This window comes from Lepisosteus oculatus, unplaced genomic scaffold, assembly GCF_040954835.1.
Source record: "Lepisosteus oculatus isolate fLepOcu1 unplaced genomic scaffold, fLepOcu1.hap2 HAP2_SCAFFOLD_40, whole genome shotgun sequence".
Taxonomy (NCBI): Eukaryota; Metazoa; Chordata; class Actinopteri; order Semionotiformes; family Lepisosteidae; genus Lepisosteus; species Lepisosteus oculatus.
The window spans coordinates 448568-589803 of NW_027167934.1; the positions used below are offsets into that span (position 1 = coordinate 448568).

The 141236-nt window shown below is 44.1% G+C and overlaps 37 non-coding genes and 4 pseudogenes across 37 annotated transcripts; 24 read left to right on the forward strand and 17 right to left on the reverse strand.

Annotated features, from left to right (window-relative positions):
* The first annotated feature begins 3226 nt into the window (after positions 1 to 3226).
* Positions 3227 to 3400, forward strand: LOC138228144 (U1 spliceosomal RNA; annotated as a pseudogene).
* A 637-nt stretch (positions 3401 to 4037) lies between these two features.
* Positions 4038 to 4156, reverse strand: LOC138228335 (5S ribosomal RNA). Its single transcript, XR_011185415.1, has one exon. It is a non-coding gene; the product is annotated as a 5S ribosomal RNA (ribosomal RNA).
* Positions 4157 to 5447: 1291 nt separating this feature from the next.
* LOC138228209 (U4 spliceosomal RNA) lies at positions 5448 to 5589 on the forward strand. The gene has a single exon (XR_011185295.1). It is a non-coding gene; the product is annotated as a U4 spliceosomal RNA (small nuclear RNA).
* A 7210-nt stretch (positions 5590 to 12799) lies between these two features.
* trnas-uga (transfer RNA serine (anticodon UGA)) lies at positions 12800 to 12881 on the reverse strand. The gene has a single exon. It is a non-coding gene; the product is annotated as a tRNA-Ser (tRNA).
* Positions 12882 to 14224: 1343 nt separating this feature from the next.
* Positions 14225 to 14306, reverse strand: trnas-gcu (transfer RNA serine (anticodon GCU)). Its single transcript has one exon. It is a non-coding gene; the product is annotated as a tRNA-Ser (tRNA).
* Positions 14307 to 22272: 7966 nt separating this feature from the next.
* Positions 22273 to 22345, forward strand: trnar-ccu (transfer RNA arginine (anticodon CCU)). Its single transcript has one exon. It is a non-coding gene; the product is annotated as a tRNA-Arg (tRNA).
* Positions 22346 to 24441: 2096 nt separating this feature from the next.
* Positions 24442 to 24523, forward strand: trnas-aga (transfer RNA serine (anticodon AGA)). The gene has a single exon. It is a non-coding gene; the product is annotated as a tRNA-Ser (tRNA).
* A 5110-nt stretch (positions 24524 to 29633) lies between these two features.
* Positions 29634 to 29750, forward strand: LOC138228375 (U5 spliceosomal RNA). The gene has a single exon (XR_011185455.1). It is a non-coding gene; the product is annotated as a U5 spliceosomal RNA (small nuclear RNA).
* A 390-nt stretch (positions 29751 to 30140) lies between these two features.
* On the forward strand, positions 30141 to 30257 carry LOC138228396 (U5 spliceosomal RNA). Its single transcript, XR_011185476.1, has one exon. It is a non-coding gene; the product is annotated as a U5 spliceosomal RNA (small nuclear RNA).
* Positions 30258 to 30375: 118 nt separating this feature from the next.
* On the reverse strand, positions 30376 to 30489 carry LOC138228329 (U5 spliceosomal RNA). The gene has a single exon (XR_011185409.1). It is a non-coding gene; the product is annotated as a U5 spliceosomal RNA (small nuclear RNA).
* A 2506-nt stretch (positions 30490 to 32995) lies between these two features.
* On the reverse strand, positions 32996 to 33137 carry LOC138228230 (U4 spliceosomal RNA). The gene has a single exon (XR_011185316.1). It is a non-coding gene; the product is annotated as a U4 spliceosomal RNA (small nuclear RNA).
* A 6971-nt stretch (positions 33138 to 40108) lies between these two features.
* LOC138228091 (U1 spliceosomal RNA) lies at positions 40109 to 40272 on the forward strand. The gene has a single exon (XR_011185187.1). It is a non-coding gene; the product is annotated as a U1 spliceosomal RNA (small nuclear RNA).
* Positions 40273 to 40908: 636 nt separating this feature from the next.
* Positions 40909 to 41027, reverse strand: LOC138228313 (5S ribosomal RNA). The gene has a single exon (XR_011185393.1). It is a non-coding gene; the product is annotated as a 5S ribosomal RNA (ribosomal RNA).
* Positions 41028 to 42815: 1788 nt separating this feature from the next.
* Positions 42816 to 42979, forward strand: LOC138228119 (U1 spliceosomal RNA). Its single transcript, XR_011185215.1, has one exon. It is a non-coding gene; the product is annotated as a U1 spliceosomal RNA (small nuclear RNA).
* Positions 42980 to 43615: 636 nt separating this feature from the next.
* LOC138228408 (5S ribosomal RNA) lies at positions 43616 to 43734 on the reverse strand. Its single transcript, XR_011185488.1, has one exon. It is a non-coding gene; the product is annotated as a 5S ribosomal RNA (ribosomal RNA).
* A 6907-nt stretch (positions 43735 to 50641) lies between these two features.
* LOC138228146 (U1 spliceosomal RNA) lies at positions 50642 to 50815 on the forward strand (annotated as a pseudogene).
* A 636-nt stretch (positions 50816 to 51451) lies between these two features.
* LOC138228087 (5S ribosomal RNA) lies at positions 51452 to 51570 on the reverse strand (annotated as a pseudogene).
* A 607-nt stretch (positions 51571 to 52177) lies between these two features.
* Positions 52178 to 52341, forward strand: LOC138228114 (U1 spliceosomal RNA). The gene has a single exon (XR_011185210.1). It is a non-coding gene; the product is annotated as a U1 spliceosomal RNA (small nuclear RNA).
* Positions 52342 to 52978: 637 nt separating this feature from the next.
* Positions 52979 to 53097, reverse strand: LOC138228347 (5S ribosomal RNA). The gene has a single exon (XR_011185427.1). It is a non-coding gene; the product is annotated as a 5S ribosomal RNA (ribosomal RNA).
* A 1291-nt stretch (positions 53098 to 54388) lies between these two features.
* Positions 54389 to 54530, forward strand: LOC138228210 (U4 spliceosomal RNA). Its single transcript, XR_011185296.1, has one exon. It is a non-coding gene; the product is annotated as a U4 spliceosomal RNA (small nuclear RNA).
* Positions 54531 to 61740: 7210 nt separating this feature from the next.
* On the reverse strand, positions 61741 to 61822 carry trnas-uga (transfer RNA serine (anticodon UGA)). Its single transcript has one exon. It is a non-coding gene; the product is annotated as a tRNA-Ser (tRNA).
* Positions 61823 to 63165: 1343 nt separating this feature from the next.
* Positions 63166 to 63247, reverse strand: trnas-gcu (transfer RNA serine (anticodon GCU)). The gene has a single exon. It is a non-coding gene; the product is annotated as a tRNA-Ser (tRNA).
* Positions 63248 to 64871: 1624 nt separating this feature from the next.
* On the forward strand, positions 64872 to 64944 carry trnar-acg (transfer RNA arginine (anticodon ACG)). Its single transcript has one exon. It is a non-coding gene; the product is annotated as a tRNA-Arg (tRNA).
* Positions 64945 to 71199: 6255 nt separating this feature from the next.
* On the forward strand, positions 71200 to 71272 carry trnar-ccu (transfer RNA arginine (anticodon CCU)). The gene has a single exon. It is a non-coding gene; the product is annotated as a tRNA-Arg (tRNA).
* A 3368-nt stretch (positions 71273 to 74640) lies between these two features.
* trnar-ccu (transfer RNA arginine (anticodon CCU)) lies at positions 74641 to 74713 on the forward strand. Its single transcript has one exon. It is a non-coding gene; the product is annotated as a tRNA-Arg (tRNA).
* Positions 74714 to 79467: 4754 nt separating this feature from the next.
* trnar-ucg (transfer RNA arginine (anticodon UCG)) lies at positions 79468 to 79540 on the forward strand. The gene has a single exon. It is a non-coding gene; the product is annotated as a tRNA-Arg (tRNA).
* Positions 79541 to 81092: 1552 nt separating this feature from the next.
* trnas-uga (transfer RNA serine (anticodon UGA)) lies at positions 81093 to 81174 on the reverse strand. Its single transcript has one exon. It is a non-coding gene; the product is annotated as a tRNA-Ser (tRNA).
* Positions 81175 to 82710: 1536 nt separating this feature from the next.
* Positions 82711 to 82784, reverse strand: trnan-guu (transfer RNA asparagine (anticodon GUU)). The gene has a single exon. It is a non-coding gene; the product is annotated as a tRNA-Asn (tRNA).
* A 1193-nt stretch (positions 82785 to 83977) lies between these two features.
* On the forward strand, positions 83978 to 84050 carry trnar-ucg (transfer RNA arginine (anticodon UCG)). The gene has a single exon. It is a non-coding gene; the product is annotated as a tRNA-Arg (tRNA).
* Positions 84051 to 87561: 3511 nt separating this feature from the next.
* LOC138228334 (U5 spliceosomal RNA) lies at positions 87562 to 87678 on the forward strand. The gene has a single exon (XR_011185414.1). It is a non-coding gene; the product is annotated as a U5 spliceosomal RNA (small nuclear RNA).
* Positions 87679 to 87908: 230 nt separating this feature from the next.
* On the forward strand, positions 87909 to 88053 carry LOC138228263 (U4 spliceosomal RNA). The gene has a single exon (XR_011185349.1). It is a non-coding gene; the product is annotated as a U4 spliceosomal RNA (small nuclear RNA).
* Positions 88054 to 89361: 1308 nt separating this feature from the next.
* On the forward strand, positions 89362 to 89503 carry LOC138228217 (U4 spliceosomal RNA). Its single transcript, XR_011185303.1, has one exon. It is a non-coding gene; the product is annotated as a U4 spliceosomal RNA (small nuclear RNA).
* Positions 89504 to 91750: 2247 nt separating this feature from the next.
* trnat-agu (transfer RNA threonine (anticodon AGU)) lies at positions 91751 to 91824 on the reverse strand. Its single transcript has one exon. It is a non-coding gene; the product is annotated as a tRNA-Thr (tRNA).
* Positions 91825 to 93615: 1791 nt separating this feature from the next.
* Positions 93616 to 93697, forward strand: trnas-cga (transfer RNA serine (anticodon CGA)). The gene has a single exon. It is a non-coding gene; the product is annotated as a tRNA-Ser (tRNA).
* Positions 93698 to 95870: 2173 nt separating this feature from the next.
* On the reverse strand, positions 95871 to 95944 carry trnat-agu (transfer RNA threonine (anticodon AGU)). The gene has a single exon. It is a non-coding gene; the product is annotated as a tRNA-Thr (tRNA).
* A 1816-nt stretch (positions 95945 to 97760) lies between these two features.
* trnas-cga (transfer RNA serine (anticodon CGA)) lies at positions 97761 to 97842 on the forward strand. The gene has a single exon. It is a non-coding gene; the product is annotated as a tRNA-Ser (tRNA).
* A 7037-nt stretch (positions 97843 to 104879) lies between these two features.
* On the reverse strand, positions 104880 to 104952 carry trnaq-uug (transfer RNA glutamine (anticodon UUG)). Its single transcript has one exon. It is a non-coding gene; the product is annotated as a tRNA-Gln (tRNA).
* Positions 104953 to 126225: 21273 nt separating this feature from the next.
* On the reverse strand, positions 126226 to 126297 carry trnag-ucc (transfer RNA glycine (anticodon UCC)). The gene has a single exon. It is a non-coding gene; the product is annotated as a tRNA-Gly (tRNA).
* A 6747-nt stretch (positions 126298 to 133044) lies between these two features.
* On the forward strand, positions 133045 to 133145 carry LOC138228289 (U4 spliceosomal RNA; annotated as a pseudogene).
* Positions 133146 to 136245: 3100 nt separating this feature from the next.
* On the forward strand, positions 136246 to 136327 carry trnas-aga (transfer RNA serine (anticodon AGA)). The gene has a single exon. It is a non-coding gene; the product is annotated as a tRNA-Ser (tRNA).
* Positions 136328 to 137167: 840 nt separating this feature from the next.
* trnai-aau (transfer RNA isoleucine (anticodon AAU)) lies at positions 137168 to 137241 on the forward strand. The gene has a single exon. It is a non-coding gene; the product is annotated as a tRNA-Ile (tRNA).
* The last annotated feature ends 3995 nt before the right edge of the window (positions 137242 to 141236 follow it).

Genomic DNA, 141236 nt, shown 5'->3' on the forward strand with positions numbered 1-141236 from the left:
AGGAAGGGTGGAGCTACTCAAGGCACTCTCCCCCCTATTGTTATGCAGCACAGACGTGATAGTGGGAGGGGATTTTAATTGTATCTTAGAGCACACAGACAGGCAGTCTAGCTCGCCGATAAAATTGGATTCCAGCTCACTGGCCCTGCAAAACTTAGTTCAAGACTTTAAACTCTCAGACACATATAGATGTGTATATCCCACAACAGCAGGATATACATGGTCAGGGAGGAATAGCAGCTCCAGAATTGACTATTGCTTTGTCTCAGAGAGAGTGAAAGTTGTTGGGGTCACTCTTCAGCCTGTCTTCTTCTCAGATCATCAGGCTTTAGGGTGTAGAGTGGAACTCCAGGGCGGGACTGTCTTTGGCCCAGGCCTCTGGAAACTCAACACAAAGCTGCTAGAGAACGAGGGGGTAGTATCCCGCTACAAGGAGAAACTATCACAGTGGCTGTCCTTGCAGTGTCTGTACGGGTCAGTAGGAGAGTGGTGGGAGGAGGTGAAGGTGAGGACAAAGGCCTTTTTCATGGCTGAGGGAAGGAAGGCTGCTGCCAGACGGAGAGGAGTGCTAGCCAGGAAACAGAGGCAGCTGCAGCGTCTCTACACGATGCTGCACAGTGGCTTCGATGTGCTCGAGGATATCGCCCTTTTAAAAAAGGACATCCGGAGCATAGCCGAAGAAAGTAGTCGAGGAGTGCTGTTAAGAAGCAGAGTGCAGTTCTTGGAAGAAAATGAGAAGTGTACTCGCTTCTTTTTCAGGAAAGTGGTAGGCTCCAAGACTGTCATGGAAAGTGTAGTTGATGAGGAGGGACGAGAGAGAACAGAGCCGAGTGCTATCCTCTCCTGCACCGAGGCCTTCTACTCAAGACTGTACAGCTCTACAGAGGTAAAGGATGAAGATATTCATTTTTTTACCTCAAAGCTAGAAAACATTTTGAGTGAAGAAGATAGGGAAGTACTTGAGAGGGATTTGACAGTAGAAGAGCTGAGACAGGCTATGGAGAGCTTACAGAAGGGGAAAACTCCGGGTGCTGACGGGCTCCCTAAAGAATTTTATTGCACCTTTTGGGATCTGCTTCAGGATCCGCTACTGCTCCTATTCGAGGAAAGCTACAAGACAGAATTGCTGCCTGACTCCTTAAGAGAAGGCACTATCTCTCTCTTGTTTAAGAAAGGAGCAAAAAATGACATAAAGAACTGGAGACCCCTCAGCCTGTTAGGCGTGGACACTAAGATCCTGTCCAAAGCCCTTTTCCTGCGCCTACAAAATGTAGTGGCCTCACTGGTAGGGAAAGAACAGACTTGTGGGATAGCAGGACGCCTGATGAGCGACAACCTGGCCTTGTTGAGGGATGTCTGTCTGTACTCTGAGGATCGCTCCCTCCCTCTGTGCATTTTAGGTGTAGACCTAGAAAAGGCCTTTGACCGCCTAAACCGGCAGTACTTAACATCGGTACTTGAGCACATGAAGTTTGGCCCCATCATGAGAAAGTGGATTAACCTGCTGTACACAGGTAGCAACAGCAGAGTCATGGTTAATGGCAATAGATCACGCACCTTTGAAGTCTGTTCAGGGGTGAGGCAGGGCTGCCCATTATCCCCCTTGTTATTCGTTTTGGCTATGGAGCCCTTAGCCTGTGCCTTGCGCCAGGATCAGGCCATTAATGGGATACCAGTGCCTGGAAGTGGGGGAGGAGAGGTAAAGACATCTCTATACATGGATGACGTCACCCTGCTCCTCTCTGACAATGCCTCAATTAGCAGAGCTCTGCAGTGCTGTGATCGGTTCTCTTTGGCTTCCTCCGCAAAAATTAACACATCTAAGAGTGAGATTTTTTATCAGAACTGGAGGGAGCCAAAAGAAGGACATGATCTCAGGCTGCAAGAGAAGAGAATTAAGGTCCTGGGGGTGTATTTTGGAGAAGAGATGGGAACAGTAAATTGGCAGAACAAATTGCCAATCTTAAACAAAAAACTGATGCAATGGAAGGACCGAGACCTCACCATGACAGGGAAGGTGCTGGTCATCAAAGCCGAGCTCTTGCCTGTCTTGAATTTTCTGGCTTCTACCTTCCCAATCCCACACCGTGTTGCGGCGGTGCTGAGGAGATTGATGTTTCAATTTCTATGGGGTGGGAAGCAGGAAAGACTCAGAAGGGAAATAATGTACAGGCCGCTACCCTCAGGGGGGAAGTCTGTCCCAGATATTGCTACGAAGCTGCTGTGCATTTTCCTGGCCTCTGTGCTGAGAGGCTTTGCAACAGCACCTGCAGCGCGTACCTGGACTTATTTTTCCAGGCTCTGGGTAGGTAGGGAGGTGTTCAGAGTGTGGGGTGTCAGACCCAAGCTGGACGTCCCACTCTCTGACACATGCCCTGCAATTTATGGGACAGTTAAAAGTTTTCTAAGATCTCACCCAATTGGCCATATTCCCCTCCGAGATGTCAGCGTCCAAAAACTGGAAGATTTCGTAGCACCCCAGAACAATAGGCAGACCCCTGTGGGCATTTTAACATCAGCCCAAACAAGGAAGGTGTGGAAACACACATCCTCTAAATTTCTGTGCAACATTCACAGAGATTTAGCCTGGAGTGTCGTCCACCAGTGCTTACCGGTACGAACTTTCTTGTACCGTAGGGGCCTCACCCCCAGCCCTCGCTGCGTTAGGGTGGGCTGCGGCGAGGAGGAGACTGTGACCCATCTCCTGTGGTCCTGCTTTTTTGCTAAGGCCTTCTGGGCCCAGTTTGAAGATTGGTTGCAGGCTCTCTCGCCCCAATTTACCCTGACCGCTGCTTTCGTTAGATACGGCATCTCTCCTGTCAAGCTTCCTCCTGACGTGTTTGACAGGATCTGGGCCGTGGTGAACAGTGGGAAAGACGCCCTGTGGAGAGTGAGGAACATGGGGCTGTTCAAAGGCATCGAGGTCCCAGTCAAGGCAGCAGGTAGCCTGGCCCTGTTCATCACCCGAGAGAACTATTACCTCAGAGATCTGTGGAGAGAAGGGAGGGAGGAAGCAGAAAATCTGTGGGAAATAGAGAGCATAGGTCAACATCTCAAGAAACTGTGAAAAACATTATCATGTTTAAATAAAGAATGTGATTTGCACCAGAAAAAAAGAAAATTGTTGCTATGTAACTGTTACCGTGTCAAAATGTAATGAGATGTGATCATATATACTGTTTTAAGTATGTATATTAATGTAAAGCTTTCTGATTTGTGATTTCCTGTATTTTTTTGTGAAAAGAAAATAAAGTTCTTAAAAATCGAAAAAAATCGGTTCACCCAGGGCGAGGCTCGGCCATTGCACTCCGGCTGTGCTGACCCCTGCGAATTCCCCAAATGTGGGAATCTCGACTGCATAATTTCTGGTAGTGGGGGACTGCATTCGCGCTCTCCCCTGATGTGCTTGGTCCAAAATCAGATACGGGAGGGTTAGGACACCACGAGCTGCGTGGCTGCGGAAGGATCCCGGTTCAACAGGAGTGGACGCCGCTGCTGGTTCTCGCTGGCTTTTAGTTAGGGGTCCGGAGAAGCATCTCAAGCTAGTTCCACTACTCCTTCCGGACGTTCATTCCCTTTTCAAAGTCAGTCGTTTTGCTGTAGTCTGCGTTCTTTAGGCTGATTATCGAGGTTAGCCTTTATTTGGTCATGGGGGGCCTCGGTACTGTATGCTGAGTCTAAAGACAGTTTCACCCGTTTTCTGATTGCTCGGTTCTGTACCAGTGCAGACATGTCAAACAGTGAATGGCTGTACCTCTATTGTATCCGTGCTCAATGAATGAAATCGGTAACAAATGAATATATGTCTAGTTATACGAAAAACGAGTGGTTTATCGACTCATCTTCATTTGCAGATTTAGAGGCAGCTTCGATATTCGTTTTACAGACGGGTTTTTTTTTTTTGAATATGGGTCACACACATGCCACAGCAACAAAACATCTCTAGAGATGAGGCTATAGATCACCTTTCCATCCTGCAGGTTTTCCTCCCAAAGCCTACGGCACCAACGGCGACCCCTGCTGGCCGGGAGAGCAAGAGCTTATAGCACCTGGTATTCCCAGGCGGTCTCCCATCCAAGTACTAACCAGGCCCGACCCTGCTTAGCTTCCAAGGTCAGACGAGATCAGGCGTGTTCAGGGTGGTGTGGCCGTAAGCGAAAGCCCTGGCGCCTGACTCGCTACTTGAAGCTGTGTGTGGCGGGGGCTCCGTGCCCCCCGAGCGGGACTGAAGGATCGTTCGTGTGCAACTCTTTGGAAAGGAGCTGCTTTCCAAATCGCATTGCGTGCCTGGATGTTGGCGAATGCGCTCCCTTGTGTTGGCTCGTCCCGCACTGGAGGAGGACAAAGAATCTGCACGGAGGAGCACCAGGCAAGTCTTCAGTGCACAGCACTCTGGAAACATTTCGGGGCTGTCGCGTGTTTATTTCAGCACGTAAAGCGCACCGGTCCAACACTTCGGCCGGGCGCGCGGCGCCTCCGCCCTCTTGCTGCCCCTGCAGCTGCTTCACTTTTCCCTTTAGTTGCCATCGATTTTTTTGTAGTGCTATACATATACGATTGAGGTATCTTAGAGTTCTCCTTCGAAGACCCAGCACTCTCTTTTCTTTTCCCAGTGTTACTCATATCGGACTTTTTAAACCTAAAAAAAAATCGTTTTTTTTCTTTCAATTATAACTGAAGTTTAAACAACTAGTGTTAAGTCCTTATTTTTCTGTAGTCAAAAAAAGCAAAAATTAACATTCAGGTCATGAAAAACTCAAAAAAACTCCCCAACCACTAAACTTTACCTCCCACCTGAGCGCCATCTTGAACGCCCCTACCACCAGAGAATGCTCACGATTTCGGAAGCTGTCTCCGGGACGTGCTGATTCCACACATCCTGAATAAATCATGATATTGTTAGTTGCTGTAGCTAGACGTTCAAATGAGTTTCATGGCCAGATGGACTGTTTCCTCCAGCGGTATAATATTGCAGTGAGACAGCACTATGCCTGCAAGACTATGTCACGCTAAACGCCACAGATTGTGTTTGTCCGTTCGTGTCAGTCGTCCCGCAGCCACGGGAAGTGGGACACAAACATGCTGCAATGCTTTCAAGACGTTAGGATTTGTTTGTGCAACATCCAAGAAGAGTACTTGTGGCTTGAATGTGAACTGTACGTGCCCGCCCCCTTTCCTCTGTAGTGCATGAGTTCCTCCCGGCATGCCCTTCGTCATTGTTCTGTCATCTTGTATTTAAAGGGTTGTATTTCTGCTGCTGAAAATAAGCAACGGTTTTCTCACAACGCCCTTTGTTCCCAGCGGAGCCCTTGTCTGTCATGAAATTCTTCAAAACCTCAAGCTAGAAGAAGAAGAAGACGACAAATATGAAGCGTTATAGCAACGACATGCCATGACACGATCGATAACGATTTCCATAGGATCCCCGCGGTTGCCTGGCAACCGTCAGCTTTGCGCAGTGGCAGTATCGTAGCCTGTGAGGTTTAGCCGAGGCGCGATTATTGTTAGTTGAAAACTTTTCCCAATACCCCGCTTCCGCCGGTTTGCAATACAATCGGCGAAAGCAATTTTTGACAGTCTCGTCAGAGACTGAGCAAGGTGTTTAAAGACAGATTTGGTCACGGTGATATCATGGTAGAAAGAAACGAACTTGTTACGTGTCAACAGAAACGCTCTTTAGCTCTTTCAGCTTTATGCAGAGAACAGCGTCTGTCGAGATTACTTTTGTGTCAGCGCGAAACGCCGTGTGCTTGTCAGTATGATTTCATATTGCTCGTAGCGGCGCCTGGCTTTTGTCTGTCAAACGTTAGGTTGCGCTTCTTCATGCTGCATCGTCGGCATGAGTGGAGCATTTTAAACGTCTGTACTTACTGCGCCCCATAAGAAATCGTTTGTCCCCATTCAAAAGAGATTGTGCGATGTCCTGCAGCGTTCGCAAAGCAAACCTTTGACAGTTTGAAAAGAGGAATTTATTCTGCTTCCTGTGCGTGCAGTAGTTACAAAGTTGAACGTCTTTACACGATCTGCTGCAGTTTTCAGTGGGTGGGCTTTGTCAAATGGCTTGGAAAAACGCACTGTGTTTCTGCTCGGGAAACATCATGAGCAGTGTCCTGCATGTTTTCTGTGTATAGCTGTCTTTTAACGCATACAGAATTCATTCGAAATCATTGATTTCTCCAATTAACAAGGGTCTCTTTTTGAACCTGCCAGAAGCATTCTTTCAATGTAACAGATTTACTCCGGGGAAGGGCAGCATGACATTGAGAGTAGCTCAAGCTTTCAGCACCTTTATCTGACTGCATGTATGCAGACACTGCTCAGAATCCCCTGTAAGATTCTCCTTCAATTCCGTTTTGCAGTGCTTTAGCTCTTTCAAAAGGCTGCGCTTTGCTAGTCACAATCCAAGGCTCATGACAGCATTTGAAAACATTCGTAACTGCGTTGGCCGGGAATCGAACCTGGGTTAACTGCTTTGAAGGCAGCTATGCGCAACACTGGCTCGCTCCAGAATAAATCTCACGTCGCGGGCATATTTTTTTCCATTTTACCGTGAGTCGGGCTCAGCTGCACAGAGGAGAGAGCAGAGCAATGAGGTCACGGGGACAGGGGAGTCACACGCTGGCGGTTTGAATACGCGGAAGATCACTGAGGGATCCACAGTATATGGACTCTCCGTGCGCCATCAGTCCGCACTCCGGACTCTGAATCCTGCCATCCGAGTTAAGATCTCGGCGGAACCTGAGGCGCAGTTCCTTCTTAAAACGTAATCTGGTGAGCATTTCTAGAATCGTACTTGTATAGATGCAGCCTTTAATGTGTTGCTAGGTTAAAATTGATGACTTCTTGTATTTCAGTAGGCAACTGCCCTCTTGATTTCGGATTTAATTTCTTTATTACAGGGGCGCTTTTATGAAGACAGAGTCATGTTCAGGTACTTTGCTTGATGGAGGAAGCTCATTTCGGACTCTGTGATCTGCTCACCTGGAAAGGTCTGCTATACTACTACAAGAGAGAAGTAGAGTCTGGAAGAAGGGACAATTTTATGATGCTTTGGAAGATAATGTTTTTTTTTTCTTATACTGAAAATGAAAGGTAGTTGTTTCTATATGGACTCAGTCTTTGGAATTTGTATATATATATTTCAGTGATCCCTCAGCCATTCCTTCTGTATTGTAATTCAATTTCTCTTTTAAAATTCCTTCCCCACTTCTAGGACCTGCAGTTGCTGAACTCCACAATGGCTTCTATTGGAAAGTCTGTGACTGAGACCAAGTGTTCACTTTTTTATGAAACCATTATTTATTTAGGAGCAATGAGCAATTCTTATATAAATGCAATAAAATCATTATGCTCAAACTATGAGAGAGAAAATTAAGGATAATTTAAGAAATCAGTCTTAGCTTGTTTCTATACACAGATGGTATTATTTATTTTCAAAGGAAACCCGCGAGGATTCCCCTGGTGTGCAAGATGTGCCTGAATACTCTTGATCAGCTTCCTGCTCACTTGAAGAGGGCGTGTATGAAGCACGCCACGGCAGAAAACATCAGGATGGCCTCTCAACAGGCGAGGGAGGACATGATGAATCACCTGAAGAACGGGGTCATCGTGGATTACCACAGAATAGAGATCGTGTCTGGTGAGGCAAACAGGATAGTGGTTGTAAGACTGCTAGAGTCCTTGGGCCTTTTTGTACATGGGAAGCCTGAAGACACATTGGCAAGGTGAGATATTTTTAATCTGTAAGGCTTCTGTAGTTTCTTTTTGAAATCATTGTTACAACATATTATGTAAAAGCATGTTGAAAAGAATCTACCTGCATTCCAGCGGCCCTGAGCAAGAGGCCGCAGTCCAGGAGGAAGAGATGCCAGAGGCTGCTCTAGAAACTGAAACAGAAGCGGATAAGGAAGGGGAAGATGTGAGCTCTGAAGAACTCTATCAGCAGTAAGACTTTTTATTTTTCAGATGTATCTATTTTTTACTAAAATTCTAATTTGTCTTATAGGTATAAAATGTTTAAACCGGTGTTTTATATCCTTACAGGCCCTGAGTAGTTAAAAAGTATCAGCAGGCCGGAAGAGAGTGGCCCAAGCTGGACTCTATAGAAAGCACTCCCTGGATGCTCCTCTCCTGATTGGATTCAAACAGTACCTTACCAAGGATCTGGGAGTGGCAAATTATTCTCAGGAGGTATTTATTTTTTAAAGGCATTTAAAATTAAGCAATGGTATCTTCATTGTAAATGTTTTTATTTCTTAGCTTAAAATTCACCCATGTGAAATGATGTCAGCCATAAACATCATGACTCTATATTTCCTACCTGAATCTATTCTACTTAAATTATTACATTATACACAATTTGAGTTCATTTTAAAAAGTAAAAGGTAATGAAAGGAATGCATTTTCATAAGAAAGATAATACCGATATGCATGTGATAATCTTCCTTATATCATGTAGTGCATCATTTGGACACTTTGTGGGCTTCAAATACAAAGAAAATCATGTTCTATGGTACAAGATAAATACAAAACTTAAGCTTTTATTTTAATTAGATTTCTTTATAAAGCATAAGCAATCATTTATTACATCGCTTCTTGAATTAAATCTTTTGACAAGAGGTAAGACTTCTGTTACATTTAAACCCATGTTTAGCTGTGTTTTTTAGATTTAACTGAACCAATTTCTGTGTGTGATAATGTCCTTGAATTCTGACAACATCACACTAAATTACATGATATAAAACAGCTAATGTTTCTAGAGATAAAGTTTCTGAGATGCTTCTAATTACTTTTTATTACCAGGGACAGTTTAATTCACCTTGTACAGTACTGTAAGACCAAGATGCTTTTTTTAAAAGTTATTTAACATTTTATAGAACTTTGTCTACTATGGCAACATGATGTGCTTGGTGAAACTTGGAAAAATACTGCTTGGCCACTTATCTTAAGATAAAGATAGGGTAAAGGTTTATCTTTTGCACCTACCTGACCCCCAGGGAAGGCCAATGCTTTCTAAGTTGATGGTTCCCTACAGTAGACTGTACTTTAATTTCAAAGGTAATGTATATTGACCCAAATCAGTTTTGGAATCCAATCTACTGACGAGATGGAGCACATCCTTTTTTCAGGATTTTAGCATCATACGTTTGGTATATTTAGTCCCTAATGCTGAAAGAAATGATCATAGAACATTTGGACACTTTGTGGGCTTGAAATACAAAGCAAATCATGTTCTATGGTACAAGATAAATACAAAACTTAAGCTTTTATTTTAATTAGATTTGTTTATAAAGCATAAGCAATCATTTATTACATTAATATATGTAAAAATAACATTTTAGCATCATACGTTTAGTATATTTAGTCCCTAATGCTGAAAGAAATGATCATAGAACATGACATCTAACCTTACCTGCGGTGTTTTTAATCCCTATTGCTCAATGCACGGTGAAAGCATTCCATACATGTGTCTGACAATGAGGAATGGGCCCCTGAGACAGTCATTTGCCTGTTTCACAAATGATCGTATTTTACTAGAGATTCTGCTTGGGATTCAGATGTTTATTCGGACAGCAATCCCTTTCAAGAAATGATATGTTCTGGATGAGGTCAAAGGTGCTGGAACACTGTATCTAGGATGTGTTTGCAGAGACTGTGTGTCTCCTGCTTCAACGCAGTGATAAACAGATGTGCTCCTTTAATTTATTGGTACATGCCCAGGGCAGTAAGCAGTCTGAGGATTTATTTCCAGATGGCATAGAGCAGTGAAGCAGTGAAGTAGTGCAAAACACTGGATCATTATATTATTAGAATCTATTCTACTTAAATTATTACATTATACTCAATTTGAGTTCATTTTAAAAAGTAAAAGGTAATGAAAGGAATGCATTTTCATAAGAAAGATAATACCGATATGCATGTGATAATCTTCCTTATATCATGTAGTGCGTCATTTGGACACTTTGTGGGCTTGAAATACAAAGAAAATCATGTTCTATGGTACAAGATAAATACAAAACTTAAGCTTTTATTTTAATTAGATTTGTTTCTAAAGCATAAGCAATCATTTATTACATTAATATATGTGAAAATAACATTTTAGCATCATATGTTTAGTATATTTAGTCCCTAATGCCGAAAGAAATGATCATTTGTTTAACATGCACGGGTCTGTCTCAAAGGATGCAGTACTCCTGAAGGGTCTCAAACCCTACATTTCGGATGCCTAGCTGTATCCCTCACCTGTGGCACCTCAGAATGACTTCTAACCTTACCTGTGGTGTATTCAGTCCCTATTGCTCAATGCACGGTGTACATACTGCATACATGTGTCTTGAGAATGAGGAATGGGCCCCTGAGACAGTCATTTGCCTGTTTCACAAACAGGGACCTGGACCTAGACCTGGCCCGTACAGGGCTCAAACCCGCGACCTTGGCGTTATTAGCACCACGCTCTAACCAACTGAGCTAACCAGCCTCACGACAGTGCTCCTCTCTGTGCTGCAAAAAATCAAACTCAGGGAATTTCTTTTGTCCTCCTTTGAATAGAAAGCCGTGTAATCAGTGTACGGGCTTTCTCGTGCAGTTTCATGGTTCTTGTAACCCAAATCCTACACTGGCCTGAAGTGCCCCCCCATTTCACAGCATTTTTCAGCTGATTTAAAATGTACCTAAAGGAGAAGCATTATTGAAGACCATCAATTACCAAGAGCTTTTGTCAAAGGTTTTGGTGGTCATTTTGAATGACCACAGAGCGCTGTGACCTCGGTTTTACATCTCATCCAAAAGACAGCGCCCTTTTACAACACAGCATCTCCGTCACTATACTGGGGCATTGGGACCCGCACAGACCTCAGGGTGAGCGCCCCCCCGCCGGCACCATTAACACCGCTTCCAGCTGGAAGCTTTGTTTTTCCCTGTAGCTCATCCTCATCCAGGTACTGACCTGGCTCACACCTGCTTAGCTTCAGTGGGTTTTCAGTTGCGAGTTGCAAGGGGATGCAAGTGATGGAGCCGCTCGCTGCAAAAGCCACTGCATTGGCTGGGAATCGAACCCGAGCCTCCCGCGTGGCAGGCGAGAATTCTACCACTGAACCACCAATGCTCAGTGCCTGGGCCTTCAAAAAAGACGCTTTTTTGGTGCTCTGTGCAAAACGCGTCGACATCTGCTTCCAGCTGCAAAATGCCATTTGCGGACGCTGAAGAACTTATTTCTAAGGCAGCGGGTACAAGCGATTGGGCGTTTTAAAACCACCAGGAACAGCAAAGAGGCGCGCTTCTTTGCTTGCGCCGAAACACACCGACTGAAAGCGGACAACGTAGTCGGCAGGATTGGAACCTGTGCGGGGAGACCCCAATGGATTTCTAGTCCATTGCCTTAACCACTCAGCCACGACTACAGAAAGCCCCACTGCCGCTGCGTTCTTGCTACAATCTTACCTGGATCGCGAGGCGCCGGCGGAAGCCTATTTCAAAGTCGTTCTCCGTTTCAAAAAAACATTTCCAAAATACAAGCCTTGCAGACAGACACGCCTCAGAGGACTTAAGGGTGGCTTCATGTCGGAATGATAAAGTCTCCCCGTCCGGACATGAAAATGCCACTTTGTTACACACAAAAAAAGAATCAACAACAGAGAAATGCCCACAAGCATTTGAAAAGCCGCACCACGTCGCACTTGAAATAGCTCTTACATTAGTGGTAGACACAGGAATCGCCTTTTTATTTACGCTCTTACCAACGCGATGGAAAGCAAAACAAAGCAAAGCAGAGCAAAACAAAACGAACAAACGAAAACCCTCACGTCCTGCACTTGCATATAACCCCGTTACGTGCCCAAGCGGTATTGTACGTCATCCTAGCACTGGACCCCGGGTCGTACGGTATATGGGAACGAGCACACGCCACGAATCGTCTCGAATCACTCCCTACAGCTGTAAGGCGCCTTGAAGCGTGCACCCCCAACATTCTTCTTTGCGCATCTGTGAAAGGTAAACTCTTGAGCAAACTCTGAACCAGCTCTAAGGAAACTAATCCGATTAGACGTTACTTTGACTCATCTTCTTACGCTCAGTGCCGGATTGCTCAAACTCCAGCTAGGGTTAGGGTTAGCATTCCCACGCTACTTAGACACTTTGTTTACGCTCAGTGCTGGATTTTGGGAACTTCAGGACGAGTGGGAATTTTCTCCTATCTGTCCATTCTGTTTTGTTTTGGAGACTCTTGGCTGCCTATGTTGTTCAGTGCACCGTGAAGGAAACATTTTCCAAAACTGTGTCAGCTCAAAAGTTGTAAGAAAACCTCTCCAGGTGCTTTAACTCTCTTCATTTTTGTCATTTAATGTGACACTCGATGTATAACTGGAGCCTCACATATGCAAATGGTGAGGCTCCAGTTCGACACCCAGTTCCACACCACTTTACAGTATATGACAAAAGCATGGCAGACTGTGCCGGACCAGCTGGTAACTTCCGCTTATTTTGACCATATTAAACATTGGAAATCTTCCCACTTGCATTTGTGACACTTGATTTTGGCTCCACCTAAGACACTCTTAAATCTTCAAACACTTTTCTCTTCTCCCGCAACACACTTGTCTGTCGGCACTATGTGGCAGCGTTGCATGACAACCCATCTCACCACGGAAAGGAACCTAACAGCTTTGGTAAGAGAGTAGAATTACCTGAAGAACTGCTTTCCATGGAAGCAGGACCAAGCGATGTAGCATTTTTATAGTACCAGGAAAGGAGAAGCGGCACTTCGCCTTTGCCGCACAGGCACAAGGTGACGTGCGGCAGACGCCGTAGTCGTCAGGATTCAAACCTGAGCGGGGAGTCCCCAATGGATTTCAAATCCATCGCCTTAACTACTCGGCCACGACTACAGCGAGCTCGCCGCCGCCGCATTCCTCCTATAATCTAACACGGAGTGCGAGGTGGCTGCGGAAACCTTTTTAAAGTCGCTCTCTGTTAAAAAAAAAACCTTTCACAAGATACATGCCGGCAGACAGACACGCCTCAGAGGGTTTAAGGCTGGCTTCACGTTCAAATGATAAAGTCTCCCCGTCCGGATGTCAAAATGCAACTTTGGCAGACAGAAAAAACATCAACAAACCACAAATGTGGACAAGGATTTTACAAGCTGCACCACACTGCACTTTCAAAAGCATTTACATTCGTGTTAGACGCAGGAATTGTCTTTGTTTTGCGCGCTTACGAACGCCATAGAAAACGAAACAAAACAAAAGCCCTCAGCTCCTGTACTTGATTATAACGCCGTTACGTGTCGAAGCAGGAATTTACGTCATCTTACCACTGCAACATGGGGAATAGAGGGAAATGAACACACGCTACGAATCGTCTCAATCACTCCCTAGAGTCGTAAGGCACATTGAAGGGTGCACCCCCATCATTAATCGTTGGGCCTCTGTAAAAGGAAAGCTGTTGAGCAGTCTTTGAAACAGCTCGGATGAAACACTTGATTGTTTCCATGTGCATCTGGAGCCCACTTCTTATTTTCACTTCACGCCGCCCAAAGCATTTCTAAAACAGGAGATTCGCGTTTGGGAATGCGCCCTGCCCTACAAATAAAACAGGTCTACGGGTCTGAAACCTGCTCCACGGAAAACAGTTCTGTTGCGCTTTTGATCAAAGGGAGATTCTCTGTTCTTACTTTTTGATTACATAACACCCAAAGGGGCTTCTTTGGAGCTGGATTCCAACCAGCATCCTAAAGTTTCTTGGCGGTATCCTTTACAGTCCTCTGTTCGGTCGACAAGGAACAGAAGGGGGCAGCTTTCCTCAGACATACAGTGCAATGTACTGTAGTGTTCCCCTTCATTGAATTCGCAGTTCTGCATCAGACCTCTAACTCGTTTCCTTAGCTTGGATTTAAGCCACGAAGCAGGCTTCTACTGTATAAACGTCTAGAGGAATCACAAACTATTTGAGAGGCCATCATCCCAGGGGGAACTGACAAAGTCTATCCCTAAACACCTAGCGCAGTCTCTCGAGAGACTGTCAAAAATCGCTTTCTCCGTTTGTGCTGCAAGTAAGTGAAAACGCGGTCTCAACCCAGAGCCACTTGGCAGCAGCGGCACGTAAATACTGTTACTACCACTGCTCGATACCAACGTTAGCCTACTATACCATGTTCAGCCACCGCTAGAAAATGTAAGGCTCTAGTACTGGAGCAAACAAAAGGAGAGCCAACGTCAAACGTAGAGAGCGACGAGGATGGGATTCGAACCCATGCGTGCAGAGCACAATGGATTAGCAGTCCATCGCCTTAACCACTCGGCCACCTCGTCGATGAAACTGGGCTGTCCAGACATGGGTTGGCGCGCTCCAGATGATCTTTTTCTTTTTTTTCCCTCGTACTCGAGGGTCCTTTTCCTGTTCCACATGCGATTTCAACATTTTCCTTGGGAGATGTCAAGCCAGCAAGCCACTGCTGTGGTTCAGTGGCCATTGTGGAGTTCACTGGCCCTGTTGTACACAGAAAGCACATTGAGCTCCTTGGACATGAAAAGTTCCAGATAAAAGCCATTTGTCATCCTTTCTCTTGGTGTCGATGTTGCTATTGTATGTAAAGGTGGCAACTTGCTCAGCGAGCAGGCGGAGCACACACCGAATGCAGATGTGTCTGAGTGGTGTGTCCAAGTGGCTGCAAAAGGACAACACTACCAGGGCGCCGTTGCTTAGTTGGTTAAAGCGCTTGTCTCTTAAACAGGAGATCCTGAGTCCGAATCCCAGTGGTGCCTTCTTTGTTCTGTCTTCTTGAACAGAACTGGTCCTTACAGACAACCGCCTACGGCTAGACTTAATTAAATGCAAGTATTCATTTCCTGTCTTTAACGCGACTTGTTTTTCTTAAAATGGATGGAACTTGCAAAACATGAAATACAAACATTGCTAATCAGCGCTAGCGGCTGGCAAAAAAAAAGAAGTCAGCAATGTTTTTTTTCTTTAACCTTAACCCTGCTAATGGAGAAGAGTTAAACGACCGAGTCTATGCAGCTTAAACGGTGCTCATGTCGGGTTCTTAGCTGAAAGGGTGGTAAATCACACTCACCCCAGTCCTTAATCTTTTAAAAGGATACAAAATTGAACCTAGTCGCCACATCACATACATCCTGTTCAACGATAAAAAGGTAACGTCTATCCTCGCTCCAGAGTCAATCTCACGTTGCATATATCAGGGCATATTTTTTTCCACTTTACCATGAGTCGGGCTCAGCTGCACAGAGGCGAGAGCAGAGCAATGAGGTCACGGGGACAGGGGAGTCACACGCTGGCGGTTTAAACACGCGGAAGAAAACTGAGGGATCCACAGTATGTGGACCCTCCGTGCGCCATCAGTCCGCACTCCGGACTCTGAATCCTGCCATCCAAGTTAAGATCTCGGCGGAACCTGAGGCGCAGTTCCTTCTTAAAACGTAATCTGGTGAGCATTTCTAGAATCGTACTTGTATAGATGCAGCCTTTAATGTGTTGCTAGGTTAAAATTGATGACTTCTTGAACTTCAGTAGGCAACTGCCCTCTTGATTTCGGATTTAATTTCTTTATTACAGGGGCGCTTTTATGAAGACAGAGTCATGTTCAGGTACTTTGCTTGATGGAGGAAGCATATTTCGGACTCTGTGATCTGCTCACCTGGAAAGGTCTGCTGTACTACTACAAGAGAGAAGTAGAGTCTGGAAGAATGGACAATTTTATGATGCTTTGGAAGATAATGTTTTTTTTTTCTTTGAAATCGAAATGAATCAGAATATCAGTGCAAAAGACAAACTCTTGGTTTGGTTTAAAGAGATATGGTTTTAAAACAGACAAAATGTAGAAAACAGGTGTTTCTCACTTTTGGAAAAGAATGGACCGGGGGTAATATTTTACTAGGTGCAGTGCTGATCTCACTGGGTTACAATCCTGCAATGTCATACCAGGGCCAGTGGCGCAATGGATAACGCGTCTGATTATGGATCAGGAGATTGCAGGTTCGACTCTTGCCTGGGTGGGGTCGTTTTTAAACATATCGGGCTACTCCCTAAGTAGTCTGTGCTACTTACTGCATTGTAATCGTACCCAGTAAGAGATTTCCTTCATGTAAATGAACTGCACCTGACAGCTTTAGAAAAACACCTGGGCTCAGTACGGTGCTGAGAGCTCAGCGTTGCTGTTCTAATTAGCACGCACTGCATCGGCTATGAGCCCGAACCTTTCAATTATTCCGATCAGTAAGTCAACACGTAGTCCACATGAACGGTAGAAATATTCTCTTGTCTGTCTCTTGTTTGTATAGAACTGAATGTCCCTGACAATGTACTGTTAGTTTTAATTGAAGAACGGCATTTGTGTTCAAATATACCAGACAAGTTTATGTAACTGCTCATGCGACACTCAGTTGTAATTAGTCAAGAAATAAAGTCGAACAACAGCTGCGGGTTTGATTCTGAACGTATGAGATTGCAGCGCCTTTTACTTCCATTGACAAATGATAGAGATTCGAAGAGAGATCCTTCAGACCAGCAAGCAAACCCACGGCTATTTCGGTTTTCTATCTAGGCAACGTTGGTGTCTGCAATAGCATACATGAAAGCGTGATGCAATTTCTGTGGCTACATTTGTTGCACGTCATGCACAGTAAGAGTGTTTCTAACACCAAATAAAAAGTCAACAATTAGCGATCACGCCTTCTCCTCAGTTAGCCCACTGAAACCCTTGCTGTTAACAGTTCTTTACTGCGTGCTTTACCAGCACCTACATATCGTGTCGGTTCTTTCAGTTTTATTCATTAGGTTTTCAAAGGCATAAGTAGAGCACCAGAGGTGCGAACGCAAAATGTGTAGTTATCTGAAGAATTGATTTCCATGGCAGCGGGTCCAAGCGATTTCGCGTTGTAATAGTACCAGGAAAGGAAAAGCGGCACTTCGCCTCTGCCGCGCAGACACAAGGCGACGTGCGGCAGACGCCGGAGTCGGCAGATTTCGAACCTGCGCGGGGAAGCCCCAACGCATTTCGAGCCCATCGCCTTAACCACTCGAGCACGACAAATGCGAGCTCGCTGCCGCCGCATTCCTCCTATAATCAAACACGGACTGCGATTTGGCTGCGGAAACCTTTTTAAAGTTGCTCTCCGTTAAAAAAAATACCTTTCACAAGATTTGTGCCGGCAGACAGACACGCCTCAGAGGGTTTAAGGCTGGCTTCACGTTCAAATGATAAAGTCCCCCAGTCCGGATGTCAAAATGCAACTTTGGCAGACAGAAAAAACATCAACAAACCAAAAATGTGGACAAGGATTTTACAAGCTGCACCACACTGCACTTTCAAAAGCATTTACATTCGTGTTAGACGCAGGAATTGCCTTTGATTTGCGCGCTTACGAACGCCACGGAAAACGAAACAAAACTAAAGCCCTCAGCTCCTGCACTTGATTATAATGCCGTTACGTTTCGAAGCAGGAATTTACGTCATCCTACCACTGCAACACGGGGAATAGAGGGAAATGAGCACAAGCTACGAATTGTCTCTAATCAGTCCCTACAGTTGTAAGATGCCTGGAAGCGTGCACCCCCATCATTAATCTTTGCGCATCTGTGCAAGGTAAACTCTGGAGCAGTCTCTGAAACGGCTCAAAGGAAACACGTGATTGATTCCATGTGCATCTGGGGTTCATTTCTTATTTACATTTAATTCAAGGGAAAGGCTTGGGTCAGTTTCAGACGGCCTCCAACAGCGAGATTCAAGCGCCCCACCTTCAGCCCAATCTGCGCCGCCAGAACGCCAACGGCTCCTCTGGTCTGACCCCGTAACCTAAAGTGTTGGTGGCAGACAAATGGAGACTAACAGGTGATGTCCTAGGACATGACTACATTGTGACACTCGGTGGGGATGGTGACCATTGCTTGGAAAAGAGTGCGAGGCCCCTTTAGAAAAACATTTTGTTAACAGGCATTCTGCCTCAGCCTAAACACCTATAGCTTGCAAAGCGCATGCTATTTGACAGGCACCTCTGCAAGACCTTAAGAGTCTCTTAAACTAGTGATAGTAAGGTGTTCCCAATGGGCGATGTTTGGCTTTCAAATCATCTCTCTGTGGAAGCGCCGAGATGCAGCTGTTTAAGGCTTAGAAGCAGCTGACTGTTTCACTACCTAGCTGATTACTGTCAGTCAGGGAGCTCAGAGGTGAAAAGCCTGTCTGAGAGACAATTCGCCGTCAATCAGTTCAATATGTTCCGTACCAGCTCGGCGCACCTGAGATCATCTTGGTAGCCGTGTAGCTCAGATGAGTGAGAGCGTGTGTGTGTGTACCACCGTGATTGGATGCCGGTCCTTCTCAGGTCACAGTAAACCTTCTGCTGCCTAACTTTCCTAATTTTGGGGATCCCTTTGAAAAAGCAAAGGAAAAAAAAAACTGGCTCTTCATCAGCATGATCGACCTCACCCAGTGTACCCCAGTGGCCTAATGGCTAAGACACTGGCCTCCTAAGCCAGGGATTGTGGGTTTGAGTCCCATCTGGGGTGCTCCTGTCCCATTTTGAGCGTACAAATGTCCTTTTGATTTGCAAACCTACAACCCCACCTTACTCAGTGAGCGTCTCTTCTTTTCTCTCACATACAGTTGGGAGAAAAACTTTTGTAAACAGCCCTTCGGAATGATGTGGATTTCTGCATGAATGGCTCCTAACATGTGATCTTATCTTTATCTAAGTCATAATAATTAATAAAGAGAGTCTGATTTAACAAACAACACACGCCCAACATTTGACATTGCTGTTTCTTTATTGACCAAATGGTTTAAACAATCAAGGTCATTGATGGAAAAAGTACGTGAACCCTTATATTAAGGAGCTAGTGGAACCTCCTTTATGACAAAAACCTCAATCCCCACTTTCTGTAGCGGCTGGTCAGACCTGAGCAGCGGTTAGGAGGTATTTTGGCCTATTCCTCTATGAAAAACTGTTTCAGTTCATGTATATTTTTGGGATGTCTTACGCTGAACGGCCTGCTTCAGATCACGCCACAGCACTTCAATGGGATTGGGGTCAGGACTCTTACTTGGCCATCCCAAAATACGGAATTTCTTCTGTTTCAGCCACTCTGTTGTTGATGTACTCCTTTGTTTTTGTCATGTTGCATGACCCAGCGTCTTTTGAGTTTTAGATCACAGGCAGACACCCTGACATTCTGCTGTAGAATTTCCAAATACATTTTGGAATTCATCGGTCCCTCGATGATTGCAAGCCGTACAGCCTCCGCCATGCTTCCCAGGTGGGATGAGGTTTTGGAGTTGGTATGCAGTGTTTTGTTATCTCCAAACATAACGCTGTGCACATTTACCAACAAGTTCAACTTTTGTCACGTCTGTCCACAGAACATTGTTCCAGGAGTTGCTGTGGAACATCCATGTGGTCTTTAGCAAACTTGAGAGGGGCAGTGGTGGGTTTTTTTGGGGGGAGAGCAGTGGTTTCCTCCGTGGTGACCTCGCATGATCACCACTCCTGTTCAGATTTCTTCTTATGGTGGACTCATGGACACAGACGTAAGACAAAGTCAACCACCTGTTCGCTAGATCCCATCCCCACTCAGCTAGTCAAAGATTCCCTCGAAGGACTGGCAGGACCTATAATTAGTATGATGAATGCATCGCTTGCGTCAGGCGTTGTACCTGATCAATTTAAGGTAGCGGTTGTTAGACCGCTCCTTAAGAAGTCAAATTTGGATCCACAAGTTCTTAACAACTACAGGCCTGTCTCAAAGGTCCCATTTCAATCTAAAAGTTTTGAGAGAATAGTTGTTGCCCAATGTCAATCGTATCTGGATTCAAATAATATACTTGAGAAATTTCAGTCTGCTTTCTGAAACTGCATTAACGAGAGTCGTAAATGATATTCTCTTAGCTACTGATGTGGGGAATGCAACAGTGCTTGTGCTTCTAGATCTTAGAGCTGCCTTTGACACGGTTGACCTCTCTGTTTTGTTACACAGGCTTGAGTTTGAGGTTGGCTTATCTGGAACCGTCCTTCAGTGGTTTACTTCACATTTTACTCATCGTTTTCATTATGTTCAAATATCTAATAATTGTACTGCTTCATCAACGTCACCAGTTCAATTTGGGGTACCAGACGGATCAGTGCCGGGACCAATATTGCTCTCTCTCTCTACATGCTGCTGCTAGGTAGGATAATACGAAAAAATAATATGAACTTTCATTCATATGCTGATGACACTCAAATAAACATTTTGTTTACACCAAACGACAACTCTTCTATTATCACTTTAGTTAAATGCATTAATGAAGGAAAGACTTGGATGTGTGAAAACTTTTTGTTACTCAACTCTGAGAAAACTGAGGATCTGTTGATCGGAGGCAACAATACTGATAGGACTACTATAACTTCAGCACTTAACTCAGAGGATTTAAACATTTGCCTCAAAGAGACAGCACGTAACCTAAGTGGCATATTAGACACAAGGCTCTTAACAACTTGCATTGTTAAGTGCCTTGAGACAACCTTGTTGTGAAAGGTGCTATATAGAAATACATTGATTTGAACTGAATTGACAATGTAAAATGTTGTGTGTGTTGTTTGTTAAACAAGACTGTCTTTATTTATTATTATGCGTCAGATGAAGATCAGATCACATTTTAAGAGCCAATCATGTAGAAATCCAGATCATTCGCGTTTTAAAAGTTGCGGGAAAAGCGAAACAGGTGCTTTTCCTTTGTTGCGCAGACACACGACGACACCGTAGGCGGCAGGACTCGAAGCTTCGCGGGGAGACCCCGACGGCTTTCTAGTCCATCGCCCTAACCACTCGGCCACGGCTGCAGCGCGCGCCGCCGCCGCCGCCACTGCCTTCTTGATGCAGTCTAACATAGAGTGCCGGGCAGCGGCGGAAACCTTTTTCAAAGTCGCTTTCCGTTTAACAACAACAAAAAAAACTTTCACAAAATGCATGCTAGCAGACAAATGCGCCTCAGAGGACTTAAGGCTGGCTTCAAGTTGGAATGATAAAGTCTCCCCGTCCGGTCAGGAAAAGGGAACTTTGTTAGACAGAAAGAAGGAAGTAACAATAACGGAGAATTGTGTGCAAGGATTTTAGAAGCTGCGCAGCCCTGCAGTTTCAATAGCCCTTTTATTCGTGTTAGATGCTGGAATTGCCTTTTTTTGACGCTCTTACGAATGCGATGTCAACGAAAACAGAACAAAGCACAAAAAACCCTCAAGTCCTGCAGTTGGATAGAATGCCGTTACGCGTCCAAGCCGTATTTGACTTCATCCTACCATTGCAACACGGGGCGTATATGGAAACGAACACACGCTACGAATTGTCTCTAATCAATCCCTACAGTTGTAAGGCGCCTGGAAGCGTGCACCCCCATCATTAATCTTTGCGCATCTGTGCAAGGTAAACTCTGGAGCAGTCTTTGAAACGGCTCAAAGGAAACACGTGATTGATTCCATGTGCATCTGGGGTTCATTTATTTATTTACATTTAATTCAAGGGAAAGGCTTGGGTCAGTTTCAGACGGCCTCCAACAGCGAGATTCAAGCGCCCCACCTTCAGCCCAATCTGCGCCGCCAGAACGACAACGGCTCCTCTGCTCTCCGGGGTGCGGTTGTGACCCCGTAACCTAAAGTGTTGGTGGCAGACAAATGGAGACTAACAGGTGACATCCTAGGACATGACTACGTTGTGACACTCGGTGGGGATGGTGACCATTGCTTGGAAAAGAGTGCGAGGCCCCTTTAGAAAAACATTTTGTTAACAGGCATTCTGCCTCAGCCTAAACACCTATAGCTTGCAAAGCGCATGCTATTAGACAGGCACCTCTGCAAGACCTTAAGAGTCTCTTAAACTAGTGATAGTAAGGTGTTCCCAATGGGCGATGTTCGGCTTTCAAATCATCTCTCCGTGGAAGCGCCGAGATGCAGCTGTTTAAGGTTTAGAAGCAGCTGACTGTTTCACTACCTAGCTGATCACTGTTAGTCAGGGAGCTCAGAGGTGAAAAGCCTGTCTGAGAGACAATTCGCCGTCGATCAGTTCAATATGTTCCGTACCAGCTCGGCGCACCTGAGATCATCTTGGTAGCCGAGTAGCTCAGATGAGTGAGAGCGTGTGTGTGTGTACCACCGTGATTGGATGCCGGTCCTTCTCAGGTCACAGTAAACCTTCAGCTGCCTAACTTCCCTAATTTTGGGGATCCCTTTGAAAAAGCAAAGGAAAAAAAAAAACTGGCTCTTCATCAGCGTGATCGACCCCACTCAGTGTGCCCCAGTGGCCTAATGGATAAGGCACTGGCTTCCTAAGCCAGGGATTGTGGGTTCGAGTCCCATCTGGGGTGGTCCTGTCCCATTTTGAGCGTACAAATGTCCTTGTGATTTGCAAAGCTGCAACCCCACCTTACTCAGTGAGCGTCTCTGCTTTTCTCTCACATACAGTTGGGAGAAAAACTTTTGTAAACAGCCCTTCGGAATGATGTGGATTTCTGCATGAATGGCTCCTAACATGTGATCTTATCTTTATCTAAGTCATAATAATTAATAAAGAGAGTCTGATTTCACAAACAACACACGCCCAACATTTGACATTGCTGTTTCTTTATTGACCAAATGGTTTAAACAATCAAGGTCATTGATGGAAAAAGTACGTGAACCCTTATATTAAGGAGCTAGTGGAACCTCCTTTATTGACAAAAACCTCAACCCCCACTTTCTGTAGCGGCTGGTCATACCTGAGCAGCGGTTAGGAGGTATTTTGGCCTATTCCTCTATGCAAAACTGTTTCAGTTCATGTATATTTTTGGGATGTCTTGCGCTGAACGGCCTGCTTCAGATCATGCCACAGCACTTCAATGGGATTGGGGTCAGGACTCTTACTTGGCCATCCCAAAATACGGAATTTCTTCTGTTTCAGCCACTCTGTTGTTGATGTACTCCTTTATTTTTGTCATGTTGCATGACCCAGCGTCTTTCGAGTTTTAGATCACAGGCAGACACCCTGACATTCTGCTGTAGAATTTCCAAATACATCTTGGAATTCATCGGTCCCTCAATGATTGCAAGCCGTACAGCATCCGCCATGCTTCCCAGGTGGGATGAGGTTTTGGAGTTGGTATGCAGTGTTTTGTTATCTCCAAACATAACGCTGTGCACATTTACCAACAAGTTCAACTTTTGTCACGTCTGTCCACAGAACATTGTTCCAGGAGTTGCTTTGGAACATCCATGTGGTCTTTAGCAAACTTGAGAGGGGCAGTGGTGGTTTTTTTTGGGGGAGAGCAGTGGTTTCCTCCGTGGTGACCTCGCATGATCACCACTCCTGTTCAGATTTCTTCTTATGGTGGACTCATGAACACAGACGTAAGACAAAGTCAACCACCTGTTCGCTAGATCCCATACCCACTCAGCTAGTCAAAGATTCCCCTGAAGGTCTGGCAGGACCTATAATTAGTATGATGAATACATCGCTTGCGTCAGGCGTCGTACCTGATCAATTTAAGGTAGCGGTTGTTAGACCGCTCCTTAAGAAGTCAAATTTGGATCCACAAGTTCTTAAAAACTACAGGCCTGTCTCAAAGGTCCCATTTCAATCTTAAAGTCTTGAGAGAATAGTTGTTGCCCAACGTTAATCGTATCTGGATTCAAATAATATACTTGAGAAATTTCAGTCTGGTTTCTGAAACAGCATTAACAAGAGCCTTAAATGATATTCTCTTAGCTACTGATGCGCGGAATGTAACAGTGCTAGGTTGCAACAGTGCTAGGAATGCAAACGTTAGGTTGCGCTTCTTCATGCTGCATCGTCGGCATGAGTGGAGCTTTTTAAACGTCTGTACTTAGTGCGCCTCATAAGAAATCGTTTGTCCCCGTTCAAAAGAGATTGTGCGATGTCCTGCAGCGTTCGCAAAGCAAACCTTTGACAGTTTGAAAAGAGGAATTTATTCTGCTTCCTGTGCGTGCAGTAGTTACAAAGTTGAACGTCTTTACACTATCTGCTGCAGTTTTCTTTGGGCGGGCTTTGTCAGATGGCTTGGAAAAACGCACTGTGTTTCGGCTCGGGAAACATCATGAGCAGTGTCCTGCATGTTTTCTGTTTCTGTTGGTAAGAGCGTAAATAAAAAGGCGATTCCTGCGTCTACCACTAATGTAAGAGCTATTTCAAATGCGGCGTGGTGCGGCTTTTCAAATGCTTGTGGGCATTTCTCTGTTGTTGATTCTTTTTTTGTGTGTAACAAAGTGGCATTTTCATGTCCGGACGGGGAGACTTTATCATTCCGACATGAAGCCACCCTTAAGTCCTCTGAGGCGTGTCTGTCTGCAAGGCTTGTATTTTGGAAATGTTTTTTTGAAACGGAGAACGACTTTGAAAGAGGCTTCCGCCGGCGCCTCGCGATCCAGGTAAGATTGTAGCAAGAACGCAGCGGCAGTGGGGCTCGCTGTAGTCGTGGCTGAGTGGTTAAGGCGATGGACTAGAAATCCATTGGGGTCTCCCCGCGCAGGTTCGAATCCTGCTGACTACGTTGTCCGCCTCCAGTCGGTGTGTTCCGGCGCAAGCAAAGAAGCGCGCCTCTTTGCTGTTCCTGGTGGTTTTAAAACGCCCAATCGCTTGTACCCGCTGCCTTGGAAATAAGTTCTTCAGCGTCCGCGAATGACATTTTGCAGCTGGAAGCAGATGTCGACGCGTTTTGCACAGAGCACCAAAAAACCGTCTTTTTTGAAGACCCAGGCACTGAGCATTGGTGGTTCAGTGGTAGACTTCTTGCCTGCCACGTGGGAGGCTCGGGTTCGATTCCCGGCCAATGCAGTGGCTTTTGCAGCGAGCAGCTCCATCACTTGCATCCCCTTGCAACTCGCAACTGCAAACCCACTGAAGCTAAGTAGGTGCGAGCCAGGTCAGTACCCGAATGAGGGTGAGCTACAGGGAAAAACAATGCTTCCATCTGGAAGCGGTGTTAATGGTGCCGGCGGGGGGGCGCTCACCCTGAGGTCTGTGCGGGTCCCAATGCCCCAGTGCAGTGACGGAGATGCTGTGTTGTAAAAGGGCGCTGTCTTTTGGATGAGATGTAAAACCGAGGTCACAGCGCTCTGTGGTCATTAAAAATGACAACCAAAACCTTTGACAAAAGCTCTTGGTAATTGATGGTCTTCAATAATGCTTCTCCTTTAGGTACATTTTGAATCAGCTGAAAAATGCTGTGAAATGGGGGGCACTTCAGGCCAGTGTAGGATTTGGGTTACAAGAACCATGAAACTGCACGAGAAAGCCCGTACACTGAATTACACGGCTTTCTATTCAAAGGAGGGCAAAAGAAATTCCCTGAGATCGATTTTTTGCAGCACAGAGAGGATTGATGTCATGAGGCCAGTTAGCTCAGCTGGTTAGAGCGTGGTGCTAATAACGCCAAGGTCACGGGTTTGAGCCCCGTACAGGCCAGGTCCTTTTCTCCTCTCTTACCAAAGCTGTTAGGTTCCTTTCCGTGGTGAGATGGGTTGTCATGCAACGCAGCCACATAGTGCCGACAGACAAGAGTGTTGCGGGAGAAGAGAAAAGTGTTTGAAGATTTAAGAGTGTCTTAGGTGGAGCCAAAATCAAGTGTCACAAATGCAAGTGGTTGGATTTCCAATGTTTAATATGGTAAAAATAAGCAGAAGTTATCTGCCGGTCCGGCACAGTCTGCCATGCTTTTGTCATATACTGTAAAGTGGTGTCGAACTGGGTGTCGAACTGGAGCCTCACCATTTGCATATGTGAGGCTCCAGTTATACATCGAGTGTCACATTAAATGACAAAAATGAAGAGAGTTAAAGCAGCTGGAGAGGTTTTCTTACAACTTTTGAGCTGACACAGTTTTGGAAAATGTTTCCTTCACGCTGCACTGAACAACATGGGCAGCCAAGAGTCTCCAAAACAAAACAGAATTGACAGATAGGAGAAAATTCCCACTCGTCCTGAAGTTCCCAAAATTCAGCACTGAGCGTAAACAAAGTGTCTAAGTAGCGTGGGAATGCTAACCCTAACCCTAGCTGGAGTTTGAGCAATCCAGCACTGAGCGTAAAAAGATGAGTCAAAGTAACGTCTAATCGGATTAGTTTCCTTAGAGCTGGTTCAGAGTTTGCTCAAGAGTTTACCCAGTGGGCATTGATTCGTCGAATACAGTATATTCACATCGAAAATACGGCTATACGTATATATACGTCGCCTCGACGTATAATCAACGTCGAATTGCAACCGTAAAATCGACGACATTAATAAACGCATATATAACGTCGAAAACACATCTAACACAGTGCCTGAGGCTTTTTACTGTATGTATCGTGTGTACGTATAGCCATATTTTCGCTGTGAATATACGTATATTCGACGAATCAATGCCCACAGCTTGGCATACAAGGGTTTTGCGGAGGGGGTCTTGCCACCTGCCTGAAAAAAAACAGTAAAATGTTTGAGTGCCTATAGAGTTTCTATTTTTATTTTCTTGAGAAAAGCTGATACCATTTCCTGGACACCCCGTCTCCCATCAGTGCGTGGTGCCCGGGGAAAAATCTGTAGGGGGGCTTCTGAAATTCTGAGGGGGGGTGATATTTCAGTTGAAACGGAGCTGTATGGTGCAGCTACCCAGATGAAATCTCGCAGCTATGCCATTGATTAGTGCTTCATGATAGAAGATAACGACTAGCAATCTGGTATTTGCGATGAAGTTCAGTTTCACATTTTTCGTCACTCTCACGGTTTGTATTGCCTGGAGCGAAAAGTACCATAAGCGTTCATTTTTGCAGCTACATGGACGTTCTGAATCGTTAAGAAAAAAATGTTGTAAAACCAACAGAAAGCACAGACTGCTATAACTAGTCCTAGTTATATAATGATTTTAAGTATAATGATAAACTACTGCAAGGAATCGGTCCACCTGAGCAAACAGGATCGTAATGTTGACACTCAATAACGACACTGATATGTGCAGTTCCTGGACGGATAGCCCTCCTGCCCATCAAACAGACTGAGTGACTGTTCGTGTCATTTAGTGTTGTCTGACCATTGACAAAGTACAACTATTTTTTTAGGGCGCAAATTAAGGTAGGTAAATCTTTTTGCCCAAAACTGAAGGGGCGACATTCCTCCCTCCCCCCGTGATGCCAGGCCTGTCCCCATCCTATTCCATAATGTCATTATACTGTATATAATACCATACAACAGTGACCGATCCTTACTAACTGCATGTGTTAAAATTGCACATCAGCTCATAGCAGGGGGCACATAGCCGCGATGTATTATCAACGTTAAATTTCAACCATAATATCGACAACATTAATAAACGCATACGTTGAGAAAATATCGAACCCAGCATATTTTCCGGTTATATACCACAATGCATTGCTAGTATTCGTTGGTCACCATTTTGGACACGTTTTTCAAACGTAGAAGTATATCCGCAAATATCTCAGCAATCCTCTTTTGACGAGCAAGTATGAACAATAATAATACTATCTGAATACATACAGATCTTTCTTAATATTATTTTGATTAAAATAGTACGTGAATAAGCAAAAAATGGCACATAAAAATAGTGTGAATGGGGAAGATGACACAAAATCGTTTTGCTGTTTCTCTATTCTTATTCTATGTTGTACTTTCAAACTTTGGGTACTCTTTAATTAGGACAGACTTTATTGCTCAACTGCTATGATGCAAGCCAAATTTTATACATTTATTTCAGCTTTGAGCTTAGTAAACCGTTCATTTTTTAGATTATACTAAAGAAGATATTAATCATCATTTATTTGGGAAGTAATATTATATAATTTTCTCCTAGCTGCGGTGCTGAAGTCCCGCCCTAAATCAGCAGAAAAAGAAATAAAGGAGCATGCAATGTGTTACTTAAAGAATGCAAGGCAGGGGGCCAGGAGATCTGGACACTGAAAATAATAGGTTTTTGGTTCTAACTGTTAGGAAAATTAGACAGGGTTTGCAAATAGTGGACAAAAATCGTCTTAACTTCCATTGTAATATTTTTTTTTCTTGGAAATATAGAAGTTGTACATTTTAAAATGTATATTTGAATCAAAATGTGGTTTTGAGTTAGTGTGTTAATGTAATTAGTTTGTGTTTGTCGTTACTATACTGTATATTGCCATGTTACCAGAATTTGTAGCTGAAGTTTAAGACTAGTTGTGTTTTTTATGATTATTGCTCATATGTTGATTGTTGATTGATTGTATACAATGTATAATTTGAAATACATATGTTTCAGGTGTGAATGTGTATTTTCAGAATAAATTTCTAAACCTAATCATTGGCTTGATTTACTAGTTTCTACACCTGTAAAACCTAACTTTGATGTATAATAGACCTCTACCCATATACGTATAATAGACCTCTAAAGTTATCCGTATAATAGACCTCTACCCATATACGTATAATAGACCTCTAAAGTTATCCGTATAATAGACCTCTACCCATATAATTATAATAGACCTCTAAAGTTATCCGTATAATAGACCTCTAACCATATACGTAGAATAGTCCTCTAAAGTTATCCGGAACTCCTACCATATATGTATAATAGTCCTCTAAATTTATCCGTATAATAGAACTCCAACCATTTACGTATAATGAACATCTAATCATAGACGTATAATTGACGTATAACAATAGACGTATATTAGAATTTCATTCTAGACGAATTGCAGACCACATTTAGACGTCTAAGGTATGCGTTTAATAGACGTATATTATACGTCTTTTGCCCACTGGGTTACGTCTCAACAGAAACGCTCTTTAGCTCTTTCAGCGTTATGCAGAGAACAGCGTCTGTCGAGATCACTTTTGAGTCAGCGCGAAACGCCGTGTGCTGTCAGTTTGATTTCATATTGCTCGTAGCGGCGCCCGGCTTTTGTCTGTCAAACGTTAGGTTGCACTTCTTCATGCTGCATCGTCGGCATGAGTGGAGCTTTTTAAACGTCTGTACTTACTGTGTCCCATAAGAAATCGTTTGTCCCCGTTCAAAAGAGATTGTGCAATGTCCTGCAGCGTTCACAAAGCAAACCTTTGACAGTTTGAAAAGAGGAATTTATTCTGCTTCCTGTGCGTGCAGTAGTTACAAAGTTGAACGTCTTTACACGATCTGCTGCAGTTTTCAGTGGGTGGACTTTGTCAGATGGCTTGGAAAAACGCACTGTGTTTCGGCTCGGGAAACATCATGAGCAGTGTCCTGCATGTTTTCTGTGTATAGCTGTCTTTTAATGCATACAGTATTCATTCGAAATAATTGATTTCTCCAATTATCAAGGGTCCCTTAAAGGATGAGTCAAAGTAACGTCTAATCGGATTAGTTTACTTAGAGCTGGTTCAGAGTTTGCTCAAGAGTTTACCTTTCACAGATGTGCAAAGAAGAATGTTGGGGGTGCACGCTTCAAGGCGCCTTACAGTGCGTCGTTTCCGGCACAGTATGGCCGAGTGCTTTCCGAGTTATCGCACGGATTGGGCATGCCCGCAAGCCGTGAGCCGCAGGCGATGAGCCCGGAGCTGAATGGGCCCCACTGGCTCGTTTGTAAGGCCAGGTGCATTGCCAACCACGACCGGCAGCGCAGAGGCTTTGAAGGCGGCCTGGGCTCCTGAAGCTGTGCAGCCACGCACTCTGGTTTTTCTTCATCTCGTACAAATCTTTTGCCTTTTACTAAAGACTTCCGTGGAGAGAAACATGAATGAGTTCTATGCAATTTTTGTGCTTCCCTGCCTTTGGGTGGGGTGCAGCTGGGCAGGTGAAAGAGAGAAAACAAAAACGCTCGCAATCGCTCTTGTTATGGCGATTGTGGCCGTCTGCTCCGCGAGTCCTCGGTCTCTGGCTGTCTGATTGGCGCTCTTTTCTTTGGGGGTGGGAAGTGTCCGGCCACAGGGGATCTTGGGACCTCGCTTTGCATAGCGGCTTCCCAGAGTGCGTCGTTTCCGGCACAGTGTGGCCGGGTGTTTTCCGAGTTATCGCACAGATTGGGCACGCCCGCAAGCCGAGAGCCGCAGGCGATGAGCCCGGAGCTGAACCGGCCCCACTGACTCGTTTGTAAGGCCAGGTGCATTGCCAACCACGACCGGCAGCGCAGAGGCTTTGAAGGCGGCCTGGGCTCCTGCAGCTGTGCAGCCACGCACTCTGGTTTTTCTTCATCTCGTACAAATCTTTCGCCTTTTACTAAAGATTTCCGTGGAGGGGAGCATGAATGAGTTCCATGCAATTTTCGTGCTTCCCTGCCTTCGGGTGGGGCGCAGCTGGGCTGGTCAAAGAGAGAAAACAAAAACGTTCGCAATCGTTATTGTTATGGCAATTGTGGCCATTTTCTTGTGAGCGGTTTTGTTTTCTCTCTTTGACCAGCCCAGCTGCAACCACCCGAAGGCAGGGAAGCACAAAAATTGCATGGAACTCATTCATGCTTCTCTCCACGGAAATCTTTAGTAAAAGGCGAAAGATTTGTACGAGATGAAGAGAAACCAGAGTGCGTGGCTGCACAGCTGCAGGAGCCCAGGCCACCTTTAAAGCCTCTGCCCTGCCGGTCGTGGTTGGCAATGCACCTGGCCTTACAAATGAGCCAGTGGGGCCCGTTCAGCTCCGGTTTACGGTTGCAATTCGACATTGATTATACGTCGAGGCGACGTATATATACGTATAGCCGTATTTTCGCCGTGAATATACGTATATTCGACGAATCAATGCCCACAGCTTGGCATACAAGGGTTTTGCTGAGGGGTCTTGCCACCTGCCTGAAAAAAACAGTAAAATGTTTGAGTGCCTATAGAGTTTCTATTTTTATTTTCTTGAGAAAAGCTGATACCATTTCCTGGACACCCCGTCCCCCATCAGTGCGCGGTGCCCGGGGAAAAATCTGTAGGGGGGCTTCTGAAATTCTGAGGGGGGGGTGATATTTCGGTTGAAACGGAGCTGTATGGTGCAGCTACCCAAATGAAATCTTGCAGCTATGCCACTGATTAGTGCTTCATGATAGAAGATAACGACTAGCAATCTGGTATTTGCGATGAAGTTCAGTTTCACATTTTTCGTCACTCTCACGGTTTGTATAGCCTGGAGCGAAAAGTACCATAAGCGTTCATTTTTGCAGCTACATGGACGTTCTGAATCGTTAAGAAAAAATTGTTGTAAAACCAACAGAAAGCAAAGACTGCTATAACTAGTCCTAGTTATATAATGATTTTAAGTATAATGATAAACTACTGCAAGGAATCGGTCCACCTGAGCAAACAGGATCGTAATGTTGACACTCAATAACGACACTGATATGTGCAGTTCCTGGACGGATAGCCCTCCTGCCCATCAAACAGACTGAGTGACTGTTCGTGTCATTTAGTGTTGTCTGACCATTGACAAAGTACAACTATTTTTTTAGGGCGCAAATTAAGTTAGGTAAATCTTGTTGCCCAAAACTGAAGGGGCGACATTCCTCCCTCCCCCCGTGATGCCAGGCCTGTCCCCATCCTATTCCATAATGTCATTATACTGTATATAATACCATACAACAGTGACCGATCCTTACTAACTGCATGTGTTAAAATTGCACATCAGCTCATAGCAGGGGGCACATAGCCGCGATGTATTATCAATGTTAAATTTCAACCATAATATCGACAACATTAATAAACGCATACGTTGAGAAAATATCGAACCCAGCATATTTTCCGGTTATATACCACAATGCATTGCTAGTATTCGTTGGTCACCATTTTGGACACGTTTTTCAAACGTAGAAGTATATCCGCAAATATCTCAGCAATCCTCTTTTGACAAGCAAGTATGAACAATAATAATACTATCTGAATACATACAGATCTTTCTTAATATTATTTTGATTAAAATAGTACGTGAATAAGCAAAAAATGGCACATAAAAATAGTGTGAATGGGGAAGATGACACAAAATCGTTTTGCCGTTTCTCTATTCTTATTCTATGTTGTACTTTCAAACTTTGGGTACTCTTTAATTAGGACAGACTTTATTGCTCAACTGCTATGATGCAAGCCAAATTTTATACATTTATTTCAGCTTTGAGCTTAGTAAACCGTTCATTTTTTAGATTATACTAAAGAAGATATTAATCATCATTTATTTGGGAAGTAATATTATATAATTTTCTCCTAGCTGCGGTGCTGAAGTCCCGCCCTAAATCAGCAGAAAAAGAAATAATGGAGCATGCAATGTGTTACTTAAAGAATGCAAGGCAGGGGGCCAGGAGATCTGGACACTGAAAATAATAGGTTTTTGGTTCTAACTGTTAGGAAAATTAGACAGGGTTTGCAAATAGTGGACAAAAATCGTCTTAACTTCCATTGTAATATTTTTTTTTCTTGGAAATATAGAAGTTGTACATTTTAAAATGTATATTTGAATCAAAATGTGGTTTTGACTTAGTGTGTTAATGTAATTAGTTTGTGTTTGTCGTTACTATACTGTATATTGCCATGTTACCAGAATTTGAAGCTGAAGTTTAAGACTAGTTGTGTTTTTTATGATTATTGCCCATATGATGATTGTTGATTGATTGTATACAATGTATAATTTGAAATACATATGTTTCAGGTGTGAATGTTTATTTTCAGAATAAATTTCTAAACCTAATCATTGACTTGATTTACTAGTTTCTACACCTGTAAAACCTATCTTTGATGTATAATAGACCTCTACCCATATACGTATAATAGTCCTCTAAAGTTATCCGTAACACCTACCATATATGTATGATAGTCCTCTGAATTTATCCGTATAATAGAACTCCAACCATTTATGTATAATGAACATCTAATCATAGACGTATAATTGACGTATAACAGTAGACGTATATTAGAATTTCATTCTAGACGAATTGCAGACCATATTTAGATGTCTAAGGTATGCGTTTAATAGACGTATATTATACGGCTTTTGCCCACTGGGAAGCTCGTTTCTTTCTACCATTATGTAACTATGACAAAATCTGTCTTTAAACACCTTGCTCAGTCTCTGACGAGACTGTCAAAAATTGATTTCGCCGATTGTATTGCAAACCGGCGGAAGCGGGGTATTGGGAAAAGTTTTCAACTAGCAATAATCGCGCCTCGGCTAAACCTCACAGGCTACGATACTGCCACTGCGCAAAGCTGACGGTTGCCAGGCAACCGCGGGGATCCTATGGAAATCGTTATCGATCGTCTCATGGCATGTCGTTGCCGTAACGCTTCATATTTGTCGTCTTCTTCTTCTAGCTTGAGGTTTTTAAGAATTTCATGACAGACAAGGGCTCCGTCAGGAACAAAGGGCGTTGTGAGAAAACCGTTGCTTATTTTCAGCAGCACAAATACAACCCTTTAAATACAAGATGACAGAACAATGACGAAGGGCATGCCGGGAGGAACTCATGCACTACAGAGGAAAGGGGGCGGGCACGTACAGTTCACATTCAAGCCACAAGTACTCTTCTCGGATGTTGCATAAACAAATCCTAACGTCCTGAAAGCATTGCAGCATGTTTGTGTCCCACTTCCCGTGGCTGCAGGACTGACACGAACGGACAAACACAATCTGTGGCGTTTAGCGTGACATAGTCTTGCAGGCATCGTGCTGTCTTACTGCAATACTATACCGCTGGAGGAAACAGCACGGGTTCGATGAGCCTTGGAATGTGACTAGGAAAGTGAAGCCTTTTGAAAGAGGTAAAGCACTGCACAACAGAATTGAGGGATAATCTTACAGGGGATTCTGAGCGGTGTCTAAATAAATAAATTCTTCAGCTTCCGCGGATGGCATTTTGCAGCTGGAAGCAGATGTCGACGCTTTTTGAACAGAGCACCAAAAAGCGTCTTTTTTGAAGGTACAGGCATTGGGCATTGGTAGTTCAGTGGTAGAATTCTCGCCCGCTATGCGGGGGGCTTGGGTTTGATTCCCGGCTAATGCAGTGGCTTTTGCAGCGAGCGGTTCCATCACTTGCATCCCCTTGCAACTCGCAACTGAAAACCCACTGAAGCTAAGCAGGTGTGAGCCAGGTCAGTACCTGGATGAGGGTGAGCTACAGGGAAAAACAATGCTTCCAGCTGGAAGCGGTGTTAATGGTGCCAGCGGGGGGGCGCTCACCCTGAGGTCTGTGCGGGTCCCAATGTCCCAATATAGTGACGGAGAAGCTGTGTTGTAAAAGGGCGCTGTCTTTTGGATGAGATGTAAAACCGAGGTCACAGCGCTCTGTGGTCATTAAAAATGACCACCAAAACCTTTGACAAAAGCTCTTGGTAATTGATGGTCTTCAATAATGCTTCTCCTTTAGGTACATTTTAAATCAGCTGAAAAATGCTGTGAAATGGGGGGGCACTTCAGGCCAGTGTAGGATTTGGGTTACAAGAACCATGAAACTGCACGAGAAAGCCCGTACACTGAATTACACGGCTTTCTATTCAAAGGAGGACAAAAGAAATTCCCTGATTTCGATTTTTTGCAGCACAGAGAGGACCACTGTTGTGAGGCCGGTTAGCTCAGTTGGTTAGATCGTGGTGCTAATAATGCCACGGTCGTGGGTTTGAGCCTCATATGGGCCAGGTCCTTTCCTCCTCTTTTACCAAAGCTGTTAGGTTCCTTCCCGTGGTGAGATGAGTTGTCATGCAACGCTGCCACATAGTGCCGACAGACAAGAGTTATCTGCCGGTCCGGCACAGTCTGCCATGCTTTTGTCATTTACTGTAAAGTGGTGTTGAACTGGGTATCGAACTGGAGCCTCACCATTTGCATATGTGAGGCTCCAGTTATACATCGAGTGTCACATTAAATGACAAAAATGAAGAGAGTTAAAGCAGCTGGAGAGGTTTTCTTACAACTTTTGAGCCGACACAGTTTTGGAAAATGTTTCCTTCACGCTGCACTGTACAACATAGGCAGCCAAGAGTCTCCAAAACAAAACAGAATGGACAGATAGGAGAAAATTCCCACTCGTCCTGAAGTTCCCAAAATCCAGCACTGAGCGTAAACAAAGTGTCTAAGTAGCGTGGGAATGCTAACCCTAACCCTAGCTGGAGTTTGAGTAATCCAGCACTGAGCGTAAAAAGATGAGTCAAAGTAACGTCTAATCGGATTAGTTTCCTTAGAGCTGGTTCAGAGTTTGCTCAAGAGTTTACCTTTCACAGATGCGCAAAGAAGAATGTTGGGGGTGCACGTAACGGCGTTATATGCAAGTGCGGGACGTGAGGGTTTTCGTTTGTTCGTTTTGTTTTGCTCTGCTTTGCTTTGTTTCGCTTTCCATCGCGTTGGTAAGAGCGTAAATAAAAAGGCGATTCCTGCGTCTACCACTAATGTAAGAGCTATTTCAAGTGCGGCGTGGTGCGGCTTCTCAAATGCTCAACAGGATGACTTCGCATGCACGCGTGCTTTCTTGCAGTCGTGTGTGCAACCATGTCTGCTTACGTGCAAAAGGGCGTGGTTTCATGTATGCAAAAAACTTTCCTGGGCTCTTCTGAAGCACATAAAATTTTTTGGAGATATACATTTGTCTTGTTTTCCTCTTAGGCTCTAGAATTGATAACTTTTTTTTCATTTTTGGCATTTTTTATCATTTTCCAGAAAGTGGTTGCAAGCCCTATATCATGCGAAGAAACTTCAGAATTCAGGGATCAGTCAATGGATTTTCTTCAAAGTTGGATTTTTGCACTCTGTGGACCAAGAGATGTTGTTCTATAATGTTTTTTTTTCAAATTTAAAAATATCATTTTTTCATGGAGCTTTGAAGGGGATGGATTCACCCTCCTTTAGCCAGGACAGAGCTCCAGGAGCCTGGGTAGGATTCTAGCTTTCTCCCCTTGCAGGCACCTGGCACAGAAGACATCATTTTTTTCCTTAAAATCTTTTTTTTTGTGTTCCTTGTTGTTCCAATCTTAATTTTAATCACTTTTAATTAGAGATTTTATTAAAAATAGTGCAAAAAATGACAAATTTCACACAAAATAATGTAATATAAAACGGATGTTTTTAACTTTATTGTAGTGTTTTAGAAACTAATATGTCTTCAAAAATGGTTGTTTTTCACTCCTAGGAATGAAAGCTGTTGTTAAATAATGTTTATTTTCAAATTTTGAAAAAATCAAAGGATTCTAGCTTTCTCCCCTTGCAGGCATCGGACACAGAGAACCTCATGGTTTTCCTAAAAATCATTTGTTATGTTCCCTGGTGTTCCAAACTTAGTTTTAATCAATTTTAATGTGTTATTATGTTAAAAAACAGGGTAATAAGTTTCTAATTGGACTATAAATAATGTCATATTGTCTGCTATAAAACTGATGTTTTCAACTCCATTGTAGAGATTCTAGAATCAACTAATAGAGAATTGAAATAAAAAAGGGCATAAGAAGACATTACCAACAACGACCACAAGATGGAGATATTGTCTAGACATTACCAACAACGACCACAAGATGGAGATATTGTCCAAAGAGGCAAGAAGGGCAAAGTCGCGATAAGGTAAAATCATTTTTTGAAAGAGATTGCTGTCAGAATGCACACCCGTATCCCAAACATAATCTCTAGTAAAATATGATCATTTGTGAAACAGGCAAATGAGTGTCTGCGACAATATGATTGCTACATATCTGCATTTGTTGGTTTTTAAGGAGTAAGAGTGCAGGGGGTTTAAACCTGCGATCCAGTGTATTGAAGTATTTCACAACACTACCCCTAGCACATCTGGAAATAAATCCTCATAATGATTATTGCCCTGGGCATGTACCAAAAAATCAGTGAGCATATATATATATATATCACTGTGTTGAAGCTAGAGACACAGAATAAGTGCAAACACATCCTAAATACAGTGTTCCTGCACCTTTGACCTCATCCAGAATGTATCGTTTTTTTAAAGGGATTGCTGTCAGAATGCACAACTGAATCCCAAACAGAATCTCTAGTCAAATATGATCATTTGTGAAACAGGCAAATGAGTCTCTCAGGTGCCCATTGCTCATTTTCAGACACATTTATGCAATACTTTCACCATGCGTTGAGCAATAGGGATTAAAGAAACCAGAAGTAAGGTTTAAAAGTGATTCTGAGGTGCAACACATCAGCGATACAGCTATGCATCTGAAATGCGGAGTTTGAGAGCCCTTCAGGAAACACCTTACCCTAAAGGTACCAGAAGTCCACTAGTATAAGCATTATGTCACTGTCACCCCTGTTACAATGTGATTGCTACATATCTTCATTTCTTTGGTTTTTAACGAGTAAGAGTGCAGGGGGTCTAAATCTGCGATCCAGTGTGTTGAAGTATTTCACAACACTACCTGTAGCCCATCTGGAAATAAATCCTCATTCTGATTATTGACCTGGGCACGTACCAATAAATCACTGAGCATATATGTATATATCACTGTGTTGAAGCTAGAGACCTGTATGTAATAATATGTTGCTAAAATGTTATTTTCACATATATTAATGTAATAAATGATTGCTTATGTTTTATAAACAAATCTAATTAAAATAAAAGCTTAAGTTTTGTATTTATCTTGTACCATAGAACATGATTTTCTTTGTATTTCAAGCCCACAAAGTGTCCAAATGACGCACTACATGATATAAGGAAGATTATCACATGCATATCGGTATTATCTTTCTTATGAAAATGCATTCCTTTCATTACATTTTACTTTTTAAAATGAACTCAAATTGTGTATAATGTAATAATTTAAGTAGAATAGATTCTAATAATATAATGATCCAGTGTGTTGCACTACTTCACTGCTTCACTGCTCTATGCCGTCTGGAAATAAATCCTCAGACTGCTTACTGCCCTGGGCTTGTACCAATAAATTACAGGAGCACATCTATATATCACTGCGTTGAAGCAGGAGACACACAATCACTGCAAACACATCCTAAATACAGTGTTCCAGCACCTTTGACCTCATCCAGAGCGTATCATTTCTTGAAAGGGATTGCTGTCCGAATGCACATCTGAATCCCAAACAGAATCTTTAGTAAAATACGATCATTTGTGTAACAGGCAAATGACTGTCTCAGGGGCCCATTCCTCATTGTCAGAAACATGTATGCAATGCTTTCACCGTGCATTATGCAATAGGGATTAAAAACACCGCAGGTAAGGTTAGATGTCATGTTCTATGATCATTTCTTTCAGCATTAGGGACTAAATATACTAAACGTATGATGCTAAAATGTTATTTTCACATATATTAATGTAATAAATGATTGCTTATGCTTCATAAACAAATCTAATTAAAATAAAAGCTTAAGTTTTGTATTTATCTTGTACCATAGAACATGATTTGCTTTGTATTTCAAGCCCACAAAGTGTCCAAATGTTCTATGATCATTTCTTTCAGCATTAGGGACTAAATATACCAAACGTATGATGCTAAAATCCTGAAAAAAGGATGTGCTCCATCTCGTCAGTAGATTGGATTCCAAAACTGATTTGGGTCAATATACATTACCTTTGAAATTAAAGTACAGTCTACTGTAGGGAACCATCAACTTAGAAAGCATTGGCCTTCCCTGGGGGTCAGGTAGGTGCAAAAGATAAACCTTTATCCTATCTTTATATTAAGATAAGTGGCCAAGCAGTATTTTTCCAAGTTTCACCAAGCTCATCATGTTGCCATAGTAGACAAAGTTCTATAAAATGTTAAATAACTTTTAAAAAAAGCATCTTGGTCTAACAGTACTGTACAAGGTGAATTAAACTGTCCCTGGTAATAAAAAGTAATTAGAAGCATCTCAGAAACTTTATCTCTAGAAACATTAGCTGTTTTATATTCACGCTCTGCCCCCGGTCTCTTGCGCGAGTACTAAATCTCACGGACAGGGGGGCCTCGTCATTGATTGTTACAGGTGAGACGGGGATTAGGAGGAGACCCCGACTGATGGGTAAAGGGGAGCACTAACACCAGAGGGACACCCCCGGCGTCTCTTTTTGAGAGACGCCCTGGGGTTTCCTAATGGCCAAGGAGGGTCGGGACCTCGGTTTGACCTCTGTTTGTGCAGCAGAGTGTCGCCATCAGGAGGCTGGGGCGTAAGAGAGCTACACAGCCCGCAGGGTGAGCGCTCCCTACTGGTCCCAGTCACACCTCTTGCAGGAGCAGCAGCAACCGGAGCTTTTCCGGGGTGGAATCTCCTATCCGGGTGCCGGCCAGGCTCACACCTGCTGGGCTGCCCCGGGGGTGAGCCCAGTCGAGAGTCGCAGGGCCAGATCTAGTCACCGGGGAGAAACGATACAAGTGAAGGATTGCTCGGCTCTCGGCACTTGAAAAGACCGACAAATGTCTCGTTCCCGCCGGAGCTGAATGTACCCGCATGTGTGGTGTCGTCTTCTTCCCCCGCCCCGCTGTGTTTGCTGTATTGTCTCTGAAGCCGGCCCCCCCGAGACGAGACGGGCTGTTCCTGTGCCCCAATTAACACTTTACAGGTGCCGTTCCCCGGCATTGTGGCCATTGTCGGTGCTCACACGCGATAAGATAAGGTGGAGGAGAGCGGGGCATGCCCAGCGGCAGACATTCAAGGAGGGGGCAGTGCGAGGTGAGGTGAGGTGCGACACGCCGGAGCCCCGACGCAGCTAATGCGGAGCACTTGTTGGACTGGCATCGAAAGGACGTGTGCGCACGGAGCGAGCCTTCCCTGCGGCGGAGCGCGGGAACTTTCTCCCCCCCTCCCGCTGCAGGAGTTGTGTGCACTGCAGCGGTGCCGAGAGAAAAGCACAGAAGGCAGCAGGCTCTGGAGAGCAGGTAAGAGACGGAGCCTTGTGGGCAGGCGAGCAGGCCCGTTTTTTGGAAATTGCTGAAAAGGTTTGTTCGGTGTGTGGCAGGCGCACGTCGCGAGCTTGCGTGGCGATCTGCCGGTCTGGAGTTATGCAAATGAGGCCGAATTGCATCCCGGGACATGCTGCGAATGCGCAACGGCGACTGCAGATGTGTAGGAAACGGCGCGCTCGTTTTCTCGTTTTGCCCACACTTTTGAGTGTTAGTGTGGCGTGTGAGTGTGTGACAGAGTGGGCCCAGCAGGAGGCGGTGGCGTGCGGGGCGAGGAGGTGGCCTAGGCTGCGCGATTTGTGCTGTGGGTGCGGGCCGCTTGCAGGGGCCTGTTTAACTCATACTTACCTGGCAGGGGAGATACCTTGATCAAGAAGGAGGTTCACCCAGGGCGAGGCTCGGCCATTGCACTCCGGCTGTGCTGACCCCTGCGAATTCCCCAAATGTGGGAATCTCGACTGCATAATTTCTGGTAGTGGGGGACTGCGTTCGCGCTCTCCCCTGATGTGCTTGGTCCAAAATCAGATACGGGAGGGTTAGGACACCACGAGCTGCGTGGCTGCAGAAGGATCCCGGTTCGACAGGAGTGGACGCCGCTGCTGGTTCTCGCTGGCTTTTAGTTAGGGGTCCGGAGAAGCATCTCAAGCTAGTTCCACTACTCCTTCCGGACGTTCATTCCCTTTTCAAAGTCAGTCGTTTTGCTGTAGTCTGCGTTCTTTAGGTTGATTATCGAGGTTAGCCTTTATTTGGTCATGGGGGGCCTCGGTACTGTATGCTGAGTCTAAAGACAGTTTCACCCGTTTTCTGATTGCTCGGTTCTGTACCAGTGCAGACATGTCAAACAGTGAATGGCTGTACCTCTACTGTATCCGTGCTCAATGAATGAAATCGGTAAGAAATGAATATATGTCTAGTTATACGAAAAACGAGTGGTTTATCGACTCATCTTCATTTGCAGATTTAGAGGCAGCTTCGATATTCGTTTTACAGACGGGTTTTTTTTTTTGAATATGGGTCACACACATGCCACAGCAACAAAACATCTCTAGAGATGAGGCTATAGATCACCTTTCCATCCTGCAGGTTTTCCTCCCAAAGCCTACGGCACCAACGGCGACCCCTGCTGGTCGGGAGAGCAAAAGCTTACAGCACCTGGTATTCCCAGGCAGTCTCCCATCCAAGTACTAACCAGGCCCGACGCTGCTTAGCTTCCGAGATCAGACGAGATCGGGCGTGTTCAGGGTGGTGTGGCCGTAAGAGAAAGCCCCGGCGCCTGACTCGCTACTTGAAGCTGTGTGTGGCGGGGGTTCCGTGCCCCCCGAGCGGGACTGAAGGATCGTTCGTGTGCAACTCTTTGGAAAGGAGCTGCTTTCCAAATCGCATTGCGTGCCTGGATGTTGGCGAATGCGCTCCCTTGTGTTGACTCGTCCCGCACTGGAGGAGGACAAACAATCTGCACGGAGGAGCACCAGGCAAGTCTTCACCAGACAAAAACCTCCAGTGCACAGCACTCTGGAAACATTTCGGGGCTTTCGCGTGTTTATTTCAGCACGTAAAGCGCACCGGTCCAACACGTCGGCCGGGCGCGCGGCGCCTCCACCCTCTTGTGGCCTTGCGGCATCAGAGCAAGAGGCTCCTTCTCGCTGCCCTTCCGCTGTGTTGCAGGGCCCCGAGAGGGAACCCGGAGCGCGCACTTTGTGGGGGGCGGGGGACCGCGTTCGCGCTCTGCCCCCGGTCTCTTGCGCGAGTACTAAATCTCACGGACAGGGGGGCCTCGTCATTGATTGTTACAGGTGAGACGGGGATTAGGAGGAGACCCCGACTGATGGGTAAAGGGGAGCACTAACACCAGAGGGACACCCCCGGCGTCTCTTTTTGAGAGACGCCCTGGGGTTTCCTAATGGCCAAGGAGGGTCGGGACCTCGGTTTGACCTCTGTTTGTGCAGCAGAGTGTCGCCATCAGGAGGCTGGGGCGTAAGAGAGCCACACAGCCCGCAGGGTGAGCGCTCCCTACTGGTCCCAGTCACACCTCTTGCAGGAGCAGCAGCAACCGGAGCTTTTCCGGGGTGGAATCTCCTATCCGGGTGCCGGCCAGGCTCACACCTGCTGGGCTGCCCCGGGGGTGAGCCCAGTCGAGAGTCGCAGGGCCAGATCTAGTCACCGGGGAGAAACGATACAAGTGAAGGATTGCTTGGCTCTCGGCACTTGAAAAGACCGACAAATGTCTCGTTCCCGCCGGAGCTGAATGTACCCGCATGTGTGGTGTCGTCTTCTTCCCCCGCCCCGCTGTGTTTGCTGTATTGTCTCTGAAGCCGGCCCCCCCGAGACGAGACGGGCTGTTCCTGTGCCCCAATTAACACTTTACAGGTGCCATTCCCCGGCATTGTGGCCATTGTCGGTGCTGACACGCGATAAGATAAGGCGGAGGAGAGCGGGGCATGCCCAGCGGCAGACATTCAAGGAGGGGGTAGGGCGAGGTGAGGTGAGGTGCGACACGCCGGAGCCCCGACGCAGCTAATGCGGAGCACTTGTTGGACTGGCATCGAAAGGACGTGTGCGCACGGAGCGAGCCTTCCCTGCGGCGGAGCGCGGGAACTTTCTCCCCCCCTCCCGCTGCAGGAGTTGTGTGCACTGCAGCGGTGCCGAGAGAAAAGCACAGAAGGCAGCAGGCTCTGGAGAGCAGGTAAGAGACGGAGCCTTGTGGGCAGGCGAGCAGGCCCGTTTTTTGGAAATTGCTGAAAAGGTTTGTTCGGTGTGTGGCAGGCGCACGTCGCGAGCTTGCGTGGCGATCTGCCGGTCTGGAGTTATGCAAATGAGGCCGAATTGCATCCCGGGACATGCTGCGAATGCGCAACGGCGACTGCAGATGTGTAGGAAACGGCGCGCTCGTTTTCTCGTTTTGCCCACACTTTTGAGTGTTAGTGTGGCGTGTGAGTGTGTGAAAGAGTGGGCCCAGCAGGAGGCGGTGGCGTGCGGGGCGAGGAGGTGGCCTAGGCTGCGCGATTTGTGCTGTGGGTGCGGGCCGCTTGCAGGGGCCTGTTTAACTCATACTTACCTGGCAGGGGAGATACCTTGATCAAGAAGGAGGTTCACCTAGAGCGAGGCTTGGCCATTGCACTCCGGCTGTGTTGACCCCTGCGAATTCCCCAAATGTGGGAATCTCGACTGCATAATTTCTGGTAGTGGGGGACTGCGTTCGCGCTCTCCCCTGATGTGCTTGGTCCAAAATCAGATACGGGAGGGTTAGGACACCACGAGCTGCGTGGCTGCGGAAGGATCCCGGTTCGACAGGAGTGGACGCCGCTGCTGGTTCTCGCTGGCTTTTAGTTAGGGATCCGGAGAAGCATCTCAAGCTAGTTCCACTACTCCTTCCGGACGTTCATTCCCTTTTCAAAGTCAGTCGTTTTGCTGTAGTCTGCGTTCTTTAGGCTGATTATCGAGGTTAGCCTTTATTTGGTCATGGGGGGCCTCGGTACTGTATGCTGAGTCTAAAGACAGTTTCACCCGTTTTCTGATTGCTCGGTTCTGTACCAGTGCAGACATGTCAAACAGTGAATGGCTGTACCTCTATTGTATCCGTGCTCAATGAATGAAATCGGTAACAAATGAATATATGTCTAGTTATACGAAAAACGAGTGGTTTATCGACTCATCTTCATTTGCAGATTTAGAGGCAGCTTCGATATTCGTTTTACAGACGGGTTTTTTTTTTTGAATATGGGTCACACACATGCCACAGCAACAAAACATCTCTAGAGATGAGGCTATAGATCACCTTTCCATCCTGCAGGTTTTCCTCCCAAAGCCTACGGCACCAACGGCGACCCCTGCTGGCCGGGAGAGCAAAAGCTTACAGCACCTGGTATTCCCAGGCAGTCTCCCATCCAAGTACTAACCAGGCCCAACGCTGCTTAGCTTCCGAGATCAGACGAGATCGGGCGTGTTCAGGGTGGTGTGGCCGTAAGCGAAAGCCCCGGCGCCTGACTCGCTACTTGAAGCTGTGTGTGGCGGGGGTTCCGTGCCCCCCGAGCGGGACTGAAGGATCGTTCGTGTGCAACTCTTTGGAAAGGAGCTGCTTTCCAAATCGCATTGCGTGCCTGGATGTTGGCGAATGCGCTCCCTTGTGTTGACTCGTCCCGCACTGGAGGAGGACAAACAATCTGCACGGAGGAGCACCAGGCAAGTCTTCACCAGACAAAAACCTCCAGTGCACAGCACTCTGGAAACATTTCGGGGCTTTCGTGTGTTTATTTCAGCACGTAAAGCGCACCGGTCCAACACGTCGGCCGGGCGCGCGGCGCCTCCGCCCTCTTGTGGCCTTGCGGCGTCAGAGCAAGAGGCTCCTTCTCGCTGCCCTTCCGTTGTGTTGCAGGACCCGGAGCGCGCACTTTGTGGGGGGCGGGGGACCGCGTTCGCGCTCTGCCCCCGGTCTCTTGCGCGAGTACTAAATCTCACGGACAGGGGGGCCTCGTCATTGATTGTTACAGGTGAGACGGGGATTAGGAGGAGACCCCGACTGATGGGTAAAGGGGAGCACTAACACCAGAGGGACACCCCCGGCGTCTCTTTTTGAGAGACGCCCTGGGGTTTCCTAATGGCCAAGGAGGGTCGGGACCTCGGTTTGACCTCTGTTTGTGCAGCAGAGTGTCGCCATCAGGAGGCTGGGGCGTAAGAGAGCCACACAGCCCGCAGGGTGAGCGCTCCCTACTGGTCCCAGTCACACCTCTTGCAGGAGCAGCAGCAACCGGAGCTTTTCCGGGGTGGAATCTCCTATCCGGGTGCCGGCCAGGCTCACACCTGCTGGGCTGCCCCGGGGGTGAGCCCAGTCGAGAGTCGCAGGGCCAGATCTAGTCACCGGGGAGAAACGATACAAGTGAAGGATTGCTTGGCTCTCGGCACTTGAAAAGACCGACAAATGTCTCGTTCCCGCCGGAGCTGAATGTACCCGCATGTGTGGTGTCGTCTTCTTCCCCCGCCCCGCTGTGTTTGCTGTATTGTCTCTGAAGCCGGCCCCCCCGAGACGAGACGGGCTGTTCCTGTGCCCCAATTAACACTTTACAGGTGCCATTCCCCGGCATTGTGGCCATTGTCGGTGCTCACACGCGATAAGATAAGGCGGAGGAGAGCGGGGCATGCCCAGCGCAGACATTCAAGGAGGGGGTAGGGCGAGGTGAGGTGAGGTGCGACACGCCGGAGCCCCGACGCAGCTAATGCGGAGCACTTGTTGGACTGGCATCGAAAGGACGTGTGCGCACGGAGCGAGCCTTCCCTGCGGCGGAGCGTGGGAACTTTCTCCCCCCCTCCCGCTGCAGGAGTTGTGTGCACTGCAGCGGTGCCGAGAGAAAAGCACAGAAGGCAGCAGGCTCTGGAGAGCAGGTAAGAGACGGAGCCTTGTGGGCAGGCGAGCAGGCCCGTTTTTTGGAAATTGCTGAAAAGGTTTGTTCGGTGTGTGGCAGGCGCACGTCGCGAGCTTGCGTGGCGATCTGCCGGTCTGGAGTTATGCAAATGAGGCCGAATTGCATCCCGGGACATGCTGCGAATGCGCAACGGCGACTGCAGATGTGTAGGAAACGGCGCGCTCGTTTTCTCGTTTTGCCCACACTTTTGAGTGTTAGTGTGGCGTGTGAGTGTGTGAAAGAGTGGGCCAAGCAGGAGGCGGTGGCGTGCGGGGCGAGGAGGTGGCCTAGGCTGCGCGATTTGTGCTGTGTGTGCGGGCCGCTTGCAGGGGCCTGTTTAACTCATACTTACCTGGCAGGGGAGATACCTTGATCAGCCTGTAGGTGGAGTAGTTGGATTGTTTTTCTTTTGTTGGAAGCAGTGTTCGATTTGCGGTTTTTGAAATGGCAACCTTTGGATCCCGTAAGAATGCTGTACGTTTTGAGCTCTTGGATGACCTCTTCATGGATCGTATGCAGTTCAGCAGAAAAGTGTTACAGAAGGAACTTGGCTTTGAACCTCGGCACTTGGATTTCATCTTCGCTCTCCCAGGTCAGAAAGCATTTGAGGTTGTATTTGCTACCTATCCTCTGTTTGAACAATGCGTGGATGTGTTTGAGGCAAAAAGAGGCAAAGTTCCTGCACTTGAGAAGATCAACTTGCAGCCTCTGACACAGAGAGAGAGGAAAACGGTGCATGTTGTTATGTTCTCGGAACTGGCAAAGACGGAGGACATTCACACCTGGCTTAACCAGTACTGCACCGTCCACCATGGAACTGAGGTTAGAGATGTTGATGGTATAAAAACAGGAGCAAGGAAATTCGAGGTTCGCTTGCTACCGGACAGCGTAAATGGAGGCTTAAGGCACCTGCCCTCTACAATCCGGCTGGGCGCCTGCAATGGCTATGTGTTTTATGTGGGACAACCAAAGGTGTGTCGGCGCTGTGGTGCTGTGGGACACCTGGCATCGTCCTGCACTGTGAAATGCTGCAAGACCTGTGGCAAACAGGGACATTTAGCCTCTGACTGTTCAATGCTGCCAAAGTGCAATTTATGTGGCTCGGAAGGACACGTTTTTAAGAACTGCCCTCACGCCTACGCCAATAAACTCAAAATGAGAAAGGATGAGGCAGTGCTTGTTTCAGCCAAACCGGCCCGAAAATCCAAAGCAAACAACAAGTCAAACAAAGAACCCTTGTTGGACAAAGACTCTCAGCCTCCAGCCAGGATCAGTCCTGCTGTGGCTCCGGGGCTGGTGGAAGAGAAATCCACTACGCCCCCACAACCGCAGACTGCACCAGACAAGCACGAGGGTTTGAAAACCCCCGAGAACAGCGAGGACCCCTCCCCCACTCCTGCTCCTCAGAACGAGGGCCAGTGTGGGGCCCCCCGGTGGAGCGGGTCCAGCGAGGATACCCAGGATTCAGCGGAGCTGCTTTTCTCAGACTCTGCAAGTGCTACAGATGCCCTCCTCTCCTCCATCCAGTCCATCACGGAGGATCTGCAGCAGCTGGTGGGTGAGGGGGAAGAGGAGACTGGTGCATCGGCTGCACCCCTTTCCCCTCAGTGCTCCCAGGAGCTGGACTTGAGGAAAAGAAAAAATGACTCTGTTTTCTCCCCGAGCGAGGAGGAAGGAGAGCATGGCGATGGGGACAGCTGGAACCTCTCCACCCCTCCCTCTACCCCCTTCCTTGAAATGGACTCTGTGAACGCTTTTACTGCTGCCACCCTGATGAAGGCTCATTCAGAGGATGGCTGGCAGGAAATTGGTAAGAAGAAAAAGAAAAAGAAAAAGGTAACAGGTGAGACCGAAGAGAAATGTGTTTTGTAAAGACTGGTTCCACTTTCTTATGTAATATGGCTCTTAACATAATTTCTCTTAACACAAGAGGTATCAATGACAGAGTTAAATGCCAGTCTGTCTTTGATTACCTCCAGCAGAGAGAGGGAGATGTGTTGATGTTGCAGGAGTGTGCTTTAGCCTATCAAGAGAGGTATAAAAGTTTTGAAGATAGGTGGGATAAAGGGCCTTCTGTTTGGTCAGGGGACAATAACAACAGAGCCTCTGGCGTGGCCATTCTTTTCAAAGGATGGGCATTCAAATTGAAAAGTATTCAGAGGGTCATAGATGGCAGGTTGCTGTGTGTGGATGTGGAATGGGGGACCGTTAACCTGCGGCTAATCAATGTGTATTGCCCTACTGACGTAGGAGGAAGGGTGGAGCTACTCAAGGCACTCTCCCCCCTATTGTTATGCAGCACAGACGTGATAGTGGGAGGGGATTTTAATTGTATCTTAGAGCACACAGACAGGCAGTCTAGCTCGCCGATAAAATTGGATTCCAGCTCACTGGCCCTGCAAAACTTAGTTCAAGACTTTAAACTCTCAGACACATATAGATGTGTATATCCCACAACAGCAGGATATACATGGTCAGGGAGGAATAGCAGCTCCAGAATTGACTATTGCTTTGTCTCAGAGAGAGTGAAAGTTGTTGGGGTCACTCTTCAGCCTGTCTTCTTCTCAGATCATCAGGCTTTAGGGTGTAGAGTGGAACTCCAGGGCGGGACTGTCTTTGGCCCAGGCCTCTGGAAACTCAACACAAAGCTGCTAGAGAACGAGGGGGTAGTATCCCGCTACAAGGAGAAACTATCACAGTGGCTGTCCTTGCAGTGTCTGTACGGGTCAGTAGGAGAGTGGTGGGAGGAGGTGAAGGTGAGGACAAAGGCCTTTTTCATGGCTGAGGGAAGGAAGGCTGCTGCCAGACGGAGAGGAGTGCTAGCCAGGAAACAGAGGCAGCTGCAGCGTCTCTACACGATGCTGCACAGTGGCTTCGATGTGCTCGAGGATATCGCCCTTTTAAAAAAGGACATCCGGAGCATAGCCGAAGAAAGTAGTCGAGGAGTGCTGTTAAGAAGCAGAGTGCAGTTCTTGGAAGAAAATGAGAAGTGTACTCGCTTCTTTTTCAGGAAAGTGGTAGGCTCCAAGACTGTCATGGAAAGTGTAGTTGATGAGGAGGGACGAGAGAGAACAGAGCCGAGTGCTATCCTCTCCTGCACCGAGGCCTTCTACTCAAGACTGTACAGCTCTACAGAGGTAAAGGATGAAGATATTCATTTTTTTACCTCAAAGCTAGAAAACATTTTGAGTGAAGAAGATAGGGAAGTACTTGAGAGGGATTTGACAGTAGAAGAGCTGAGACAGGCTATGGAGAGCTTACAGAAGGGGAAAACTCCGGGTGCTGACGGGCTCCCTAAAGAATTTTATTGCACCTTTTGGGATCTGCTTCAGGATCCGCTACTGCTCCTATTCGAGGAAAGCTACAAGACAGAATTGCTGCCTGACTCCTTAAGAGAAGGCACTATCTCTCTCTTGTTTAAGAAAGGAGCAAAAAATGACATAAAGAACTGGAGACCCCTCAGCCTGTTAGGCGTGGACACTAAGATCCTGTCCAAAGCCCTTTTCCTGCGCCTACAAAATGTAGTGGCCTCACTGGTAGGGAAAGAACAGACTTGTGGGATAGCAGGACGCCTGATGAGCGACAACCTGGCCTTGTTGAGGGATGTCTGTCTGTACTCTGAGGATCGCTCCCTCCCTCTGTGCATTTTAGGTGTAGACCTAGAAAAGGCCTTTGACCGCCTAAACCGGCAATACTTAACATCGGTACTTGAGCACATGAAGTTTGGCCCCATCATGAGAAAGTGGATTAACCTGCTGTACACAGGTAGCAACAGCAGAGTCATGGTTAATGGCAATAGATCACGCACCTTTGAAGTCTGTTCAGGGGTGAGGCAGGGCTGCCCATTATCCCCCTTGTTATTCGTTTTGGCTATGGAGCCCTTAGCCTGTGCCTTGCGCCAGGATCAGGCCATTAATGGGATACCAGTGCCTGGAAGTGGGGGAGGAGAGGTAAAGACATCTCTATACATGGATGACGTCACCCTGCTCCTCTCTGACAATGCCTCAATTAGCAGAGCTCTGCAGTGCTGTGATCGGTTCTCTTTGGCTTCCTCCGCAAAAATTAACACATCTAAGAGTGAGATTTTTTATCAGAACTGGAGGGAGCCAAAAGAAGGACATGATCTCAGGCTGCAAGAGAAGAGAATTAAGGTCCTGGGGGTGTATTTTGGAGAAGAGATGGGAACAGTAAATTGGCAGAACAAATTGCCAATCTTAAACAAAAAACTGATGCAATGGAAGGACCGAGACCTCACCATGACAGGGAAGGTGCTGGTCATCAAAGCCGAGCTCTTGCCTGTCTTGAATTTTCTGGCTTCTACCTTCCCAATCCCACACCGTGTTGCGGCGGTGCTGAGGAGATTGATGTTTCAATTTCTATGGGGTGGGAAGCAGGAAAGACTCAGAAGGGAAATAATGTACAGGCCGCTACCCTCAGGGGGGAAGTCTGTCCCAGATATTGCTACGAAGCTGCTGTGCATTTTCCTGGCCTCTGTGCTGAGAGGCTTTGCAACAGCACCTGCAGCGCGTACCTGGACTTATTTTTCCAGGCTCTGGGTAGGTAGGGAGGTGTTCAGAGTGTGGGGTGTCAGACCCAAGCTGGACGTCCCACTCTCTGACACATGCCCTGCAATTTATGGGACAGTTAAAAGTTTTCTAAGATCTCACCCAATTGGCCATATTCCCCTCCGAGATGTCAGCGTCCAAAAACTGGAAGATTTCGTAGCACCCCAGAACAATAGGCAGACCCCTGTGGGCATTTTAACATCAGCCCAAACAAGGAAGGTGTGGAAACACACATCCTCTAAATTTCTGTGCAACATTCACAGAGATTTAGCCTGGAGTGTCGTCCACCAGTGCTTACCGGTACGAACTTTCTTGTACCGTAGGGGCCTCACCCCCAGCCCTCGCTGCGTTAGGGTGGGCTGCGGCGAGGAGGAGACTGTGACCCATCTCCTGTGGTCCTGCTTTTTTGCTAAGGCCTTCTGGGCCCAGTTTGAAGATTGGTTGCAGGCTCTCTCGCCCCAATTTACCCTGACCGCTGCTTTCGTTAGATACGGCATCTCTCCTGTCAAGCTTCCTCCTGACGTGTTTGACAGGATCTGGGCCGTGGTGAACAGTGGGAAAGACGCCCTGTGGAGAGTGAGGAACATGGGGCTGTTCAAAGGCATCGAGGTCCCAGTCAAGGCAGCAGGTAGCCTGGCCCTGTTCATCACCCGAGAGAACTATTACCTCAGAGATCTGTGGAGAGAAGGGAGGGAGGAAGCAGAAAATCTGTGGGAAATAGAGAGCATAGGTCAACATCTCAAGAAACTGTGAAAAACATTATCATGTTTAAATAAAGAATGTGATTTGCACCAGAAAAAAAGAAAATTGTTGCTATGTAACTGTTACCGTGTCAAAATGTAATGAGATGTGATCATATATACTGTTTTAAGTATGTATATTAATGTAAAGCTTTCTGATTTGTGATTTCCTGTATTTTTTTGTGAAAAGAAAATAAAGTTCTTAAAAATCGAAAAAAATCGGTTCACCCAGGGCGAGGCTCGGCCATTGCACTCCGGCTGTGCTGACCCCTGCGAATTCCCCAAATGTGGGAATCTCGACTGCATAATTTCTGGTAGTGGGGGACTGCATTCGCGCTCTCCCCTGATGTGCTTGGACCAAAATCAGATACGGGAGGGTTAGGACACCACGAGCTGCGTGGCTGCGGAAGGATCCCGGTTCGACAGGAGTGGACGCCGCTGCTGGTTCTCGCTGGCTTTTAGTTAGGGGTCCGGAGAAGCATCTCAAGCTAGTTCCACTACTCCTTCCGGACGTTCATTCCTTTTTCAAAGTCAGTCATTTTGCTGTAGTCTGCGTTCTTTAGGCTGATTATCGAGGTTAGCCTTTATTTGGTCATGGGGGGCCTCGGTACTGTATGCTGAGTATAAAGACAGTTTCACCCGTTTTCTGATTGCTCGGTTCTGTACCAGTGTAGACATGTCAAACAGTGAATGGCTGTACCTCTATTGTATCCGTGCTCAATGAATGAAATCGGTAACAAATGAATATATGTCTAGTTATACGAAAAACGAGTGGTTTATCGACTCATCTTCATTTGCAGATTTAGAGGCAGCTTCGATATTCGTTTTACAGATGGGTTTTTTTTTTTGAATATGGGTCACACACATGCCACAGCAACAAAACATCTCTAGAGATGAGGCTATAGATCACCTTTCCATCCTGCAGGTTTTCCTCCCAAAGCCTACGGCACCAACGGCGACCCCTGCTGGCCGGGAGAGCAAAAGCTTACAGCACCTGGTATTCCCAGGCAGTCTCCCATCTAAGTACTAACCAGGCCCGACGCTGCTTAGCTTCCGAGATCAGACGAGATCGGGCGTGTTCAGGGTGGTGTGGCGGGACATGCCCAGCGGCAGACATTCAAGGAGGGGGCAGTGCGAGGTGAGGTGAGGTGCGACACGCCGGAGCCCCGACGCAGCTAATGCGGAGCACTTGTTGGACTGGCATCGAAAGGACGTGTGCGCACGGAGCGAGCCTTCCCTGCGGCGGAGCGCGGGAACTTTCTCCCCCCCTCCCGCTGCAGGAGTTGTGTGCGCTGCAGCGGTGCCGAGAGAAAAGCACAGAAGGCAGCAGGCTCTGGAGAGCAGGTAAGAGACGGAGCCTTGTGGGCAGGCGAGCAGGCCCGTTTTTTGGAAATTGCTGAAAAGGTTTGTTCGGTGTGTGGCAGGCGCACGTCGCGAGCTTGCGTGGCGATCTGCCGGTCTGGAGTTATGCAAATGAGGCCGAATTGCATCCCGGGACATGCTGCGAATGCACAACGGCGACTGCAGATGTGTAAGAAACGGCGCGCTTGTTTTCTCGTTTTGCCCACACTTTTGAGTGTTAGTGTGGCGTGTGAGTGTGCGAAAGAGTGGGCCCAGCAGGAGGCGGTGGCGTGCGGGGCGAGGAGGTGGCCTAGGCTGCGCGATTTGTGCTGTGGGTGCGGGCCGCTTGCAGGGGCCTGTACAACTCATACTTACCTGGCAGGGGAGATATCTTGATCAAGAAGGAGATTCAACCAGGGCGGGGCTCGGCCATTGCACTTCGGCTGTGCTGACCCCTGCGAATTCCCCAAATGTGGGAATCTCGACTGCATAATTTCTGGTAGTGGGGGACTGCGTTCGCGCTCTCCCCTGATGTGCTTGGTCCAAAATCAGATACGGGAGGGTTAGGACACCACGAGCTGCGTGGCTGCGGAAGGATCCCGGTTCAACAGGAGTGGACGCCGCTGCTGGTTCTCGCTGGCTTTTAGTTAGGGGTCCGGAGAAGCATCTCAAGCTAGTTCCACTACTCCTTCCGGACGTTCATTCCCTTTTCAAAGTCAGTCGTTTTGCTGTAGTCTGCGTTCTTTAGGCTGATTATCGAGGTTAGCCTTTATTTGGTCATGGGGGGCCTCGGTACTGTATGCTGAGTCTAAAGACAGTTTCACCCGTTTTCTGATTGCTCGGTTCTGTACCAGTGCAGACATGTCAAACAGTGAATGGCTGTACCTCTATTGTATCCGTGCTCAATGAATGAAATCGGTAACAAATGAATATATGTCTAGTTATACGAAAAACGAGTGGTTTATCGACTCATCTTCATTTGCAGATTTAGAGGCAGCTTCGATATTCGTTTTACAGACGGGTTTTTTTTTTTTGAATATGGGTCACACACATGCCACAGCAACAAAACATCTCTAGAGATGAGGCTATAGATCACCTTTCCATCCTGCAGGTTTTCCTCCCAAAGCCTACGGCACCAACGGCGACCCCTGCTGGCCGGGAGAGCAAGAGCTTATAGCACCTGGTATTCCCAGGCGGTCTCCCATCCAAGTACTAACCAGGCCCGACCCTGCTTAGCTTCCAAGGTCAGACGAGATCAGGCGTGTTCAGGGTGGTGTGGCCGTAAGCGAAAGCCCTGGCGCCTGACTCGCTACTTGAAGCTGTGTGTGGCGGGGGCTCCGTGCCCCCCGAGCGGGACTGAAGGATCGTTCGTGTGCAACTCTTTGGAAAGGAGCTGCTTTCCAAATCGCATTGCGTGCCTGGATGTTGGCGAATGCGCTCCCTTGTGTTGGCTCGTCCCGCACTGGAGGAGGACAAAGAATCTGCACGGAGGAGCACCAGGCAAGTCTTCAGTGCACAGCACTCTGGAAACATTTCGGGGCTGTCGCGTGTTTATTTCAGCACGTAAAGCGCACCGGTCCAACACTTCGGCCGGGCGCGCGGCGCCTCCGCCCTCTTGCTGCCCCTGCAGCTGCTTCACTTTTCCCTTTAGTTGCCATCGATTTTTTTGTAGTGCTATACATATACGATTGAGGTATCTTAGAGTTCTCCTTCGAAGACCCAGCACTCTCTTTTCTTTTCCCAGTGTTACTCATATCGGACTTTTTAAACCTAAAAAAAAATCGTTTTTTTTCTTTCAATTATAACTGAAGTTTAAACAACTAGTGTTAAGTCCTTATTTTTCTGTAGTCAAAAAAAGCAAAAATTAACATTCAGGTCATGAAAAACTCAAAAAAACTCCCCAACCACTAAACTTTACCTCCCACCTGAGCGCCATCTTGAACGCCCCTACCACCAGAGAATGCTCACGATTTCGGAAGCTGTCTCCGGGACGTGCTGATTCCACACATCCTGAATAAATCATGATATTGTTAGTTGCTGTAGCTAGACGTTCAAATGAGTTTCATGGCCAGATGGACTGTTTCCTCCAGCGGTATAATATTGCAGTGAGACAGCACTATGCCTGCAAGACTATGTCACGCTAAACGCCACAGATTGTGTTTGTCCGTTCGTGTCAGTCGTCCCGCAGCCACGGGAAGTGGGACACAAACATGCTGCAATGCTTTCAAGACGTTAGGATTTGTTTGTGCAACATCCAAGAAGAGTACTTGTGGCTTGAATGTGAACTGTACGTGCCCGCCCCCTTTCCTCTGTAGTGCATGAGTTCCTCCCGGCATGCCCTTCGTCATTGTTCTGTCATCTTGTATTTAAAGGGTTGTATTTCTGCTGCTGAAAATAAGCAACGGTTTTCTCACAACGCCCTTTGTTCCCAGCGGAGCCCTTGTCTGTCATGAAATTCTTCAAAACCTCAAGCTAGAAGAAGAAGAAGACGACAAATATGAAGCGTTATAGCAACGACATGCCATGACACGATCGATAACGATTTCCATAGGATCCCCGCGGTTGCCTGGCAACCGTCAGCTTTGCGCAGTGGCAGTATCGTAGCCTGTGAGGTTTAGCCGAGGCGCGATTATTGTTAGTTGAAAACTTTTCCCAATACCCCGCTTCCGCCGGTTTGCAATACAATCGGCGAAAGCAATTTTTGACAGTCTCGTCAGAGACTGAGCAAGGTGTTTAAAGACAGATTTGGTCACGGTGATATCATGGTAGAAAGAAACGAACTTGTTACGTGTCAACAGAAACGCTCTTTAGCTCTTTCAGCTTTATGCAGAGAACAGCGTCTGTCGAGATTACTTTTGTGTCAGCGCGAAACGCCGTGTGCTTGTCAGTATGATTTCATATTGCTCGTAGCGGCGCCTGGCTTTTGTCTGTCAAACGTTAGGTTGCGCTTCTTCATGCTGCATCGTCGGCATGAGTGGAGCATTTTAAACGTCTGTACTTACTGCGCCCCATAAGAAATCGTTTGTCCCCATTCAAAAGAGATTGTGCGATGTCCTGCAGCGTTCGCAAAGCAAACCTTTGACAGTTTGAAAAGAGGAATTTATTCTGCTTCCTGTGCGTGCAGTAGTTACAAAGTTGAACGTCTTTACACGATCTGCTGCAGTTTTCAGTGGGTGGGCTTTGTCAAATGGCTTGGAAAAACGCACTGTGTTTCTGCTCGGGAAACATCATGAGCAGTGTCCTGCATGTTTTCTGTGTATAGCTGTCTTTTAACGCATACAGAATTCATTCGAAATCATTGATTTCTCCAATTAACAAGGGTCTCTTTTTGAACCTGCCAGAAGCATTCTTTCAATGTAACAGATTTACTCCGGGGAAGGGCAGCATGACATTGAGAGTAGCTCAAGCTTTCAGCACCTTTATCTGACTGCATGTATGCAGACACTGCTCAGAATCCCCTGTAAGATTCTCCTTCAATTCCGTTTTGCAGTGCTTTAGCTCTTTCAAAAGGCTGCGCTTTGCTAGTCACAATCCAAGGCTCATGACAGCATTTGAAAACATTCGTAACTGCGTTGGCCGGGAATCGAACCTGGGTTAACTGCTTTGAAGGCAGCTATGCGCAACACTGGCTCGCTCCAGAATAAATCTCACGTCGCGGGCATATTTTTTTCCATTTTACCGTGAGTCGGGCTCAGCTGCACAGAGGAGAGAGCAGAGCAATGAGGTCACGGGGACAGGGGAGTCACACGCTGGCGGTTTGAATACGCGGAAGATCACTGAGGGATCCACAGTATATGGACTCTCCGTGCGCCATCAGTCCGCACTCCGGACTCTGAATCCTGCCATCCGAGTTAAGATCTCGGCGGAACCTGAGGCGCAGTTCCTTCTTAAAACGTAATCTGGTGAGCATTTCTAGAATCGTACTTGTATAGATGCAGCCTTTAATGTGTTGCTAGGTTAAAATTGATGACTTCTTGTATTTCAGTAGGCAACTGCCCTCTTGATTTCGGATTTAATTTCTTTATTACAGGGGCGCTTTTATGAAGACAGAGTCATGTTCAGGTACTTTGCTTGATGGAGGAAGCTCATTTCGGACTCTGTGATCTGCTCACCTGGAAAGGTCTGCTATACTACTACAAGAGAGAAGTAGAGTCTGGAAGAAGGGACAATTTTATGATGCTTTGGAAGATAATGTTTTTTTTTTCTTATACTGAAAATGAAAGGTAGTTGTTTCTATATGGACTCAGTCTTTGGAATTTGTATATATATATTTCAGTGATCCCTCAGCCATTCCTTCTGTATTGTAATTCAATTTCTCTTTTAAAATTCCTTCCCCACTTCTAGGACCTGCAGTTGCTGAACTCCACAATGGCTTCTATTGGAAAGTCTGTGACTGAGACCAAGTGTTCACTTTTTTATGAAACCATTATTTATTTAGGAGCAATGAGCAATTCTTATATAAATGCAATAAAATCATTATGCTCAAACTATGAGAGAGAAAATTAAGGATAATTTAAGAAATCAGTCTTAGCTTGTTTCTATACACAGATGGTATTATTTATTTTCAAAGGAAACCCGCGAGGATTCCCCTGGTGTGCAAGATGTGCCTGAATACTCTTGATCAGCTTCCTGCTCACTTGAAGAGGGCGTGTATGAAGCACGCCACGGCAGAAAACATCAGGATGGCCTCTCAACAGGCGAGGGAGGACATGATGAATCACCTGAAGAACGGGGTCATCGTGGATTACCACAGAATAGAGATCGTGTCTGGTGAGGCAAACAGGATAGTGGTTGTAAGACTGCTAGAGTCCTTGGGCCTTTTTGTACATGGGAAGCCTGAAGACACATTGGCAAGGTGAGATATTTTTAATCTGTAAGGCTTCTGTAGTTTCTTTTTGAAATCATTGTTACAACATATTATGTAAAAGCATGTTGAAAAGAATCTACCTGCATTCCAGCGGCCCTGAGCAAGAGGCCGCAGTCCAGGAGGAAGAGATGCCAGAGGCTGCTCTAGAAACTGAAACAGAAGCGGATAAGGAAGGGGAAGATGTGAGCTCTGAAGAACTCTATCAGCAGTAAGACTTTTTATTTTTCAGATGTATCTATTTTTTACTAAAATTCTAATTTGTCTTATAGGTATAAAATGTTTAAACCGGTGTTTTATATCCTTACAGGCCCTGAGTAGTTAAAAAGTATCAGCAGGCCGGAAGAGAGTGGCCCAAGCTGGACTCTATAGAAAGCACTCCCTGGATGCTCCTCTCCTGATTGGATTCAAACAGTACCTTACCAAGGATCTGGGAGTGGCAAATTATTCTCAGGAGGTATTTATTTTTTAAAGGCATTTAAAATTAAGCAATGGTATCTTCATTGTAAATGTTTTTATTTCTTAGCTTAAAATTCACCCATGTGAAATGATGTCAGCCATAAACATCATGACTCTATATTTCCTACCTGAATCTATTCTACTTAAATTATTACATTATACACAATTTGAGTTCATTTTAAAAAGTAAAAGGTAATGAAAGGAATGCATTTTCATAAGAAAGATAATACCGATATGCATGTGATAATCTTCCTTATATCATGTAGTGCATCATTTGGACACTTTGTGGGCTTCAAATACAAAGAAAATCATGTTCTATGGTACAAGATAAATACAAAACTTAAGCTTTTATTTTAATTAGATTTCTTTATAAAGCATAAGCAATCATTTATTACATCGCTTCTTGAATTAAATCTTTTGACAAGAGGTAAGACTTCTGTTACATTTAAACCCATGTTTAGCTGTGTTTTTTAGATTTAACTGAACCAATTTCTGTGTGTGATAATGTCCTTGAATTCTGACAACATCACACTAAATTACATGATATAAAACAGCTAATGTTTCTAGAGATAAAGTTTCTGAGATGCTTCTAATTACTTTTTATTACCAGGGACAGTTTAATTCACCTTGTACAGTACTGTAAGACCAAGATGCTTTTTTTAAAAGTTATTTAACATTTTATAGAACTTTGTCTACTATGGCAACATGATGTGCTTGGTGAAACTTGGAAAAATACTGCTTGGCCACTTATCTTAAGATAAAGATAGGGTAAAGGTTTATCTTTTGCACCTACCTGACCCCCAGGGAAGGCCAATGCTTTCTAAGTTGATGGTTCCCTACAGTAGACTGTACTTTAATTTCAAAGGTAATGTATATTGACCCAAATCAGTTTTGGAATCCAATCTACTGACGAGATGGAGCACATCCTTTTTTCAGGATTTTAGCATCATACGTTTGGTATATTTAGTCCCTAATGCTGAAAGAAATGATCATAGAACATTTGGACACTTTGTGGGCTTGAAATACAAAGCAAATCATGTTCTATGGTACAAGATAAATACAAAACTTAAGCTTTTATTTTAATTAGATTTGTTTATAAAGCATAAGCAATCATTTATTACATTAATATATGTAAAAATAACATTTTAGCATCATACGTTTAGTATATTTAGTCCCTAATGCTGAAAGAAATGATCATAGAACATGACATCTAACCTTACCTGCGGTGTTTTTAATCCCTATTGCTCAATGCACGGTGAAAGCATTCCATACATGTGTCTGACAATGAGGAATGGGCCCCTGAGACAGTCATTTGCCTGTTTCACAAATGATCGTATTTTACTAGAGATTCTGCTTGGGATTCAGATGTTTATTCGGACAGCAATCCCTTTCAAGAAATGATATGTTCTGGATGAGGTCAAAGGTGCTGGAACACTGTATCTAGGATGTGTTTGCAGAGACTGTGTGTCTCCTGCTTCAACGCAGTGATAAACAGATGTGCTCCTTTAATTTATTGGTACATGCCCAGGGCAGTAAGCAGTCTGAGGATTTATTTCCAGATGGCATAGAGCAGTGAAGCAGTGAAGTAGTGCAAAACACTGGATCATTATATTATTAGAATCTATTCTACTTAAATTATTACATTATACTCAATTTGAGTTCATTTTAAAAAGTAAAAGGTAATGAAAGGAATGCATTTTCATAAGAAAGATAATACCGATATGCATGTGATAATCTTCCTTATATCATGTAGTGCGTCATTTGGACACTTTGTGGGCTTGAAATACAAAGAAAATCATGTTCTATGGTACAAGATAAATACAAAACTTAAGCTTTTATTTTAATTAGATTTGTTTCTAAAGCATAAGCAATCATTTATTACATTAATATATGTGAAAATAACATTTTAGCATCATATGTTTAGTATATTTAGTCCCTAATGCCGAAAGAAATGATCATTTGTTTAACATGCACGGGTCTGTCTCAAAGGATGCAGTACTCCTGAAGGGTCTCAAACCCTACATTTCAGATGCCTAGCTGTATCCCTCACCTGTGGCACCTCAGAATGACTTCTAACCTTACCTGTGGTGTATTCAGTCCCTATTGCTCAATGCACGGTGTACATACTGCATACATGTGTCTTGAGAATGAGGAATGGGCCCCTGAGACAGTCATTTGCCTGTTTCACAAACAGGGACCTGGACCTAGACCTGGCCCGTACAGGGCTCAAACCCGCGACCTTGGCGTTATTAGCACCACGCTCTAACCAACTGAGCTAACCAGCCTCACGACAGTGCTCCTCTCTGTGCTGCAAAAAATCAAACTCAGGGAATTTCTTTTGTCCTCCTTTGAATAGAAAGCCGTGTAATCAGTGTACGGGCTTTCTCGTGCAGTTTCATGGTTCTTGTAACCCAAATCCTACACTGGCCTGAAGTGCCCCCCCATTTCACAGCATTTTTCAGCTGATTTAAAATGTACCTAAAGGAGAAGCATTATTGAAGACCATCAATTACCAAGAGCTTTTGTCAAAGGTTTTGGTGGTCATTTTGAATGACCACAGAGCGCTGTGACCTCGGTTTTACATCTCATCCAAAAGACAGCGCCCTTTTACAACACAGCATCTCCGTCACTATACTGGGGCATTGGGACCCGCACAGACCTCAGGGTGAGCGCCCCCCCGCCGGCACCATTAACACCGCTTCCAGCTGGAAGCTTTGTTTTTCCCTGTAGCTCATCCTCATCCAGGTACTGACCTGGCTCACACCTGCTTAGCTTCAGTGGGTTTTCAGTTGCGAGTTGCAAGGGGATGCAAGTGATGGAGCCGCTCGCTGCAAAAGCCACTGCATTGGCTGGGAATCGAACCCGAGCCTCCCGCGTGGCAGGCGAGAATTCTACCACTGAACCACCAATGCTCAGTGCCTGGGCCTTCAAAAAAGACGCTTTTTTGGTGCTCTGTGCAAAACGCGTCGACATCTGCTTCCAGCTGCAAAATGCCATTTGCGGACGCTGAAGAACTTATTTCTAAGGCAGCGGGTACAAGCGATTGGGCGTTTTAAAACCACCAGGAACAGCAAAGAGGCGCGCTTCTTTGCTTGTGCCGAAACACACCGACTGAAAGCGGACAACGTAGTCGGCAGGATTGGAACCTGTGCGGGGAGACCCCAATGGATTTCTAGTCCATTGCCTTAACCACTCAGCCACGACTACAGAAAGCCCCACTGCCGCTGCGTTCTTGCTACAATCTTACCTGGATCGCGAGGCGCCGGCGGAAGCCTATTTCAAAGTCGTTCTCCGTTTCAAAAAAACATTTCCAAAATACAAGCCTTGCAGACAGACACGCCTCAGAGGACTTAAGGGTGGCTTCATGTCGGAATGATAAAGTCTCCCCGTCCGGACATGAAAATGCCACTTTGTTACACACAAAAAAAGAATCAACAACAGAGAAATGCCCACAAGCATTTGAAAAGCCGCACCACGTCGCACTTGAAATAGCTCTTACATTAGTGGTAGACACAGGAATCGCCTTTTTATTTACGCTCTTACCAACGCGATGGAAAGCAAAACAAAGCAAAGCAGAGCAAAACAAAACGAACAAACGAAAACCCTCACGTCCTGCACTTGCATATAACCCCGTTACGTGCCCAAGCGGTATTGTACGTCATCCTAGCACTGGACCCCGGGTCGTACGGTATATGGGAACGAGCACACGCCACGAATCGTCTCGAATCACTCCCTACAGCTGTAAGGCGCCTTGAAGCGTGCACCCCCAACATTCTTCTTTGCGCATCTGTGAAAGGTAAACTCTTGAGCAAACTCTGAACCAGCTCTAAGGAAACTAATCCGATTAGACGTTACTTTGACTCATCTTCTTACGCTCAGTGCCGGATTGCTCAAACTCCAGCTAGGGTTAGGGTTAGCATTCCCACGCTACTTAGACACTTTGTTTACGCTCAGTGCTGGATTTTGGGAACTTCAGGACGAGTGGGAATTTTCTCCTATCTGTCCATTCTGTTTTGTTTTGGAGACTCTTGGCTGCCTATGTTGTTCAGTGCACCGTGAAGGAAACATTTTCCAAAACTGTGTCAGCTCAAAAGTTGTAAGAAAACCTCTCCAGGTGCTTTAACTCTCTTCATTTTTGTCATTTAATGTGACACTCGATGTATAACTGGAGCCTCACATATGCAAATGGTGAGGCTCCAGTTCGACACCCAGTTCCACACCACTTTACAGTATATGACAAAAGCATGGCAGACTGTGCCGGACCAGCTGGTAACTTCCGCTTATTTTGACCATATTAAACATTGGAAATCTTCCCACTTGCATTTGTGACACTTGATTTTGGCTCCACCTAAGACACTCTTAAATCTTCAAACACTTTTCTCTTCTCCCGCAACACACTTGTCTGTCGGCACTATGTGGCAGCGTTGCATGACAACCCATCTCACCACGGAAAGGAACCTAACAGCTTTGGTAAGAGAGTAGAATTACCTGAAGAACTGCTTTCCATGGAAGCAGGACCGAGCGATGTAGCATTTTTATAGTACCAGGAAAGGAGAAGCGGCACTTCGCCTTTGCCGCACAGGCACAAGGTGACGTGCGGCAGACGCCGTAGTCGGCAGGATTCGAACCTGAGCGGGGAGTCCCCAATGGATTTCAAATCCATCGCCTTAACTACTCGGCCACGACTACAGCGAGCTCGCCGCCGCCGCATTCCTCCTATAATCTAACACGGAGTGCGAGGTGGCTGCGGAAACCTTTTTAAAGTCGCTCTCTGTTAAAAAAAAAACCTTTCACAAGATACATGCCGGCAGACAGACACGCCTCAGAGGGTTTAAGGCTGGCTTCACGTTCAAATGATAAAGTCTCCCCGTCCGGATGTCAAAATGCAACTTTGGCAGACAGAAAAAACATCAACAAACCACAAATGTGGACAAGGATTTTACAAGCTGCACCACACTGCACTTTCAAAAGCATTTACATTCGTGTTAGACGCAGGAATTGTCTTTGTTTTGCGCGCTTACGAACGCCATAGAAAACGAAACAAAACAAAAGCCCTCAGCTCCTGTACTTGATTATAACGCCGTTACGTGTCGAAGCAGGAATTTACGTCATCTTACCACTGCAACATGGGGAATAGAGGGAAATGAACACACGCTACGAATCGTCTCAATCACTCCCTAGAGTCGTAAGGCACATTGAAGGGTGCACCCCCATCATTAATCGTTGGGCCTCTGTAAAAGGAAAGCTGTTGAGCAGTCTTTGAAACAGCTCGGATGAAACACTTGATTGCTTCCATGTGCATCTGGAGCCCACTTCTTATTTTCACTTCACGCCGCCCAAAGCTTTTCTAAAACAGGAGATTCGCGTTTGGGAATGCGCCCTGCCCTACAAATAAAACAGGTCTACGGGTCTGAAACCTGCTCCACGGAAAACAGTTCTGTTGCGCTTTTGATCAAAGGGAGATTCTCTGTTCTTACTTTTTGATTACATAACACCCAAAGGGGCTTCTTTGGAGCTGGATTCCAACCAGCATCCTAAAGTTTCTTGGCGGTATCCTTTACAGTCCTCTGTTCGGTCGACAAGGAACAGTAGGGGGCAGCTTTCCTCACACATACAGTGCAATGTACTGTAGTGTTCCCCTTCATTGAATTCGCAGTTCTGCATCAGACCTCTAACTCGTTTCCTTAGCTTGGATTTAAGCCACGAAGCAGGCTTCTACTGTATAAACGTCTAGAGGAATCACAAACTATTTGAGAGGCCATCATCCCAGGGGGAACTGACAAAGTCTATCCCTAAACACCTAGCGCAGTCTCTCGAGAGACTGTCAAAAATCGCTTTCTCCGTTTGTGCTGCAAGTAAGTGAAAACGCGGTCTCAACCCAGAGCCACTTGGCAGCAGCGGCACGTAAATACTGTTACTACCACTGCTCGATACCAACGTTAGCCTACTATACCATGTTCAGCCACCGCTAGAAAATGTAAGGCTCTAGTACTGGAGCAAACAAAAGGAGAGCCAACGTCAAACGTAGAGAGCGACGAGGATGGGATTCGAACCCATGCGTGCAGAGCACAATGGATTAGCAGTCCATCGCCTTAACCACTCGGCCACCTCGTCGATGAAACTGGGCTGTCCAGACATGGGTTGGCGCGCTCCAGATGATCTTTTTCTTTTTTTTCCCTCGTACTCAAGGGTCCTTTTCCTGTTCCACATGCGATTTCAACATTTTCCTTGGGAGATGTCAAGCCAGCAAGCCACTGCTGTGGTTCAGTGGCCATTGTGGAGTTCAGTGGCCCTGTTGTACACAGAAAGCACATTGAGCTCCTTGGACATGAAAAGTTCCAGATAAAAGCCATTTGTCATCCTTTCTCTTGGTGTCGATGTTGCTATTGTATGTAAAGGTGGCAACTTGCTCAGCGAGCAGGCGGAGCACACACCGAATGCAGATGTGTCTGAGTGGTGTGTCCAAGTGGCTGCAAAAGGACAACACTACTGGGGCGCCGTTGCTTAGTTGGTTAAAGCGCTTGTCTCTTAAACAGGAGATCCTGAGTCCGAATCCCAGTGGTGCCTTCTTTGTTCTGTCTTCTCGAACAGAACTGGTCCTTACAGACAACCGCCTACGGCTAGACTTAATTAAATGCAAGTATTCATTTCCTGTCTTTAACGCGACTTGTTTTTCTTAAAATGGATGGAACTTGCAAAACATGAAATACAAACATTGCTAATCAGCGCTAGCGGCTGGCAAAAAAAAAGAAGTCAGCAATGTTTTTTTTCTTTAACCTTAACCCTGCTAATGGAGAAGAGTTAAACGACCGAGTCTATGCAGCTTAAACGGTGCTCATGTCGGGTTCTTAGCTGAAAGGGTGGTAAATCACGCTCACCCCAGTCCTTAATCTTTTAAAAGGATACAATATTGAACCTAGTCGCCACATCACATACATCCTGTTCAACGATAAAAAAGTGACATCTATCCTCGATCCAGAGTAAATCCCATGATGAGGGCATATTTTTTTCCACTTTACCATGAGTCGGGCTCAGCTGCACAGAGGCGAGAGCAGAGCAATGAGGTCACAGGGACAGGGGAGTCACATGCTGGCGGTTTGAACACGCGGAAGATCACTGAGGGATCCACAGTATATGGACCCTCCGTGCGCCATCAGTCCACACTCCGGACTCTGAATCCTGCCATCCGAGTTAAGATCTCGGCGGAACCTGAGGCACAGTTCCTTCTTAAAACGTAATCTGGTGAGCATTTCTAGAATCGTACTTGTATAGATGCAGCCTTTAATGTGTTGCTGGGTTAAAATTGATGACTTCTTGAACTTCAGTAGGCAACTGCCCTCTTGATTTCGGATTTAATTTCTTTATTACAGGGGCGCTTTTATGAAGACAGAGTCATGTTCAGGTACTTTGCTTGATGGAGGAAGCATATTTCGGACTCTGTGATCTGCTCACCTGGAAAGGTCTGCTGTACTACTACAAGAGAGAAGTAGAGTCTGGAAGAATGGACAATTTTATGATGCTTTGGAAGATAATGTTTTTTTTTTCTTTGAAATCGAAATGAATCAGAATATCAGTGCAAAAGACAAACTCTTGGTTTGGTTTAAAGAGATATGGTTTTAAAACAGACAAAATGTAGAAAACAGGTGTTTCTCACTTTTGGAAAAGAATGGACCGGGGGTAATATTTTACTAGGTGCAGTGCTCATCTCACTGGGTTACAGTCCTGCAGTGTCACACCAGGGCCAGTGGCGCAATGGATAACGCGTCTGACTACGGATCAGGAGATTGCAGGTTCGACTCCTGCCTGGCTCGGGTCGTTTTTAAACACATCGGGCTACTCCCTAAGTAGTCTGTGCTACTTACTGCATTGTAATCGTACCCAGTAAGATATTTCCTTCATGTAAATGAACTGCACCTGACAGCTTTAGAAAAACACCTGGGCTCAGTACGGTGCTGAGAGCTTAGCGTTGCTGTTCTAATTAGCACGCACTGCGTCGGCTATGAGCCCGAACCTTTCAATTATTCCGATCAGTAAGTCAACACGTAGTCCACATGAACGGTAGAAATATTCTCTTGTCTGTCTCTTGTTTGTATAGAACTGAATGTCCCTGACAATGTACTGTTAGTTTTAATTGAAGAACGGCATTTGTGTTCAAATATACCAGACAAGTTTATGTAACTGCTCATGCGACACTCAGTTGTAATTAGTCAAGAAAAAAAAGTCGAACAACAGCTGCGGGTTTGATTCTGAACGTATGAGATTGCAGCGCCTTTTACTTCCATTGACAAATGATAGAGATTCGAAGAGAGATCCTTCAGACCAGCAAGCAAACCCACGGCTTTTTCGGTTTTCTATCTAGGCAACGTTGGTGTCTGCAATAGCATACATGAAAGCGTGATGCAATTTCTGTGGCTACATTTGTTGCACGTCATGCACAGTAAGAGTGTTTCTAACACCAAATAAAAAGTCAACAATTAGCGATCACGCCTTCTCCTCAGTTAACCCACTGAAACCCTTGCTGTTAACAGTTCTTTACTGCGTGCTTTACCAGCACCTACATATCGTGTCGGTTCTTTCAGCTTTATTCATTAGGTTTTCAAAGGCATAAGTAGAGCACCAGAGGTGCGAACGCAAAATGTGTAGTTATCTGAAGAATTGATTTCCATGGCAGCGGGTCCAAGCGATTTCGCGTTGTTATAGTACCAGGAAAGGAAAAGCGGCACTTCGCCTCTGCCGCGCAGGCACAAGGCGACGTGCGGCAGACGCCGGAGTCGGCAGGTTTCGCACCTGCGCGGGGAAGCCCCAACGCATTTTGAGCCCATCGCCTTAACCACTCGAGCACGACAAATGCGAGCTCGCCGCCGCCGCATTCCTCCTATAATCAAACACGGACTGCGATTTGGCTGCGGAAACCTTTTTAAAGTTGCTCTCCGTTAAAAAAAATACCTTTCACAAGATTCGTGCCGGCAGACAGACACGCCTCAGAGGGTTTAAGGCTGGCTTCACGTTCAAATGATAAAGTCCCCCAGTCCGGATGTCAAAATGCAACTTTGGCAGACAGAAAAAACATCAACAAACCAAAAATGTGGACAAGGATTTTACAAGCTGCACCACACTGCACTTTCAAAAGCATTTACATTCGTGTTAGACGCAGGAATTGCCTTTGATTTGCGCGCTTACGAACGCCATGGAAAACGAAACAAAACTAAAGCCCTCAGCTCCTGCACTTGATTATAATGCCGTTACGTGTCGAAGCAGGAATTTACGTCATCCTACCACTGCAACACGGGGAATAGAGGGAAATGAGCACAAGCTACGAATTGTCTCTAATCAGTCCCTACAGTTGTAAGACGCCTGGAAGCGTGCACCCCCATCATTAATCTTTGCGCATCTGTGCAAGGTAAACTCTGGAGCAGTCTCTGAAACGGCTCAAAGGAAACACGTGATTGATTCCATATGCATCTGGGGTTCATTTCTTATTTACATTTAATTCAAGGGAAAGGCTTGGGTCAGTTTCAGACGGCCTCCAACAGCGAGATTCAAGCGCCCCACCTTCAGCCCAATCTGCGCCGCCAGAACGACAACGGCTCCTCTGGTCTTTGGGGTGCGGTTGTGACCCCGTAACCTAAAGTGTTGGTGGCAGACAAATGGAGACTAACAGGTGATGTCCTAGGACATGACTACATTGTGACACTCGGTGGGGATGGTGACCATTGCTTGGAAAAGAGTGCGAGGCCCCTTTAGAAAAACATTTTGTTAACAGGCATTCTGCCTCAGCCTAAACACCTATAGCTTGCAAAGCGCATGCTATTAGACAGGCACCTCTGCAAGACCTTAAGAGTCTCTTAAACTAGTGATAGTAAGGTGTTCCCAATGGGCGATGTTTGGCTTTCAAATCATCTCTCTGTGGAAGTGCCGAGATGCAGCTGTTTAAGGCTTAGAAGCAGCTGACTGTTTCACTACCTAGCTGATTACTGTCAGTCAGGGAGCTCAGAGGTGAAAAGCCTGTCTGAGAGACAATTCGCCGTCGATGAGTTCAATATGTTCCGTACCAGCTCGGCGCAACTGAGATCATCTTGGTAGCCGTGTAGCTCAGATGAGTGAGAGCGTGTGTGTGTGTACCACCGTGATTGGATGCCGGTCCTTCTCAGGTCACAGTAAACCTTCTGCTGCCTAACTTCCCTAATTTTGGGGATCCCTTTGAAAAAGCAAAGGAAAAAAAACTGGCTCTTCATCAGCATGATCGACCTCACCCAGTGTGGCGCAGTGGCCTAATGGCTAAGACACTGGCCTCCTAAGCCAGGGATTGTGGGTTTGAGTACCATCTGGGGTGCTCCTGTCCCATTTTGAGCGTACAAATGTCCTTTTGATTTGCAAAGCTACAACCCCACCTTACTCAGTGAGCGTCTCTTCTTTTCTCTCACATACAGTTGGGAGAAAAACTTTTGTAAACAGCCCTTCGGAATGATGTGGATTTCTGCATGAATGGCTCCTAACATGTGATCTTATCTTTATCTAAGTCATAATAATTAATAAAGAGAGTCTGATTTCACAAACAACACACGCCCAACATTTGACATTGCTGTTTCTTTATTGACCAAATGGTTTAAACAATCAAGGTCATTGATGGAAAAAGTACGTGAACCCTTATATTAAGGAGCTAGTGGAACTTCCTTTATGACAAAAACCTCAACCCCCACTTTCTGTAGCGGCTGGTCAGACCTGAGCAGCGGTTAGGAGGTATTTTGGCCTATTCCTCTATGCAAAACTGTTTCAGTTCATGTATATTTTTGGGATGTCTTGCGCTGAACGGCCTGCTTCAGATCACGCCACAGCACTTCAATGGGATTGGGGTCAGGACTCTTACTTGGCCATCCCAAAATACGGAATTTCTTCTGTTTCAGCCACTCTGTTGTTGATGTACTCCTTTGTTTTTGTCATGCTGCATGACCCAGCCTCTTTCGAGTTTTAGATCACAGGCAGACACCCTGACATTCTGCTGTAGAATTTCCTGATACATCTTGGAATTCATCGGTCCCTCGATGATTGCAAGCCGTACAGCCTCCGCCATGTTTCCCAGGTGGGATGAGGTTTTGGAGTTGGTATGCAGTGTTTTGTTATCTCCAAACATAACGCTGTGCACATTTACCAACAAGTTCAACTTTTGTCATGTCTGTCCACAGAACATTGTTCCAGGAGTTGCTGTGGAACATCCATGTGGTCTTTAGCAAACTTGAGAGGGGCAGTGGTGGTTTTTTTTGGGGGGAGAGCAGTGGTTTCCTCCGTGGTGACCTCGCATGATCACCACTCCTGTTCAGATTTCTTCTTATGGTGGACTCATGAGCACAGACGTAAGACAAAGTCAACCACCTGTTCGCTAGATCCCATCCCCACTCAGCTAGTCAAAGATTCCCCTGAAGGACTGGCAGGACCTATAATTAGTATGATGAATGCATCGCTTGCGTCAGGCGTTGTACCTGATCAATTTAAGGTAGCGGTTGTTAGACCGCTCCTTAAGAAGTCAAATTTGGATCCACAAGTTCTTAACAACTACAGGCCTGTCTCAAAGGTCCCATTTCAATCTAAAAGTTTTGAGAGAATAGTTGTTGCCCAATGTCAATCGTATCTGGATTCAAATAATATACTTGAGAAATTTCAGTCTGCTTTCTGAAACTGCATTAACGAGAGTCGTAAATGATATTCTCTTAGCTACTGATGTGGGGAATGCAACAGTGCTTGTGCTTCTAGATCTTAGAGCTGCCTTTGACACGGTTGACCTCTCTGTTTTGTTACACAGGCTTGAGTTTGAGGTTGGCTTATCTGGAACCGTCCTTCAGTGGTTTACTTCACATTTTACTCATCGTTTTCATTATGTTCAAATATCTAATAATTGTACTGCTTCATCAACGTCACCAGTTCAATTTGGGGTACCAGACGGATCAGTGCCGGGGCCAATATTGCTCTCTCTCTCTACATGCTGCTGCTAGGTAGGATAATACGAAAAAATAATATGAACTTTCATTCATATGCTGATGACACTCAAATAAACATTTTGTTCACACCAAACGACAACTTTTCTATTATCACTTTAGTTAAATGCATTAATGAAGGAAAGACTTGGATGTGTGAAAACTTTTTGTTACTCAACTCTGAGAAAACTGAGGATCTGTTGATCGGAGGCAACAATACTGATAGGACTACTAAAACTTCAGCACTTAACTCAGAGGATTTAAACATTTGCCTCAAAGAGACAGCACGTAACCTAAGTGGCATATTAGACACAAGGCTCTTAACAACTTGCATTGTTAAGTGCCTTGAGACAACCTTGTTGTGAAAGGTGCTATATAGAAATACATTGATTTGAACTGAATTGACAATGTAAAATGTTGTGCGTGTTGTTTGTTAAACAAGACTGTCTTTATTTATTATTATGCGTCAGATGAAGATCAGATCACATTTTAAGAGCCAATCATGTAGAAATCCAGATCATTCGCGTTTTAAAAGTTGCGGGAAAAGCGAAACAGGTGCTTTTCCTTTGTTGCGCAGACACACGACGACACCGTAGGCGGCAGGACTTGAAGCTTCGCAGGGAGACCCCGATGGCTTTCTAGTCCATCGCCCTAACCACTCGGCCGCCGCCGCCGCCACTGCCTTTTTGATGCAGTCTAACATAGAGTGCCGGGCAGCGGCGGAAACCTTTTTCAAAGTCGCTTTCCGTTTAACAACAACAAAAAAAACTTTCACAAAATGCATGCTAGCAGACAAATGCGCCTCAGAGGACTTAAGGCTGGCTTCAAGTTGGAATGATAAAGTCTCCCCGTCCGGTCAGGAAAAGGGAACTTTGTTAGACAGAAAGAAGGAAGTAACAATAACGGAGAATTGTGTGCAAGGATTTTAGAAGCTGCGCAGCCCTGCAGTTTCAATAGCCCTTTTATTCGTGTTAGATGCTGGAATTGCCTTTTTTTGACGCTCTTACGAATGCGATGTCAACGAAAACAGAACAAAGCACAAAAAACCCTCAAGTCCTGCAGTTGGATAGAATGCCGTTACGCGTCCAAGCCGTATTTGACTTCATCCTACCATTGCAACACGGGGCGTATATGGAAACGAACACACGCTACGAATTGTCTCTAATCAGTCCCTACAGTTGTAAGGCGCCTGGAAGCGTGCACCCCCATCATTAATCTTTGCGCATCTGTGCAAGGTAAACTCTGGAGCAGTCTTTGAAACGGCTCAAAGGAAACACGTGATTGATTCCATGTGCATCTGGGGTTCATTTATTTATTTACATTTAATTCAAGGGAAAGGCTTGGGTCAGTTTCAGACGGCCTCCAACAGCAAGATTCAAGCGCCCCACCTTCAGCCCAATCTGCGCTGCCAGAACGACAACGGCTCCTCTGCTCTCCGGGGTGCGGTTGTGACCCCGTAACCTAAAGTGTTGGTGGCAGACAAATGGAGACTAACAGGTGACATCCTAGGACATGACTACGTTGTGACACTCGGTGGGGATGGTGACCATTGCTTGGAAAAGAGTGCATGCCCCTTTAGAAAAACATTTTGTTAACAGGCATTCTGCCTCAGCCTAAACACCTATAGCTTGCAAAGCGCATGCTATTAGACAGGCACCTCTGCAAGACCTTAAGAGTCTCTTAAACTAGTGATAGTAAGGTGTTCCCAATGGGCGATGTTCGGCTTTCAAATCATCTCTCCGTGGAAGCGCCGAGATGCAACTGTTTAAGGTTTAGAAGCAGCTGACTGTTTCACTACCTAGCTGATCACTGTTAGTCAGGGAGCTCAGAGGTGAAAAGCCTGTCTGAGAGACAATTCGCCGTCGATCAGTTCAATATGTTCCGTACCAGCTCGGCGCACCTGAGATCATCTTGGTAGCCGTGTAGCTCAGATGAGTGAGAGCGTGTGTGTGTGTACCACCGTGATTGGATGCCGGTCCTTCTCAGGTCACAGTAAACCTTCTGCTGCCTAACTTCCCTAATTTTGGGGATCCCTTTGAAAAAGCAAAGGAAAAAAAAAACTGGCTCTTCATCAGCGTGATCGACCCCACTCAGTGTACCCCAGTGGCCTAATGGATAAGGCACTGGCTTCCTAAGCCAGGGATTGTGGGTTTGAGTCCCATCTGGGGTGCTCCTGTCCCTTTTTGAGTGTACAAATGTCCTTGTGATTTGTGAAGCTGCAACCCCACCTTACTCAGTGAGCGTCTCTGCTTTTCTCTCAGTTGGGAGAAAAACTTTTGTAAACAGCCCTTCGGAATGATGTGGATTTCTGCATGAATGGCTCCTAACATGTGATCTTATCTTTATCTAAGTCATAATAATTAATAAAGAGAGTCTGATTTCACAAACAACACACGCCCAACATTTGACATTGCTGTTTCTTTATTGACCAAATGGTTTAAACAATCAAGGTCATTGATGGAAAAAGTACGTGAACCCTTATATTAAGGAGCTAGTGGAACCTCCTTTATTGACAAAAACCTCAACATCCAACAAACCTCAGCATCCGCCATGCTTCCCAGGTGGGATGAGGTTTTGGAGTTGGTATGCAGAGTTTTGTTATCTCCAAACATAATGCTGTGCACATTTACCAACAAGTTCAACTTTTGTCACGTCTGTCCACAGAACATTGTTCCAGGAGTTGCTGTGGAACATCCATGTGGTCTTTAGCAAACTTGAGAGGGGCAGTGGTGTTTTTTTTGGGGGGGAGAGCAGTAGTTTCCTCCGTGGTGACCTCGCATGATCACCACTCCTGTTCAGATTTCTTCTTATGGTGGACTCATGAGCACAGACGTAAGACAAAGTCAACCACCTGTTCGCTAGATCCCATCCCCACTCAGCTAGTCAAAGATTCCCCTGAAGGACTGGCAGGACCTATAATTAGTATGATGAATGCATCGCTTGCGTCAGGCGTTGTACCTGATCAATTTAAGGTAGCGGTTGTTAGACCGCTCCTTAAGAAGTCAAATTTGGATCCACAAGTTCTTAACAACTACAGGCCTGTCTCAAAGGTCCCATTTCAATCTAAAAGTTTTGAGAGAATAGTTGTTGCCCAATGTCAATCGTATCTGGATTCAAATAATATACTTGAGAAATTTCAGTCTGCTTTCTGAAACTGCATTAACGAGAGTCGTAAATGATATTCTCTTAGCTACTGATGTGGGGAATGCAACAGTGCTTGTGCTTCTAGATCTTAGAGCTGCCTTTGACACGGTTGACCTCTCTGTTTTGTTACACAGGCTTGAGTTTGAGGTTGGCTTATCTGGAACCGTCCTTCAGTGGTTTACTTCACATTTTACTCATCGTTTTCATTATGTTCAAATATCTAATAATTGTACTGCTTCATCAACGTCACCAGTTCAATTTGGGGTACCAGACGGATCAGTGCCGGGGCCAATATTGCTCTCTCTCTCTACATTCTGCTGCTAGGTAGGATAATACGAAAAAATAATATGAACTTTCATTCATATGCTGATGACACTCAAATAAACATTTTGTTCACACCAAACGACAACTTTTCTATTATCACTTTAGTTAAATGCATTAATGAAGGAAAGACTTGGATGTGTGAAAACTTTTTGTTACTCAACTCTGAGAAAACTGAGGATCTGTTGATCGGAGGCAACAATACTGATAGGACTACTATAACTTCAGCACTTAACTCAGAGGATTTAAACATTTGCCTCAAAGAGACAGCACGTAACCTAAGTGGCATATTAGACACAAGGCTCTTAACAACTTGCATTGTTAAGTGCCTTGAGACAACCTTGTTGTGAAAGGTGCTATATAGAAATACATTGATTTGAACTGAATTGACAATGTAAAATGTTGTGCGTGTTGTTTGTTAAACAAGACTGTCTTTATTTATTATTATGCGTCAGATGAAGATCAGATCACATTTTAAGAGCCAATCATGTAGAAATCCAGATCATTCGCGTTTTAAAAGTTGCGGGAAAAGCAAAACAGGTGCTTTTCCTTTGTTGCGCAGACACACGACGACACCGTAGGCGGCAGGACTCGAAGCTTCGCAGGGAGACCCCGATGGCATTCTAGTCCATCGCCCTAACCACTCGGCCACCGCCGCCGCCACTGCCTTTTTGTTGCAGTCTAACATAGAGTGCCGGGCAGCGGTGGAAACCTTTTTCAAAGTCGCTTTCCGTTTAACAACAACAAAAAAAACTTTCACAAAATGCATGCTAGCAGACAAATGCGCCTCAGAGGACTTAAGGCTGGCTTCAAGTTGGAATGATAAAGTCTCCCCGTCCGGTCAGGAAAAGGGAACTTTGTTAGACAGAAAGAAGGAAGTAACAATAACGGAGAATTGTGTGCAAGGATTTTAGAAGCTGCGCAGCCCTGCAGTTTCAATAGCCCTTTTATTCGTGTTAGATGCTGGAATTGCCTTTTTTTGACGCTCTTACGAATGCGATGTCAACGAAAACAGAACAAAGCACAAAAAACCCTCAAGTCCTGCAGTTGGATAGAATGCCGTTACGCGTCCAAGCCGTATTTGACTTCATCCTACCATTGCAACACGGGGCGTATATGGAAACGAACACACGCTACGAATTGTCTCTAATCAGTCCCTACAGTTGTAAGGCGCCTGGAAGCGTGCACCCCCATCATTAATCTTTGCGCATCTGTGCAAGGTAAACTCTGGAGCAGTCTTTGAAACGGCTCAAAGGAAACACGTGATTGATTCCATGTGCATCTGGGGTTCATTTATTTATTTACATTTAATTCAAGGGAAAGGCTTGGGTCAGTTTCAGACGGCCTCCAACAGCGAGATTCAAGCGCCCCACCTTCAGCCCAATCTGCGCCGCCAGAACGCCAACGGCTCCTCTGCTCTCCGGGGTGCGGTTGTGACCCCTTAACCTAAAGTGTTGGTGGCAGACAAATGGAGACTAACAGGTGATGTCCTAGGACATGACTACATTGTGACACTCGGTGGGGATGGTGACCATTGCTTGGAAAAGAGTGCGAGGCCCCTTTAGAAAAACATTTTGTTAACAGGCATTCTGCCTCAGCCTAAACACCTATAGCTTGCAAAGCGCATGCTATTAGACAGGCACCTCTGCAAGACCTTAAAAGTCTCTTAAACTAGTGATAGTAAGGTGTTCCCAATGGGCGATGTTTGGCTTTCAAATCATCTCTCTGTGGAAGCGCCGAGATGCAGCTGTTTAAGGCTTAGAAGCAGCTGACTGTTTCACTACCTAGCTGATTACTGTCAGTCAGGGAGCTCAGAGGTGAAAAGCCTGTCTGAGAGACAATTCGCCGTCGATCAGTTCAATATGTTCCGTACCAGCTCGGCGCACCTGAGATCATCTTGGTAGCCGTGTAGCTCAGATGAGTGAGAGCGTGTGTGTGTGTACCACCGTGATTGGATGCCGGTCCTTCTCAGGTCACAGTAAACCTTCTGCTGCCTAACTTTCCTAATTTTGGGGATCCCTTTGAAAAAGCAAAGGAAAAAAAAAACTGGCTCTTCATCAGCGTGATCGACGTACCCCAGTGGCCTAATGGGTAAGGCACTGGCCTCCTAAGCCAGGGATTGTGGGTTCGAGTCCCATCTGGGGTGCTACTGTCCCTTTTTGAGCGTACAAATGTCCTTTTGATTTGCAAAGCTGCAACCCCACCTTACTCAGTGAGCGTCTCTGCTTTTCTCTCACATACAGTTGGGAGATGTCTTGCACTGAACGGCCTGCTTCAGATCACGCCACAGCACTTCAATGGGATTGGGGTCAGGACTCTTACTCGGCCATCCCAAAATACGGAATTTCTATTGTTTCAGCCACTCTGTTGTTGATGTACTCCTTTGTTTTTGTCATGCTGCATGACCCAGCGTCTTTCGAGTTTTAGATCACAGGCAGACACCCTGACATTCTGCTGTAGAATTTCCTGATACATCTTGGAATTCATCGGTCCCTCGATGATTGCAAGCCGTACAGCCTCCGCTATGCTTCCCAGGTGGGATGAGGTTTTGGAGTTGGTATGCAGTGTTTTGTTATCTCCAAACATAACGTTGTGCACATTTACCAACATGTTCAACTTTTGTCACTGTCCACAGAACATTGTTCCAGGAGTTGCTGTGGAACATCCATGTGGTCTTTAGCAAACTTGAGAGGGGCAGTGGTGGTTTTTTTGGGGGGGAGAGCAGTGGTTTCCTCCATGGTGACCTCGCATGATCACCACTCCTGTTCAGATTTCTTCTTATGGTGGACTCATAAACACAGACGTAAGACAAAGTCAACCACCTGTTCGCTAGATCCCATCCCCACTCAGCTAGTCAAAGATTCCCTCGAAGGACTGGCAGGACCTATAATTAGTATGATGAATGCATCGCTTGCGTCAGGCGTTGTACCTGATCAATTTAAGGTAGCGGTTGTTAGACCGCTCTTAAGAAGTCAAATTTGGATCAACAAGTTCTTAACAACTACAGGCCTGTCTCAAAGGTCCCATTTCAATCTAAAAGTCTTGGGAGAATAGTTGTTGCCCAACGTCAATCATATCTGGATTCAAATAATATACTTGAGAAATTTTAGTCTGGTTTCTGAAACTGCATTAACAAGAGTCGTAAATGATATTCTCTTAGCTACTGATGCAGGGAATGCAACAGTGCTTGTGCTTTGCTTCTAGATCTTAGAGCTGCCTTTGACACGGTTGACCTCTCTGTTTTGTTACACAGGCTTGAGTTTGAGGTTGGCTTATCTGGAACCGTCCTTCAGTGGTTTACTTCACATTTTACTCATCGTTTTCATTATGTTCAAATATCTAATAATTGTACTGCTTCATCAATGTCACCAGTTCAATTTGGGGTACCAGAAGATCAGTGCTGGGACCAATATTGCTCTCTCTCTCTACATGCTGCTGCTAGGTAGGATAATATGAAAAAATAATATGAACTTTCATTCATATGCTGATGACACTTAAATAAACATTTTGTTTACACCAAACGACAACTCTTCTATTATCAGTTTAGTTAAATGCATTAAGGAAGGAAATACTTGGATGTGTGAAAACTTTTTGTTACTCAACTCTGAGAAAAATGAGGATCTGTTGATCGGAGGCAACAATACTGATAGGACTACTATAACTTCAGCACTTAACTCAGAGGATTTAAACATCTGCCTCAAAGAGACAGCACGTTACCTAGGCGGCATATTAGACACAAGGCTCTTAACAACTTGCATTGTTAAGTGCCTTGGGACAACCTTGTTGTGAAAGGTGCTATATAGAAATACATTGATTTGAATTGAATTGACAATGTAAAATGTTGTGTGTGTTGTTTGTTAAACAAGACTGTCTTTATTTATCAAAAAATAAAAGGAATTTGCTAGGAATGCAAACGTTAGGTTGCGCTTCTTCATGCTGCATCGTCGGCATGAGTGGAGCTTTTTAAACGTCTGTACTTACTGTGCCCCATAAGAAATCGTTTGTCCCTATTCAAAAGAGATTGTGCGATGTCCTGCAGTGTTCGCAAAGCAAACCTTTGACAGTTTGAAAAGAGGAATTTATTCTGCTTCCTGTGCGTGCAGTAGTTACAAAGTTGAACGTCTTTACACGATCTGCTGCAGTTTTCAGTGGGCGGGCTTTGTCAGAGGGCTTGGAAAAACGCACTGTGTTTCGGCTCGGGAAACATCATGAGAAGTGTCCTGCATGTTTTCTGTGTATAGCTGTCTTTTAACGCATACAGAATTCATTCGAAATCATTGATTTCTCCAATTAACAAGGTTCCCTTAAAGGATGAGTCAAAGTAACGTCTAATCGGATTAGTTTCCTTAGAGCTGGTTCAGAGTTTGCTCAAGAGTTTACCTTTCACAGATGCGCAAAGAAAAATGTTGGGGGTGCACGCTTCAAGGTGCCTTACAGCTGTAGGGAGTGATTCGAGACGATTTGTGGCGTGTGCTCGTTCCCATATACCGTACGCCCCGGGGTGCAGTGCTAAGATGAAGTACAATACCGCTTGGGCACGTAACGGCGTTACACGCAAGTGCGGGACGTGAGGCTTTTCGTTTGTTCATTTTGTTTTGCTCTGCTTTGCTTTGTTTCGTGGTCAAGAGGCGTAAGGTAAGTCGTAATCCAGGGAGAACACTGGTGGCAAACAGTCCGAGGTGAGAGGCGAGGTCCAAAGTCGAAAAGGCAGAAGGGGAGTCCAATATCCAGAATAAACGAGGTAATGGAAAAAACGCCAAGTAGAGCTCTCAAGGAGTAGACTCAATACCAGCGGGAAGCAAGTAAAGATGGTAAAAATAGCACTGCGTACCCCACGGTGGAGTGTGTGCAGGTGGGTTAACTCGTGCGGCGGCGTTTGTTAATAATCACCCTCTGCTGGTGCTGTTTAGATTGCTTAAGAGTTGGTCTTAACTGCCTGGCGGTCATGACAAGCTCCTCTTTAAGCTGTGGTTTAGTTTTGCATTCATGTGTTTCTAGAGCAGTTATTTATGGGGGTGGGTGGGTCCTTCACAGAGGCTCAGGACAAATCCCCTGCATGAAAGTCTACTGTGTGCGTTCAAACAGTCACAGGTCAAGAGCCAGGCAGGAGGACAATGGACAGATGAGCCAACGAACTAAAAATAAAAGAACAGATATGAAAAAGCCACCATCTTTTTCTTTTTGACATTTTCCGACTTTCATGCAAGCCAGGACAAAGTTGCTCGTAGCTACTTGTGGATTCAAATACTCTATCGAGTGCTTTGATGAGTTTTTGCAATTTGATTGTCGTCCTGTCAGCCTGTTTCTGTTTTTTTTTTTTCAATCTAGGGATGGAAAGTATGAGGGAAATGATGGAGCAATCAATAACCGCTCCGGAAAAATGGCAGAAAGAAATGGTCCGTCACTAAGGACATTTGTGAAGCAGAGGAGTGACATCACCACAAAGGCGACTTATTCTGCTGATCGTTTTGGTGAATAATGATTGAGGCGTGTTAAGAGAAAGGTAGCTGCGTCAGCATGCTTAGGCTGCAAAGGATAAAGCAAAGGTTTACTCCATGCTGAAAAGAGAAGAAAAGAAGCACAACGTTTCGACTGTGGAGCCTTCTGCGCCATCTTCTTTAGCGATGGTGATGATGTTTACATTGGAAAAACTGAGACACGCATACTGGAGGGGCTTGAACCACCAACTTTTCAGCACCACAGAGTCTGACAGTCTTTTGTGCACCCTACATTTGCAGGTTTATGGTCAAAGAAAACAATCACTTGCGCTTCTTGCAGCCGGCAATCTTTTTCCACTGACAACCAAGAAATGGATTTCATCTTTCACAAGCTGTATGGATTTCTTCAAAAACAAGTTATTCCAGAAAGGAAATGAATTCTTGCATTAAACTGAACCAAGGTGTACATGTTTGTCTGAAATGATACATTCGGCACAACAAGACACGGAGAGAGGCACCGCTGGTATTCAGACCCAGGATCGCCTGCTTACTAGGCGGGCACTTTAAGCCACTAGGGAACAGCGCCAGCGGAGCACCGCGCTTTTACAGACACTTGGACACATCTGCGTTCGGTGTGCACTTAACCTGCTCTCTGAGCCCGTTGCCTCCGTCCCATTTAATAGCAGAACTGACGCCAAGAGAAATGATGAGAAATGGCATTTATCGGGCACTTTTCATGTCCAAGGAGCTCAATGCCCTTGACACCTCCCCAAGGCGACAGAGCTGTGCATTCTTTGGCGACACCATTTTTTCTTTTGTTTAATTTCTATACTTATTGATAGAATAAAAACGATATGTCATGTACTGTAAGGGAAATGTCTCTTTTCATGGGGAAAGCTAGCACCAGCAAATGTTGTGTTTAGAAGAAGTGATTTAACATGACACGTGACCTAATTTACCGGAGCAAAAGCTCACCCAGCAAGCCCTGCTTTACTTCTACAGGAGAGAAGTACTGTAGAGTCTGCAAGATGTTCAGCTGGGTAGCTACGTCAGCATGCCTCGGCTGCAAAGGAACAAGTACTAGGTTTATTGCATGCTGAAAAGAGAAGAACGGAAACACAGCGTTTCGACTGTGAGGTCTTCTCACACCTGAAGAAGCCTCACACCTGTAAAAGGCTCCATGGTTTTCTTTCTTCTCTTTTCAACATGGAATACACCTATTGTCTGCAAGATGTGACAATTTCATGGTGTTTTGGAAGAAAACCTTTTTTCTTTGAATTCAAAATCAATCGGAATTTCAGCACAACACATCAACACTTTTTCTGTTTTAAGGAGATGATATTTTAAACCTGACAAAAATAGTAGGAAACACAAGTTTCTTGCTGTGAAAATTTAGATGGGGAAGTGTACTACTAGTAGCAGTGTAGAGCTCTCTGTGGTGGAGTGCAAGCGCATGTTCTATGGGCCAGTGGCGTAATGGATAACGCGTCTGACTTCGGATCAGACGATTGTAGGTTCGAGTCCTGCCTGGCTCGTGAGGCTTTTAAACCTCTCAGGTTCCTAGGTAACAGGTTGCCGTCATGTATATGAACTATAGAAAAGCATTTGCCACAACCCGTAAATTAGCACGCAAGTGCGGGCTGGTGAACACAGAACTGTATGGAGATCATCTCCAGCTCCGAGCTCAATTGCAATGAAAAAACATGCAGAACAGAACTGGAGAGCAGCTGAATTTGTGCTCAGTAGGGTGGGGAGGACTCAGCATTGCTATTGTTCTAATTGGCATGAACTGCAGGGGATCTGAATCAGAACATGTCAGTCAGTTTGATCATTGCGTCAATATGTAGGCCACGTTAATACAGAATTATTACTTTGTCTGTCTCGTCTTTGTATATAGCTGAATGTCCCTGACAATTTCATGTTAGTTTTTAAGAACGACATTGGTGCTAATATATACATATATAGCATATAAGGAACACGTAAAAGTTTAGTCCATGCTGAAAGGATAAGAAAACCGCCACAACGTTTCATCTTGGAATAAATCTTTACTTGTTGTTTTGCAGCCTACCCATTCTGACCTAACTCCTCCCTTGAAATTCCCTAACAGATAAGGGTACGTAACGGCTCATGCGATGCTCAGTTGCAATTTGTCCCAAAACAAACAAGAACAGCAGCTGAGGGTTTGAGTTTGAACATGCACTGTATTAAAGCAGCTTTTATTTCCATTGATAAATGCTAGATATTCCTACAGAGATTCTCCAGGTGAGTAAGCGATTCCTGTTTCTGTTTCTATTTCTGTTTCATATATACAGTATATATATGTTACATGTGTCTCTGCAATAGTATAAATGTGTTATACACTATCAGGGGCTGCTTTTTTGTGCACCTCATCTACAACAAGGGTTTTTTTTTTTCATTTATGTTTGTGGACCTTCACCATTTGAGGAAGTGAGTTAGATAAGAAAGTTACAGGTATGGTGAGCAATGACTGACAAAGGCACGTACTGCGTATTCCTTACAGAAGTGTAAGCAATTTGTTCTAAAAAACACCGGCTAAAGTCCAACATCGTTAGCAATCTTATTACTTAAACAGAATTAACATCAATAAACTGTAAGGTGCTGGTACATGCGAGTAGATTTGATCTTCTATTAAAAAAAAATGCAATTACAGCTCTAAAAAGGTCAACCTAGACTTCTGTAACAGATCTGTTCAGGTCATCGCTGTTTCTCTGACCTTGTGAGTCTTTGGAATTTTAAAAGTGTATTTTGCTTGCCTTTCATGTGGTCTGTGTACAAGTCACTGTGGCGTATGCGGTCCTACACAGCCTTGCTATAGACGTGACGAGCCTCCGCTATGTTGCAATGGAGAACAGGTTCAGTACGGAGCTGCCGAGAAAATTCAGCTGGAAAGCTCGTTGCAGAAAAGCATCGTTCTCTGTGTCCAGCGGCAAAGCGTCCATCGTGGGTGCTGAAGAATCGATTTCACAGGCTGTGGGTCCAGGCGATTTAGAGTGTTAAAGGTCCCAGCGAAAATGAAACGGCGCTGGTCCTTTTACACGCACGCACGCAACCAAATGCAAAGGACGCCGTAGTCGGCAGGATTTGAACCTGCGCGGGGAGACCCCAACGGATTTCAAGTCCGTCACCTTAACCACTCGGCCACGACTACAGCAAGCGCCGCGGCCGCTGCCTTCTTGCTACAATCGAACAGGGAGTGCGAGGCGGCGGCGGCAGCGGAGGCAACTTTTTTCAAGTTCGCTCTCCGTTTAAGAAACCTTTTACGCCATACGTGCAAGCACACACACACACACCTCAGAGGACTTAAGGGTGGCTTCAAGTTGGAATGATAAAGTCTCCCCGTTCGGACATGAAAACAGAACGTTCTTAGACAGAAAGCAATCAACAACAGAGACATCTGGACGACGATTTTAGTCACTGCACTTTGAATAGCATTTTTACTCCAGTTACAGGAGATGCACCAATGGCCCTTGACCTACGCTCTTACCAATGCCTTGAACATTCAAACAAAACAGCCCTCAAGTCCTGCGGTTTAATATAACGCTGTTACGTGTCGAGGCAGTATTTGACTCTGTCCTACCGTTGAGACACGGGGCGTATATGGAAATGAACACATGCTACGGATCGTCTCTAATCGGTCCCTACAGTTGGAAGGCTCCTTGAAGCGTGCACCCCCATCATTCATCTTTGCGCATCTGTGAAAGGTAGACTCTTGAGCAATGTTTGAGCCAGCTCTAAGGCAACTAGTGCTATTGGACAGACACCTCTGGAAGATCCTAAGAGTCTCTTAACACCACTTCCAGCAGCAAGCTTAATTGTTCGCTGGAGGTCTCCCACCCAGGTACTGACCAGGCAAAGAATCACCAGTACATTGAATGAGGAAGTTAATCCTGAAATCCAATTACATATCTCAAGGTAAGACAAATCCATAAGAACATGTCTTAGTATTACTTCGTTTACATTAGTATGGCACTGAGTTGGAGCTCCTCTTTAAGCTGTGGTTTAGTTTTGCATTCATGTGTTTCTAGAGCAGTTATTTATGGGGGTGGGTGGGTCTTTCACAGAGGCTCAGGACAAATCCCCCGCCTGAAAGTCTAATGTGTGCGTTCAGACAGTCACAGGTCAAGAGCCAGGCAGGAGGACAATGGACAGAAGAGCCAACGAACTAAAAATAAAAGAACAGATATGAAAAAGCCACCATCTTTTTCTTTTTGACATTTTCCGACTTTCATGCAAGCCAGGACAAAGTTGCTCGTAGCTACTTGTGGATTCAAATACTCTATCGAGTGCTTTGATGAGTTTTTGCAATTTGATTGTCGTCCTATCAGCCTGTTTCTGTTTTTTTTTTTCAATCTTGGGATGGAAAGTATGAGGGAAATGATGGAGCAATCAATAACCGCTCCGGAAAAATGGCAGAATGAAATGGTCCGTCACTAAGGACATTTGTGAAGCAGAGGAGTGACATCACCACAAAGGCGACACATTCTGCTGATGGTTTTGGTGAATAATGATTGAGGTGCGTTAAGAGAAAGGTAGCTGTGTCAGCATGCGTAGGCTGCAAAGGATCAAGCAAAGGTTTACTCCATGCTGAAAAGAGAAGAAAAGAAGCACAACGTTTCGACTGTGGAGCCTTCTGCGCCATCTTCTTTAGCGGTGATGATGATTACATTGGAAAAACTGAGACATGCGTCCCTGGGTGGGCTTGAACCACCAACTTTTCGGTTAACAGCCGAACGCGCTAACCGATTGCGCCACAGAGACTGACGGCCGCTTGTGCTCCCTACATTTGCAGGTTTATGGTCAAAGAAAACAATCACTTGCGCTTCTTGCAGCCGGCAATCTTTTTCCACTGACAACCAAGAAATGGATTTCATCTTTCACAAGCTGTATGGATTTCTTCAAAAACAAGTTATTCCAGAAAGGAAATGAATTCTTGCATTAAACTGAACCAAGCTGTACATGTTTGTCTGAAATGAGACATTCGGCACAACAAGACACGGAGAGAGGCACCGCTGGTATTCAGACCCAGGATCGCCTGCTTACTAGGCGGGCACTTTAAGCCACTAGGGAACAGCGCCAGCGGAGCACCGCGCTTTTACAGACACTTGGACACATCTGCGTTCGGTGTGCACTTAACCTGCTCTCTGAGCCCGTTGCCTCCGTCCCATTTAATAGCAGAACTGACGCCAAGAGAAATGATGAGAAATGGCATTTATCGGGCACTTTTCATGTCCAAGGAGCTCAATGCCCTTGACACCTCCCCAAGGCGACAGAGCTGTGCATTCTTTGGCGACACCATTTTTTCTTTTGTTTAATTTCTATACTTATTGATAGAATAAAAACGATATGTCATGTACTGTAAGGGAAATGTCTCTTTTCATGGGGAAAGCTAGCACCAGCAAATGTTGTGTTTAGAAGAAGTGATTTAACATGACACGTGACCTAATTTACCGGAGCAAAAGCTCACCCAGCAAGCCCTGCTTTACTTCTACAGGAGAGAAGTACTGTAGAGTCTGCAAGATGTTCAGCTGGGTAGCTACGTCAGCATGCCTCGGCTGCAAAGGAACAAGTACTAGGTTTATTGCATGCTGAAAAGAGAAGAACGGAAACACAGCGTTTCGACTGTGAGGTCTTCTCACACCTGAAGAAGCCTCACACCTGTAAAAGGCTCCATGGTTTTCTTTCTTCTCTTTTCAACATGGAATACACCTATTGTCTGCAAGATGTGACAATTTCATGGTGTTTTGGAAGAAAACCTTTTTTCTTTGAATTCAAAATCAATCGGAATTTCAGCACGACACATCAACACTTTTTCTGTTTTAAGGAGATGATATTTTAAACCTGACAAAAATAGTAGGAAACACAAGTTTCTTGCTGTGAAAATTTAGATGGGGAAGTGTACTACTAGTAGCAGTGTAGAGCTCTCTGTGGTGGAGTGCAAGCGCATGTTCTATGGGCCAGTGGCGTAATGGATAACGCGTCTGACTTCGGATCAGAAGATTGGAGGTTCGAGTCCTGCCTGGCTCGTGAGGCTTTTAAACCTCTCAGGTTCCTAGGTAACAGGTTGCCGTCATGTATATGAACTATAGAAAAGCATTTGCCACAACCCGTAAATTAGCACGCAAGTGCGGGCTGGTGAACACAGAACTGTATGGAGATCATCTCCAGCTCCGAGCTCAATTGCAATGAAAAAACATGCAGAACAGAACTGGAGAGCAGCTGAATTTGTGCTCAGTAGGGTGGGGAGGACTCAGCATTGCTATTGTTCTAATTGGCATGAACTGCAGGGGATCTGAATCAGAACATGTCAGTCAGTTTGATCATTGCGTCAATATGTAGGCCACGTTAATACAGAATTATTACTTTGTCTGTCTCGTCTTTGTATATAGCTGAATGTCCCTGACAATTTCATGTTAGTTTTTAAGAACGACATTGGTGCTAATATATACATATATAGCATATAAGGAACACGTAAAAGTTTAGTCCATGCTGAAAAGATAAGAAAACCGCCACAACGTTTCATCTTGGAATAAATCTTTACTTGTTGTTTTGCAGCCTACCCATTCTGACCTAACTCCTCCCTTGAAATTCCCTAACAGATAAGGGTACGTAACGGCTCATGCGATGCTCAGTTGCAATTTGTCCCAAAACAAACAAGAACAGCAGCTGAGGGTTTGAGTTTGAACATGCACTGTATTAAAGCAGCTTTTATTTCCATTGATAAATGCTAGATATTCCTACAGAGATTCTCCAGGTGAGTAAGCGATTCCTGTTTCTGTTTCTATTTCTGTTTCATATATACAGTATATATATGTTACATGTGTCTCTGCAATAGTATAAATGTGTTATACACTATCAGGGGCTGCTTTTTTGTGCACCTCATCTACAACAAGGGTTTTTTTTTCATTTATGTTTGTGGACCTTCACCATTTGAGGAAGTGAGTTAGATAAGAAAGTTACAGGTATGGTGAGCAATGACTGACAAAGGCACGTACTGCGTATTCCTTACAGAAGTGTAAGCAATTTGTTCTAAAAAACACCGGCTAAAGTCCAACATCGTTAGCAATCTTATTACTTAAACAGAATTAACATCAATAAACTGTAAGGTGCTGGTACATGCGAGTAGATTTGATCTTCTATTAAACAAAAATGCAATTACAGCTCTAAAAAGGTCAACCTAGACTTCTGTAACAGATCTGTTCAGGTCATCGCTGTTTCTCTGACCTTGTGAGTCTTTGGAATTTTAAAAGTGTATTTTGCTTGCCTTTCATGTGGTCTGTGTACAAGTCACTGTGGCGTATGCGGTCCTACACAGCCTTGCTATAGACGTGACGAGCCTCCGCTATGTTGCAATGGAGAACAGGTTCAGTACGGAGCTGCCGAGAAAATTCAGCTGGAAAGCTCGTTGCAGAAAAGCATCGTTCTCTGTGTCCAGCGGCAAAGCGTCCATCGTGGGTGCTGAAGAATCGATTTCACAGGCTGTGGGTCCAGGCGATTTAGAGTGTTAAAGGTCCCAGCGAAAACGAAACGGCGCACATTGATTAGCGGCAGGTTAACGGTCCCCCATTCCACATCCACACACAGCAACCTGCCATCTATGACCCTCTGAATACTTTTCAATTTGAAAGCCCATCCTTTGAAAAGAATGGCCACGCCAGAGGCTCTGTTGTTATTGTCCCCTGACCAAACAGAAGGCCCTTTATCCCACCTATCTTCAAAGCTTTTATACCTCTCTTGATAGGCTAAAGCACACTCCTGCAACATCAACACATCTCCCTCTCTCTGCTGGAGGTAATCAAAGACACACTGGCATTTAACTCTGTCATTGATACCTCTGGTGTTAAGAGAAATTATGTTTAGAGCCATATTACATAAGAAAGTGGAACCAGTCTTTACAAAACACATTTCTCTTCGGTCTCACCTGTTACCTTCTCTTTTTCTTTTTCTTCTTACCAATTTCCTGCCAGCCATCCTCTGAATGAGCCTTCATCAGGGTGGCAGCAGTAAAAGCATTCACGGAGTCCATTTCAAGGAAGGGGGTAGAAGGAGGGGTGGAGGGGTTCCAGCTGTCCCCATCGCCATGCTCTCCTTCCTCCTCGCTCGGGGAGAAAACAGAGTCATTTTTCCTTTTCCTCAAGTCCAGCTCCTGGGAGCACCGAGGGGAAAGGGGTGCAGCCGATGCACCAGTCTCCTCTTCCCCCTCAACCACCAGCTGTTGCAGATCCTCCGTGATGGACTGGATGGAGGAGAGGAGGGCATCTGTAGCACTTGCAGAGTCTGAGAAAAGCAGCTCCGCTGAATCCTGGGTATCCTCGCTGGACCCGCTCCACCGGGGGGCCCCACACTGGCCCTCGTTCTGAGGAGCAGGAGTGGGGGAGGGGTCCTCGCTGTTCTCTGGGGTTTTCAAACCCTCGTGCTTGTCTGGTGCAGTCTGCGGTTGTGGGGGCGTAGTGGATTTCTCTTCCACCGGCCCCGGAGCCACAGCAGGACTGATCCTGGCTGGAGGCTGAGACTCTTTGTCCAACAAGGGTTCTTTGTTTGACTTGTTGTTTGCTTTGGCTTTTTCAGGCCGGTTTGGCTGAAACAAGCACTGCCTCATCCTTTCTCATTTTGAGTTTATAGGCGTAGGCGTGAGGGCAGTTCTTAAAAACGTGTCCTTCCGAGCCACATAAATTGCACTTTGGCAGCATTGAACAGTCAGAGGCTTAATGTCCCTGTTTGCCACAGGTCTTGCAGCATTTCACAGTGCAGGACGATGCCAGGTGTCCCACAGCACCACAGCGCCGACACACCTTTGGTTGTCCCACATAAAAAACATAGCCATTGCAGGCGCCCAGCTGGATTGTAGAGGGCAGGTGCCTTAAGCCTCCATTGACATTGTCCGGTAGCAAGCGAACCTCGAATTTCCTTGCTCCTGTTTTTATACCGTCAACATCTCTAACCTCAGTTCCATGGTGGATGGTGCAGTACTGCTTAAGCCAGGTGTGAATGTCCTCCGTCTTTGCCATTTCCGAGAACATAACAACCTCTCTCTCTGTGTCAGAGGCTGCAAGTTGATCTTCTCAAGGGCAGGAACTTTCCCTCTTTTTGCCTCAAACACATCCACACATTGTTCAAACAGAGAATAGGTAGCAAAAACAACCTCAAATGCTTTCTGACCTGGGAGAGCGAAGATGAAATACAAGTGCCGAGGTTCAAAGCCAAGTTCCTTCTGTAACACTTTTCTGCTGAACTGCATACGATCCATGAAGAGGTCATCCAAAAGCTCAAAACGTACAGCATTCTTGCGGGATCCAAAGGTTGCCATCTCAAACTGCAAAACAAACACTGCTTCCACAAAACAAGAAAACAATCCAACTACTCCAACTACAGGCTGATCAAGGTATCTCCCCTGCCAGATAAGCAGAGAGCCGCAGGCGATGAGCCCGGAGCTGAACGGGCCCCACTGGCTCGTTTGTAAGGCCAGGTGCATTGCCAACCACGACCGGCAGGGCAGAGGACTTGAAGGCGGCCTGGGCTCCTGCAGCTGTCCAGCCACGCACTCTGGTTTCTCTTCATCTCGTACAAATCTTTTGCCTTTTACTAAAGATTTCCATGGAGAGGAGCATGAATGAGTTCCATACAATTTTTGTGCTTCCCTGCCTTTGGGTGGGGCGCAGCTGGGCTGGTCAAAGAGAGAAAACAAAACCGCTCACAATCGCTCTTATTACGGCGACTGTGGCCTTCTGCTCTGCGAGTCCTCGGTCTCAGCCTGTCTGATTGGCGCTCTTTTCTTTGGGGGGCGGGAAGTGTCCGGCCGCAAATATGAAGCGTTACAGCAACGACATGCCATGAGACGATTGATAACGATTTCCATAGGATCCCCGCGGTTGCCTGGCTACCGTCAGCTTTGCGCAGTGGCAGTATCGTAGCCTGTGAGGTTTAGCCGAGGCGCGATTATTGCTAGTTGAAAACTTTTCCCAATACCCCGCTTCCGCCGGTTTCCAATACAATCGGCGAAAGCAATTTTTGAGCAAGGTGTTTAAAGACAGATTTTGTCATGGTAACATCATGGTAGAAAGAAACAAGCTTGTTACGTCTCAACAGAAACGCTCTTTAGCTCTTTCAGCGTTATGCAGAGAACAGCGTCTGTCGAGATCACTTTTGAGTCAGCGCGAAACGCCGTGTGCTGTCAGTTTGATTTCATATTGCTCGTAGCGGCGCCCGGCTTTTGTCTGTCAAACGTTAGGTTGCGCTTCTTCATGCTGCATCGTCGGCATGAGTGGAGCTCTTTAAACGTCTGTACTTACTGCGCCCCATAAGAAATTGTTTGTCCCCGTTCAAAAGAGATTGTGCGATGTCCTGCAGCGTTCACAAAGCAAACCTTTGACAGTTTGAAAAGAGGAATTTATTCTGCTTCCTGTGCGTGCAGTAGTTACAAAGTTGAACGTCTTTACACGATCTGCTGCAGTTTTCAGTGGGCGGGCTTTGTCAGATGGCTTTGAAAAACGCACTGTGTTTCGGCTCGGGAAACATCATGAGCAGTGTCCTGCATGTTTTCTGTGTATAGCTGTCTTTTAACACATACAGAATTCATTCGAAATCATTGATTTCTCCAATTAACAAGGGTCCCTTTTTGAACCTGCGAGAAGCATTCTTTCAATGTAACAGATTTACTCCGAGGAAAGGCAGCATGACATTAAGAGTAGCTCAAGCTTTCAGCACCCGTATCGGACTGCGTGTATGCAGACACCGCTCAGAATCCCCTGTAAGATTCTCCCTCAATTCCGTTGTGCAGTGCTTTACCTCTTTCAAAAGGCTTCACTTTCCTAGTCACATTCCAAGACTCATCGAACCCGGGCTGTTTCCTCCAGCGGTATAGTATTGCAGTGAGACAGCACGATGCCTGCAAGACTATGTCACGCTAAACGCCACAGATTGTGTTTGTCCCTTCGTGTCAGTCGTCCTGCAGCCACGGGAAGTGGGACACAAACATGCTGCAATGCTTTCAGGACGTTTGGATTTGTTTGTGCAACATCCGAGAAGAGTACTTGTGGCTTGAATGTGAACTGTACGTGCCCGCCCCCTTTCCTCTGTAGTGCATGAGTTCCTCCCGGCATGCCCTTCGTCATTGTTCTGTCATCTTGTATTTAAAGGGTTGTATTTCTGCTGCTGAAAATAAGCAACGGTTTTCTCACAACGCCCTTTGTTCCCGACGGAGCCCTTGTCTGTCATGAAATTCTTTAAAACCTCAAGCTAGAAGAAGAAGACGACAAATATGAAGCGTTACAGCAACGACATGCCATGAGACGATTGATAACGATTTCCATAGGATCCCCGCGGTTGCCTGGCAACCGTCAGCTTTGCGCATTGGCAGTATCGTAGCCTGTGAGGTTTAGCCGAGGCGCGATTATTGCTAGTTGAAAACTTTTCCCAATACCCCGCTTCCGCCGGTTTGCAATACAATCGGCGAAAGCAATTTTTGACAGTCTCGTCAGAGCGCGACATAGTCTTGCAGGCATCGTGCTGTCTAACTGCAATACTATACCGCTGGAGGAAACAGCCAGGGTTCAATGAGCCATGGAATGTGACTAGGAAAGTGAAGCCTTTTGAAAGAGGTAATGTCGACGCTTTTTTTTTTTTGGCGTGGTACTAATAACGCCAAGGCTGGGGTTCGAGCCCCGTACGGGCCAGGTCCTTTTCTCCTCTCTTACAAAAGCTGTTAGGTTCCTTTCCGTGGTGAGATGGGTTGTGATGCAACGCTACCACATAGTGCCGACAGACAATTAAATGACAAAAATGAAGAGAGTTAAAGCAGCTGGAGAGGTTTTCTTACAACTTTTGAGCTGACACAGTTTTGGAAAATGTTTTCTTCACGCTGCACTGTACCACATAGGCAGCCAAGAGTCTCCAAAACAAAACAGCATTGACAGTCATATAATGTCCATTAACCCCGGTTTTAAACACAGTATCATGTCTGCCATCATAAGAATATAAGTCCAATATTTTAGAATATAGTCAGAATGTCTTCTAACCTTACCTGTGGTGTCTTTAATACCTATTGCTCAATGCATGGTGTACGTACTGCATACATGTGTCTTGAGAATGAGGAATGGGCCCCTGAGACATTTACCTGTTTCACAAATGATCGTATTTTACTAGAGATTCTGTTTGGGATTCAGATGTGCATTCGGACAGCAATTCCTTTCAAGAAATGATACGTTCTGGATGAGGTCAAAGGTGCTGGAACACTGTATTTAGGATGTGTTTGCAGTGATTGTGTCTCCTGCTTCAACGCAATGATATATAGATGTGTTCCTGTAATTTACTGGTACATGCCCAGGGCAGTAAGCAGTCTGAGGATTTATTTCCAGACGACATAGAGCAGTGAAGCAGTGAAGTAGTGCAACACACTGGATCATTATATTATTAGAATCTATTCTACTTAAATTATTACATTATACACAACTTGAGCTCTCAGCACCGTACTGAGCCCAGGTGTTTTTCTAAAGCTGTCAGGTGCAGTTCATTTACATGAAGGAAATCTCTTACTGGGTACGATTACAATGCAGTAAGTAGCACAGGCTACTTAGGGAGTAGGCTGATGTGTTTAAAAACGACCCGAGCCAGCAGGAGTCGAACCTGCAATCTCCTGAGCCGTAGTCAGACGCGTTATCCATTGCGCCACTGGCCCTGGTGTGACACTGCAGGACTGTAACCCAGTGAGCTTAGCACTGCAACTAGTAAAATATTACCCCCGGTCCATTCTTTTCCAAAAGTGAGAAACACCTGTTTTCTACATTTTGTCTGTTTTAAAACCATATCTCTTTAAACCAAACCAAGAGTTTGTCTTTTGCACTGATATTCTGATTCATTTCGATTTCAAAGAAAAAAGAAACATTACCTTCCAAAGCATCATAAAATTGTCCCTTCCTCCAGACTCTACTTCTCTCTTGTAGTAGTACAGCAGACCTTTCCAGGTGAGCAGATCACAGAGTCCAAAATGAGCTTCCTCCATCAAGCAAAGTACCTGAACATGACTCTTTCATCATAAAAGCGCCCCTGTAATAAAGAAATTAAATCCGAAATCAAGAGGGCAGTTGCCTACTGAAGTTCAAGAAGTCATAAATTTTAACCTAGCAACACATTAAAGGCTGCATCTATACAAGTACGATTCTAGAAATGCTCACCAGATTACGTTTTAAGAAAGAACTGCGCCTCAGGTTCCGCCGAGATCTTAACTCGGATGGCAGGATTCAGAGTCTGGTGTGGAATGATGGCGCACGGAGGGTCCACATACTGTGGATCCCTCAGTGTTCTTCCGCGTGTTCAAACCGCCAGCGTGTGACTCCCCTGTCCCCGTGACCTCATTGCTCTGCTCTCGCCTCTGTGCAGCTGAGCCCGACTCATGGTAAAGTGGAAAAAAATATGCCCTCAACGTGAGATTTACTCTGGAGTGAGGATAGTTGTTACCTTCTTATCGTTGAAACGGATGTATGTGATATGGCGACTAGGTTCTTCTCCATTAGCAGGCTTAAGGTTAAAGAAAAAAACATTGCTGACTTCTTTTTTTTTTGCCAGCTGCGAGCGCTGATTAGCGAGGTTTGTATTTCATGTTTTGCAAGTTGCATCCATTTTAAGAAAAACAAGTCGTTCAAGACAGGAAATGAATACTTGCATTTAATTAAGTCTAGACGTATGCGGTTGTCCATAATGACCAGTTCTGTTTGAGAACACAGAACAAAAAAAGGCACCGCTGGGATTCGGACCCAGGATTTCCTGTTTACTAGACAGGCGCTTTAACCAACTAAGCCACGGCGCCCCGGAAGTGCTGTCCTTTTGCAGCCACTTGGACACACCACTCAGACACATCTGCATTCGGTGTGTGCTCCGCCTGCTCGCTGAGCAAGTTGCCACCTTTACATACAATAGCAACATCGACACCAAGAGAAAGGATGACAAATGGCTTTTATTGGACTTTTCATGTCCAAGGAGCTCAATGTGCTTTCTGTGTACAGCAGGGCCACTGAACTCCACACTGGCCACTGAACCACAGCAGTGGCTTGCTGGCTTGACATCTCCCAAGGAAAATGTTGAAATCGCATGTGGAACAGGAAAATGACCCTCGAGTATGAGGGAAAAAAAAGAAAAAGATCAACTGGAGTGCGCCAACCCATGTCAGGACAGCCCAGTTTTGTTGACGAGGTGGCCGAGTGGTTAAGGCATGGGGTCGAATCCCATCCTTGTCGCTCTCCATGTCTGACACGTGTGCCCGTCGGTGTTGGCCCTCCTGTTCTTTGCTCCGGTACTAGAGCTGTACATTTTCTAGCGGTGGCTGAACATGTTATAGTAGGCTAACGTCGGTATCGAGCAGTCACAGTAACAGTATTTACATGCCGCTGCTGCCAAGTGGCTCTGGGTTGAGACCGCGTTTTCACTTACTTGCAACGCAAACGGAGAAAGCGATTTTTGACAGTCTCTCGAGAGACTGCACTAGGTGTTTAGGGATAGACTTTGTCAGTTCCCCCTGGGATGATGGCCTCTCAAATAGTTTGTGATTCCTCTAGACGTTTATACAGTAGAAGCCTGCTTCGTGGCTTAAATCCAAGCTAAGGAAACGAGTTAGAGGTCTGATGCAGAACTGCGAATTCAATGAACGGGAACAGTACAGTACATTGGACTGTATGTGTGAGGAAAGCTGCCCCCTTCTGTCCCTTGTCGACCGAACAGAGGACTGTAAAGGATACCGCCAAGAAACTTTAGGATGCTGGTTGGAATACAGCTCCAAAGAAGCCCCTTTGGGTGTTATGTCATCAAAAAGTAAGAACAGCGACTCTCCCTTTGATCAAAAGCGCAACAGAACTGTTTTCCGTGGAGCAGGTTTCAGACCCGTAGACCTGTTTTATTTGTAGGGCAGGGCGCATTCCCAAATGCGAATCTCCTGTTTTAGAAATGCTTTGGGCGGCGTGAAGTGAAAATAAGAAATGGGCTCCAGATGCACATGGAAGCCATCAAGTGTTTCATCCGAGCTGTTTCAAAGACTGCTCAAGAGCTTTCCTTTCACAGAGGTGCAATGATTAATGATGGGGGTGCACCCTTCAATGCGCCTTACGACTCTAGGGAGTGATTGAGACGATTCGTAGCGTGTGCTCATTTCCCTCTATTCCCCGTGTTGCAGTGGTAGGATGACGTAAATTTCTGCTTCGACACGTAACGGCGTTATAATCAAGTGCAGGAGCTGAGGGCTTTTGTTTTGTTTCGTTTTCCATGGCGTTTGTAAGCACGCAAATCAAAGGCAATTCCTGCGTCTAACAGGAATGTAAATGCTTTGGAAAGTGCAGTGTGGTGCAGCTTGTAAAATCCTTATCCACATTTGTGGTTTGTTGATGTTTGTTCTGTCTGCCAAAGCTGCATTTTGACATCCGGACGGGGAGACTTTATCATTTGAACGTGAAGCCAGCCTTAAACCCTCTGAGGCGTGTCTGTCTGCTGGCACGTATTTTGTCAAAGGTATTTTTTTTTTTTTAACGGAGAGCGACTTTGAAAAGGTTTCCGCAGCCACGTCGCACTCCGTGTTAGATTAAAGGAGGAATGCGTCGATGGCGAACTCGCTGTAGTCGTGGCCGAGTGGTTAAGGCGATGGACTCGAAATCCGTTGGGGACTCCCCGCGTAGGTTTGAATCCTGCAGACTATGGCGTCTGCCGCACGTCTCCTTGTGCCTGCGCGGCAAAAGCGTGGTGCCGCTTCTCCTTTCCTGGTACTATAAAAACGCTAAATCGCTTGGCCCTGCTGCCATGGAAATGAGTTCTTCAGATAACCACACATCTTGCGTTTGCACCTCTGGTGTTCTACTTATGCCTTTGAAAACCTAATGAATAAAACTGAAAGAACCGACACAATATGTAGGTGCTCGTAAAGCACGCATTAAAGAACTGTTAACAGCAAGGGTTTCAGTGGGTTAACTGAGGAGAAAGCGTGATCGCTAATTGTTGACTTTGTATTTGGTGTTAGAAACATTCTTACTGTGCATGACGTGCAACAAATGTAGCCACAGAAATTGCATCACGCTTTCATGTATGCTATTGCAGACACCAACGTTGCCTAGATAGAAAACCGAAATAGCCGTGGGTTTGCTTGCTGGTCTGAAGGATCTCTCTTCGAATCTCTATCATTTGTCAATTGAAGTAAAAGGCGCTCCAATCTGATACGTTCAGAATCAAACCCGCAGCTGTTGTTCGACTTTATTTCTTGACTAATTACAACTGAGTGTCGCATGAGCAGTTACGTAAACTTGTCTGATATATTTGACAAATGCCGTTCTTCAATTAAAACTAACAGTACATTGTCAGGGACATTCAGTTCTATACAAACAAGAGACAGACAAGAGAATGTTTCTACCTTTCATGTGGACTACGTGTTGACTTAATGATCGGAATAATTGAAAAGTTCGGGTTCATAGCCGATGCAGTGCGTGCTAATTAGAACAACAGCAACGCTGAGCTCTCAGCACCGTACTGAGCCCAGGTGATTTTCTAAAGCTGTCAGGTGCAGTTCATTTACATGAAGGAAATCTCTTACTGAGTACGATTACAATGCAGTAAGTAGCACAGACTACTTAGGGGAGTAGCCCGATGCGTTTAAAAACGACCCGAGCCAGGCAGGAGTCAAACTTACAATCTCCTGATCCATAGTCAAACGCGTTATCCATTGCGGGACTGCAACCCGATGAGCTCAGCACTGCAACTAGTAAACTATTACCCCCGGTCCATTCTTTTCCAAAAGTGAGAAACACCTGTTTTCTACATTTTGTCTATTTTAAAACCATATCTCTTTAAACCAAACCAAGAGTTTGTCTTTTGCACTGATATTCTGATTCATTTCGATTTCAAAGAAAAAAAAACCTACCTTCCAAAGAATCATAAAATTGTCCCTTCTTCCAGACTCTACTTCTCTCTTGTAGTAGTACAGCAGACCTTTCCAGGTGAGCAGATCACAGAGTCTGAAATGAGCTTCCTCCATCAAGCAAAGTACCTGAACATGACTCTGTCTTCATAAAAGCGCCCCTGTAATAAAGAAATTAAATCTGAAATCAAGAGGGCAGTTGCCTACTGAAATACAAGAAGTCATCAATTTTAACCTAGCAACACATTAAAGGCTGCATCTATACAAGTACGATTCTAGAAATGCTCACCAGATTACGTTTTAAGAAGGAACTGCGCCTCAGGTTCCGCCGAGATCTTAACTCGGATGGCAGGATTCAGAGTCCGGAGTGCGGACTGATGGCGCACGGAGGGTCCATATACTGTGGATCCCTCAGTGATCTTCCGCGTATTCAAACCGCCAGCGTGTGACTCCCCTGTCCCCGTGACCTCATTGCTCTGCTCTCTCCTCTGTGCAGCCGAGCTCGATTCACGGTAAAGTGAAAAAAAAAGGTGCCCTCAACGTGAGATTTACTCTGGAGCGAGGATAGATGTTACCTTTTTATTATTGAACAGGATGTATGTGATGTGGCGACTAGGTTCAATTTTGTATCCTTTTAAAAGATTAAGGACTGGGGTGAGCGGGATTTACCACCCTTTCAGCTAAGAACCCGACGTGCGGACCGTTTAAGCTGCATAGACTCAGTCGTTTAACTCTTCTCCATTAGCAGGGTTAAGGTTAAAGAAAAAAAACATTGCTGACTTCTTTTTTTTTGCCAGCCGATTGCGCTGATTAGCAAGGTTTGTATTTCATGTTTTGCAAGTTGCATCCATTTTAAGAAAAACAAGTCGCGTTAAAGACAGGAAATGAATACTTGCATTTAATTAAGTCTAGCTGTAGGCGGTTGTCCATAATGACCAGTTCTGTTCAAGAACACAGAACAAAAAAGGCACCGCTGGGATTCGGACCCAGGATTTCCTGTTTACTAGACAGGCGCTTTAACCAACTAAGCCACGGCGCCCTGGGAGTGCTGTCGTTTTGCAGCCACTTGGACACACCACTCAGACACATCTGCATTCGGTGTGTGCTCCGCCTGTTCGCTGAGCAAGTTGCCACCTTTACATACAATAGCAACATCGACACCAAGAGAAAGGATGACAAATGGCTTTTATCTGGAACTTTTCATGTCCAAGGAGCTCAATGTGCATTCTGTGTACAACAGGGCCACTGAACTCCACAATGGCCACTGAACCACAGTAGTGGGTTGCTGGCTTGACATCTCCCAAGGAAAATGTTGAAATCGCATGTGGAACAGGAAAATGACCCTCGAGTACGAGGGAAAAAAAAGAAAAAGATCATCTGGAGCGCGGCAACCCATGTCTGGACAGCCCAGTTTCCTAGATGAGGTGGCCGAGTGGTTAAGGCAATGGACTGCTAATCCACTGTACTCTGCACGCATGGGTTTGAGTCCCATTCTCGTCACTCTCCATGTCTGACATGTGTGCCCGTGTGCCTTTGGCCCTCCTGTTGTTTGCTCCAGTACTAGAGCCGTACATTTCCTAGCGGTGGCTGAACATGGTATAGTAGGCTAACGTCAGTATCGAGCAGTGACAGTAACAGTATTTACGTGCCGCTGCTGCCAAGTGGCTCTGGTTTGAGACCGCATTTTCACTTACTTGCAACGGAAATGGAGAAAGCGATTTTTGACAGTCTCTCGAGAGATTGCGCTAGGTGTTTAGGGATAGACTTTGTCAGTTCCCCCTGGGATGATGGCCTCTCAAATAGTTTGTGATTCCTTATACAGTAGAAGCCTGCTTCGTGGCTTAAATCCAAGCTAAGGAAACGAGTTAGAGGTCTGATGCAGAACTGCGAATTCAATGAACGGGAACACTACAGTACATTGCACTGTGTGTGTGAGGAAAGCTGCCCCCTTCTGTCCCTTGTCGACCGAACAGAGGACTGTAAAGGATACCGCCAAGAAACTTTAGGATGCTGGTTGGAATCCAGCTCCAAAGAAGCCCCTTTGGGTGTTATGTCATCAAAAAGTAAGAACAGCGAATCTCCCTTTGATCAAAAGCGCAACAGAACTGTTTTCCGTGGAGCAGGTTTCTGACCCGTAGACCTGTTTTATTCGTAGGGCAGGGCGCATTCCCAAACGCGAATCTCATGTTTTAGAAATGCTTTGGGCGGCGTGAAGTGAAAATTAGAAATGGGCTCCAGATGCACATGGAAGCAATCAAGTGTTTAATCCGAGCTGTTTCAAAGACTGCTCAAGAGCTTTCCTTTCACAGAGGCGCAACGATTAATGATGGGGGTGCACCCTTCAATGCGCCTTACGACTCTAGGGAGTGATTGAGACGTACGTAGCGTGTGCTCATTTCCCTCTATTCCCCGTGTTGCAGTGGTAGGATGACATAAATTCCTGCTTCGACACGTAACGGCATTATAATCAAGTGCAGGAGCTGAGGGCTTTAGTTTTGTTTCGTTTTTCATGGCGTTCGTAAGCGCGCAAATCAAAGGCAATTCCTGCGTCTAACAGGAATGTAAATGCTTTGGAAAGTGCAGTGTGGTGCAGCTTGTAAAATCCTTGTCCACATTTGTGGTTTGTTGATGTTTTTTCTGTCTGCCAAAGTTGCATTTTGACATCCGGACGGGGAGACTTTATCATTTGAAAGTGAAGCCAGCCTTAAACCCTCTGAGGCATGTCTGTCTGCCGGCACGTATTTTGTCAAAGGTATTTATTTTTTTTTAACAGAGAGCGACTTTGAAAACGTTTCCGCAGCCACCTCGCACTCCGTGTTAGATTATAGGAGGAATGCGGCGGGGGTGAGCTCGCTGTAGTCGTGGCCGAGTGGTTAAGGCGATGGACTCGAAATCCGTTGAGAACTCCCTGCGCAGGTTTGAATCCTGCCGACTATGGCGTTTGCCACACGTATCCTTGTGCCTCTGTGGCAAAGGCGAAGTGCCGCTTCTCCTTTCCTGGTACTATAAATACGCTAAATCACTTGGCCCTGCTGCCATGGAAATGAGTTCTTCAGACCTCTGGTGCTCTACTTATGCCTTTGAAAACCTAATGAATAAAGCTGAAAGAACCGACACGATATGTAGGTGCTCGTAAAGCACGCAGTAAAGAACTGTTAACAGCAAGGGTTTCAGTGGGTTAACTGAGGAGAAGGCGTGATCGTTAATTGTTGACTTTTTATTTGGTGTTAGAAACACTCTTACTGTGCATGACGTGCAACAAATGTACCCACAGAAATTGCATCACGCTTTCATGTATGCTATTGCAGACACCAACGTTGCCTAGATAGAAAACCGAAATAGCCGTGGGTTTGCTTGCTGGTCTGAAGGATCTCTCTTCGAATCGCTATCATTTGTCAATAGAAGTAAAAGGCGCTGCACAGAGAGGATCACTGTCGTGAGGCCGGTTAGCTCAGTTGGTTAGAGCATGGTGCTAATAACGCCAAAGTCGTGGGTTCGAGCCCCTTACTGGCCAGGTCCTTTTCTCCTCTCTTACCAAAGCTGTTAGGTTCCTTTCCGTGGTGAGATGGGTTGTCATGCAACGCTGCCACATCGTGCCGACAGACAATTAAATGACAAAAATGAAGAGAGTTAAAGCAGCTGGAGAGGTTCTCTTACAACTTTTGAGCTGACACAGTTTTGGAAAATGTTTCCTTCACGCTGCACTGTACCATATAGGCAGCCAAGTGTCTCCAAAACAAAACAGAATTGACAGTCATATAATGTCCATTAACCCCGGTTTTAAACGCAGCATCATGTCTGCCATCATAAGAATATGAGTCCAATATTTTAGAATATAGTCAGAATGACTTCTAACCTTACCTGTGGTGTCTTTGATCCCTTTTGCTCAATGCATGGTGTACGTACTGCATACATGTGTCTTGAGAATGAGTAATGGGCCCCTGAGACAGTCATTTGCCTGTTTCACAAATGATCGTATTTTACTAGAGATTCTGTTTGGGATTCAGATGTGCATTCAGACAGCAATCCCTTTCAAGAAATGATACGTTCTGGATGAGGTCAAAGGTGCTGGAACACTGTATTTAGGATGTGTTTGCAGTGATTGTCTGTCTCCTGCTTCAACGCAGTGATATATAGATGTGCTCCTGTAATTTATTGGTACAAGCCCAGGGCAGTAAGCAGTCTGAGGATTTATTTCCATACGGCATAGAACAGTGAAGCAGTGAAGTAGTGCAACACACTGGATCATTATATTATTAGAATCTATTCTACTTAAATTATTACATTATACACAACTTGAGTTCATTTTAAAAATTAAAAGGTAATGAAAGGAATGCATTTTCATGAGAAAGATAATACCGATTTTTCATGTGATAATCTTCCTTATATCATGTCGTGCATCATTTGGACACTTTGTGGGCTTGAAATACAAAGAAAATCATGTTCTATGGTACAAAACAAATACAAAACTTAAGTTTTTATTTTAATTAGATTTGTTTATTAAGCATAAGCAATCATTTATTACATTAATATATGTGAAAATGACATTTTAGCACCATAATATTACATACAGGTCTCTAGCTTCAACACAGTGATATATGCTCAGTGATTTATTGGTACATGCCCAGGGCAATAATCAGAATTAGTATTTATTTCCATACGGGCTACAGGTAGTGTTGTGAAATACTTCAACACACTGGATCGCAGATTTAGACCCCCTGCACTCTTACTCCTTAAAAACCAAAGAAATGAAGATATGTAGCAATCACATTGTAACAGGGGTGACAGTGACTTAATGCTTATACTAGTGGACTTCTGGTACCTTTAGGGTACGGTGTTCCCTGAAGGGCTCTCAAACCCCGCATTTCAGATGCCTAGCTGTATCGCTGATGTGTTGCACCTCAGAATCACTTTTAAACCTTACCTCTGGTATCTTTAATCCCTATTGCTCAACGCATGGTGAAAGTATTGCATAAATGTGTCTGAAAATGAGCAATGGGCACCTGAGAGACTCATTTGCCTGTTTCACAAATGATCATATTTGACTAGAGATTCTGTTTGGGATTCAGTTGTGCATTCTGACAGCAATCTCTTTCAAAAAATGATTTTACCTTATCGCAGCTTTGCCCTTCTTGCCTCTTTGGACAATATCTCCATCTTGTGGTCGTTGTTGGTAATGTCTAGACAATATCTCCATCTTGTGGTCGTTGTTGGCAATGTTTTCTTATGCCCTTTTTTATTTCAATTCTCTATTAGTTGATTCTAGAATCTCTACAATAGAGTTGAAAACATCAGTTTTATAGCAGACAATATGACATTATTTATAGTCCAATTAGAAATTTATTACCCTGTTTTTAACATAATAACAAATTAAAATTGATTAAAACTAAGTTTGGAACACCAGGGAACATAAAAAATGATTTTTAGGAAAACCATGAGGTTCTCTGTGTCCGATGCCTGCAAGGGGAGAAAGCTAGAATCCTTTGATTTTTCAAAATTTGAAAATAAACATTATATAACAACAGCTTTCATTCCTAGGAGTGAAAAACAACCATTTTTGAAGACATATTAGTTTCTAAAACACTACAATAAAGTTAAAAACATCCATTTTATATCACATTATTTTTTGTGAAATAATTAAATTGGCTTATTTCTCTCGCATTAAATTGGCTACAAATGCAAGAATTCAACCAGATATTCTTGTAAAATGTATAGTGTTGCATTGCAGTTAGTTAATGTAGTTAGTCCATAGTCAGCAATCTAAACTTTATTGTTAAGCTTTAATGATTGATGTTGTACCAGTAACCTTTAGAAATACTATAGTACTTCACAAATGCTTTGTGTGTTTGGAAATCTTTTGAGTAAAAGCCTTATAAAAATAGGTTTAGTTTTTACAGGACATCACAAAGAAATAGGATGGTATAATTCTTATAATTGCTTAGTGATTGTATTTGGAAGATTATGCACTAAACAGACTTCAGGAATGCCAGTGGATCATTGTGCTATTTGGAATTATTCCAAAAATCAAGTGACCTCTTTGCTGAAGTATTTTTAGTATTATTTATTTAGTATTAATAAAGAATAGATTTATTAAAGTCATGCGATGTGCAAGCGGGATATGTAAAATAATTGAAAATAAAGTTTTTTATTATTGTTATAGAGAAACATGATCAGATTTTCCCTGGTTCAGAAAAAAAACGATTAAAATCTGTAATCTTTCCACTTGTATGTCATCAGACATTAACGAGTACAACCCCCCTCTCTGCCGGAGTGCTGGCTGTGACGAATTAAACCAATTTCACAGGTATTTTCAAAGTAGGAAGTACAGTGTTAACTAGTAGATGGCCTCCTCAATGAAATCGCTTCAACATGCTAATGCGTTGGTGTAACAGTCCGGGCGTGGCAAGCTTCCAATGTCAACTCGACTCGATTGGAAGACAATGAACGTATTTTAGCCCTAAATGAATTAATAGCAAACATGGTTTACATAAAAGACATTTTTCCAAGAAAGTTCATAATAATACGATCTATAGTTGAAATCTGAGCCTAAATATAAAGAAAAAAGCATTTTCAGAGAGCAATCACGCTGTGTTTATGTAGAAAAAGCGATTAGGTTTATGAGCAATCTAATTATCTATTCGCTTAAAACGCTATATAAAATAAAGTTTATTTAAAGATGAATGATAAGTGTCGCAGTTTAAATAATTTTCGTAGTAGGGCTTGGACAGATTCCAAGTGCATTTTTGCAATTTACGTTGCATTGTCCAATGTGATGTTGTAATACAGTTTAGAATACAGTAAGTCTAAACTGTATCAGCTTTATTTATGGGTTGCAATTTAGAAAAAGTCAAAAACCGCACTCAAAATGCAATTTAGAGCTTTCTGGCAAGAGGAGACACCCAAATTATAATGTAACATGCCACTGTTTGTGCATGAACAAAGTTATACTGCAATTTTCCTTAGATTCGCAATTAAAAAAAATAATTTTTTTGAATCCCCGGCCGAACACATTCCATTAGAATCAGCACTTTTATACAGTATATCGCCTTTAAACACATATATTTAAACACGCGTTTACGATTTAAATCAAAACGCGATTCAAATCAATATAAATGTTTATTTTGTAACGCATAGGTGACTATTCATTGTTATTAAAAAGACGTAAATTCGATCATGTTGTGATATTTAGAAATATAAATTTGTTTTGATGCGAGTGAGGTTTTATTTAATCTCTGACCAAGGGAAATGTTTCATTTTTTCAAAGAAATGTTTGTTAAAAATTAAAGTCATAGTTCCATGAGATTCAACCACAGACCATGTGACATAGGAGTCAGGAACCTAACCCACAGCACCACCAGCGCAGACACATGCTGAGGGCTGAAAAAGCACTACAGAAACATTATCGACTATAAAATAATGTAATTAGGCACAGAAGAAGTTTACAGCACAGTACAATAATAAATGCTGACCATGACTTTAGAAGCATAAATTACCTTACACTCAATTTAAACACAAGCTGTCTTTAGCCCTCTAAGCTGGTTCATACAGAAATGTAGAGAACCAGGCTCAGAACACACAGCTTCATTAGCGAATACATATGCAGAACAACTAGAGAAGATGTTTTACAGAGGATGGATTTTTAGAAACATCCCATCAGTGACATCACTGAAGTCAACTCCTAGGTAACTGTCGTGTGGATAGTTTCACAAGAATCAGACAAAGGTTTAAGCATCACTTATTTTAGATAAAACTGCAAAAAAACAACAACAACCCATAATGTACTTCTTTGCGGCTCTGTTTGCCCAAATCATATATTCACAACGTGAAATTAGAAAATAATATTACGTAACCAAAAACCGCAATATGGAAACAGAACCTGTGTAATTGTTGACAGATGATGTACTCGTAACATTTTTACAAGACGAACTACAACATTTAAAAAATGACTTGTATGTACTTGATATCTCTAATCAATCCACTGCACTGCATTAAAACAAAACGAAAACTAAAACGCCCTGGGCATACCGTTTCGCGCTTCTTATCAGTTGCTCAAAAGCAATTTGACCGTATGAAATGCATAATATAAACCTAGAAACATATACGTGAGGAGTATTTACGTAGTATCGGTGTCAAGACATACCTCTCAAATACTGTAAATCAAGTTAAAAATATCTCAAGACCGATTCTGGTCATAATGAAACCATGTTTCGTGTATGTTTTCTTTAAAGTACCGAGACCAGCCATATACTGTATGTTTATGTTCCAAAATTAATATCGTTTATGGCCTTCACACGTGTTGCAGTATGCTCCTATTCTTTTTATGCTCAGGCACTAAGATTTCCCTTCAGTGGTAAAATTCCAAATAAATATTCAATACTTAAACGGGCACAGTTAAGACATTACATATACATATACATATACATATACAAACTGTATACAGTACAGTTTGCATACGGTAATATGTTTATGTTCCTAAATCAACCTCTTTTATGAGCATGTGAAAGGCATGGTGAATCGATTCTCAAAAATTACTGTACTTTGCATGATTGGAAAAAAATGCGTGATTGCGAAATGCTGTGGTGTTACTTTTACAAAGACGGTCAATGAAAAAAATAATGTGGACCAGGGCAATACTTTGAGTTTACAGCTTGTCCAAGTTCATTTATTATTAATACTATTAGTAATATCTTCATTAAAGACTTTGATGGCTACAGCTCAAACATGAGAAGTTGAGCTTTATTAGCGCCACCTTGCGGAAATTCCGGATACTATTATTTTGCTAGCGGTATTTACCGGTAACTCGCGGTATTTACCGGTAACTTGTGGTAGACTGCGTACAGCGTACGCCCGCGCATTTTGAATGGCTGCATCTGTAGCAATCATATTGTAGCAGACACTCAATTGCCTGTTTCACAAATGATCATATTTTACTAGAGATTCTGTTTGGGATACGGATGTGCATTCTGACAGCAATCTCTTACAAAAAATGATTTTACCTTATCGCGGCTTTGCCCTTCTTGCCTCTTTGGACAATATCTCCATCTTGTGGTCGTTGTTGGTAATGTCTAGACAATATCTCCATCTTGTGGTCGTTGTTGGTAATGTCTTCTTATAGATAGATACTTTATTGATCCCGTGAGGGAAATTGCAGTGCAACAGCAGCTTAACACACACAACACAGCCACAGTGTAACAATTATATAATAATAGTACAATACTGTATATATACTGTATATATATATGAAACAGAAATAGAAACAGAAACAGGAATCGCTTACTACCTGGAGAATCTCTGTAGGAATATCTAGCATTTATCAATGGAAATAAAAGCTGCTTTAATACAGTGCATGTTCAAACTCAAACCCTCAGCTGCTGTTCTTGTTTGTTTTGGGACAAATTGCAACTGAGCATCGCATGAGCCGTTACGTACCCTTATCTGTTAGGGAATTTCAAGGGAGGAGTTAGGTCAGAATGGGTAGGCTGCAAAACAACAAGTAAAGATTTATTCCGAGATGAAACGTTGTGGCGGTTTTCTTATCTTTTCAGCATGGACTAAACTTTTACGTGTTCCTTATATGCTATATATGTATATATTAGCACCAATGTCGTTCTTAAAAACTAACATGAAATTGTCAGGGAATAATAATTCTATATTAACGTGGCCTACATATTGACGCAATGATCGAACTAAGTGACGTGTTCTGATTCAGATCCCCTGCAGTTCATGCCAATTAGAACAATAGCAATGCTGAGTCCTCCCCACCCTACTGAGCACAAATTCAGCTGCTCTCCAGTTCTGTTCTGCATGTTTTTTCATTGCAATTGAGCTCGGAGCTGGAGATGATCTCCATACAGTTCTGTGTTAACTAGCCCGCACTTGCGTGCTAATTTACGGGTTGTGGCAGATGCTTTTCTATAGTTCATATACATGACGGCAACCTGTTACCGAGGAACCTGAGAGGTTTAAAAGCCTCACAAACCAGGCAGGACTCGAACCTACAATCTTCTGATCCAAAGTCAGACGCGTAATCCATTACGCCACTGGCCCATAGAACATGTGTTTGCATTCCACCACAGAGAGCTCTACACTGCTACCAGTAGTACACTTCCCCATCTAAATTTTCACAGCAAGAAACTTGTGTTTCCTACTATTTTTATCAGGTTTAAAATATCATCTCCTTAAAACAGAAAAAGTGTTGGTGTGTCGTGCTGAAATTCTGATTGATTTTGAATTCAAAGAAAAAAGGTTTTCTTCCAAAACACCGTGAAATTGTCACATCTTGCAGACAATAGGTGTATTCCATGTTGAAAAGAGAAGAAAGAAAACCATGGAGCCTTTTACAGGTGTGAGGCTTCTTCAGGTGTGAGAAGACCTCACGGCCGAAACGCTGTGTTTCCGTTCTTCTCTTTTCAGCATGCAATAAACCTATTACTTGTTCCTTTGCAGCCGAGGCATGCTGACGTAGCTACCCAGCTGAACATCTTGCAGACTCTACAGTACTTCTCTCCTGTAGAAGTAAAGCAGGGCTTGCTGGGTGAGCTTTTGCTCCGGTAAATTAGGTCACGTGTCATGTTAAATCACTTCTTCTAAACACAACATTTGCTGGTGCTAGCTTTCCCCATGAAAACAGACATTTCCCTTACAGTACATGACATATCGTTTTTATTCTATCAATAAGTATAGAAATAAAACAAAAGAAAAAATGTTGTCGCCAAAGAATGCACAGTTCTGTCGCCTTGGGGAGGTGTCAAGGGCATTGAGCTCCTTGGACATGAGAAGTGCCAGATAAATGCCATTTCTCATCATTTCTCTTGGCGTCAGTTCTGCTATTAAATGGGACGGAGGCAACGGGCTCAGAGAGCAGGTTAAGTGCACACCGAACGCAGATGTGTCCAAGTGTCTGTAAAAGCACGGTGCTCTGCTGGCGCTGTTCCCTAGTGGCTTAAAGTGCCTGCCTAGTAAGCAGGCGATCCTGGGTCTGAATACCAGCGGTGCCTCTCTCCGTGTCTTGTTGTGCCGCATGTCTCATTTCAGACAAACATGTACAGCTTGGTTCAGTTTAATGCAAGAATTCATTTCCTTTCTGGAATAACTTGTTTTTGAAGAAATCCATACAGCTTGTGAAAGATGAAATCCATTTCTTGGTTGTCAGTGGAAAAAGATTGCCGGCTGCAAGAAGCGCAAGTGATTGTTTTCTTTGACCATAAACCTGCAAATGTAGGGCGCACAAAAGACTGTCAGACTCTGTGGTGCTGAAAAGTTGGTGGTTCAAGCCCCTCCAGTATGCGTGTCTCAGTTTTTCCAATGTAAACATCATCACCATTGCTAAAGAAGATGGCGCAGAAGGCTCCACAGCCGAAACGTTGTGCTTCTTTTCTTCTCTTTTCAGCATGGAGTAAACCTTTGCTTTATCCTTTGCAGCCTAAGCATGCTGACGCAGCTACCTTTCTCTTAACACGCCTCAATCATTATTCACCAAAACGATCAGCAGAATAAGTCGCCTTTGTGGTGATGTCACTCCTCTGCTTCACAAATGTCCTTAGTGACGGGCCATTTCTTTCTGCCATTTTTCCGGAGCGGTTATTGATTGCTCCATCATTTCCCTCTTACTTTCCATCACTAGATTGAAAAAAAAAAACAGAAACAGGCTGACAGGACGACAATCAAATTGCAAAAACTCATCAAAGCACTCGATAGAGTATTTGAATCCACAAGTAGCTACGAGCAACTTTGTCCTGGCTTGCATGAAAGTCGGAAAATGTCAAAAAGAAAAAGATGGTGGCTTTTTCATATTCGTTCTTTTATTTTTGGTTCGTTGCTTCTTCTGTCCATTGTCCTCCTGCCTGGCTCTTGACCTGTGACTGTTTGAACGCACACAGTAGACTTTCATGCAGGGGATTTGTCCTGAGCCTCTGTGAAAGACCCACCCACCCCCATAAATAACTGCTCTAGAAACACATGAATGCAAAACTAAACCACAGCTTAAAGAGGAGCTTGTCATGACCGCCAGGCAGTTAAGACCAACTCTTAAGCAATCTAAACAGCACCAGCAGCGGGTGATTATTAACAAACGCCGCCGCACGAGTTAACCCACCTGCACACACTCCACCGTGCGGTACGCAGTGCTATTTTTACCATCTTTACCTGCTTCCCGCTGGTATTGAGTCTACTCCTTGAGAGCTCTACCTGGCGTTTTTTCCATTACCTCGTTTATTCTGGATATTGGACTCCCCTTCTGCCTTTTCGACTTTGGACCTCGCCTCTCACCTCGGACTGTTTGCCACCAGTGTTCTCCCTGGATTACGACTTACCTTACGCCTCTTGACCACGAAACAAAGCAAAGCAGAGCAAAACAAAATGAACAAACGAAAACCCTCACGTCCCGCACTTGCATATAACGCCGTTACGTGCCCAAGCGGTATTTTACGTCATCCTAGCACTGCACCCCGGGGCGTACGGTATATGGGAACGAGCACACGCCACGAATCATCTCGAATCACTCCCTACAGCTGTAAGGCACCTTGAAGCATGCACCCCCAACATTCTTCTTTGCGCATCTGTGAAAGGTAAACTCTTGAGCAAACTCTGAACCAGCTCTAAGGAAACTAATCTGATTAGACGTTACTTTGACTCATCTTTTAAGGGACCCTTGTTAATTGGAGAAATCAATGATTTCGAATGAATTCTGTATGCGTTAAAAGACAGCTATACACAGAAAACATGCAGGACACTTCTCATGATGTTTCCCGAGCCGAAACACAGTGCGTTTTTCCAAGCCATCTGACAAAGCCCGCCCACTGAAAACTGCAGCAAATCGTGTAAAGACGTTCAACTTTGTAACTACTGCACGCACAGGAAGCAGAATAAATTCCTCTTTTCAAACTGTCAAAGGTTTGCTTTGCGAACACTGCAGGACATCGCACAATCTCTTTTGAACGGGGACAAACGATTTCTTATGGGGCACAGTAAGTACAGACGTTTAAAAAGCTCCACTCATGCCGACGATGCAGCATGAAGAAGCGCAACCTAACGTTTGCATTCCTAGCAAATTCCTTTTATTTTTTGATAAATAAAGACAGTCTTGTTTAACAAACAACACACACAACATTTTACATTGTCAATTCAATTCAAATCAATGTATTTCTATATAGCGCCTTTCACAACAAGGTTGTCCCAAGGCACTTAACAATGCAAGTTGTTAAGAGCCTTGTGTCTAATATGCCGCCTAGGTAACGTGCTGTCTCTTTGAGGCAAATGTTTAAATCCTCTGAGTTAAGTGCTGAAGTTATAGTAGTCCTATCAGTATTGTTGCCTCCGATCAACAGATCCTCATTTTTCTCAGAGTTGAGTAACAAAAAGTTTTCACACATCCAAGTATTTCCTTCCTTAATGCATTTAACTAAACTGATAATAGAAGAGTTGTCGTTTGGTGTAAACAAAATGTTTATTTGAGTGTCATCAGCATATGAATGAAAGTTCATATTATTTTTTCAGATTATCCTACCTAGCAGCAGCATGTAGAGAGAGAGAGCAATATTGGTCCCAGCACTGATCTTCTGGTACCCCAAATTGAACTGGTGACATTGATGAAGCAGTACAATTATTAGATATTTGAACATAATGAAAACGATGAGTAAAATGTGAAGTAAACCACTGAAGGACGGTTCCAGATAAGCCAACCTCAAACTCAAGCCTGTGTAACAAAACAGAGAGGTCAACCGTGTCAAAGGCAGCTCTAAGATCTAGAAGCACAAGCACTGTTGCATTCCCCGCATCAGTAGCTAAGAGAATATCATTTACGACTCTTGTTAATGCAGTTTCAGAAACCAGACTGAAATTTCTCAAGTATATTATTTGAATCCAGATACGATTGACGTTGGGCAACAACTATTCTCCCAAGACTTTTAGATTGAAATGGGACCTTTGAGACAGGCCTGTAGTTGTTAAGAACTTGTGGATCCAAATTTGACTTCTTAAGGAGCGGTCTAACAACCGCTACCTTAAATTGATCAGGTACAACGCCTGACGCAAGCGATGCATTCATCATACTAATTATAGGTCCTGCCAGTCCTTCGAGGGAATCTTTGACTAGCTGAGTGGGGATGGGATCTAGCGAACAGGTGGTTGACTTTGTCTTACGTCTGTGTTCATGAGTCCACCATAAGAAAAAATCTGAACAGGAGTGGTGATCATGTGAGGTCACCATGGAGGAAACCACTGCTCTCCCCCCAAAAAAAACCACCACTGCCCCTCTCAAGTTTGCTAAAGACCACATGGATGTTCCACAACTCCTGGAACAATGTTCTGTGGACAGACGTGACAAAAGTTGAACTTGTTGGTAAATGTGCACAGCGTTATGTTTGGAGATAACAAAACACTGCATACCAACTCCAAAACCTCATCCCACCTGGGAAGCATGGCGGAGGCTGTACTGCTTGCAATCATCGAGGGACCGATGAATTCCAAGATGTATCAGGAAAATCTACAGCAGAACGTCAGGGTGTCTGCCTGTGATCTAAAACTCGAAAGACGCTGGGTCATGCAGCATGACAAAAACAAAGGAGTACATCAACAACAGAGTGGCTGAAACAAAAGAAATTCCGTATTTTGGGATGGCCAAGTAAGAGTCCTGACCCCAATCCCATTGAAGTGCTGTGGCGTGATCTGAAGCAGGCCGTTCAGTGCAAGACATCCCAAAAATATACATGAACTGAAACAGTTTTTCATAGAGGAATAGGCCAAAATACCTCCTAACCGCTGCTCAGGTCTGACCAGCCGCTACAGAAAGTGGGGGTTGAGGTTTTTGTCATAAAGGAGGTTCCACTAGCTCCTTAATATAAGGGTTCACGTACTTTTTCCATCAATGACCTTGATTGTTTAAACCATTTGGTCAATAAAGAAACAGCAATGTCAAATGTTGGGCGTGTGTTGTTTGTTAAATCAGACTCTCTTTATTAATTATTATGACTTAGATAAAGATAAGATCACATGTTAGGAGCCATTCATGCAGAAATCCACATCATTCCGAAGGGCTGTTTACAAAAGTTTTTCTCCCAACTGTATGTGAGAGAAAAGCAGAGACGCTCACTGAGTAAGGTGGGGTTGCAGCTTTGCAAATCAAAAGGACATTTGTACGCTCAAAATGGGACAGGAGCACCCCAGATGGGACTCAAACCCACAATCCCTGGCTTAGGAGGCCAGTGCCTTATCCATTAGGCCACTGCGCCACACTGGGTTGGGTCGATCATGCTGATGAAGAGCCAGTTTTTTTTTCCTTTGCTTTTTCAAAGGGATCCCCAAAATTAGGAAAGTTAGGCAGCAGAAGGTTTACTGTGACCTGAGAAGGACCGGCATCCAATCACGGTGGTACACACAGACACGCTCTCACTCATCTGAGCTACACGGCTACCAAGATGATCTCAGGTGCGCCGAGCTGGTACGGAACATATTGAACTGATCGACGGCGAATTGTCTCTCAGACAGGCTTTTCACCTCTGAGCTCCCTGACTGACAGTAATCAGCTAGGTAGTGAAACAGTCAGCTGCTTCTAAGCCTTAAACAGCTGCATCTCGGCGCTTCCACAGACAGATGATTTGAAAGCCAAACATCGCCCATTGGGAACACCTTACTATCACTAGTTTAAGAGACTCTTAAGGTCTTGCAGAGGTGCCTGTCTAATAGCATGCGCTTTGCAAGCTATAGGTGTTTAGGCTGAGGCAGAATGCCTGTTAACAAAATGTTTTTCTAAAGGGGCCTCGCACTCTTTTCCAAGCAATGGTCACCATCCCCACCGAGTGTCACAACGTAGTCATGTCCTAGGACATCACCTGTTAGTCTCCATTTGTCTGCCACCAACACTTTAGGTTACGGAGTCACAACCGCACCCCGGAGACCAGAGGAGCCGTTGGCGTTCTGGCGGCGCAGATTGGGCTGAAGGTGGGGCGCTTGAATCTCGCTGTTGGAGGCCGTCTGAAACTGACCCAAGCCTTTCCCTTGAATTAAATGTAAATAAGAAATGAACCCCAGATGCACATGGAATCAATCACGTGTTTCCTTTGAGCCGTTTTAGAGACTGCTCCAGAGTTTACCTTGCACAGATGCGCAAAGATTAATGATGGGGGTGCACGCTTCCAGGCGTCTTACAACTGTAGGGACTGTTTAGAGACAATTCGTAGCTTGTGCTCATTTCCCTCTATTCCCCGTGTTGCAGTGGTAGGATGACGTAAATTCCTGCTTCGACACGTAACGGCATTATAATCAAGTGCAGGAGCTGAGGGCTTTAGTTTTGTTTCGTTTTCCATGGCGTTCGTAAGCGCGCAAATCAAAGGCAATTCCTGCGTCTAACACGAATGTAAATGCTTTTGAAAGTGCAGTGTGGTGCAGCTTGTAAAATCCTTTTCCACATTTGTGGTTTGTTGATGTTTTTTCTGTCTGCCAAAGTTGCATTTTGACATCCGGACTGGGGGACTTTATCATTTGAACGTGAAGCCAGCCTTAAACCCTCTGAGGCGTGTCTGTCTGCCGGCACGAATCTTGTGTAAGGTATTTTTTTTTTAACGGAGAGCGACTTTAAAAAGGTTTCCGCAGCAACCTCGCACTCCGTGTTAGATTATAGGAGGAATGCGGCGGCAGCGAGCTCGCTTTTGTCATGGCCGAGTGGTTAAGGCGATGGACTCGAAATGCGTTGGGGACTCCCCGCGCAGGTTCGGAACTTGCCGACTCCGGCGTCTGCCGCAAGTCGCCTTGTGCCTGCGCGGCAAAGGCAAAGTGCCGCTTCTCCTTTCCCGGTACTATAAAAACGCTAAATCGCTTGGACCCGCTGCCATGGAAAGCAGTTCTTCAGATTACCACACATTCTGCGTTCGCACCTCTGGTGCTCTACTTATGCCTTTGAAAACCTAATGAATAAAGCTGAAAGAACCGACACGATATGTAGGTGCTCGTAAAGCACGCAGTAAAGAACTGTTAACAGCAAGGGTTTCAGTGGGTTAACTGAGGAGAAGGCGTGATCGCTAATTGTTGACTTTTTATTTGGTGTTAGAATCACTCTTACTGTGCATGACGTGCAACAAATGTAGCCACAGAAATTGCATCACGCTTTCATGTATGCTATTGCAGACACCAACGTTGCCTAGATAGAAAACCGAAATAGCCGTGGGTTTGCTTGCTGGTCTGAAGGATCTCTCTTCGAATCTCTATCATTTGTCAATGGAAGTAAAAGGCGCTGCAATCTCATACGTTCAGAATCAAACCCGCAGCTGTTGTTCGACTTTATTTCTTGACTAATTACAACTGAGTGTCGCATGAGCAGTTACGTAAACTTGTCTGGTATATTTGAACACAAATGCCGTTCTTCAATTAAAACTAACAGTACATTGTCAGGGACATTCAGTTCTATACAAACAAGAGACAGACAAGAGAATATTTCTACCTTTCATGTGGACTACGTGTTGACTTACTGATCGGAATAATTGAAAAGTTCGGGTTCATAGCCGATGCAGTGCGTGCTAATTAGAACAACAGCAACGATGAGCTCTCAGCACCGTACTGAGCCCAGGTGTTTTTCTAAAGCTGTCAGGTGCAGTTCATTTACATGAAGGAAATCTCTTACTGGGTACGATTACAATACAGTAAGTAGCACAGGCTACTTAGGGAGTAGCCTGATGCGTTTAAAAACGACCCGAGCCAGGCAGAAGTCGAACCTACAATCTCCTGATCCGTAGTCAGATGTGTTATCCATTGCACCACTGACCCTGGTGCAACACTGCAGGACTGCAACCCGGTGAGCTCAGCACTGCAACTAGTAAAATACCCCCGGTCCATTCTTTTACAAAAGTGAGAAACACCTGTTTTCTACATTTTGTCTGTTTTAAAACCATATCTCTTTAAACCAAACCAAGAGTTTGTCTTTTGCTTTGATATTCTGATTCATTTCGATTTCAAAGAAAAAAAAACTACCTTCCAAAGCATCATAAAATTGTCCCTTCTTCCAGACTCTACTTCTCTCTTGTAGTAGTACAGCAGACCTTTCCAGGTGAGCAGATCACAGAGTCCGAAATGAGCTTCCTCCATCAAGCAAAGTACCTGAACATGACTCTGTCATCATAAAAGCGCCCCTGTAATAAAGAAATTCAATCTGAAATCAAGAGGGCAGTTGCCTACTGAAATACAAGAAGTCATCAATTTTAACCTAGCAACACATTAAAGGCTGCATCTATACAAGTACGATTCTAGAAATGCTCACCAGATTACGTTTTAAGAAGGAACTGCGCTTCAGGTTCTGCCGAGATCTTAACTCGGATGGCAGGATTCAGAGTCCGGAGTGCGGACTGATTGCTCACGGAGGGTCCATATACTGTGGATCCCTCAGTGATCTTCCGCGTGTTCAAACAGCCAGCGTGTGACTCCCCTGTCCCCGTGACCTCATTGCTCTGCTCTCTCCTCTGTGCAGCCGAGCCCGATTCACGGTAAAGTGAAAAAAAATATCCCCTCAACGTGAGATTTACTCTGGAGCGAGGATAGATGTTACCTTTTTATCATTGAACAGGATGTATGTGATGTGGCGACTAGGTTCAATTTTGTATCCTCTTTAAAAGATTAAGGACTGGGGTGAGCGTGATTTACCACCCTTTCAGCTAAGAACCCGACGTGCGCACCGTTTAAGCTGCATAGACTCGGTCGTTTAACTCTTCTCCATTAGCAGGGTTAAGGTTAAAGAAAAAAAACATTGCTGACTTCTTTTTTTTTTGCCAGCTGCTAGCGCTGATTAGCAAGGTTTGTATTTCATGTTTTGCAAGTTGCATCCATTTTAAGAAAAACAAGTCGTGTTAAAGACAGGAAATGAATACTTGCATTTAATTAAGTCTAGCCGTAGGCGGTTATCCACTGGGATTCAGACCCAGGGTCTCCTGTTTACTAGACAGGCGCTTTAACCAACTAAGCCACAGCGCCCCGGGAGTGCTGTCCTTTTGCAGCCACTTGGACACACCACTCAGACACATCTGCATTCGGTGTGTGCTCCGCCTGCTCGCTAAGCAAGTTGCCACCTTTACATACAATAGCAACATCGACACCAAGAGAAAGGATATCAAATGGCTTTTATCTGGAACTTTTCATGTCCAAGGAGCTCAATGTGCTTTCTGTGTACAACAGGGCCACTGAACTCCACGCTGGCCACTGAACCACAGCAGTGGCTTGCTGGCTTGACATCTCCCAAGGAAAATGTTGAAATCGCATGTGGAACAGGAAAATGACCCTCGAGTACGAGGGAAAAAAAAGAAAAAGATCATCTGGAGCGCGCCAACCCAGTTGGGACAGCCCAGTTTTGTTGACGAAGTGGCCGAGTGGTTAAGGCGATGGGTTGCTAATCCATTGTGCTTTGCACGCATGGGTTCAAATCCCATCCTCGTCTGTTTCCATTCTGTTTTTGATCCCTATTGCTCAATGCACAGTGAAAGCATTGCATACATGTGTCTGACAATGAGAAATGGGCCCCTGAGACAGTCATTTGCCTGTTTCACAAATGATCGTATTTTACTAGAGATTCTGTTTGGGATTCAGATGTGCATTCGGACAGCAATCCCTTTCAAGAAATGATACGTTCTGGATGAGGTCAAAGGTGCATCATTTGGACACTTTGTGGGCTTGAAATACAAAGAAAATCATGTTCTATGGTACAAGATAAATACAAAACTTAAGCTTTTATTATAATTAGATTTGTTTATAAAGCATAAGCAATCATTTATTACATTAATATATGTAAAAATAACATTTTAGCATCATACGTTTAGTATATTTAGTCCCTAATGCTGAAAGAAATGATCATAGAACATGACTTCTAACCTTACCTGCGGTGTTTTTGATCCCTATTGCTCAATGCACAGTGAAAGCATTGCATACATGTGTCTGACAATGAGAAATGGGCCCCTGAGACAGTCATTTGCCTGTTTCACAAATGATCGTATTTTACTAGAGATTCTGTTTGGGATTCAGATGTGCATTCGGACAGCAATCCCTTTCAAGAAATGATACGTTCTGGATGAGGTCAAAGGTGCTGGAACACTGTATTTAGGATGTGTTTGCAGTTATTCTGTGTTTCTAGCTTCAACCCAGTGATATATATACAGTGCCTTGCGAAAGTATTCGGCCCCCTTGAACTTTTCAACCTTTTGCCACATTTCAGGCTTCAAACATAAAGATATACATTTTTTATTTTATGTGAAGAATCACCAACAAGTGGGACACAATTGTGAAGTGGAACGAAATCTATTGGATTTTTGAAACTTTTTTAACTAATAAAAAAATGAAAAGTGGGGCGTGCAAAATTATTCGGCCCCTTTACTTTCAGTGCAGCAAACTCACTCCAGAAGTTCAGCGAGGATCTCTGAATGATCCAATGTTGTCCTAAATGACTGATGGTGATAAATAGAATCCACCTGTGTGTAATCAAGTCTCTGTATAAATGCACCTGCTCTGTGATAGTCTCAAGGTTCTGTTGAAAGCGCAGAGAGCATCATGAAGACCAAGGAACACACCAGGCAGGTCCGTAATACTGTTGTGGAGAAGTTTAAAGCCGGATTTGGATACAAAAAGATTTCCCAAGCTTCAAACATCCCAAGGAGCACTGTGCAAGCGATCATCTTGAAATGGAAGGAGTATCAGACCACTGCAAATCTACCAAGACCTGGCCGTCCCTCTAAACTTTCAGCTCAGACAAGGAGAAGACTGATCAGAGATGCAGCCAAGAGGCCCATGATCACTCTGGATGAACTGCAGAGAACTACAGCTGAGGTGGGAGAGTCTGTCCATAGGACAACAATCAGTCTTACACTGCACAAATCTGGCCTTTATGGAAGAGTGGCAAGAAGAAAGCCATTTCTCAAAGATATCCATAAAAAGTCTCGTCTAAAGTTTGCCACAAGCCACCTGGGAGACACCCCAAACATGTGGAAGAAGGTGCTCTGGTCAGATGAAACCAAAATCGAACTTTTTGCCCACAATGCAAAACGATATGTTTGGCGTAAAAGCAACACAGCTCATCACCCTCAACACACCATCCCCACTGTCAAACATGGTGGTGGCAGCATCATGGTTTGGGCCTGCTTTTCTTCAGCAGGGACAGGGAAGATGGTTAAAATTGAGGGGAAGATGGATGCAGCCAAATACAGGACCATTCTGGATGAAAACCTGTTGGAGTCTGCAAAAGACCTGAAACTGGGACGGAGATTTATCTTCCAACAAGACAATGATCCCAAACATACAGCAAAATCTACAAAGGAATGGTTCACAAATAAACGTATCCAGGTGTTTGAATGGCCAAGTCAAAGTCCAGACCTGAATCCAATCGAGAATCTGTGGAAAGAGCTGAAAACTGCTGTTCACAAACGCTCTCCATCCAACCTCACTGAGCTCGAGCTGTTTTGCAAGGAAGAATGGGCAAGATTTCAGTCTCTCGATGTGCAAAACTGATAGAGACATACCCCAAGCGACTTGCAGCTGTAATCGCAGCAAAAGGTGGCTCTACAAAGTATTAACGCAAGGGGGCCGAATAATTTTGCACGCCCCACTTTTCATTTTTTTATTAGTTAAAAAAGTTTCAAAAATCCAATAGATTTCGTTCCACTTCACAATTGTGTCCCACTTGTTGGTGATTCTTCACATAAAATAAAAAATGTATATCTTTATGTTTGAAGCCTGAAATGTGGCAAAAGGTTGAAAAGTTCAAGGGGGCCGAATACTTTCGCAAGGCACTGTATATATGCTCACTGATTTTTTGGTACATGCCCAGGGCAATAATCATTATGAGGATTTATTTCCATATGTGCTAGAGGTAGTGTTGTGAAATTTTTCAACACACTGGATCGCAGGTTTAAACCTGCACTCTTACTCCTTAAATACCAACAAATGCAGATATGTAGCAATCATATTGTAGCGGACACTCATTTGCCTGTTTCACAAATGATCATATTTTACTAGAGATTCTGTTTGGGATACGGATGTGCATTCTGACAACAATCTCTTTCAAAAAATGATTTTACCTTATCGCAGCTTTGCCCCTCTTGCCTCTTTGGACAATATCTCCATCTTGTGGTCATTGTTGGTAATGTCTAGACAATATCTCCATCATGTGGTCGTTGTTGGTAATGTCTTCTTATGCCCTTTTTTTATTTCAATTCTTTATTAGTTGATTCTAGAATCTCTACAATAGAGCTGAAAATATCAGTTTTGTAGCAGACAATATGACATTAGTTATAGTCCAATTAAGACTTTATTACCCTGTTTGTAACATAACAAATTAAAATTGATTAAAACTAAGTTTGGAACACCAGGGAACATAAAAAATGATTTTTAGGAAAACCATGAGGTTCTCTGTGTCCAATGCCTGCAAGGGGAGAAAGCTAGAATCCTTTGCTTTTTCAAAATTTGAAAATAAACATCATATAACAACAGCTTTCATTCCTAGGAGTGAAAAACAACCATTTTTGAAGACATATTAGTTTCTAAAACACTACAATAAAGTTAAAAACATCCGTTTTATATTACTTTTAGTATTTTTAGTGAAATTAGTCATTTATTGCACTATTTTTAATATAATCTCTAATTAAAAGTGAATAGAATTAAGTTTGGAGCAACAAGGAACACAAAAAAAAAAGATTTTAAGGAAATAAAATGATGTCTTCTGTGCCAGGTCCTGCAAGGGGAGAAAGCTAGAATCCTACCCAGGCTCCTGGAGCTCTGTCCTGGCTAAAGGAGGGTGAATCCATCCCCTTCAAAGCTCCATGAAAAAATGATCATTTAAAATTTGAAAAAATAAACATGATATAACAACAGCTTTCATTCCTAGGAGTGAAAAATAACCATTTTTGAAGACATAGTAGTTTCTAAAACACTACAATAAAGTTGAAAACATCCGTTTTATATTACATTATTTTTTGTGAAATTAGTCATTTATTGCACTATTTTTAATAAAATCTCTAATTAAAAGTGATTAAAATTAAGTTTGGAACAACAAGGAACACAAAAAAAAAAAAGATTTTAAGGAAAAAAATGATGTCTTCTGTGCCAGGTGCCTGCAAGGGGAGAAAGCTAGAATCCTACCCAGGCTCCTGGAGCTCTGTCCTGGGTAAAGGAGGGTGAATCCATCCCCTTCAAAGCTCCATGAAAAAATGATATTTTTAAATCTGAAAAAAAACATTATAGAACAACATCTCTTGGTCCACAGAGTGCAAAAATCCAACTTTGAAGAAAATCCATTGACTGATCCCCGAATCCTGAAGTTTCTTCGCATGATATCGGGCTTGCAACCACTTTCTGGAAAATGAAAAATGCCAAAAATGAAAAAAAAGTTATCAATTCTAGAGCCTAAGAGGAAAATAAGACAAATGTATATCTCCAAATAATTTTATGTGCTTCAGAAGAGCCCAGGAAAGTTTTTTGCATACATGAAACCACGCCCGTTTGCACGTAAGCAGACATGGTTGCACACACGACTGCATGAAAGCACGCGTGCATGCAAAATCATCCTGTTAAGCATTTGAAAAGCCGCACCACGGCGCACTTGAAATAGCTCTTACATTAGTGGTAGACGCAGGAATCGCCTTTTTATTTACGCTCTTACCGACGCGATGGAAAGCAAAACAAAGCAAAGCAGAGCAAAATAAAATGAACAAACGAAAACCCTCACGTCCCGCACTTGCATATAAAGCCGTTACGTGCCCAAGCGGTATTGTACATCATCCTAGCACTGCACCCCAGGGCGTACGGTATATGGGAACGAGCACACGCCACGAATCGTCTCGAATCACTCCCTACAGCTGTAAGGCGCCTTGAAGCGTGCACCCCCAACATTCTTCTTTGCGCATCTGTGAAAGGTAAACTCTTGAGCAAACTCTGAACCAGCTCTAAGGAAACTAATCCGATTAGACGTTACTTTGACTCATCCTTTAAGTGACCTTTGTTAATTGGAGAAATCAATGATTTCGAATGAATTCTGTATGCGTTAAAAGACAGCTATACACAGAAAACATGCAGGAAACTGCTCATGATGTTTCCCGAGCCGAAACACAGTGCGTTTTTCCAAGCCATCTGACAAAGCCCGCCCACTGAAAACTGCAGCAGATCGTGCAAAGACGTTCAACTTTGTAACTACTGCACGCACAGGAAGCAGAATAAATTCCTCTTTTCAAACTGTCAAAGGTTTGCTTTGCGAACGCTGCAGGACATCGCACAATCTCTTTTGAACGGGGACAAACGATTTCTTTTGAGGCGCACTAAGTACAGACGTTTAAAAAGCTCCACTCTTGCCGACCATGCAGCATGAAGAAGCGCAACCTAACGTTTGCATTCCTAGCACTGTTGCAACCTAGCACTGTTGCATTCCGCGCATCAGTAGCTAAGAGAATATCATTTAAGGCTCTTGTTAATGCTGTTTCAGAAACCAGACTGAAATTTCTCAAGTATATTATTTGAATCCAGATACGATTGACGTTGGGCAACAACTATTCTCTCAAAACTTTTAGATTGAAATGGGACCTTTGAGACAGGCCTGTAGTTGTTAAGAACTTGTGGATCCAAATTTGACTTCTTAAGGAGCGGTCTAACAACCGCTACCTTAAATTGATCAGGTACAACGCCTGACGCAAGCGATGCATTCATCATACTAATTATAGGTCCTGCCAGTCCTTCGGGGGAATCTTTGACTAGCTGAGTGGGTATGGGATCTAGCGAACAGGTGGTTGACTTTGTCTTACGTCTGTGTCCATGAGTCCACCATAAGAAGAAATCTGAACAGGAGTGGTGATCATGCGAGGTCACCACGGAGGAAACCACTGCTCTCCCCCCAAAAAAAACCACCACTGCCCCTCTCAAGTTTGCTAAAGACCACATGGATGTTCCACAGCAACTCCTGGAACAATGTTCTGTGGACAGACGTGACAAAAGTTGAACTTGTTCAACTCAAAATCAAAGGATTCTAGCTTTCTCCCCTTGCAGGCATTGGACACAGAGAACCTCATGGTTTTCCTAAAAATCATTTGTTATGTTCCCTGGTGTTCCAAACTTAGTTTTAATCAATTTTAATTTGTTATTATGTTAAAAACAGGGTAATAAGTTTCTAATTGGACTATAAATAATGTCATATTGTCTGCTATAAAACTGATGTTTTCATCTCCATTGTAGAGATTCTAGAATCAACTAATAGAGAATTAAAATAAAAAAGGGCATAAGAAGACATTACCAATAACGACCACAAGATGGAGATGTTGTCTAGACATTACCAACAACGACCACAAGATGGAGATATTGTCTAGACATTACCAACAACGACCACAAGATGGAGATATTGTCCAAAGAGGCAAGAAGGGCAAAGCCGCGATAAGGAGATTGCTGTCAGAATGCACATCCGGATCCCAAACAGAATCTCTAGTCAAATATGATCATTTGTGAAACAGGCAAATGAGTCTCTCAGGTGCCCATTGCTCATTTTCAGACACATTTATGCAATACTTTCACCATGCGTTGAGCAATAGGGATTAAAGATACCAGAGGTAAGGTTTAAAAGTGATTCTGAGGTGCAACACATCAGCGAAACAGCTAGGCATCTGAAATGCGGGGTTTGAGAGCCCTTCAGGGAACACCGTACCCTAAAGGTACCAGAAGTCCACTAGTATAAGCATTAAGTCACTGTCAGCCCTGTTGCAATGTGATTGCTACATATCTTCATTTCTTTGGTTTATAAGGAGTAAGAGTGCAGGGGGTCTAAATCTGCGATCCAGTGTGTTGAAGTATTTCACAACACTACCTGTATCCCGTCTGGAAATAAATCCTCATTCTGATTATTGACCTGGGCATGTACCAATAAATCACTGAGTATATATATATATCACTGTGTTGAAGCTAGAGACCTGTATGTAATAATATGATGCTAAAATGTTATTTTCACATGTAAGAAAACCGGCTCAGGGACGCCAAATATGTAATGTTGCCATAGCAAAATTAAATGTAGTGGCTCTCTGAAGGCACCAGTTCTGTAGGGTTTGGGCATTTACTGAGACAATTATTAATTGTAGCAGTAAATCACAAAGTTGATTCTTTTGATGGCTTTAGAATCCAACCATGTGACATAACTCAAACAACGCGCACACACAGGTACTAATACACGAGGATACATTTATTAATACATAAAATATGCATGTAAACCTAACAGATCTTATTGTTCGTTTTGTTTTGCTCTGCTTTGCTTTGTTTTGCTTTCCATCGCGTTGGTAAGAGCGTAAATAAAAAGGCGATTCCTGCGTCGACCACTAATGTAAGAGCTATTTCAAGTGCGCCGTGGTGCGGCTTTTCAAATGCTTAACAGGATGATTTTGCATGCACGCGTGCTTTCATGCAGTCGTGTGTGCAACCATGTCTGCTTACGTGCAAACGGGCGTGGTTTCATGTATGCAAAAAACTTTCCTGGGCTCTTCTGAAGCACATAAAATTATTTGGAGATATACATTTGTCTTATTTTCCTCTTAGGCTCTAGAATTGATAACTTTTATTTCATTTTTGGCATTTTTCATAATTTTCCAGAAAGTGGTTGCAAGCCCGATATCATGCGAAGAAACTTCAGGATTCGGGGATCAGTCAATGGATTTTCTTCAAAGTTGGATTTTTGCACTCTGTGGACCAAGAGATGTTGTTCTATAATGTTTTTTTTCAGATTTAAAAATATCATTTTTTCATGGAGCTTTGAATGGGATGGATTCGCCCTCCTTTAGCCAGGACAGAGCTCCAGGAGCCTGGGTAGGATTCTAGCTTTCTCCCCTTGCAGGCACCTGGCACAGAAGACATCATTTTTTTCCTTAAAATCTTTTTTTTTGTGTTCCTTGTTGTTCCAAACTTAATTCTAATCACTTTTACTTAGAGATTATATTAAAAATAGTGTAATAAATGACTGATTTCACTAAAAATAATGTAATATAAAACTGATGTTTTTAACTTTATTGTAGTGTTTTAGAAACTACTATGTCTTCAGAAATGGTTATTTTTTACTCCTAGGAATGAAAGCTGTTGTTATATGATGTTTATTTTCAAATTTTGAAAAAATCAAAGGATTCTAGCTTTCTCTCCTTGCAGGCATCGGGCACAGAGAACCTCATGGTTTTCCTAAAAATCATTTGTTATGTTCCCTGGTGTTCCAAACTTAGTTTTAATCAATTTTAATTTGTTATTATGTTAAAAACAGGGTAATAAGTTTCTAATTGGACTATAAATAATGTCATATTGTCTGCTATAAAACTGATGTTTTCAACTTCATTGTAGAGATTCTAGAATCAACTAATAGAGAATTGAAATAAAAAAATGGCATAAGAAGACATTACCAACAACGACCACAAGATGGAGGTATTGTCTAGACATTACCAACAACGACCACAAGATGGAGATATTGTCCAAAGGGGCAAGTAGGGCAAAGCCGCGATAAGGTAAAATCATTTTTTGGAAGAGATTGCTGTCAGAATGCACATCCGTATCCCAAAGATAATCTCTAGTAAAATATGATCATTTGTGAAACAGGCAAATGAGTGTCTGCTACAATATGATTGCTAGATATCTGCATTTGTTAGTTTTTAAGGAGTAAGAGTGCAGGGGGTTTAAGCCTGCGATCCAGTGTGTTGAAGTATTTCACAACACTACCCCTAGCACATCTGGAAATAAATCCTCATAATGATTATTGCCCTGGGCATGTACCAAAAAATCAGTGAGCATATACATATATCGCTGTGTTGAAGCTAGAGACACAGAATAAGTGCAAACACATCCTAAATACAGTGTTCCTGCACCTTTGACCTCATCCAGAATGTATCGTTTTTTGAAAGGGATTGCTGTCGGAATGCACAACTGAATCCCAAACAGAATCTCTAGTCAAATGTGATCATTTGTGAAACAGGCAAATGAGTCTCTCAGGTGCCCATTGCTCATTTTCAGACACAATTATGCAATACTTTCACCATGCGTTGAGCAATAGGGATTAAAGATACCAGAGGTAAGGTTTAAAAGTGATTCTGAGGTGCAACACATCAGCGATACAGCTAGGCATCTGAAATGCAGGGTTTGAGAGCCCTTCAGGGAACACCTTACCCTAAAGGTACCAGAAGTCCACTAGTATAAGCATTAAGTCACTGTCACCCCTGTTACAATGTGATTGCTACATATCTTCATTTCTTTGGTTTTTAAGGAGTAAGAGTGCAGGGGGTCTAAATCTGCGATCCAGTGTGTTGAAGTATTTCACAACACTACCTGTAGCCCGTCTGGAAATAAATCCTCATTCTGATTATTGACCTGGGCATGTACCAATAAATCACTGAGCATATATATATATATATCACTGTGTTGAAGCTAGAGACCTGTATGTAATAATATGATGCTAAAATGTTATTTTCACATATATTAATGTAATAAATTATTGCTTATGCTTTATAAACAAATCTAATTAAAATAAAAGCTTAAGTTTTGTATTTATCTTGTACCATAGAACATGATTTTCTTTGTATTTTAAGCCCACAAAGTGTCCTTTGATCTCTATTCTGTGGTAATCCACGATGACCCCGTTCTTCAGGTGATTCATCATGTCCTCCCTCGCCTGTTGAGAGGCCATCCTGATCTCTTCTGCCGTGGCGTGCTTCATAAACGCCCTCTTCAAATGAGCAGGAAGCTGATCAAAAGTATTCAGGCACATCTTGCACACCAGGGGAATCCTCGCGGGTTTCCTTTGAAAATAAATAATACCATCTGTGTATAGAAACAAGCTAAGACTGATTTATTAAATTATCCTTAAAATTCTCTCTCATAGTTTGAGCATAATGATTTTATTGCATTTATATAAGAATTGCTCATTGCTCCAAAATAAATAATGGTTTCATAAAAAATTGAACACTTACTTGGTCTCAGTCACAGACTTTCCAATAGAAGCCATTGTGGAGTTCAGCAACTGCAGGTCCTAGAAGTGGGGAAGGAATTTTAAAAGAGAAATTGAATTACAATACAGAAGGAATGGCTGAGGGTTCACTGAAATATATAAATATACAAATTCCAAAGACTGAGTCCATATAGAAACAACTACTTTTCATTTTCAGTATAAGAAAAAAAAAACATTATCTTCCAAAGCATCATAAAATTGTCCCTTCTTCCAGACTCTACTTCTCTCTTGTAGTAGTACAGCAGACCTTTCCAGGTGAGCAGATCACAGAGTCCGAAATGAGCTTCCTCCATCAAGCAAAGTACCTGAACATGACTCTGTCTTCATAAAAGCGCCCCTGTAATAAAGAAATTAAATCCAAAATCAAGAGGGCAGTTGCCTACTGATTTCGTACTAATCGTACTTGTATAGTTGTATCTATACAAGTGCGATTCTAGAAATGCTCACCAGATTACGTTTTAAGAAGGAACTGCGCCTCAGGTTCCGCCGAGATCGTAACTCGGATGGCAGGATTCAGAGTCCGGAGTGCGGACTGATGGCGCACGGAGGGTCCACATACTGTGGATCCCTCAGTGATCTTCCGCGTATTCAAACCGCCAGCGTGTGACTCCCCTGTCCCCGTGACCTCATTGCTCTGCTCTCTCCTCTGTGCAGCCGAGCCCGACTCACGGTAAAGTGAAAAAAAAAGATGCCCTCAACATGAGATTTACTCTGGAGCGAGGATAGATGTTACCTTTTTATCATTGAACAGGATGTATGTGATGTGGCGACTAGGTTCAATTTTGTATCCTCTTTAAAAGATTAAGGACTGGGGTGAGCGTGATTTACCACCCTTTCAGCTAAGAACCCGACTTGCGCACCGTTTAAGCTGCATAGACTCGGTCATTTAACTCTTCTCCATTAGCAGGGTTAAGGTTAAAGAAAAAAAACATTGCTGACTTCTTTTTTTTTTGCCAGCCGCTAGCGCTGATTAGCAAGGTTTGTATTTCATGTTTTGCAAGTTGCATCCATTTTAAGAAAAACAAGTCGCGTTAAAGACAGGAAATGAATATTTGCAAGTCTAGCCGTAGGTGGTTGTCTGGAAGGACCAGTTCTGTTTGAGAAGACAGAACAAAGAAGGCACTGCTGGGATTTGAATCCAGGATCTCCTGTTTACTAGGCAGGTGCTTTAACCAACTAAGCCACGGTGCCCCGGGAGCACTGTCCTTTTGCAGCCACTTGGACACACCACTCAGACACATCTGCATTCGGTGTGTGCTCCGCCTGCTCGCTGAGCAAGTTGCCACCTTTACATACAATAGCAACATCAACACCAAGAGAAAGGATGACAAATGGCTTTTATCTGGAACTTTTGATGTCCAAGGAGCTCAATGTGCTTTCTGTGTACAACAGGGCCACTGAACTCCACACTGGCCAGTGAACCACAGCAGTGGCTTGCTGGCTTGACATCTCCCAAGGAAAATGTTGAAATCACATGTGGAACAGGAAAATGACCCTCGAGTACGTGGGGAAAAAAAGAAAAAGATCATCTGGAGCGCGCCAACCCATGTCCGGACAGCCCAGTTTTGTCGACAAGGTGGCTGAGTGGTTAAGGTGATGGACTGCTAATCCATTGTGCTCTGCAGGCATGGGTTCGAATCCCATTCTCATCGGTCTCCATGACTGACACGTATGCCTGTTCGACGTCGGCCCTCCTGTTGTTTGCTCCGGTGCTAGAGCTGTACATTTTCTAGCAGTGGCTGAACATGGTATAGTAGGCCAACGTCGGTATCGAGCAGTGACAGTAACAGTACTTACTGCGCCCCATAAGAAATCGTTTGTCCCTGTTCAAAAGAGATTGTGCGATGTCCTGCGGCGTTCGTAAAGCAAACCTTTGACAGTTTGAAAAGAGGAATTTATTCTGCTTCCTGTGCGTGCAGTAGTTACAAAGTTGAACGTCTTTACACGATCTGCCACAGTTTTCAGTGGGCGGGCTTTGTCAGATAGCTTGAAAAAACGCACTGTGTTTCAGCTCGGGAAACATCATGAGCTGTGTCCTGCATGTTTTCTGTGTATAGCTGTCTTTTAACGCATACAGAATTCATTCAAAATCATTGATTTCTCCAATTAACAAGGGTCCCTTTTTGAACCTGCGAGAAGCATTCTTTCAATGTAACAGATTTACTCCGGGGAAAAGCAGCATGACATTGAGAGTAGCTCAAGCTTTCAGCACCTGTATCGGACTGCGTGTTTGCAGACACCGCTCAGAATCCCCTGTAAGATTCTCCTTCAATTCCGTTTTTCAGTGCTTTAGCTCTTTCAAAAGGCTTCACTTTGCTAGTCACAATCCAAGGCTCATGACAGCATTTGAAAACATTCGCCACTGCGTTGGCCGGGAATCGAACCCGGGTCAACTGCTTGGAAGGCAGCTATGCTCACCACTATACCACCAACGCACACCCACAGGAAGCCTGCAGGACACCACCAGAGAATGCTTTTTTTAATTTTTTTTTTATTAAACAGAATTTACAAATACAAATACAACAAGAGGATCAGAGTCATGTACAAGAGAAAAAAAACGCAGCAGAAAAAAGCATTTAACTACCAGAGGTAATTAAGTAATTATGTGATCAAATTGTATATTTTACACGTATCATATTTTCCTTGCTTTAATATTTCTCAATTATTTATAAACTTTAGTTTCAACATGCATGCGTTTCCTGTAAAAAATAAAACTCAGCACACAGTTTTTCTTTTAACAACATTTCGAGTACCTCTGGCATTCATGAAAAAGACATACACAAAAGCAAATAACTAACTCTAAGACTGTCTAAACTATTGAGTTTTTCAAAGAACCAGAACTATAACAGTCCTTAACACTTAACTACACCATTCCAAACTAACACTAAAGAAACACTAGTATATACTGGTATAACAAATATAACCAAACATAATCATTAACTGAGCAGTCACTGGGAGCAAATCTCCTTCCCGTCCACAAAGGCCCTCGCTCCCACAAAGTAGGCTCTCCTCCCCTCTCTTCTGGCAGCTTCAACCTGGGGCCACAGCTGGTTCCTGGTACTCCTGTCCGCGGCAGACAGGTCCTCTGCAAACCTCAGTTTGTTCCCATTCAAATACTCATTCCCCCTCGCCGCTCGCCACAGCATGTCCCTCGCCGTCCTCTTGGTGAACTGTATTATAATCGATCTGGGGCGCACTTGCCCAGACATGTTCGCTCTCCCGAGCCTGTGAACAAAGTCAATGGCCGATATTACGTCCTCCTGGTCCGGCAGGGTCCTTTTACAGATACCCTTCACTGTTGCAACAAGGTCCTTATCACGTTCCTCTTTAACTCCAAATAATTTTAAATTCCATCATCGACGGTATCTATCTACATCGTTCACTTTCAATTCAAGTTCTTTAATATGCTTTTCTTGTTTGGTATTTACTTGTTTAAGAACTTTTACTTCACTCTTTAAGTACGCTGGGCAAACGTCCCGAGATCGAATTCTTCCGCGACGGGGGTACCTTTAAAGCGGAGACGACGGCACCGAAAATTTTTGGCGCGCCCTCTCTTTAAAGCCCTGGCCAAATACGAAGACAGTACGTACAGTTATAATTCAAACGGAATTAAAAACTACACATCCCAGTTACCATGGTGGTGCTTGTGATCATTGCGTTTAACCAACGAAACAGGGCGAAAAATCAGTCACATGACTTTGGGGCAGAGTTTCGAAAGCTTAACCTCAGCAACAAAGCGAAATTTACACGATAGGCTACCTCAAACTGTCAGTTACACGACTGTGTATGTCGCTTAAGCCACTCCTATTTGGCATTTTAGTTATGGAGGCGAGACGACGCCCCCCCCCCCCCCTCTCTGGGTGCCTGATTTGCCGCCATCTTTAACCGCTTCGTGTCCAAATCGCAGTAGCTACGCGTACGAAATAAAGTTCATCCCAGCTACAAAACATATATATTTTTGTGGTAAGAGGGAGCAAAACATCAGTATTTACTGCTATTAATTAGTGTACGATTTATAGTTGAAATCTGAGCCTAAATATAAAGTTAAAATCTCGACAAAGCAATGTAGGAAATACAGAGAAAAGAAATCCTTTCTGACATCTAAAATCAGTTTCGATCAAGGTCTCTAAAACGAACAAGAAAAAGAGGATTTTCGGAGGGCAATTACGCTGTGTTTATATAGGATAAGTGATCTATGAGCAATCTAATTTCTTGTTCGTTTAAAACAGTGAAATGTCAGCTCCAAAAGATCGCACCAGAAACAGCACTCTCTCTGCCTGTCATAGACGTTCAGGAAAGGCTGAATGAAGTCATGTCAAGAACAATAATTCGGTGATCAATAATAACAGTTGTAGGACAAGAAACAAAAGATAATGAAAACTTCTTTAGGCTAAAACTCAAGTTCATTCTACAAATTAAGGCAAATGAAAATTCAGGATGTTAAAGTGCTAGAGGTGTAAAAAATACAAAAATGCACATGAGTAAAAAGTTTTAGAAATGGAGCAGGTGTTGCTTTGAAATAAGCAAACAGAAAAAAAGCCATGACTAAAGTGCAGAAGAGGGATGCAGGAACACTTGCTTAGATATACAAAAAAAATCACAAAAAGGTGTATGTTACAAAAGAACATGCAAACATGTTCATCATGTACATCAATTTCCCTTCACGATCAATAAAGTCTTATCTATAAACATGAAACAGAGTGAGGAATCAGAAAATTAGCATGCATAAAAAACAGCAATTCTGTCAATAAGCCCTAAATGAATTAATAGCAACCATGGTTTCATGGAGGGCTTCTCAGATAGTTGGGCATTCAGGTAGATTGCCAGGTGAAAGGATTTGTAAACATACTTTGTTAAAGCAAGTCAGTTTTTTCTGCAACACATAAAAGACATTTTTCCAAGAAAGTTTAGCCTTTGTCACTAATGAAACCACTAAATAAAGACATAAATATAGAAATCCTAAGATTTTGTTATTCAATGTTGGTAGCAGGATGAACTGTGCTAAGTGTATATTTTGTCGCAGCTTTGCTGCAAGATGTTAACAGTGAAAAAAGGTATTTAGAAATGAGTTATTTCAAGAAGAAAATGTTCAGAATAATTGCAAATCTAGCAGGATAGAGAAAGCACAGAAAACAGGCAGTTAGATTGATCAGATTAATATGAAAAGTTATTTAGCAAAGGGAATGAGAAGAGTGACAAACTAGTATGCTTTAGATCTTTTTACAGTATCTGGACCAGGGAAAACTGATCATGTTTCTCTATAACAATAATAAAAAACTTTATTTTATATATCACCTTTAAAAGTGGCATCTCAAAGCAATACAGTAGATATAAAAACAGATAAAAGGACCACAGATTACAAAGTAAATACATATAAGAAAGACAAGCAGTTAGAGGTGCTACCAAAATTAGAAAATGAAGCAGATACAGACACTAAGTCTTCTGAAAAGAAAGGTTCTGAGGTTAGATTTAAATGCACTCAGGGTACGTGACTGATATCACTGGGAATACAAATTGAGAGCTCTGGGGTGCAGCTAGAGAAGACCCTGTCACCCACAGAATGTAGATGTTCTTGAGGACAGCTAGAAGACCAGAGTCAGACGGACAAAGGTGGGGAGTAGACAGATAATAAGCCATATACTGTAGGTACTGAATGAGGATGAGGATTTTGAAGTTGACTCAAAACCTGATAGGTAACCAATGCAAGGACTTGAAAACAGGTGTAATGCATCCCTGATAGGATTCTCGCTGTCATATTCTGAACATATTGAAGATTGCTCAGTGTGGATTTAATTTCCCCAGTGAACAGGATGTGCATTTATTAATTCTAGAAAAAAAAGCCTTTCTTGATTTCTCTAGTTCTTAGTTTCTCTAGTTCCCTTTAAAATAAACTATTATTCCACAATGCAGATTATTATATGGACAGTATTTACACATGATATTTGTGATTTAAAGAAATGAACACAAGCAGCTTTTCGAGATTTAAGTGTTGGCTGAGTTATTGCAGGATAAAAAACTAGAGATGTTGGTAAGAAGATAATTTTGGGATAGCTGAGGAATACACTGATAACAAGAACACTTCCTAATGGGGTTAGGCATACTTTTGATGAAGATGATGAAGTTAACAGACTGTATGTTTACATAGATACTGAAATGAGGATTGTATTTTAGATTTTGTGTAGTTGCTAGCATTGAACTGTGTGTTGGATGGACATGAATTGAAGGAATGGGCAAACATCGCTGATGCGGATCCACAGAGCCAGCATATTAAGATGTTTATAATTAGAGGCAATTTGTTTAAATAACTAGGTATGGATACTGATGTGCAAGAGAGTTGGAAAGGCTGTTTACTTAAGCCAGCACTATAAAATATTTTATTCTCAGTGAGATGCTGCCATTTCATAGTGGGTTTCTAACACTGTGTATAGTTCAATCCACACAGTGCCTTTACTTCCATCCATTTCTAATCTCTTTATCCAGTACAGAGGATTTGGAGCCTATCCCAGTAAGCAACAGACACAAGGCAGAATACACCCTGGACATAGCGCCAGTCCATCACAGGACAGACAGACACAAACACACACACACCAGGGCCAGTTTTCCCATAAACCAATTAACTTACCAGTATGTTTTGGAGTGCAAGAGGGAGTCATATCACACATATGGAGAAAAACCATGTAACCCAGAGAGAACATGCAAACCCCACACACACAGGATGGGACCTGGGACCCCAGTGCTCCAAGATAGCAATGCTAACCACTTTGCCACCATTATAAATGGATGGATATCTTAGTTATCTTTCTAGTTCACAGGTTTGCATGCAAAATTTAATTTTGAAAGCCACTGAGACATCAGGTACTACTGTTGTATTTATGAAAAAGAAACAAAACAAAAAGCATACTAACAACTGTGCCATCCTACTCTTTAGTTAATACAATTTATTATTTATAAATAGTTAACATTGTTAGCAAAATATTTTGAATTATATTTAACCCTATTTTTTCTTTAGTTTTGTATTTAACTTATTATATGATAGTCAGATTTAATGTATATTTGAACAATGAAAATATATTTTTACAAGATGCGGGGGAAAGTGCAACAAATTATTACAGTGCTAAATTTAATATTGATTGCTAATAGTTTATGCTAACACCTAACTTTCTTAATTAGATGTATTTAAAACAGTGAACTAAGTGTAACATACCATTCAGAAATACAATCGAGAATAGTTTTGTGGTGTTTGTATGGATGAAACGTTTCTAAAATGTATAACGTAACAAAATTAAAGACGATTAAAATCTGTAATCTTTCCACTTGTAATGTCATTAGACAGAACAAGACGTTTCTGCTTTGTCTAAGGATGGTATCAAAAAGTAGTCTAGGTGGTGAGAAAGCTGTGTTTAATGATAATTAAGTGACTTAAAAGTAAAAAGAGATGGTTCATATTGCTTGATTAATTTTAAAAACTAAGTTATAAATGCAGACGCGATCGCTGCCGTAAGCGCTCCAGGCAGTAGAACGTTCGTTCTGTACTGCTGCGCTCCGCGCCTCCTCCCTCTCTCGGTGCCGCGCCCCTCTCTGACGGAGGGCAGTGGGCGGTACGCTATTTTCAGAGCCTCTGATTGGGAAAAAAAGACCTGCTGATCAGTTTCACACATCAGGAAGAGAAAAGAATGGGATTTTTTCTCTTCGAAACGTGTGTTGTCTTTATGAAATTCGTGTATTTTAAACGTTTAATTAAGAAGTAAAAACCTTACAGCGTACACAAAGATTCTGAGCTGATCACGAGGAAGAAAAATCACCCATTTTTCGCGCATAAAAAGTGGTTTTTAACTCTCGAAACCTGTTTTTATATGTTTTAAAGTCGTGCAATGTCTAAGTTAAGCAGGAAAACATCATTATATCTCATTATTTATTTATTTTTTTTAAAATTTAAAAATCGTTTGCCCAGCCTACTTTAAGTCTTCAACCTCTTTAAACACACAGTCCATGGACTTTTTAAGACTTTCGATTGCGACTGTATTAGATCAAATCACTTCCTTCAGCTCACCCATGCTCTGTGCCATCATGTTGAAGATGTTGGTCTGGAGCTCCTCCAGCGTCAGGTCGCCCCTTCCTCTCTTGGCTGCCGGGGTTTTCACAGGTGTGCTGGGCAGGGACTCCGGCTCTTCCTCTGGCAGCTGAGTCTCACTTGGGCTGCGAGCGCTCGCGTACGAGCGCATCTCCAGCACTCTTTCCACGTCCCCTCCAGCTGCTTCACTTTTCCCTTTAGTTGCCATCAATTTTCTTGTAGTGCTATACATATACGATTGAGGTTTCTTAGACTTCTCCTTCGAAGACCCAGCACTCTCTTTTCTTTTCCCAGTGTTACTCATATCGAAATTCTTAAACCTAAAAAAAATCGTTTTTTTTTCTTTCAATTATAACTGAAGTTTAAACAAGTAGTGTTAAGTCCTTATTTTTCTGTAGTCAAAAAAAGCAAAAATTAACATTTAGGTCATGAAAAACTCAAAAAAAATCCTCAACCACTAAACTTTACCTCCCACCTGAGCGCCATCTTGAACGCCCCTACCACCAGAGAATGCTCACGATTTCGGAAGCTGTCTCCGGGACGTGCTGATTCCACACATCCTGAATAAATCATGATATTGTTAGTTGCTGTAGCTAGACGTTCAAATGAGTTTCATGGCCAGATGGACTGTTTCCTCCAGCGGTATAGTATTGCAGTGAGACAGCACGATGCCTGCAAGACTATGTCACGCTAAACGCCACAGATTGTGTTTGTCCGTTCGTGTCAGTCATCCTGCAGCCACGGGAAGTGGGACACAAACATCCCGCAATGCTTTCAAGACGTTAGGATTTGTTTGTGCAACATCCGAGAAGAGTACTTGTGGCTTGAATGTGAACTGTACGTGCCCGCCCCCTTTCCTCTGTAGTGCATGAGTTCCTCCCGGCATGCCCTTCGTCATTGTTCTGTCATCTTGTATTTAAAGGGTTGTATTTCTGCTGCTGAAAAGAATCAACGGGTTTCTTTGTTCCCAACGGAGCCCTTGTCTGTCATGAAATTCTTCAAAACCTCAAGCTAGAAGAAGACGACAAATATGAAGCGTTACAGCAACGACATGCCATGAGACGATTGATAACGATTTCCATAGGATCCCCGCGGTTGCCTGGCAACCGTCAGCTTTGCGCAGTGGCAGTATCGTAGCCTGTGAGGGTTAGCCGAGGCGTGATTATTGCCAATACAATCGGCGAAAGCAATTTTTGACAGTCTCGTTAGAGACTGAGCAAGGTGTTTAAAGACAGATTTGGTCATGGTGACATCATGGTAGAAAGAAGCGAGCTTGTTCCCAGTGGGCATTGATTCGTCGAATATACGTATATTTACGGCGAACGTACGGCTATACGTATATATACGTCGCCTCAACGTCGAATTGCAACCGTAAAATTGACGACATTAACAAACGCATATATAACGTCGAAAACACATCTAACACAGTGCCTGAGGCTTTTTACTGTATGTATCGTGTGTGCCGCAACTAGGAGTATACGGCACTCTGCACAGTGTACGAAGTAAATTATTTTCGCAGCAATTAATTTACACGTGTATAATAAATATAGTAAATATAATAAATTAATTACTGCGAAAATAATTTACTTCGTACACTGTGCAGAGTGCCGTATACTCCTAGTTGCGGCACACACGATACATACAGTAAAAAGCCTCAGGCACTGTGTTAGATGTGTTTTCGACGTTATATATGCGTTTATTCATGTCGTCGATTTTACGGTTGCAATTCGACGTTGATTATACGAACCCAGCATATTTTCCGGTTATATACCACAATGCATTGCTAGTATTCGTTGGTCACCATTTTGGACACGTTTTTCAAACGTAGAAGTATATCCGCAAATATCTCAGATATCCTCTTTTGACGAGTAAGTATGAACAATAATAATACTATCTGAATACATACAGATCTTTCTTAATATTATTTTGATTAAAATAGTATGTGAATAAGCAAAAAAATGGCACATAAAATAGTGTGAATGGGGAAGATGACACAAAATCGTTTTGCCGTTTCTCTTATTCTTATTCTATGTTGTACTTTCAAACTTTGGGTACTCTTTAATTAGGACAGACTTTATTGCTCAACTGCTATGATGCAAGCCAAATTTTATACATTTATTTCAGCTTTGAGCTTAGTAAACCGTTCATTTTTTAGATTATACTAAAGAAGATATTAATCATCATTTATTTGGGAAGTAATATTATATAATTTTCTCCTAGCTGCGGTGCTGAAGTCCCACCCTACATCAACAGAAAAAGAAATAAAGGAGCACGCAATGTGTTACTTGAAGAATGCATATGCAAGGCAGGGGGCCAGGAGATCTGGACTCTGAAAATAATAGGTTTTTGGTTCTAACTGTTAGGACAATTAGACAGGGTTTGCAAACAGTGGACAAAAATCGTCTTAACTTCCATTGTAATATTTTTTTTTCTTGGAAATATAGAAGTTGTACATTTTAAAATGTATATTTGAATCAAAATGTGGTTTTGAGTTAGTGTGTTAATGTAATTAGTTTTGTGTTTGTCATTACTATACTGTATATTGCCATGTTACCAGAATTTGTAGCTGAAGTTTAAGACTAGTTGTGTTTTTATGATTATTGCCCATATGTTGATTGTTGATTGATTGTATACAATGTATAATTTGAAATACATATGTTTCAGGTGTGAATGTGTATTTTCAGAATACATTTCTAAACCTAATCATTGGCTTGTTTTACTTGTTTCTACACCTATAAAATCTATCTTTGATGTATAATAGACCTCTACCCATATACGTATAATAGACCTCTAATGTTATCCGTATAATAGACCTCTAACCATATACGTATAATAGACCTCTAAAGTTATACGTATAATAGACCTCTAACCATATACGTATAATAGACCTCTAAAGTTATCCGGAACTCCAACCATATATGTATAATAGTCCTCTAAATTTATCCGTATAATAGAACTCCAACCATTTATGTATAATGAACGTCTAAATATAGACGTATAATTGACGTTTAACTTTAGACGTATATTAGAATTTCATTCTAGACGAATTGTAGACCACATTTAGACGTCTAAGATATGCGTTTATTAGACGTATATTATACGTCTTTTGCCCACTGGGTTACGTCTCAACAGAAACGCTCTTTAGCTCTTTCAGCTTTATGCAGAGAACATCGTCTGTCGAGATCACTTTTGAGTCAGCGCGAAACGCCGTGTGCTGTCAGTTTGATTTCATATTGCTCGTGGCGGCGCCCGGCTTTTGTCTGTCAAACGTTAGGTTGCACTTCTTCATGCTGCATCGTCGGCATGAGTGGAGCTTTATAAACGTCTGTACTTACTGCGCCCCATAAGAAATCGTTTGTCCCCATTCAAAAGAGATTGTGCGATGTCCTGCAGCAAACCTTTGACAGTTTGAAAAGAGGAATTTATTCTGCTTCCTGTGCGTGCAGTAGTTACAAAGTTGAACGCCTTTACACGATCTGCTGCAGTTTTCAGTGGGCGGGCTTTGTCAAATGGCTTGGAAAAACGCACTGTGTTTCGGCTCGGGAAACATCATGAGCAGTGTCCTGCATGTTTTCTGTGTATAGCTGTCTTTTAACGCATACAGAATTCATTCGAAATCATTGATTTCTCCAATTAACAAGGGTCCCTTAAAGGATGAGTCAAAGTAACGTCTAATCGGATTAGTTTCCTTAGAGCTGGTTCAGAGTTTGCTCAAGAGTTTACCTTTCACAGATGCGCAAAGAAGAATATTGGGGGTGCATGCTTTAAGGCGCCTTACAGCTGTAGGGAGCGATTCGAGACGATTCGTGGCGTGTGCTCGTTCCCATATACCGTACGCCTCGGGGTGCAGTGCTAGGATGACGTACAATACCGCTTGGGCACGTAACGGCATTATATGCAAGTTCGGGACGTGAGGGTTTTCGTTTGTTCGTTTTGTTTTGCTCTGCTTTGCTTTGTTTTGCTTTCCATCGCGTTGGTAAGAGCGTAAATAAAAAGGCGATTCCTGCGTCTACCACTAATGTAAGAGCTATTTCAAGTGCGGAGTGGTGCGGCTTTTCAAATGCTTGCGGGCATTTCTCTGTTGTTGATTCTTTTTTTGTGTGTAACAAAGTGGCATTTTCATGTCCGGACGGGGAGACTTTATCATTCCGACATGAAGCCACCCTTAAGTCCTCTGAGGCGTGTCTGTCTGCAAGGCTTGTATTTTGGAAATGTTTTTTTGAAACGGAGAACGACTTTGAAATAGGCTTCCGCCGGCGGCTCGCGATCCAGGTAAGATTGTAGCAAGAACGCAGCGGCGGTGGGGCTTGCTGTAGTCGTGGCCGAGTGGTTAAGGCGATGGACTAGAAATCCATTGGGGTCTCCCCGCGCAGGTTCGAATCCTGCCGACTACGTTGTCCGCCTCCAGTCGGTGTGTTCCGGCGCAAGCAAAGAAGCGCGCCTCCTTGCTGTTCCTGGTGGTTTTAAAACGCCCAATCGCTTAAACCCGCTGCCTTGGAAATAAGTTCTTCAGCGTCCGCGAATGACATTTTGCAGCTGGAAGCAGATGTCGACGCGTTTTGCACAGAGCACCAAAAAACCGTCTTTTTTGAAGGCTCAGGCACTGAGCATTTTGGTTCAGTGGTAGACTTCATGCCTGCCACGTGGGAGGCTCGGGTTCGATTCCCGGTCAATGCAGTGGCTTTTGCAGCGAGCAGCTCCATCACTTGCATCCCCTTGCAACTCGCAACTGCAAACCCACTGAAGCTAAGTAGGTGCGAGCCAGGTCAGTACCCGAATGAGGGTGAGCTACAGGGAAAAACAAAGCTTCCAGCTGGAAGCGGTGTTAATGGTGTCGGCGGGGGGGCACTCACCCTGAGGTCTGTGCGGGTCCTAATGCCCCAGTATAGTGACGGAGATGCTGTGTTGTAAAAGGGCGCTGTCTTTTGGATGAGATGTAAAACCGAGGTCACAGCGCTCTGTGGTCATTAAAAATGACCACCAAAACCTTTGACAAAAGCTCTTGGTAATTGATGGTCTTCAATAATGCTTCTCCTTTAGGTACATTTTAAATCAGCTGAAAAATGCTGTGAAATGGGGGGGCACTTCAGGCCAGTGTAGGATTTGGGTTACAAGAACCATGAAACTGCACGAGAAAGCCCATACACTGAATTACACGGCTTTCTATTCAAAGGAGGGCAAAAGAAATTCCCTGAGATCGATTTTTTGCAGCACAGAGAGGATTGATGTCGTGAGGCCGGTTAGCTCAGCTGGTTAGAGCGTGGTGCTAATAACGCCAAGGTCACGGGTTTGAGCCCCGTACAGGCCAGGTCCTTTTCTCCTCTCTTACCAAAGCTGTTAGGTTCCTTTCCGTGGTGAGATGGGTTGTCATGCAACGCAGCCACATAGTGCCGACAGACAAGAGTGTTGCGGGAGAAGAGAAAAGTGTTTGAAGATTTAAGAGTGTCTTAGGTGGAGCCAAAATCAAGTGTCACAAATGCAAGTGGTTGGATTTCCAATGTTTAATATGGTAAAAATAAGCAGAAGTTATCTGCCGGTCCGGCACAGTCTGCCATGCTTTTGTCATATACTGTAAAGTGGTGTCGAACTGGGTGTCAATCTGGAGCCTCACCATTTGCATATGTGAGGCTCCAGTTATACATCGAGTGTCACATTAAATGACAAAAATGAAGAGAGTTAAAGCAGCTGGAGAGGTTTTCTTACAACTTTTGAGTTGACACAGTTTTGGAAAATGTTTCCTTCACGCTGCACTGTTCAACATAGGCAGCCAAGAGTCTCCAAAACAAAACAGAATTGACAGATAGGAGAAAATTCCCACTCGTCCTGAAGTTGCCAAAATCCAGCAGGTGGATTTTGGGAACGGCATACAGACCCCTGACACAAGTGGTCTGTGCCAGGGGTCTGTATGCCGTTAACCATGCCGCCATACCAGTAGCACCACCACAGTCTTAAAGGAAACCGGTGTAACAACATGTCCGGGTAACTTGTTCCATTCACCCGCAGCTCTTTGTGTAAGGATGTGCCACATATGTGGCGTTTTTCACACAGCAGCTGTATCGACGAGCGGTGAAAAAAGTGTGGTGGAAACGTCGGACCCTAAGGTGGTGACTGCATCGGAGACGGCTGTTAAGACACTGACCAAAACCAAACGTGTCAAGCCTTCGGAGAGAAATAATAACACGCCTAAAGACTTGGTGTTTGGTGATGTGGGAGACTCAGTGCGGTATATTGCACAGTTAGTATCAAAGGTGGGCACTAATGAGGTGGATAAAAAGCGGGGTTTAGAGAATCTAAGAGCCGCTTTAGCAAGTGTACATTCAGTGTTTCCAAAACCGATCCAGGTTTACGCCGCTAGACTCTTAGACGTTTTTTCTAAAGAAGATGCTGATCTAACCTCTGGATTTCGTTACCTGATAATGCTATTTCATGGTGCACTGGCGAAGACCCACCGGGATAAATGACTAAACATGTGCATGGTGCAGTCCAGAGAATATTGGATGAACTTTCTCCAAACATCGGGGCGAATGATTTTGTACAGCTGCGTTTGACTGCGGGTGGTTTTAACAAACCCTTGTTCTCACGCAGGAGACAACCCGGAGAATTAAATGCTGCTGATTTTTTAAGCCACATCTCAGACCTCTTACAGAGCCACACAGAAATTCTCACCGATGACAGCCTCCGATTAGTGGTGACGATAGTTAGGAATATGCAGGGGGGTGCCCGTCGAAGATTTAAATCCGTTCTGGGTAATTGCTCAGAAAAAAGCGCACCTTATCGACTTACATTACACGGGCGGTAATCTGTGTTTCACCAGGAGTGTGTACGGTTTGTTGAATGAAGGTTGTACCAATGGGGAAATGTTACAGGGCGCTAAACGAATGCACAAAGAGTTGGGTTTTTCAGAGAATCAGAAAATGAGTTTGTCAGACATTACCGCTTTTGAAAAACATTTAAAGGTGGTCATTAAAATTTTGTACCACGACCAGGGTGATTGAAAATATTTTACAACGGGGCCCACACCACCTAATTCTAAAATACTTTTTGTTCTACTGCATGAAGAGCATTTTTATGGGGTTTTAAATATTAAAGCTTTTGTGGGGGCGGCATATTTTTGCACTAACTACCATGCGGCGTATAGCCACAAGAACGCACACGCCTGTGTTAAAGCTTGTAAAACCTGTTTAGATCCCCAGTGTTGCGAAATTGATGCAGAAATTCAGAATTGCCCGGCCTGTAAGGTCTTTTGTCGTAGCTCTCAATGTTTGGCGAGACACTTTCGGAATGCAGCGACGGGTGTTAGTAAGTGTGAGCGCAGGGTCTTTTGTGAGAAATGTGAGGTTTATAACCTCTCTAGTCACAAATGTAAAGAGAAACTGTGCTCGCATTGTAACAACGTGATCGACACCCCTGACACACATTTGTGCTACATACTGCCTTTGGACAACCCCAAAATTTCAAACAAGTACATTTTTTTTTACTTTGAATGCATGCAAGAAACGGGGACACACATACCAAATTACATCCATGCCCTTCATATTAACAATAAACGAAGCTGGGAATTTTATGGTGAAACTTGTCTAAAGGATTTTGTGTGTAAATTTATCGATAGACGTTTCAAAAACCATACATTCATATCGCACAATGGCAAGGGATATGACAATTACCTAGTAATCAGACAGTTGTAAGATGAAAAGATGGACGTTGAACTAATTAATCAGGGTGGTAAGATAATGTGTATGACCGTAAAAGCTCTGAACATCAGATTTATCGATTCTTTAAACTTTCTACCTATGAAATTAAGCAAACTGTCGGCCGCCATGGGGTTCCCCGGGGGTAAGGGTCATTTTCCACACTTGATGAACACTTCAGAAAACCAAAATTATGTCAGCCCGATGCCGCCGCCAGAACTTTACGGCGTTAACTACATGCTGCCGAGGGAGAAAGCCGAGTTTTTGGTTTGGTATGAAGAATGCAAGGGAAGTGTGTTTAACTTACAGAGAGAGTTGAAACGTTACTGCCAGTTGGATGTGGCAATTCTAAGAGAAGGCTGTGTCAGGTTTTGGGACGAGGTCATGAATATGACCAGACAGACACGCGTGACTGAGTCAGGGGCCGCCTGCGTTGTGTGCATCGACCCCTTTCAGTTTGTGACCATCGCTAGTGTCTGCATGGCCATGTTCAGACTTATGTTTTTACAGGAAGAGACGATAGCGTTGCTACCCCATGACAATTACCACCACCAGCAAAAACGATTTTCTACACCCAGCATTCAGTGGCTTATGTACATCGAACACACAGAGCCCGTTAAAATCCAACACGCGTTAACCACGGCCGGTGAGTTCAAGGTTGGTCAAAGCTGAAAGCTCAAAGCTGAAATAAATGTATAAAATTTGGCTTGCATCATAGCAGTTGAGCAATAAAGTCTGTCCTAATTAAAGAGTACCTAAAGTTTGAAAGTACAACATAGAATAAGAATAGAGAAATGGCAAAACGATTTTGTGCCATCTTCCCCATTCACACTATTTTTATGTGCCATTTTTTGCTTATTCACGTACTATTTTAATCAAAATAATATTAAGAAAGATCTGTGTGTATTCAGATAGTATTATTATTGTTCATACTTACTCGTCAAAAGAGGATTGCTGAGATATTTGCGGATATACTTCTACGTTTGAAAAACGTGTCCAAAATGGTGACCAACGAATACTAGCAATGCATTGTGGTATATAACCGGAAAATATGCTGGGTTCGATATTTTCTCAACGTATGCGTTTATTAATGTTGTCGATATTATGGTTGAAATTTAACATTGATAATACATCACGGCTATGTGCCCCCTGCTATGTGCTGATGTGCAATTTTAACGCATGCAGTTAGTAAGGATCGTACTGTTGTATGGTATTATATATAATGACATTATGGAATAGGATGGGGACAGGCCTGGCATCACGGGGGGAGGGAGGAGTGTTGCCCCTTCAGTTTTGGGCAAAAAGATTTACCTAACTTAATTTGCGCCCTAAAAAAATAGTTGTACTTGGTCAATGGTCAGACAACACTAAATGACACGAACAGTCACTCAGTCTGTTTGATGGGCAGGAGGGCTATCCGTCCAGGAACTGCACATATCAGTGTCGTTATTGAGTGTCAACATTACGATCCTGTTTGCTCAGGTGGACCGATTCCTTGCAGTAGTTTATCATTATACTTAAAATCTTTATATAACTAGGACTAGTTATAGCAGTCTGTGCTTTCTGTTGGTTTTACAACATTTTTTTCTTAACGATTCAGAACGTCCATGTAGCT